This window comes from Ornithorhynchus anatinus, chromosome 5 (genome assembly GCF_004115215.2).
Source record: "Ornithorhynchus anatinus isolate Pmale09 chromosome 5, mOrnAna1.pri.v4, whole genome shotgun sequence".
Classification (NCBI taxonomy): domain Eukaryota; kingdom Metazoa; phylum Chordata; class Mammalia; order Monotremata; family Ornithorhynchidae; genus Ornithorhynchus; species Ornithorhynchus anatinus.
The window spans coordinates 66,818,983-66,962,189 of NC_041732.1; the positions used below are offsets into that span (position 1 = coordinate 66,818,983).

The window sequence follows — 143,207 nt, forward strand, 5'->3', positions numbered from 1 at the left end:
ATGGCAGAATTCCTGATTCCCAGTCCAGGAATGGGCCCAAGTCTTCCATAAGCCCTAGCTAGAATGATTATGGGTGGCTTCTTTTCATTGTAAAAGATGAAACCTGCCTGGAATCAGGATGAAATCACTTTCTGGAGGGGAATGACTCTCTCTTAGAAGCTTTGAGCTGTTATGCCTGAGACCAGACACAGCTGGGACCATGACTCTGGCCATCAACCTAGGCCCTATAATCTTCCTGCTTCAAAGAAGTGAATGGTCTGAAAGAAACCCCTGGCATCAACGAGGTTGTGTGGAGCTCCAGGGTGGCTGGCACTGCCCCAGGCACTTCAGGCCACGTTCAAGAATCAACCCAGGCCCTGCCCTCAGAAGCTCACGATCTAATAGAGGAGGAAGCACCTCGTACCCATAGATTCTGTGCAAGCAAGACTGGGTTAAGTTGGAGGAGAGGGTCCCAGAATGTACCAGAGCTTAGAAAACAGGTAAGGGAAAGCTTCCTGGTGGAGGGGGGTTTTAAGTTGTGATTTGATGAAGAGGAGTAGCAACAGGGCCTAATGGATAGAGCATAAGCCTGGGAGTCAGAAGGATCTTGGTTCTATTGCCAGCTCAGCCACTTATCAATCACTAAAACAAACAATCTTATTTCTTGAGCACTTACTGTATGCAGAGCGCTGTATTAAGTGCTTGGGAGAGTACAATATAACAGAGTTGGTAGACATATTTCTTGCCCACAAGGAGCTTATAGTCTAGAGGGGGAGACAGACAGGAATAAATAAATGAATTATAGACATGTACAGGCTATGGGGCTGGGGAGCAAATCAGGGTGTTGAAGAAGAGAGTGGGAGAATAGGAAATGAGGGATTAATCAGTGAAGACCTCTTGGAGGAGATGTGTTTTCAATAAGACTTTGAAGGCGAGGAGAGTGATTGCCTGCCAGATGTGAAGAGGGATGGTGCTCCAGGACAGAGGCAGGATATGGGCAAGAGGTCGGCGGTGAGATAGATGAGACAGACGTACAGAAAGTAGGCTGGCATTAGAGGAGTGCAGTGTGCAGGCTGGGTTGTAGTAGGTGAGCAGTGAGATGAGGTAGGAGGGGGCAAGGTGATTAAGTGCTTTAAAGCAGATGGTAAGGAGTTTCTGTTTGATGCAGAGGTGGGTGGACAACCACAGGAGGTTCCTGAGCAGTGGGGAAACATGGGCTGAACATTTGTGTAGAAAAACAGTCTGGACAGCAGAGTGAAGTATAGACTATGTGACTTTGAATGTCACTTAACTTCTCTATGCCTCTGTTACCTCATCTGTAAAATGGGGATGAAGACTATGAGCCTCATGTGGGACATGGGCTGTGTCCAACCTGATTAGCTTTATCTACCCCAGTGCTTAGAACAGTGCCTAGCAGAGTGCCTAGCACTTAACAAATACCATTAAACAACAACAAAAAAGGAGGGAGTCAGGTGGGCCTGCAAAGAGACTGGGAGCAGAAGTCTCACCTGGCCCCCACCTCTAGGTCAGTGGTTCAGCCTCCTAAGATGTTTCCCGACTGTGGGGTCCCCATCGTACTTCTGTCCTAGGTAGGGGAGATGGCACCTGCCTGGATATAGGCAGATGTCCCAGGTTCTTGCTAGAAAATAAACTGTGTCTTTCCCCTTTCCAATCCAAAGTATGTAATTTTCTCTTCTGAAAATAACACCCCTCATCGCTTCCCGGGGACTGTGATCCACACACCATTTGAACTTTATTCCCCATCTCTCTTTCTGACTGACAGGCCTCTCCCGCCTCTGAAGACAGGTCTCACTCAGGCAGAAGTCAACTTCTTTCGCTTAATAGATTCTCTTGCAAGCAAGCACCTGGGGAGAGAGTCACAGGCAGGGGCAGGAAGCAAGAAAAGTTGCCTAAGGCCCATGAGTCCCTAGTTCTCCTCCCCATCACCAGACCTGGCCCCGTTTGCCCTCCCCCACCCTTCCCAGTATGAGAAATGGCATCTCGATGAGAGGAGAGGCTCCAGCTGAGGAGCAGCTAGCTCCCTGGTGCCACCAATCCAATTGAGCAGTGCTTGCCTGCTGATATGATAATATTTTAAGTAAGCTTTAATTGGCTTTCCCACGTTGGTATTTCACACTGCTCCTCTGTGGATTGAATGCCAAATGGCGTTTAGCCCTCTGTAGCTACTCTGTGTTGCCATTTGGAGTTTCCTAGAAGATAGGGAGGTTTTATTTTTTTTTTTCCTTCCACTGTGCTGGGTTTGCCTTAACCTCCCACTGCCCCCGGTAGATATATTTAGCAGTGGGGAAGGTAGTCCCCACCTTAGAGAAGCAGCGTGGCACAGTGGAAAGAGCACGGGCTTTGGAGTCAGGGCACATGAGTTCGAATCCCAGCTCTGCCACTTGTCGGCTGTGTGACTGTGGGCAAGTCACTTAACTTCTCGGTGCCTCAGTTCCCTCATCTGTAAAATGGGGATTAAGACTGTGAGCCCCACGTGGGACAACCTGATTCCCCTACGTCTACCCCAGCGCTTAGAACAGTGCTCGGCACATAGTAAGCGCTTAACAAATACCAACATTATTATTATTATTATTAGTCCTTTACTCCAGGCTGATCTCCTTCTTAAGTCTGAGCATTCTCCATGGGCAGAGCGGGTGTCCATTTGCCAGGGCCCCGTTTCTGGACTGGGAGCAGTGAGGGAGGGAGGGGGCAGGAATAGGAAAGTCCTTCCTCAAATTTAGCTGAAATCCATCCTGTTGCAATTGGAGCCTCTCCTGTCCTCCCTGTAGATCTCAGATTCCTGTCTGAATGGGTGACCGTTTCTAGACTTTAAGGCAGCGTTCAAGTCAGTCTCTCTTGATCTTCCATTAATGGTATTTACTGAGCACTTACTGTGTGCAGAGCACTGGACTAAGAACTTACTAAGTCTTCCCTTAGAAGCAGTGTGGCTGAGTGGAAAGAGCCCGGGTTTGGGAGTCAGAGTTTGTGGGTTCTAATCCCAGCTCTGCCTCTTGTCAGCTGTGTGACTTTGGGCAAGTCACTTCACTTCTCTGCACCTCAGTTCCCTCAACTGTAAAATGGGGATGAAGACTGTGAGCCCCACGTGGGACAACCTGATTACCTTGTATCTACCCAGTGCTTAGAACAGTGCTTGGTACATAGTAAGTGCTTAAAAATACCATAATTATTATTATTGTTATTATTATTCTCCCCCTAATTCCCAGGACCTTTCTTCCTTTCCCAGCCAACCTTCCCTGTCTCCCCAGACTTCAACACCTTCCTCCCTTCTTCTCTTTCCTCTGCTCCCCTCACTACTCCTTCAGTGCTCCTGTCAGGAAGCTATTCTGGATGGGACAAGCAAGGAGAATGAATGACAGTGGGATACCCAAACAGCTGCTGTTTGGTAAACTGAAATTAGGTCACTGAAAAGGGGACAAGGGAAGTGTTTTATGGAAACAGAAAAAAAAAAGATTCAGAAAGTGCACCATCCCAACTTAAAACTGGGCGTCAGTTGCTGTGGTTAGAGCAACATGGGGTACTGCTGCCAAGAAAGGAGTGACTCTTTTTGAGGAGAAACTTTGTAAGGAGCGCAAGATGAGGAGGTCAAAGTGAGCAGCGAGGAGGAGAAGGCAGGTCTAGTGGATAGAACAAGGACCTAGGTTCTAATTCTGACTCTACCATTTATCTGCTGTGTGACTTTAGGTAAGTCGCTTCACTTCTCCGTGCCTCAATTACCTCATCTGTAAAATGGGGGGTTAAGACTGTGAGCCCCATGTGGGACAAGGAAGGGGTCTAACCTGATTAGCTTGCATCTACCCTGGTGCAGAGAACAGTGCTTGACACATAGTAAAGTCCTTAACAAATACCATCATCAGAAGCAGTATGGGCTCCGGGATGTTGATTTTTCCATGTGTTATCCACCAAGGAGGTAGAGGTGGGAGGGGGGCGGGAGATCCAGGCAGCCACAGCCATCCTCCCGTCACCATCCATCTCGCGCTTCATTGTTTAGCGTCAAGATGTATTACCTCCTCGCAGCAAAAGAACACTCCAGCTGGAACCCCCATTCGTTACCATCTCGCTGCCTGGGACAGCTGTTTGTGTCTCTCCAGTAAACATTCCCTTCAGAGAGGAGGGAGTAACTTGGAGCCCTAACGAACAGCAGCTCAGCCCCCAGAGGTCTTGTTGCCTAGAGGGAGAGAGACCCTCCCTTTCTGCCCTCTGGGGACCAGCTGAAATGCATTCATTCATTCATTCAATGGTATTTATTCAGCACTAACTATGTGCAGAGCAGTGCATTAAGCACTTGGGAGGGTACAGTATGACAATAAACAGACACATTCCCTGACCACAGTGAGCTTGCTGTCTAGAGTATGAGCTTGAATGGTAGGCAGCCCTTAGGCAAACTGCCTGGGCTGAGGGTACCCATTAGAGGATTCACCCATGAGGCAGGAAGGAGCAAAAACTTCTCATTCACCGGAGCAGAGCATCCCAGATCATAGCTCAGGTGGGATGCCCTAGGGGGTGGGATAATGTTGGTATTTATTAAGCGCTTACTATGTGCCGAGCACTGTTCTAAGCGCTGGGGTAGACCAGGGGAATCAGGATGTCCCACTTGGGCCTCACAGTCTTAATCCCCATTTTACAGATGAGGTAACTGAGGCACAGAGAAGTTAAGTGACTGGCCCACAGTCACGCAGCTGACAAGTGGCAGAGCTGGGATTCGAACTCATGACCTCTGACTCCAAAGCCTGTGCTCTTTCCACTGAGCCACGCTGGGATGTCAATATCCCTCTCCGGGCACGGACTCACTGACCTCCTGCATAAACTGAGTAGGAGTTTGAAACTGGGTTATAGTTCAGGCCCCAGCTAAACTGGCTCATTGCCACCTGGCTCCAGTGGGTTTGATCCTGAAGAGTCAACTTTTGGGATCTGGCAGCAGGAGTTTTGGACTGCTATATCAATCAAACAATCAATCAGTGGTATTTATTGAGCACTTAGTCTGAGCAGAGCACTGTACTTAGCCTTTGGGAGAGGACAGTGCTATAGACTTAAAAGAGACAGTCCCTGCCTACAAGGAGCTTAGGTGTCTTTGGTATTTAAAGAAGATGCCACTGATCGAAAAATCTACCTTCAGGGATACATCTGTGGCTGAAAAGGTCAAACTGGGGCACCCAATCTCATTAGCAAGTTGCCCCCTAATGTGCTGCTATCCTTGTTTTTGGCAGCCCCTGGTGCTCTTTTCACTTTTGCCTCGTTTCACACTCCTTACAAAGTTTCTCCCCAAAAAGATCCACTCCTTTCTTGACAGCAGTATGCCACGTTGCTCTACCTACAGCAACTGACTCCCAGTTTTTAGTTGGGATGGAACATTTTCTGAGTCTTTGCTTTTTCTGTTTCTATAAAACATTTCCTTGTCCCCCTTTCAGTGACCTAATTTCAGATTACCATACAGCAGCTGTTTGGATATCCCGATGTCATTCATTCTCCTTGCATCCGGAACAACTTCCTGACAATATATAGGTAAAAGAGGGAGGTTTTACGGTCCCCGTCTCTGGAGATCTCTAAGAACAGTCGAGATGGGGCCGAGCCAGGACTGGAGAAACCCGAGGTCAACCAGCAAAGCTTAGCGTCTTAGACGTATCCGCTCACTTAGCCTCCCTGCCTCCCGGCAGACTTGATTCCCTTTCGATGTCAAATGGGATATTAGTGATGACCCAGAGTAAATCTGCTTCAGCCTGACAATTAGTCTGTCTGATTGGGTCACCTGGTGTCCCTCATAAAACATTCCCACTGACATTATTCACCGGACTGAAATGGAAAGGTTGAGACGATTATGACTTGGCTTCATCCTGATGAGACCGTTAATTCTATGCACTACTTTTCAGAGGGAGAAGTGTCTCGGGGAAGAGGAGGAGGAACAGCCAGCCTCCTTGCAGGCCGAACAGCAGAACAGTGTCTTCCCAGACACTCACACCTTTGGGGGTCACATCCTAGGAGGAGCCAGGCTACAGATCTGAACTGAAGCTGACTTGGTGTGTGTGTCAGGGTGGGAGGAGGTGGGGAGGTGGAGAGGATAGCACAAGGACAGGAGGAGCAGGGCAGCAGCTGGTGAGATATGAGGTGGCCTCACTGGGTTCCTGTCTGGCTCTCCCTCTAATTTCTCATCAGGGCCAGATGTCATTCCTTGGACGTCTCCACTCCCTACCCCCTCGGGAAAATCCTTGGGTGCCGGGTTACAATGCAGAGGGAGCTACATTGACAGGGTAGGGGGAAGAGGTGTCTGTCTACAGGCTACACTTGAGACCTCCATTGCCTCATCCCATAAGCCCCTTCACCTCAGATGGGAGAGTTGCCAGCTTGGTTTCTTTTTTAAAAAGTCCTAGAAATGAGGCAACCTAATGAGAAGAGACACAAAATGAAGTTTTCAGAGACTCCAAGGGTCTAGAGGCGCTGAAAGAGGGGTCAGCCTTGCCTGAAATTGGACTGGGAATGTCTGCCCTCGAGCTTGGCAGAGGAGCCTGCTCCTGCAAACCCATGCAGTCTAGCCTGCTGGACACCCTTGCCTAGTACCTGTAGCTCCTTCCTACTGGCCCCACTCTGGAGCTCCTGGAACAAGTGGCTCAATGCTCTTCCCATTTTCTACCCTGGTCACCCCAGGACTGGGTCATTGGGCTTTCTCACACCCGATGTGTCTGTCTGCCTTTGGGCAGTTCGAGGGAGAGAAGGGCCTAGTTACTCTTTCCTAGCTGCAGGTAGACCAAATGTTACAGGTCAGAGCCAAGCCTAGAACTCATCCAGAAACTGAGGTAGAAAAGAACATTTAAGGGCAAAATTACAGCTCACACTTTAGCACTCCCCACCTACAAGACTTTCCTAAAATCCCACTTTCTCCATCCAGCCTCCTAGACTCACTGACAGTGCTTGAGTCATATAATTCACACACACACACACACACACACACCACTCAATCCACTGCTTCTAGCTCTTATTTATGTATCACCATCCTAAGAACATGTGAATATGTTATATTTTTGAACATTAAGTTTATTCTTATTTCTCTTCTTATAGATAGTTTTATGTCTGTCTTTCCCAGTAGAGTATAAGCTCCTTGGTGACAGGAAACTCATTTCATGCTGCTATTATACTTTCCTAAACACTTATTACAGTGTATCGTACTAAGATGATGCTCAGTAAATAACATTATTTCTACTGCTACTAATAATATTTTATGTTTTTTTTAAGCGCTTACTATGTGCCAGGCACCATTCTAAGCACTGGGATAGATACAAGTTAATCAGGTCGGACACAGTCCCTGTCCCACATGGGGCTCACAGTCTTAATCCCCATTTTACAGATGAGGTAACCAAGGCATGGAGAAGTGAAGTGACTTGCCCAAGGTCACACAGCAGACAAATGGCAGAGCTAGGATTAGAACCCGGGTCTGTCCTTCCTTCCTTCCTCCCTGCCTTCCTCCCTTCCTTTCTTCCTCCCTCCCTCCCTCCCTCCCTCTCTTTCTTCCTCCCTTCCTTCCTCCCTCCCTTCTTCCAATCCATCATATTTATTGAGTTCTTACTGTGTGCAGAACACTGTACTAAGTTCTTTGGAGAGTATAATATAACAGTCAGACATGTTCCCTGCCCACAGCGAACTCATGGTCTAGAGGGGGAGACAGACATTAATAGGCCCATGCTCTAACCACTAGGCAATGCTGCTTCCCTTACTCAAAGCAGCTATGGCAACGGGAGACTGGGATCAGCAACTGGGTAACTGGATTTCACAGGCTTGGAGTTCAGATCAAGGAGGGATCACAGATCAAAAGGTCTACAGATCAGTCATGATCCAAGAGTTAGGCCCTTCTCAGGAAAAAAAAAGGAATGAGGCCCCTTTAACGGGCAGAAACAGTCAAGGAGGGAGCTATTACTATGACTACTATTACTATTTCTATTACTACAACCTTTAAACTGGGCTTCCTCTCCTTGTAATATTTTAATATCTGTTTCCCCATTTACATTTTAAGCTCCCTATGGTCAGGCAGCATGTCTATCAACTCTGCTGTACCCTCCCAAGTACTTCATACAGTGCTCTGCACACATTAAGCACTCAAAAAATACCATTGATTGATTATCTGTCTCAGACAGCCAAACGTTTCCTGTTTTTAAAGGCATCTAAAGGAGTCCAGAGCCTACCTGGGAATATTGAATTGTTTCATGTCTTTAAATGCTTTCACTGTGGGGAAATTCTTCTTAATGTAGGGTCTGAAGGCTTCCCTTTGAGGTTTAACCATCACCTCAGGTCTGACTTTAAAGAGATGTGTTGCTTCTGCCAAAGTATCCGAACATCCCGTCCCCACCTGGCCAGGAGAGTCTGTGTTGGGAGTTCCAGGGCATTCTCTCCCTCCACCCTCCCTTCCCCACTAAGCCCAGGCACCACCCTGTTCCCCCACCACCACCTGGCCCCATTCCTGCCCCTCAGCCCACCAGCTGCCTCTGGCCTTCGAAGGGAGAGTTCCCTGGTGAGTAGAGCCCCCAGGGCTGGCTGAGATCAGGAGGTTCCTCTCTGCCAATGACTTGCTGGACTTATCTGGGTTTTGTCTTTGACCTCTCTGGGCAGGATGTGGGCCAGGAGCTTGCAGGACATCCGTGGCAGAGGTGACATTAGCACTCACAGGCTTACAGGGTTCTCTTGCTGGGCCAGCTAAGCTCCCTCCTTGACTGTTTCTGCCAATTAAAGGAGCTTCATTCCTTTTTTTTCCTGGGAAAGGCCTAACTCTTGGATCATGACTGATCTGTAGACCTTTTGATCTGTGATCCCTCCTTGATCTGAACTCCAGGCCTGTGAAATCCAGTTGCCCGGTTGCTGATCCCAGTCTCCCGCTGCCTCTCTGTCTGGAAGTGCTAGAGTGTCCCTGGGCCCTGCCAGGAGAGGAGGAGCTGGCTGAACCCCATGATCCCACCCAGCCCCTGGGGAGCTCTCCTCTTCCCCCCTACTCCTCCAAAAATGGAGTGTCTGAGAGTAGCAGACAGTACAGAACCCATCTGCTCGCTCTAGATGACAAATTGCCTCTGAGAGGAAGCCCTCTCACTGACCTCCCTGTCAGTCACCAAAGGGAAGGAACACTTTTTGACTCATTCATCTGGCAATCATTGGTCTTCTCAGGCAACCTGGAAGCTGATAATTGACTGAACTCCACACTTATTGATGCAATTACCCAGCCCCCATCCTGCCCACCTGTTCTTTCTCCTTCCCCCTCATCAGTCACTCACCCCCCACCCACATAGACAGGAGGTGGAGGATGTGTTTATAGTAGAGGCAAGTTAAGATGGGCCTGCTGGCCTGACTGTACAGAGAGAGAGATTTTGTATGTGTATGAATGAGAGTTGAGGGGCTCACAGTGGCATGAAATTAACAATCTGGCTCATTTGTTCAGGGCCTGAAAGAAATTAGGCAAAGGGCTTATAAGGAAATATGACAGCAGGTCTAAAATAAATGGAGTTTTTTCTGCCATTCTTTTTACTGGAATCAGTGTCCAAGGATGCAGGCTCAGGGGGTGCTAAGCTTCACCCTTTGTTTGCCTTCTTTGGGCCTAGGGAGATAAAAGCAGCAGGAGGGAATGCTAGGGTGAGGTGGGGTGGAGTAGATGAGGACGTGGGGAGGAATTGTGGTTCCAAGGGTTTTTTAAATTGCTCGCCAGAGTAACTACTTAGCAGCCCACTAGCTGGGAGGGGAAATGTAAGAAAGTTGATTTTATTAGTTTAGGATCTAGGCCCCTCTGCGAAGGACTGCTGGACTGTAGAGGAAAATAAGGTTTTGTAAGAGAGAAAGAAGGGGGTGGAAGAATGAAAAGAAGAGGAAGGCTGGAAAGCAGAGTGTGTGGAAGAGAGAGACTGAGGGAAAGGAAAAGACAGGGATAGTAGGTGTCAAGGAGGGCCAACTAGCTCTCTGGTTCACAACATCTGGAGTCTGTGTGGGTGAAAGTGGTGGGGATAAGATTCCTCAAAGATTTTAGTGCTGGAGACTGGCGCTCCGGGCTCTCAACAGCCATTTGGTTATTTGGGTGTCAAAGTATCTTCTCAGTCATCCTCCTCCCTTTCATAACTTTCCTGGCCTAGGGGTTTGCCCTCCCACTGGGACTGTAGGCATTCATTAGGCATTTATTGAGGGTTATCCTCCCTGCTTCCAGGGACTGTGAGCCCCATGTGGGTTAGGTACTATTCAAGTCTGATCTGATTGTTTTATACTGTGTTTAACAAATACCACAATTAGTAATAGTACTACTATTAGAGACACCTAAGGTTTGTCGGTCTTGCCTCAGAAGATTCCTGGCTGGCCCTGCAGCCCACGCAGAGGAGGGGTCCCACTGGCCAGCAAATGTCCCCATTGGGGAAGGGGTTGACAGGGATCCTACTTTGGCCCAAATTCTAACCAGATGATTTTTCAGGCTGGGCCAGCTCACCACACCCAGCCATGCCCCACTCCCAAAATGAGTGGGGTGAGTGCGGAGGAAGAAGCAAGAGCTGGAGAAGTCCAAGTGGTAGAAGTGAGTTGAGGTGAACTACAGGCAACCAATAAGGAAGTGGGCCCTTATAGTTTGCGAAGAAGGGAGGGGTGCAGGAGTTTAGGAATACAAATTCTCTCCTTGCTCGGCCTGCAGTTTAAATCCAGGAACTCATCTCTCTCCCCCATCCTCCCAGCCCAATCCCAGTCATCCAAGGATAATTGAGTTAGGAGACCCTGTAGGTGATTAGTGAACCCTCTACTGTTCAGCCTGCACCTGGGACAATTATAAACCAGTCAGCAGCGTTGACCCCCAGGATCCAATTCCTGTTGACCCCAGGAGACCTGCCTTCCCTCTCCCCAGGTTCCTAATAGCTACTGGGTTCTAAGGCCAATGGGAAAAGTGGTCTTGGCCTTCTTAGTTTTTCTGATTGGATCCCTGCTGGACCCAGCTGAGCTCCCTCCCAACATCTCAACAAACTCTAAATGATGGAGAGCTGAGGGCAATCTTCTGGATTTCCCTTCCCCTACATACCTCAGTCCTTTTCCGTGGAAGAAGGCTGGACATCGTATAAGGACACTGGTAAGTTTCTACCTGGGAAAGTCACTTTTCAAATTTCCCTATTTAATTGCTGCTGGAAGTGGGGTTGGTTCCCCCCAGCACTGTGCTCATTTGTATATATTTTTTATTACCCTATTTATTTTGTTAGAGGTGTACATCCCTTGATTCTATTTATCATGGTAGTGTTGTCTTGTTTTTGTTTCGTTCTGTTTTGCTCTGCCATCTGTCTCCCCTGATTAGACTGTGAGCACATCACTGGGCAGGGATTGTCTCTATCTGTTGCCAAATTGTACATTCCAAGTGTTTAGTAGAGTGCTCTGCATATAGTAAGTGCTCAATAAATACTATTGAATGAAGGAAAGGTAGTAAAGTCAGTGGAAAGAATGCAGACCTATGAATCAGGAGACTTGTGTTCTAATCCTGGATCCATCTCTTGTTAGCTGTGTAACTTGGCCAAATCACTTAACTTCTCTATACCTTAGTTTCCTCATTTGTAAAATGGAGATAAGATAATTAGAATCTATTAGTAGTATTGAGCACTTACTATGTGCCAAGCCCGGGGTTTGATATAAACTAGCCAGGTCAGACACTGTCTCTGTGCCAGATGGGACTCACAGCCTTGTATCTATTCTCAGCATTTAGTACAATGCTTGGCACATAGTAAGTGCTTAACAAATGCCACAATTCTCATTATTTATTAGCGGGGGCAGGGGAAGGCAATAGGAAAGGGCTCAGGGCTAGGGGAGGCAGGCTGGTGGGGAGTTGTGTGTATGTTGGGGGGGGGGGGTCACCTTATTGCTGCAGAGAGAGACAGTTAATAATAATAATGTTGGTATTTGTTAAGCGCTTACTATGTGCAGAGCACTGTTTTAAGCACTGGGGTAGAGACAGGGTAATCAGGTTGTCCCACGGGAGGCTCACAATCTTAATCCCCCTTTTACAGATGAGGTAACTGAGGCACAGAGAAATTAAGTGACTTGCCCACAGTCACAAAGCTGACAAGGGGCAGATCAGGGATTCGAACCCATGACCTCTGACTCCTAATAATAATAATGTTGGTATTTGTTAAGCGCTTACTATGTGCCGAGCACTGTTCTAAGCGCTGGGGTAGACACAGGGGAATCAGGTTGTCCCACGTGGGGGTCACAGTCTTAATCCCCATTTTACAGATGAGGGAACTGAGGCACAGAGATGTTGGTATTTGTTAAGCGCTTACTATGTGCAGAGCACAGTTCTAAGCAGTGGGGTAGATATAGGGTCTTCAGGTTGTCCCATGTGAGGCTCAGTCTTCATCCCCATTTGACAGATGAGATAACTGAGCCAAAGAGAAGTAAAGTGACTTGCCCACAGTCACCCAACTGACAAGTGGCAGAGGTGGGATTCAAACCCATGGCCTCTGACTCCCAAGCCCGGGTTCTTTCCACTGAGCCATGCTGAACTGTTGATTGGGACTGAAAATGTGGCTCCTGGGATGGTCAGTCAGTCATATTTATTGAGTGCTTACTGTGTGCGGGGCAGCTTACTAAATGCTGGGGAGGGAACAATATAACAGACATTCCCTGTCCACAATGAGTTTACAGCTTGGGGGTGGGGGGGTGACTGTCAGCTGACTGGGGCATCGTTGTGCAGGATGGCTGCAGCTATTGCTAGATTAATGGGATTGATTAGGTTCCCTGTGGGGAGAGAGCCGAGGCGTTATAAGGGTCGGCATGGCAAATCCTTTTCTGAGAATGAAATATTCGGAGCCCCACTTGCCGACCTGAAGTCTGCAAAGACACAGAACAGAAGGGTCACTGTTCCTTCCCTCTTCCCACCTCCTCTCCTACCCTTCCCTATTGGTCCGATCCCAGTCTGATTCCTGGTCTTCTAGTCCCAGGGTCATAGTTCTTGTTTTCCCAGGAGCCTGGCTCTTGTCATCAATCAACCGATGGTATTTATTGAGTGCTTACTGTATGCAGAGCACTGGACTAAGTGTTTGGGAGAGTACAGCAGACTTGGTAGACACCAGGTATTTACAGTCCTAGAGGGGGAGACTGACACTGAAATACATTATGGATGTGTACATAAGTGCTGTGGAGTTGAGGGGGTGAATATCAAATGTTGAAAGGGCATAGATTCAAGTGCACAGGTGAAGCAGAAAGGAGAGGAAGCAGCAGAAATGAGGGTTTAGTTGGAGAATCCCTCCTATTTGCACCCTTTATTCAACCCTCAGCCCCACAGTACTTGTATGCATATCCTTAATTTATATTAATGTGTCTCTCTCCTAGACTGTAAGCTCGTTATGGGCAGGGAACCTATCAACTCTGTTATACTGTGCTCTTGAGATGCAGAGCGGATAGAGCACGGGCCTGGGAGTCAGAAGGACCCGGGTTCTAGTCCCAGCTCTGCCACTTGTCTGCTGTATAACCTTGGGCAAGTCATTCCATTTCTCTGTGCCTCAGTTACCTCATCTGTAAAATGGGGATCAAAACTGTGAGCCCCATGTGGGACGTAGATTGCATCCAACCTGACTACTTTGTGTATACTCCGGCGCTTAGACCAGTACCCGGAACATTGTGCTTAACAAATATCATAAAAAGCATTTAGTACTGTGTTCTGTACACAGGAAGCACTATAAAATTCCATTGATGATGAAGGGGGAGTTCCAGCTAAAGGGAGGAAGTTGGCAAGGAGTTGGCAGTGAGACGGAGATAGAAATACAGTGAGTAGGTTGATGTTAGAGGAGCGAAGCGAGGGGGGCTGAGTTGTAGTAGGAAATCACTTAGGTAAGATAAGAGAGAGTAATCTGAATGCTTTAAAGTCAGGTAAGGAGTTTCTGTGGGATGCAACGGTGGATGGACAACCACTGGAGTTTCTTGAGGAGTGGGGAAACATCGACTGAACTGCTTTTTACCAAAATCTAGGGAACAGTGAAGTACGGACTGGAGTGGGGAGAGGCAGGGAAGCCAGGTGTTATGGTTTCATTTTCTAAAACTAACTGAATTTGGGAAGCAGCTTGACCTAGTGGAAAAGGCAGAGACAATGGAGTCAGAGGACCTGGGTTCTAATACTGGCTTTACCACTTATCAGCTGTGTGACCTTGGGCAAGTTACTTACTTCTCTGTGCTTCTGTTACCACATCTGTAAAAATGGGGGTTAAGACTGTGAGCCCCATGTGGGATGTGGACAGTGTTGTTCATCCTGATTATCTACCTCAGTGCTTAGTATAGTGCCTGGCAAATAGTAAGTGCTAAACAAATGTCATTAAAAACCAAGAATTTGGGAAGGTCTAGTGCTACTGGAGGATAGGTCACATCGGTTGGCACCATACTGATTCCTTCCAAGTTCAAACTGCACCATGTCCTCTCTGTTCTATTTAAGGCTCTGGAAACTTCTGGCTCTTTCAACAAAGCCCCAAGTCTTTCCCTGTACCTTGATCAGACTAGCTTATAAACTTTTTTCAATGATATTTAAGTGCTTATTATGTTGCAGGCACTGTTATCCCAGCTCTGCCACTTGTCAGCTGTGTGACTGTGGGCAGGTCACTTAACTTTTCTGCGCCTTGGTTCCCTCATCTGGAAAATGGGGATTAAGACTGTGAGCCTCATGTGGGACAACCTGATTACCCTGTATCTACCCCAGGGTTTAGAACAGTGCTCTGCACATAGTAAGCGCTTAACAAATACCAACATTATTATTATTATTATTAATAAACACTGAGGTAGAGACAAGTTAATCAGCTCCTCAAGGGCAGGGGCTGTGTAACCTCCCTCTCTAAAACCCCAGAGGAGTTGTCTGCTCAATATGGACTGTGGACAGAGTCCCTTCTAGGTGATATCCTGGTTGCTTGTCTTGCAGCTGGACAGTAAATGGTGCTATTATAGGCTTGGACAGAAGCTGCGTGCCTAGTGGTTAGAGAACAGGCCTGGAGTCAGAAGGTCCTGGGTTCTAATCCTGACTCCACCACTTGTCTGCTGTGACCTTGGGCAAGTTACTTCACTTCTTTGTGTCTCAGTTACTTCAGCTGGAAAATGGGCAGAAGAATGTGAGCCCCATGTGAAACGGACTGAATCCAACCTGATTAACTTGTATCTACCCCAACGCTCAGTACAGTGTCTGGGACATAGTGAGTGCTTAACAAATACCATTTTTAAAAAAGGTAGGAGATGGGTCGGTGTACTCTGTGGTTGCTCTATGTGCTGAAACATCTGTGTCTTTGACTTGGGAATCTGACTTTATTTCCCAGGTTACCCTCGACTCCCATGGTATATCCCAGCAAGGCTATATATCGCTCTGGCGAGGAGGCAATTTGAACAGGACCTCGGCCCAGAGCCCCTTGTTTAGCACTAGGCTAGCAAGATTTCTTTCTACCAGCATCTCTCAGCTGTCCTCTGAGGAGCAGAAATGGAGAGATCTGAACTCAGCTCCTGTCCCCTGTAGGTTTATTTTTCACTCCAGAACAACCCAACTACCTAATCTAGAGAAAATGTTCTGCCCATGTCTCCCCACACTACTTAAATCTCCCAGTGATGTCTATTCTTCTCCATAACAAATTCCTGACTATTGGCTTTAAGGCACTCAATCAGTTCTCTCCCTACTTCTCTTTGCTCCTCTCCAACTACACCCCAGTTTATACACTTGGGTCCTCCCAAGTCAGCCTACTCACTGTGCTTCCTTCTCATCTTTTATTAACAACCTCTTGCTCACACCATCCCCCCTGGCCGGAACTCCCTCCCACTTCACATCCTGCAGAATACTGCTCTCCCCGCATTCCAAGCCCTTCTGAAATCATGTCTCCATGGGAGGCCTTCCCTGATTAATAACTCATCTCCACATCCTAATTCCCCCCCTATCAACACTTCAGCACTTCTGCACCCCCTAAAATTGAGGTATTCACTTCACCCAGGCCTCCACCCTTATGTACATTTCATTAAACTCAGTGCATTTTCTCTGCCAGTAATATATTAGTATCTACCTTCCCCATTAGACTGAAAGCTCCCAGAGGCAGGGAGTGTATCTACAAACTCTATTTTATTCTCCCAAGAACTTAGTATAGTGTTCTACACAGAGAAAGCACTCAATAAGTATGATTGGACTGATTAATGCTCGTGCCCTTGGCTTCACTCTTCCCTGAAAGAAGCCATCATTGGGCCGTCTCCTTAGCTCTCTTGTCTACCCATTCTCTGCACCCAGGATAGAGCCTGGGATGGGATGCATGGGAGGTGGTTGAGCAGGACGGGTTTTTTTTTTTGGTATTTAAGCGCTTACTATGTGCAGAGCACTGTTCTAGGTGCTGGGGTAGATACAGGGTGATCAGGTTGTCCCACGTGTTGGTGCTCTTTGCTTCCCTCTCCTCCTCCCCCAACCAACCCCCAACCTCACTCTCCACATCCACACTCTCTTGCTCTTGTTCTTGTGGTTCGTGAGAAGAAATTAAGCTTTTTGAGGGCACGGGCTGGGCCTGCTCTGTTTTTTTTCCGCTACCCATGCTGTGTTGGAATAGGCCCCAAGGGGCCTCAGAAAGTATTCAGAGAGTGGGGAAGTTGGGGGCTTGGAGTTGAGAAGAAAAGGACAGCGATCCCATTCCTCTGATGTTTAGCTAGACTGTTCCTTCTTCAGCACGGTCGGTCCAGTCTCTCCTGCCCCTCCTCCTGGCTGTTTCCGGCCAGGAAGAGCCCCAAGGAGGGGCAAGATGCTCCTTTGAGCTTCTGGGAAGTGGGGAGAAGGTGGTGGGGCAGGGCCCACCACCCAAGGGTCTGAAAGAGGGACCATAGACCCTCCTGCACTGTGAAAGAGAACAACTGCCCCTCTGGGGGTCTCTGCCTGCCATTGGCACCCAGAGAGCAAGGTTCTGGGGTCCCTGGCCCCACCCCCCAGGCCCGCATATACCTTCTGGTGCCTGGCTCCATCCCTCCCCTTCCACTGGGGCCCAGCTGTGCAGGCGAGTGCCACGCACACTGAGTTATTTCAATTTTAAGAATATGATGGAACCAGTGATGCTTAAAATGTACTTGTTAATGGCCTCGCTTTGCAGTTTCATTTCACTTTAATAGAAACCATCTGCTCCGAGCTGGCAGGGGCGTCCACTCCACTCCTTTGACGAAGGCTGCTCCCTCCCACCCCACGCCCCTTGCCTTCCCGGCCTCTGAGGGAGCTGCCCCGGGCTTGGCCCAGGGACACCTGGCCGCAGGGAGAGCCGGGGCACGAGGACCGAGAGGGAGAGACACCGGGAGGTTTGCGAGGGCCGGGCCGGGGAGACGAACACATGTCGAGATGAGATCGGGAAAGGAGCAGAGATGAGGCAAGGGAGTACCAGCCCATTGGCAGAAGCCTGAGGCTCACGGGTGCCAAGGTCCGGGGGACCCTCTGCCCCTCTTCACGGAGGCAGGAGAAGGGGAGGGGTATTTCCCCTCTGTGCAAGACAAGCTGCTCACCTCACGGCTGCTGGGCAGATGGGGATGAGGGCCTAGGAAAGTCGGCGGAGCCCAGTCCACCCTGTGCTGATCAGTCCTCAATCTGCCCTTGACCCCTCTGTGCTCTGGAGGGGAGGATGGGAAACCGAGTATGTGCTTGAGACGCAGCTTGCCCCTGCCCCCCCCCTCCAGTAAACCTAGCCTGGGGCTCCTTTTAATCCCACCTGCTGGGGGAGATCAACAAGTCCATGGCTGGCAAGGCCTCCTACAGGCCCCCGGACCAAGCCCCTTTCCCCAGCAAGAAGCTCTGAGTTCACCAGCTTTGTTCGTCCTCAACAGGCCCGTCCCGCAAGTGGGCCGGAGAGAGTGATCCCAGCTCGATCAATAAATACCATTTGAGCCCAGCTGAAAAACAAAGGGCCCCAGAGTTGAAATTAGACTCTTTTCTCTCTCCACCACATACCCTCATCCCTCGGAACAGTTTACAAAAAATTTCCCTCATTTTAAAAAAAAAAAAAAGAAGCGGTCAGAGGCCCAGGACTATAGGGTGGTCCCACTGGGGAGGGGGATTTTGAAGCCACTCTGCAGGAAGGCCAGGCCGATCACCAGTCCCAGGACTCCAGTCAACAGAACCGCCCCCAGGGCCTTGAGGAAGGAAGTCCTGGTGCGGGTGAAGGTGGCAGGCCCCATGAGGCCTAGCAGGGCCGTGCTGACCGTCAGCGTGTACACGATGGAGACGCCCGTGTTGAGGGCCACGATCTTCCCAAACTTGGCGAAGGGGGCGATGATGCAGAAGAAGAGGGGCACCGTGGCAATGACGGTGGTGACCGCACTTGAGACAATGGCCACCCCCACGTGCCGGATGGCCTCCAGAGTCCGCCACTGACGGCAGGAGCTTGGGTCCTGGCAAGGGGGAAAAGAGAATGAGAAGGGAGCGGATGCATATGGGAGCACAAAGAAGGAACTGGAATCCATAGGGCCAAAGGGAGGGTTTAGAACCTAGGAAGCCAAAGGGGTGAGGACTTATGACCCTTGGGATGCCCAGGGGAAACCCTAAGGACTATCAAAGGACCTGGGTACTAATCCTGGGTCTGCCACCTACTGCTGTGTGGCTTTGGGCAAGTCACTTAACTTCTCTGTGCCTCAGTTCCCTCATCAGCACAATGGGGATTCAATACCTGTTCTCCCTCCTACTTAGACTGTGAGCCCCATGTGGATCTGATAATCTTGTATTGACTCCAGGGCATAGTAATAATAATAATGTTGGTATTTGTTAAGCGCTTACTATGTGCAGAGCACGGTTCTAAACGCTGGGGTAGATACAGGGTAATCAGGTTGTCCCACGTGAGGCTCACAGTTAATCCCCATTTTACAGATAAGGTAACTGAGGCACGGAGAAGTTTAGTGACCTGCCCACAGTCACACAGCTGACAAGTGGCAGAGCCGGTAATCAAACCCATGACCTCTGACTCCGAATCCCAGGCTCTTTCCCCTGAGCGACGTTGCTGCTTAGCACTTAGTAAGCACTTAATAAATACCACAGTGATGAAGATGATCAGAGAGGGAGCCCAGAATCTCCAGAACTAGGCTTGGGTGAAATCTTGGACCCAAAGAGCTAGAGGGACGGAGAAGATTCCCTCTTATATGGTGGGGGCTTAAGGAGCTAGATTGGAAACTCTTTGTAGGGAGGGAACTTGTCTACTGACTCTGTTGGATTGTACTCTCCCAAAGGATCAGTCCAGTGACCTGCACACAATAAGTGCTCAAATATCACTGTTTGATCAATAGCAGGGTGAGGATGGACATGCACCCATGGATGCGTGGAACTTGGCTGACTGCTATTCAGAGCCGGAAATAAAGGGGAAAGAGGCATTTGGAGCTGCCTTTCTGGGGGGACTATTTTTTCATTTATTTAGCACTTACAGTCTGCAGAGTACTGTACTAAGTGCTTGAGAGAATACAATATAACAGAGTTGGTTGATACGTTCCCCGCCCAGAAAGAGATTGAAGTCTAGAAAGGGAGGAAGACCCACCCCACTTTCACTATATGTACTGTGCTTCCCTGCAGGCCATATTCTTTGGGCTCTTTGCTAGAGCCCTTTCAAGGGACTCTGTGATGATTTTGTTTCACACTAGGGGTTTGATTTGGTGAGATCTATTTTGCACCTCAAATCATGACAGAATCTCATGCTTTGGTAAAGCACCGATTTAAGCTGAAGTGCGAGCTAAGTGGAAGGGCTATTGAACCAGCCAAGGCCCCACTAAGACTGAGCAACAATTACAGACGGCAGTTGAGCTGCAGGTGAAAACGTCACTAAGGCCCCCGCAGATTCTAGGCTGCAGCACAAAGGTTGCCATCAAGAGCCATGAAGGAGCCAAGCCTAAGTCGGGACCTCAGCTGGGATTTAAAAGCATCAATTTCCCCATCCCCTGAGATCATTCCCCCAAACCAGAGCTAATGATTTTAACTGCTCTCGCATTCCAGTTAGGTCCCATTGTCATGACCTCCAAATAAGAGCCTTTACCAGTATAAATGGAGTTTCTGGAATGTGTCTGTTATATTGTACTCTCCCCAGTGCTTAGTACAGTGCTCTGCAAACAGTAAGTGCTCAATAAATACGATCAACTGACTATAGTTTTACTCCAGTCTGGGAAGAACCACTTGGCCAGTGGCAGGTCATTAGCCCGGCACTGAAAGATGAATAGGAAATTTTTTTTAAGTAACTCTGATATGGGAAGCCCTCCCACTCCTGCCCTCTCCTCCTTTCCTTTTCCAAATATTTTCCCCATTTATGGGGAGGGGATAAGCATCTCACCTCTGTCTGTTGGAGGGGAAGATTCTCACCAGCCAGCAGGTAGCCCTCCACCAGGTGGACGCAGTAATCGACTGAAGAGCCAACCAGGATGGAGAGGGAAATGGCTTCCACGGCCCCCATTTCCCAGCCGGACCAGTACATGATGGTCACCACAAGACAGACGATTCCTGTGCAGACAGTTTGTTGATGAGCAGAGAATATAGGCTGCCTAGACAGACTTCCCCTCCAACCCCACCAAGGAGCTCCAACTTCCAGTGGATAGGGACCCTGTGGGAAGAGAGGAAGGTGGAAAGGCCTCTACAAGTTGGAGAAAAACAAGCTGATGGCATTGCTGGGTGTCCTGGATCCCCAAATAGGTGAGAGAAGGTGGGTGCCAGCACCATTCGGCACTGTGGACACCTCAGGAAGCCAGGTGGAGCCAGAAGAGAGGCAGTGAATACACGGACTAGAGAAGGGGCAGAAGTTTCCTTCTAAACAGGACTCTTCTTCTGCCAAAACGAAGTCATCCAGGCCTAGCTCTGAGGCACGGGCTGGCTGAAAGTCCTCACATCTTGGAGGCCTCGGATACCCGTGCTGCAGGGGGAGAATGGATCTTTAAACATCCCTTCCTCCTCTTGGCTTTTCCTAGTCTACGTGTTCACTCTTCTGTTGGCACATTGACTGTCTACTGAACACATTCTAGGTGATTTTTACCTTCTCCAGCTCTGTATTTTCCTCCAGTTAAAAAGCCCTGCTTCAAGACAACACCCCTCCAAGGTTCCAAGCCCTAAATTTCACCTTGACCCAGCATCAACTGCGGATTAAACAAGGTTAAACAAGACTGGTGCCCCTGGATTCCAGGATTTTTGACCTCTGCGCCCACCCCCACCACTCAGAAAAATGACTACTGCCTTCCTTTCGCCCGGATGCTGAAACTGCCCCCAGATACCCAAGATGCTCAGCAGCACTGGCAGCAGAAGCAGGATGTGGGTGGTGAAGACAGCAACTGCAGCCACACAGATGAGCAGGGAGAGGACCAGGCCATACAGAGCACTCTGCACACCTGGAATGAGAAATGAAGGGAGGCGTCGTCACATCTGTTTGGTTACTGTGGCATTTTCCAAGGCACTGCTGGGGACCGGGGCTGCTCCCAAATCCTATAATTATCTCTATTTTGTAACAGGCACACAGAGAGTTATCGGCCTTCCCCAAGGTTACCCAGCAAGACTGGCCAACTGTTTATTTAGCACCTCTGAACTGGGGAGTTTGGATCCACGTCTAGCTACTTCTACAGAAGAGGGCCCAGATCAGTGTCAAGCTGTGGCTCAGAGAAGGTGAGTCCCTCACATCAAAGCAGTCCACCCTCAGCAATTATCTACATATCCATAATTAATTTTAATGTCTGTCTCCCCGTCTAGACCGTAAGCTCCATTTGGGTAGGGAACATGTCAACCAACTCTGTTATATTGTACTCTCTTTAGTTCAGTGTTCAATAAATACAATTGATTGACCAGATTGAGCCTCTGAATTATCATTGTGGCAGCAGTAGGGCGGCTCAGAGTGAGGAATGAGTTGCCATCAAGCCCCAACTCCCCCTTCCAGGGTACCATCAGAGCCACGTCTTCCTGAGTGGCCTTGCTCCCAGAAATCTGTGTGCTCGGGGACGGGGGATAAGAGCTGCGGCCATGCGCTCTCAGAGTCGCACCCGACCAGCCGGCCGGCCACGCCGGCTCTCCTCCGCACCATCAAGGAGACTCCATCCCATCCCACTTTCCACCATCGCGCCAGCAAAGGGGAAAAGAACCACAGCATGAAGCCTTCGCAAAACCCTGAGAAGACTGGTGATTGCCAGTGTGCCTGGGATTCTGAGCCTGAAATTCTGCTCCTCTTAGCCACAGCACCCTACTGATATGTTTTTTTATTTTGTGACTCATCTGGGTTGTGTTTTAATGTTTTATCACTTCTGTGTGTCTCCAGTCCCTTCTCCCACTTACACTCTTGACTGTGAACCCCGGAGAGACAGGGACAATGTCTAATTCCCACCTCTGTATTATTTCCCAACATTCAGTTCAGTGCTCTGCACACAATAAGGATTTAATAAATACTATTACTACTACTAGCATATCCAATTTTTCCTAGTCTACAGGTTTATTCTCCTGCTGGCCCATTGACTCTTTAGTGAGCACCTTCTATGTTATTTTAGCTATTCCAGCCTGGGATGTTTCTCAGAAACAGAAGTTGAATGAGAGGAGGTGAAACACCAGTAGTGAAGGGGTAAGTTAGGGCCTTCGGGTTGTGGGCTGGAGCTGAGCACAGAGGACCGGGGACAGGAGTTGCGGGCTGGACACACCTACCTATGATCTCCATGAAGATCTGCTTCCAGTGTTCACAGGTCTGGAAGCCTCGGCGCAGGACCGAGCCCTCGGGAAAGAGCTGCAGCTGCTGCTGAAGGAAACCCTCCCACCTGAGGTAGTCAGCGTACGTCTGGAAGGAAGACTTCCCCTTGTAGGTGGTCTGCAGGTGAAGAGGAGGGTGGGAAGTTGAGGGGATGGCTACACCCATCCCCTCTGCCTCCGCCCAGAGCTCTGTGCCTCTGCACCCCCGGGGGATGGCCTGCATGCCAGTGTTTCCAGGCCCTCAGCCCTGCCGACAGCCTCTCATCGCAGGGCCCAGGGCCAGGCAGAGGTTGGCTGAGGATGTCTATCGAGTTTGTAAATTGCTGGGCTTGGGCCTTTCAGGTAAGGCTGCAGTAGTCCAGTAGGGCTGGGAAGGCCACCGAGGATGCCCAACAGAAGGAACCAAAGGAGCCAAAGGGCAAAGGATGGGGTCAGACGTAATGCTGGGGGACTGAGAATGTGGTCAGAAGCAGGGCCGGGGGGTTGAGGATGGCTAAACTGCAAGATCATCCTCTAGACTGTATACTCACTGTGGGCAGAGAATGTCCCCTGTTATATTGCTGTTTTGTATTCTCCTAAGTACTTAGTACAGTGCTCTGCACACAGTAAGTTCTCAAAAAATATGATTGAGGTCAGAGACAAGGCTGAGGGACTGAAGATGGGGTCAGAAGCAGGGGTGGGGGCTGAGGAAGGGGTCAGAGGTAGGGCTGGGGGGCTTAGGTTGGATGCAGAGTTGCAGGTGTCTGAATGTGGGAAAAGACAATATACTTTGAAAAACCAGGGCTCCCCCAGGAAACCAATAAGGTCACCAAGAACAGCTCCCTCCCTTCTCACCATCTATAGGGGTCCTGCCTCTGTTTCTACTACCTGCCGGGTTCCTGTCTCATTCATTCAATCAAGTATTTATCGAGCACTTATTGTGTGCAAAGCACTGTACTAAGTGCTTGGGAGAGTACAAAATAACAATAAAGAGACACAGTCCTCCCCTTTCACCACCCCTGGGCTCCTTTCTCCCTCTCACCAGTGACAGGATGCTTGCCTCCCCTCTCATCACTGGCTAGACTCCTCAAAGCCACAACAAGCTTTGAGTGGGAAAGTAGCTGGCAGGCCCCGGATGGGCTGACCTGGCGTTTCTGTGCTAGCATGTGGAGCGGGGAACCTCACCCTGCTGACCTGCCAGCTCCACCAGGGAATTCAGGGATCAGCCTCGGGGTGAGGGGCGTGCTCACCGACTCAAAGGCCATGGAGATCCACTGAACTTTGCCCTCCTTCACGCCCACGGCCCCGTGGGACAGCTGCCCTGGGAGCAGGTTGGGCTCGGGGATGTTCTTGCATTCAGGGTGCAACATCTGCAGAAAGGAGGAGATGCTGTAACCTAGAGAGAGAAGAGGGGAGAGACAGAGAGAGAGAGAGAGAGAGACGGGGCAGAGGAGCCATGGGGGCCAGGGAGAGAGAGAGACAAGGACGGAGACATAGGAGCCAGGAGGCAGAGAGAGAAGAGAGGATCCTGGGTGGGAATTGCCCAGGCTCTGTGCCTCCCCATCCATCCCCACCTCCTAACAATAGCAATAATAACAATAATTATAATTTTCCCCCCTTTCCTCTGCTCCTCCCCCTCTCCTTTCCCATCCCCTCTGCACTGTACTCGTCCGCTCAACTGTATGTGTTTTCATTACCCTATTTATTTTGTAATGAGATGTACATCACCTTGATTCTATTTATTCGCTGTTGTTTTAATGAGATGTTCATCCCCTTGATCCTATTCTTGTCTGTCTCCCCCGATTAGACTGTAAGCCTGTCAAAGGGCAGGGGCTGTCTATATCTGTTACCGATTTGTACCTTCCAAGCGATTAGTACAGTGCTCTGCACATAGTAAGCGCTCAATAAATATTATTGAATGAATGAATGAAATAACTCCTGCTGTTTGTCACCATCTGAGGCTATTTCCCTGTTCAGCCTCTGCCTCCTCCCAGGGGGTTGGAGGAGGAGGGGCAGCTCAATGCATTCTTTTCTCTGGTTATGTGTGGGGGGGGGGGGAGGAGAGGGAAACTCCTGGTTAATATGGGGCCAATGGGGTGAGTTGGGAACCTGTCCCCCATTAGCAGGGAGCAGCAGGAACTGGATGGAAGCTAATTGCTCCTGCTGAACTGAAGCGATTAATAGAGCAAGGGTGAAGATGAGGGCCTAGGGAGCAGATTCCTACAGAGAAAGGGCAGTTTGGGAAGTTAGAGATCTTTTCTCTTTCTCCAATCTGACTCTTGCACTCGGGACAGCCTCCCTGGTTCTGTCTGCCAGGCCCCATTCCTCCTCTCCATTAATCGCAACTCAACTGCCTCCTCCAGGAAGTTTTCCATCATTCACCCCATCCACTTTCCAGTGTGTCAGCACAGCTCCCGAGTGCCTGGCTCATTCCATGCTCTCAACTCACTCTTGTCAATGCTGGATCTGGATGTGTCTCTATGTGGCTTGTGCCTGGGACTCTCTTGCCTCTCCTATTAAACTGGGAGCTCCCTGAGGCCAGGGACTGGGTGTGATCTTCACATGTCCCCCCCCAGGGATTCCATCCATATTGTTAACCAACAGACTGACAGGAACCTCCAGCTTCCCGCTGCCTCCCTACCCACAGTCCCAAAGAATCAATTAGCCTTGGACTCCACCCTTACCTACCTGAAGGCAGACACTGGGCTCCACCAGGCTTCACCAGCTCCTCATTGCTGGCAATGGCCTTGCAGAGGCGGCAGAGGTGACCAATCTCTTTGAAGAGGTCAAAGGAGTCATCGTAGATAACGCTGCCCTTTCACAAGGAGACAGAAACCGGCCCAAGCCAATCACATGAGGCCCTGCCAGAAGCACCCACCCGCTGGGAGGAGCAGGGCTTGGGGGGAGCTCCAGGTGGGACAACTGTGCCTAGGATCCAGGGAGGGCCAGAAGGGAGCAGAAGTATAAGAGGGACGTGAAGCAGCATGGCCTAGTAGTAAGCACACGACCCTGGGAGTTAGGGGACCTGAGTTCTAATAGCTCTGCCACTAGTCTGCTGTGTGACCTCGGGCAAGTCGCTTAACTTCTCTGATCCTCAGTTACCTCATTTGTAAAATGGGAGTTAAGACTATGAGCCCCATGTGGGACATGGACTGTGTCCAAATTGATTACCTTGCATCCGCCCCAGCCCTTACCTTAGAACAGGGTCCGGCACATAGTAAGTACTTAGCGAATACCGTTAAAAAAAAAACGAATTGATAAATACCGTATTTATACCAGAAGGATTTAAGGGGCTGGATACATCCTCTAGAATGCCCCAGAGAAGGAGAAAAATCCCCTGGAAAATATCCCCCTGCTCGTTCACCCAGGACAAGTGGCAGGTGGGTCATCAAGAACCATGGTTTCATCTGTTTTACCATCTAGGGGTTAGGAGGAAATGAAAACAGAGACAGACCATTGGGCCAGGAAGGCTGGTGGGTTCTGGGTATTTATCTGCTAGAGTGGGTGTTAAATGACCTCCTTCCAAGGCTCTGCCAAAGCCCTCCTGGGAGCCTGAGCGCCCCACCTCTGCAGGTGGAGAGTTCATGTACCATGTCTCCGATGACGTGGTTGTCTGAGCTCCAGGTGCGATTGACTCCAAGGATGCCGAAGACCACGAAGACCATGGCACCCGTATCCACCAGTGGCCGCACCGCTGGCTTCCCACAGCCCGTGTTCACACAGGGGTTGAAGCCGTAGGTGGCAGACAGTCGAACTTTGGGGGCTGTGGGTGAAGGAAGGGAAAAGGAGGAGCACTGTTGGGGGCTCCCAGCCCCCTGGAACCCCCCTGCTCCCCTATCCTCCCCTGCACCCCTCCCTCCCCCTTCCCCTCCAACTCCCACCTCCATCACCTTTCTCACTGGGCACATAGAGGAAGCCTTTATTGGGTCCGTCTGGGCTGGAGCTCAGCAGGCAGCCAGGGGGTGCCACGCACACCCGCCCGTGGAAAGGAGGCTTGTGGGATTGAGCAAAGTACAGCTTCCTGCAAAGGGAACCGTGGTGGGGTGTCTGTGAGCTCAGTGGGGCTCTGCAGGTAGGGGAGTGGGCAGGTGGGGGCTCAGCTTCTGCCACTAGGAGTAGAAAAGAAAGCAGATTCCACCGATTTCCCAGGGAGGGAGGGCAGGTTGGGAGAACGGTGGAGAGCTGGGTCGGGGAAGGGCGAGTGCTGATCTGCCAGGCTGGCGGAAAGCCACCGAGAAACGGCGTACCGGGTTCGCTGCTGCTCCTTGGCCGCCACATAGAAACTGAAGTCGAACTTCCAGCCCCTCTTGGTGTCGCAGGAGAGCGAGGTCATCATCCACTGGCGCTGGTTCGTCTGCTGGAGCAGCCCTACTGTAGACACACAAGCGGTCAGCTTCTTGGTGAAGTTAGCGAAAGGCACTCTATACACCTAAGCAGTGGATTAATGAAAACAAGACACGTGACTCTGTGGGGCTGCCCCGGCCGGAGACCGAGAGGCTCGCGATCTGCTTCCCCGAGCTTTTGGTCTCCCTTGCTTTATCCGCCGCCCTTTCCCTCCTTCCCAGCTGGGCTGGCTCCCTGGTTCCCAGCTGCTACGGGGCCCTCTAGCCTGTAAGCTCTTGGTGGGCAGGGAATCTCCCTGTTTATTGTTATATTGTACTCTCCCAGATGCTTAGTACAGTGCTGTGCACATAGTAAGCGCTCAATAAGTACGATTGGATGAATGAAAGGAGGTGGGAGGGGTACGGAAATGGTACATCTGGGACTGGATAAAGCAGTCTCATCCTCTAATCCCCACTCCAACCCTGCCCTCCCTAGTCTTGCTTTCTTTCCCAGGAGATCATCCACTGATCCAGCCCCCTCTCCGAGTGCCCAGTGAAATTCCAGGGAAGGGGCTCCCCAAAGCTCTAATGGCCACCGGGCTGTGGTTGCCGGGGTTTGGTCTCTGCAGAGCCAGACACGTGGTCCTGGCCCCCGAGGAGGAGGGAGGGGCGGGGGCTGTGTACCAACCCAGCCCCGAGGCTCACCTGAAAGGAGGGCACCTCTCCTTCCCCCGGGGACACCGTCTGCCACGGTGCGGGCAGGCTGGCGTTGAGAGAGAACCTGTAAATGGCTGGTCTGCCTTGACCTTTGGCCTTAGAGATGTACACGGTACCCTGAGGGTCTAAGAGACACAACAGCAACCATTAAGGGACAGGATGGAAGAGCTCATGTCCCTCTGCCCATCACCTACACCAATGCAATGGGGCAGGTCCCGCGGAATAGAAAAGAGATTCAGAGCCATCAGAACTCCTGCCTCTCCCTCAGACTCTGCCCTGCAGTTGGTCTGTGGCCTTCTCCCCAACTATGACTCAGTTTCTGCCAAGTCAAATGAGTCTTTTCCCTGATCTGACTTCCTAAGATGAGGCAGGTGCAGGTTCAGGCTCTTTGAATCTCTAGGATAAAATCAGAACTCCATGGCCATCTGCCCACCCATCTGGGGTTTTAAACACTGCTTTCTCCTGCCCCCACAAAACTGTGAAATGACTAGGAGGGGTGAATCGGCAGGAGCGGCCCCAAGGAATGGGGGCTGCAGCTCAGGGCAGGTGAATGTCGCCAACCCCACCGCACACTGAGTTGTGTGTTGGTTGAAGGCAGAAGCTCAGCAGTCCTCATGACTCTGATTACCCGGAACGGCTCTTGGCAAATCTAAGTCCATAGTGAGAGCTTAAAAAATACCATCAAAACCAGCCAGTAAGATAGGTTCCAGGCTCGTCTCCCCATTGCTCTGGGTGTGGCCTCTGCCTTTCCCATCCTGTGTCTCAGCCCTTGGGGGGAGTTGGCTTTGGCCAGGGTCAGTCATTCCGTCTATGGTATTTATTGAGCACTTGCTGTGGGCCCACACATCCCGCTCCCTTCCCCTACCCCCAAGACTGACCCTGCTGGGAAGCCTCACTCCGGCTGCCCCAGGGCACACCGGAACCCCGCTTCTTCTTCTCCAGTGAAGTCCTGATGTTGTTCTGCAGATTGTGGGGCTTCTCCTGAAACAGACCTGTCCCACATACTGAGTCAGGGAGGGAAACTCGGCCGGCTCAAGGAGAGGAGCGAGGCAGAGGCCCCGGGGATGGGGTGCCATCCCCCGGGCCGGCTCAGAGGCGGTGATGAAATCGGGAGCCCCGGGAGACCCTCTCAGTGCCTCACTCCCCCACCCCAGCCTCCACCACACCCTGATCCAACATCGGGACTTCTCACCTGAGCAGGTGACACATGAGATGCCCTCAGCGCTCAGGTTGTACTTCAGATCCAGCAGCACCTGGATGTTGGTGTCTGGACGGAAGAGGAGAGGGGCCCGGCTCGCTGGGCGGAGCCGGCTGGCAAAGAACAGCGACAGGATGAGGATGGCGACAAACAGTCCTGTAAAGAGAGTCCACCCCCGAGGGGAGGCTTGGATGGGGGCAAACTACACCCATCCCAGCCAAGCCCTTCTCTCTTCCACCTCCAGCCAAGCGGCCGGGGCGGCATCTGGGAAGCAGGTTTACCCAGAGTCACTATGCGATTGGCCATAACCAGGCAGAAAATTCAAAAAAATTCAGGTTAGATTCATCTATTCGGCTTGGGTTCCTCTGGGAGGACCGGGAGGGCTGCTGGGGAAGGCTAGCCTGATCAAATCTGGGGGCTTGGAGGGGCCCTGAGGAGGAGTTTAAATGTCCCCTGTAGCTGGTCGGGGCCCCAGTCATGGCAGGAGAAGGCCAGGGCTCTGCCATTAGAGAAAGAAGCGGGCCTAAAGACTAGCAGGGACTCCCTACTCCCAGCCTAAGCTGCTAAGGCAGTGGCAACCAAGGAGACTGGACAGCTGAGATGTGAAGGAACACCGATGAAAAATATTTTAATGCCCTTGGGCTCAGCCCCAGTGCTAGTTTGACTCTGTTGTGGTGAGTCCTTTTTCTTAATCAATCACACAATCAGTGGTATTTATCGGAGCGCTTACTGTGTGCTGAGCATGGGACTAGGCGTTTGGGAGAGAACAATACAGTAGACCTGATAGACACATTCCCTGCCCACAAGGAGCTCACAGTCTAGACGGGGAGACAGGCGTGAAAATCAATTACTGATAGGGGAATGGGAGGTTTGGGGAGTTGGGGGGAGGGAGGAGGAAAAGGAGGAGGGGATAGGAGGGGAACAGGATGAGGAAGGGAAGTGCAGAGTGGGGCAGCAGGGCAGATGAGGAAGAAGCAGGGTGGAAGCTCAGGTGATGAATTATTTATTAAGGCAGCTGTGGCTGCAATTCCCAGCAATTTGCCAGTCCAACAAGGGAAATAGCAGGAGGGCTCCGGGGGAGTCCGGAGGGGCAGGGAGTGGAGACCCGGGAAGGGGCGCGAGCCGACCCAGCTCTTACCGACGATCACCCAGCGGCTCTTCACTGCCGCCCACAGCACCCACTGGTGGAGCAGCTCCTGCAGCTGGTTGATCAGCTGGCCCCGGCCGCCCCGCTCAGGGGGCTGCTGCAGGTTCTCGGGAAGCACGGACACCAGGGGCACATCCCCCACCTCCAGAGACGCTGGAAGGGCACAGTCCCAGGGGACGTCAGAGACAGCTAGCCTCGGCTTGGGGATAGTGGAGCTCAGTGGTGAGCTGGAAGGTGAGTGTGTGGGATACCCAGCTCGGAATAATAACTGGGATTTTTTTTAAGCACTTGTTAGGTGTCAAGCACTTGGGTATATACAAGATAATTAGATTGATCACAGCCCCTGTCCCCTAAGGGGGAGGGAAAACCGGTATTTGATTCCCTTTTTACAAATGATAAAACAGGCACTGCAGACACAGGAAATGATAAGTCCAAGGTCCCACAGCAGGCAAGTGGAGGGGCTGAGATTAGAACTCAAGTCTGCTGACTCCCAGGCCTGTGCTCTATCCCCTGGGCTACATTTCTCAGTTGTGCCGTGGATGTCCACTCAGGGCTTGGGCTAGCTGATCCAGCTGTCTCAAGAGAGGGAGGGGGACTCAGGTCTTGAGCTGCAGAGGACATGACCTTAGGGGTAGACCACCCTGGAGACTCATGGCGGGGAAAGTCTACAGCCATCGTGTCTAGCCCAGCCTGGGAAGTTGAGGCTTTGGGGGGGAGGGAAGGGCCGGGACCCCCTGGTTCCCCGGCCAGCCTGGCTCCCCTCTCAGGCCTGGGGCAGGGAACAATTTTTGACCCTAGCCTGATTCTGTGATTCTGGTCTCACCTGACTCTTCCTCCACGCTCAGCAAGGGGATGTCATCATCTAGGTAGGGCATAGAGCTCTGAGAGGACCCTCCCGGGGTGTCCCAGGTGAGGAACACATCTTCAGCCAGATGGAGGGAGCTCTTCTTGCCGCATGTGTGCTGGCAGCTAAGGAGGAAGTGGTGGTCCCATGAGCCCAGAGCGATCCCCTCTCCCACGGCTGCCCCGGAAGATGCCTGGGAACTGCCACCCTTCACCAGTGCTGAGTTCCCTTAAACTGGTTCCTGTGAGCACACTCCCGAAAGGGAAGAGAAGAAGAGGCAGAGGCCAGGGAGCATCTCCGAGGTCTGATTTCCCTTAGGCCCTCTGCCCGATCAATTTTCTTAGATTGTCCACCCACGTTTCTTGAGGCCTAGAGCATTTGATGGTTTTCTGGGCTATGGAAAGGGAGAGAGAGAGAGACGGAGAGAGGGAGGAAGAGAAGGAGAGAAGGAGGGAGGGGAAAAAAGAAGGGAGAGGAAGAGAGAGGGAGGAAGGGAGGGAGACCTGATCCACCTCTGGCACTGAGGAGCAGCTGGGTCAAGCGAAGTCAATATTTTTTCTGTTGGACTTCAGTGCCACTCCAAAACGTCCAGCTGTCCATCCCCAGTGGGGAGGCAAAGGGGGATGATGGACATTATGTCCCTGGAAGGTGCTGGGAACAAAGAGCTGGATCCAAAAAGAGCTCCCCCGCAACTCTGACTCATGACTGCAAACGGTTACGGGTGTAGGCAGGGAGGACCACCGAGATATAGGGGAGGAGAGTCCAGAGAGGCCAGCAGGGCCCCATCACCCTCCCCACTTTGACCCTGGGGCAGCTCACCTAGCCTGGCAGGAGCTCTCCAGCGGAGACACGTATAGACTCCAGATGCCCAGGGCCGCAGGCATGGTGAACAACACCGCCAACCAGCAACAGGACACAATGAGGGACATAAAGAGACCAAAGTCGTGGACGGCCGGGATCTGAAACCGGGGAGGCCAGAAGAGGAAGGTGGAGAGGGCAGAGGTTTGGGGGTGTGCGTGGGACCTGCCCTCCCCCACCCAGTTCCCCAGGGAGGCTGGGGTACCCTGCCCAGCCAGCTGAGCCCCAGCCTCACCTGGGAGAAGATGTTGGCAGCGTAGGCGGCGGCCGTGGTCAGGGACGTGAAGAAGGTGGCCTTGCCGGCCGTCTGGATGGTGTGGATCATGCGCAGCTGGGGGTCCCTCAGGTGGGTGGCCTGGCGGTACGTGTTGATGAAGACGAAGACATCGTCCACCCCTGGGGGATCCGGCAGAAGGTCGGGGAATGGGGCCTCGGCCCAAGGAGGCCCTGCCCAGCCGGCAGCGGGTCGAGGGGGCCGGGAGGTTTGGGCGGGGCTCCACCAAATCCCCCCGATTCCAGGAATAAAGCCCTCCCTATCCCACTCTCACCCCACAGGAACCAAGCTGCTACTCGGATGGGAAGGCTCTGGTTGGGCCCAGGGGCAGGGGTGGTCACTACGGCAACTGAAGAGGACTCACCGATCCCTACGATGACGAAGGCGGCCACCCCATTGAGGATGCCCAGGTACTGGATTCCAAACACGACATGGTAGAGGAAAAGGGCCACTAGGCAGCTCAGCCCAATGCTGGCGATCCCAAAGAATGACAGGAACACTGTGGAGAGTGAGGGGGTGGAGGTGGGATAGGGGCCCTTGGTGGGATGAAGCTTCCACCATTCTTCCAGTGGCCTTGTTCACCTTGGAGGTGAGGAACAGGGGGCCAGAGAACTGTCTCAAGGGGAGACTCTATCTGGACTCTGGAGCATCCTATCTAAAACCAGTCTGAGGGGCTCACCATCATCCCCTCGACCCCAACCCAGCATCTGGACAAACTCCCAGTCCACTGGGTAGCATTTTTTGAATCTGGGCTTCTAGGGATTGGTACATACTATTTGCAAGTCTTTCAACTGTATGTTATAAATGACTTATTTATTCATACTAATGTCTGTCTCCCCTTCTGGACTGTAAGCTCATAATGGGCAGGGAATGTGTCAGGTAATTCTGTTGTATTGTTCTCTCCCTAGTGCTTAGTACAGTGTTCTGCACATAGTGAGCGCTCAATAAATGCCACTGGCTGATTGATTGATTGATTGACAACATCCCTGGGCAGAAGCCAGTGAGATCAGCAGTTGGTCATTCCTGCTCTGGCCCCATCCCTTGAAAAACCCAAGTCCCCCTGAAGGGAGATGTCCCAAGTCCCCCGATGGGGTCCAACCTTCTTTGAACTATTTTATCTCCTAGAGTCTGAAAATATCCCTCTCTATATAATATTCATTCATTCAATTGTATTCATTGAGCACTTACTGAGTGCAGAGCACTATACTAAGCTCTTGGGAGAGTACAGTACAACAATAAAAAGAAACATTCCCAGCTTCCCCCTTCTAGACTGTGAACCTGTTGTGGGGTAGGGATTGTCTCTATTTGTTGCCAAAATGTACTTTCCAAGGACTTAGTACAGTGCTCTGCACACAGTAAGGGCTCAATAGATATGATCGAATGAACGAATGAATGTTTAGTCTGTGAGCCTGTTGTTGGGCAGGGATTGTCTCTATCTGTTGCCGAATTGTACATTCCAAATGCTTAGTACAGTGCTCTGCACATAGCAAGTGCTCAATAAATACAATTGAATGAATGGTCACAGTGAGCTTACAGTCTAGAGGGGATAATAATAGCATCTGTTAAGCGCTCACTATGTGCCAGGCACCATACTAAGCACTGGGGAGGTGGGGAGGGTACAAGTAAATCGGGTTAGACACAGTCCCTGTCCCACGTGGGGCTCACAGTCTCAATCCCCATTTTACAGATGAGGTAACAGACACAGAGAAGTGAAGCGACTTGCCCAGGGTCACCCAGCAAACAAGTGGCAGAGCAGGAATTAGAACCTAGTGTCTTCTAACTCCCAGGCCCATGCTCTATTCACTACGTCATGCTATGATAATTGTGGTATGTTATGTGCTTATTGAGTGCCGAGCACTGGGGTAGATACAAGTTTATCAGTTTGGACATGGTCCCTGTCCCCCATGGAGCTCACGGTCTAGGAGAGAGGGAGAACAGGTTTTGAACTGCTCTGCACACACTAAGCCTTCAATAAATACCACTGATTAATTGAATCCCCCTTTTACAGTTGAGGGAACTGAGGCACAGACGAGAAGGGAAGTGACTAGTCCAAGGTCCCTCAGCAGGTGAGTGGCAGAGTCAGGATTAAAACCCAGATCCTTTGACTCCCAGGCCTGTGTTCTTTCCACTAGGCTGTGCCAATACCCTCCCCGTTTCAAGAGCCCCTCCTTGACCGAGGACCAGCTGAAGGATACTTGACTGCATTAGGGATGGGTGGAAGATCAAAGGCCTGGGAGTGGGAGAGAAGGGAGGGGTTAGGGAAAACTGGATCAGGTCAGACAAGTGCCCTGAGGGAGAGAGGCCCAGTGGGGATGGGGGAAAGGGGACGGGCGGTTGGAGATGACAGAGCTCTGTGATTCAGGAGTGAAACTAGGTTTACCCAGCAGCAGGAGCCAGTTGGATTAGAGAGAAGGAAGAATTTCCTGATTTTAGCAAGGGCCTCTAAGCACTGGACTGAGCTGCCAAGGGAGCCTCCCTTCTTGGAGGACTTTTAGAATAAAATCGATATTCGTTGCTGGTAGAGTGTCAGGTAAAGGCAGACTGTAGGTAGAGGGATGGACTGGATGATCTTTCAGCCTATATTTCTATAGAAAATGCAGGCGGTTACAACCAGGCATAATTCCATGATCTTCCCAGAGGGGAAAGGCCAAGACCAGAAAGATTAGGAGGAGGAAAGTGGGGAGAGGGGAAAGGGAGAAATAATAAGTCAGGCAAAATCTGCTCAGCATGGCCTTAATAATAATGGTGGGATTTGTTAAGCCCTTACTATGTGCAAAGCACTGTTCTAAGCGCTGGGGGATACAAGGCGATCAGGTTGTCCCACATGGGGTTCATAGTTTTAATCCCCATTTTACAGGTGAGGTAACTGAGGCACAGAGAAGTTAAGTGACTTGCCCAAAGTCACACAGCTGGCAAGTGGCGGAGCAGGGATTAGAACCCATGACCTCTGACTCCCAAGCCCAGGCTCTTTCCACTGAGCCACACTGCTTCTCCTCCTTCCTCCTCCTTCTCCTCCCTTTTTCTCCCCCATCCCACTCTTTCCCCTTCCCTCTCTGGCCCCCCACTCTACTCCTCCACCTCCCTCCTCTCCCTCCTCCTTCCTTTTTTATAGTATTCGTTAAGCATTTACTACGCGTCAGGCACGGTACCAAGTGCTGTTTAAAGTCGTTCATTCAATCGTATTTGTTGAGCACTTACTGTGTGCAGGGCACTGTACTAAGTGCTTGGGAGTATACAATATAACAAGGTACAGAGACATTCCCTGCCTAAAACTAGCTTAAATTTCTCCCTGCTTCTCCTCCTTCCCCTCCCACCTAATTCCTGCTCCCCTTTCTTTCCCTTCCTCCTAATCCCATCTTCCCTCCTCCCCCTCTTCCTCCCTCTTCCCTCTTCTTCTCCCTTCCCCTCCCTTCCCCCACCCCTTAACACTGCCCCAGCCAGTCAGCAGGGGAGCCTCCCTCTGCACATCTTTTCCCCAGCAGCTGCTGGACCCGGGCAGCAGAACCAGAGCAGGCTCAGAGGGAGGCCAGTGGAGTGCAACGAAGCAAGGCAGATGATGTATGAGGCCAGATTAAAGGAGCTAAATGTGGACAGGCAGGCTGAACAAGGTGAGAATCGTCCCCAAGTGTCTGACAGGTGGGAACGTTGAGGAAGGAGACAATGATTTAGCCTGGTCAGCGGGGGAGGGAAAGATACCATTCGGGGAAAGGAGCCCTGGGCCATGGGGAGGCTCCCGGTTCCTCTGGAGATTAAAGAACCGGGCCTAAAATGACATTATCTAGGTCACTCCGCTCCTCCCAACTCCCTCCAATAATAGCGATACTGATAACTGGAGGAGGCACAGCATGTCACATCATTTTGAGGGAAGATCTTGATAGTGGGCGCTGATCAAATCTTTCAAGTCTTGCTCTACTCCAGAGAGCACCCCTGAGCCTGAATCCCCTGGGACCTGGGATTCCTCCCACTGCATCCAGCTGCTGCCAGAGAAAGAACACTGGACTGGATGTACCAACAGGTTCAAGCCAGTAATGGCCAGTTTCTGCTCTTACATTCCCCCACCAGCCCAACCATATCCCTGGCAGGATGGTCGGGACCAAGAAGAATTTACTGCATTTCACAGACCACCTCGTGCAGACCACCTCCATGAGCATTTCTATTCATTTATTTCTCACTGATGTACTTATCCACTTGTGTTTCTTATTTATAGCTTCTCTCCTGCTCTTTTTATCACTGCATACTCATCATTCTAAATATGCTTCCCCATGAGTTTGTAAGTTTCTTAAGGGCAGGCCTTGACTTTTATGCATTTTCTGTTTATTCCTCAAGGGCCTATTACAGTGCTCTGAACAGCAATAGGGACGTGATACTGTTGAGACCGAAACTGACAGAGATAGGGAAACTCTTGCCCAGATAGGTTGAGAGATTTGGACAAGGTCACACGGGAAGCCAGTGGTAGATTAGGACACCTCTTTATATCTCCTTAGCCCAGGCCTCCTCGGGAAGATGAATCCCTCCTGTCCCCTATCTTCTGTGTTACCTATGCATTTGGGTCTGTACTCCCTCAGTACTATGATACCACACTCTCTGCCCCACAGCACTTTTGTACATATTTTTATACTCTGTCTTTTCTCATATCTACAGCTCCTCCCATGTTCTCTCCTCCTCCCTCCAGGCTCAATTCTCCTGCCTCCAGGACGTCTCCACCTGGATGTCTGCCTGCCACCTAAAACTCAGCATGTCTAAAGCTGAGCCCCTTAACTTCCCTCCCAAACCCTGTCCTCTCCCTGACTTCCCTGTCACTGTGGACGGCACGACCATCCTTCCAGTCTCACGGGGCCCCGCAATCTTGGTGTCGTTCTTCACACATCCAATCCGTCACCAACACCTGCCGGTCTCACCTTCACAATATCGCCAAGATCCGCCTTTTCTTCTCCATCCAAACTGCTATCGTGCTGGTACAAGCTCTCATAATATCCTGACTGGATTATTGCATCAGCCTCCTTTCTGATCTCCCTTCCTCCTGACTCTCCCCACTCCAGTCTACTCTTCATTCCGCTGCCCGGATCATCTTCCTACAGAAGCGCTCTGAGCATGTCACTCCCCTCCTCAAAAACTTCCAGTGATTGCCTATCAACCTTCACATGAAACAAAAACTCATCACTCTTGGCTTCAAAGCTCTCCATCATCTTGCCCCCTCCTACCTCACCTCTCTTCTCTCTTTCTACTGCCCACCCCGTACACTCTGCTCCTCTGCCGCTCACCTCCCCACTGTCTCCCGTTCGCGCCTATCCCGCCGTTGACTCCTGGCCCACGTCCTACTACTGTCCTGGAATGCCCTCCCTCCTCACATCCGCCAAACTAACTCTCCTCCCCTCTTCAAAGCCCTACTGAGAGCACACCTCCTCCAGGAGGCCTTTAATAATAATAATAATGTCAGTATTTGTTAAGCGCTTACTATGTGCCGAGCACTGTTCTAAGCGCTAGGGTAGACATAGGGGAATCAGGTTGTCCCACATGGGGCTCACAGTCTTAATCCCCATTTTACAGATGAGGTAACTGAGGCCCAGAGAAGTTAAGTGACTTGCCCACAGTCACACAGCTGACAAGTGGCCGAGCTGGGATTCGAACTCATGACCTCTGACTCCAAAGCCCGTGCTCTTTCCACTGAGCCACGCTGCTTCTCTACAGACTGAGCCCCCTTTTCCTCTGCTCCCCCTCCCCTCCCACCCTCTGCTCCTCCCCTTTCCCCTCCCCTCAGCAATGTGCTCATTTGTATATATTATTTATTACCCTATTTATTTTGTTAATGAGGTGTACATACCCTTGATTCTATTTATCTTGATGATGTTGTCTTGTTTTTGTTTTGCTCTGCTTTGCTTTGCTGTCTCCCCCATTTAGACTGTGAGCCCATCATTGGGCAGGGATTGTCTCTATCTGTTGTCGAATTGTACATTCCAAGCGCTTAGTACAGTGCTCTGCACATACTAAGTGCTCAATAAATAAAATAAATGAGATATTCATTCAGTAGTAATGTCTGTCTCCAGGACTAGACCAAAAGCTCCTCGAGAGCAGATATCACGTCTACCAACTCTATTGTTCCCTCCCAAATGCTTGGTACAGTGTTCTATAATAATAATAATGTTGGTATTTGTTAAGCGCTTACTATGTGCAGAGCACTGTTCTAAGCGCTAGGGTGGACACAAGGAAATCAGGCTGTCCCACGTGGGGCTCACAATCTTAATCCCCCTTTGACAGAGGAGGGAACTGAGGCACAGAGAAGTGAAGTGACTTGCCCACAGTCACACAGCTGACAAGTGGCAGAGCCGGGATTTGAACCCATGATCTCTGACTCCAAAGCCCGTGCTCTTTCCACTGAGCCACGCTGCTTCTCTATATACAGTAAGCCCTAAATAAATACAATTGATTAATTGGTTGACTGATGATCAAGGCCTTCCTGGAACTCTCTTCCTCTTCAAATCCAACAGTCTGTTCTCTCTATTTTCAGAGTCCTCCTGAAATTTCATCTCCTTCCAGAGGCCTTCCCCAATTCAGTTTCATCCTCTCACCAGATTTCATCTTCACAATGGCCACTTCATCCTGTGGGTGCCACCTCAACCCTTAGGGACTCACAAACTCGCATATCACTTATGTACATACCTTACATACCCTATTACTTAAGGACTAACTCACTTACCTATCCCCTTTTCCTTCTTCCTCCGATACATGGAAAGAACACGGGCTTCGAAACCTGGGTTCTACTCCCAGCTCTGCTATTTGCCTCCTGTGTGACCTCAGGCAAACGACTTCACTTCTCTATGCCTCCGTTTTCTCATCTCTCCTCTTCTGATGTGAGCCCCATATGGAACAGGGACTGCGTCTGACCTCTTACCTACCCCAGCATTTAGTACAGTGCTTGAGTTATAATAACTGCCTCATAAATGCCACAGTTACCGTGATTATTTCAGTGTCCACTTCCCCCACTTGGTTCTTGTGAACCAAGATCATGTCTACTAACTCTACTGCCCTCTCCCAGGTCCTTAGTACAGTGCTTTCCACAGATGACTCTCAAGAAATATCACTGATTGATTGATTAGGAAGGAGAGGAAGGGTTAATTGCTGGAGTAGAGACGAACAGGAAGCAGAATCCTACCTGAGCAGGAGGTGAGGATATAGACGAGGGCAGCGATGCAGCTGCTGCTGATGAAGGCCAACAGCATGTCATTGTTGAAGGTCCTCCTCACTTCATAATCAAACAGATCGGTTCCTCCATACAGCACCTGGACTTTGCTGTGAGGGGGAGAGGAAAGTGGGAGTAGAACAGGGGAGAGAGAGAGAGAAAAAAAAACACACAGATAAGCTGTGAACCGGTGTTTCTGCATGGGGGAAGGAGAACAATTAATCTCCACCGACAGTGAATTCTGACCGAAAGCAAACTGCGTCCAGAAAGATTCAGAGCCGACATGCTAATTCTTCCCGGTCATGTTTGCAGGCAGAAACACTGGGGAAAGAGAGAATACCTCAGCCCCAACTCAGAGAACTTAGAGAAGCAGCGTGACTCAGTGGAAAGAGCCGGGGCTTGGGAGTCAGAGGTCATGGGTTCGAATCCTGGCTTTGCCAGTAGTCAGCTGTGTGACTGTGGGCAAGTCACTTAACTTCTCTGGGCCTCAGTTACCTCATCTGTAAAATGGGGATTAACCGTGACCCTCACGTGGGACAACCTGATTACCCTGTACCTACCCCAGCGTTTAGAACAGTGTTCTGCACATAGTAAGCACTTAACAAATACCAACATTATTATTATTAACTCTACCTCTGAAGTGGATATTGCCAAATGAGGTCACACAGAACTGGAGAAATGTCTAAATCCCCAAAATGTTTGGAGGAAAGGGAGAGAGGGACCAAGTGGAGGTAAGGGGATGGACATGTTGATCTCCAGAGAACCTCCCAGCCTTGAGACTTTGACATAGCTGAATTCCCTCCCACACCATGGCAGAGAACAGGGGGAGAAGAGGAAGTTGGTGGCTCTCTCAGAAAGCCGTGGGAAAGCCTTTCCTCCAGTGACAGAGAGGCTGCCAGCCCCAGGTACCCCAAGCAATCCGCAGAGAGAACACTGGGGAGGAGAAAGCCGATCTTCAATCACTGCTCAATTTTTATTTTTAATTTTTAATTCTTCTGGTGTCTGGCGGTCGCTGACATTAATAGAGTTTTTGCCATCAGTAAACACGCCAGCAACCTCCAAATTCCACCTGGAATCTTAATCACGGCTGATTATATTAAGCACAAAGGTAATAAGGAGCGGGCGCAGACAAAGCCCAGGCCTATCAAGAGCCTCATGATTTACCGGCCTGGCTGCTTGAGACTGGCTCCAAGCTGAGGTAATCCCAGATAATTAAAACCAGCAACACAATAAACCGGCATAGCGGGAGCAAGGCGGTAATCCATTCTTCTTAACTGCTTAAGTGCTCTTCCTGACCCTTGCTGGGGGTGTCTTCATTCCCTCTGCCCTGCAGGGCCTGCCCCTCTCTGCTCAGCTGCCCTGGCCTTGGCCTCCTCCAGCAGCCAGAGGCAAGGGCTGCCCGATGGGCGGCTGCCTCCGTGCTGGGGAGCTCATTCCACTTAGCCTCTGATACGGGATGCAGGCCGGGAGAGCAGAGCCGCCGGGTTGCCCAGCCTCATCTGCCTGGGGCTTGCAAGCAAGGAGGCTGTAGCTGGGAGCAGGTGCAGCTGGGCCGGTTTGGCCACCCAGCAGAAGACTGGGGAGAAGAGGAAGTTGGGCTTCCCAGTCTTCTATTCTCTTAAGCCTCCCTCCTGCTGGGAAAGCCAACTCCGAAAAGTTAGGAAAGAGACCCCGCAGCATTGGACCTGTCTCCACACTCATGGTCAGGGAATGTGTCTGTTTATTGTTGTAATGTACTCTCCCAAGCGCTTAGTACAGTGTCTTGCTCAGAGTAAGCACTCAATAAATATGATTGAATGAGTGAATGAATGAGTCTGTGGCCTGCAAAGCCTCTAGCAGCTAGAGCTCTCCAAGCGCTTTGGGGCCCTCCGGAAGTCTGGTTTGGAGAAGGGATGGAAGCGAGTAGGAATGAAGATACACAGGAGGCAGGGGGATGGAATGATAAATGTGGACGCACAGGTCGGGGACAGAGCTTGGGATGAAACCTAGCTGACCTGATTTCCAGTCAGTCCCATCCTCCAGGGGCTAAAGCTGCCTTGCAGATTAGTGTGAATTCTTACCAGTCCAAGAAACGCTGTAGCAGTCCGTCCTCCCTCTGGGTTTGCAGGCCACAAAATCAGTGAAAGAAGCATCTCACTCACCTGTACACACTACAGCCTTGGGCAAGAGGACCTGGAGGTGCGGGGGTGAAAGCAACTCAGCAAGGAGGGGTCGCCGCTATCCCCATTCAGTCTGGGCTTGGGTCTGCTCACCTGGTGGACTGCTTGGCTAGCATGGCCACGTAGGTGACCACGAAGCTCTGGAATTTGGTGCGCTGCTCCTCCCAGCGATCCTCCACCGAATAGTAGTTGGGGAGGGGCGCCCCAAAGAGGATCTCGCTGCGCAGGAGGGAGCTCTTCATGTTCTCTGCCGACAGCCCCTCGTCCACGTACCAGTAGAACTCCGGGTGGGTCATGGCCAACTCCAGGGACCCTAAGGGGGGGGGGGGACATTCACAGATTTCACCTTGTCCACCACCTCAGTCCCGAGTCACCGCTCACGGCTAACCAGGACAGCCTCGCATCTGCCATCTGTGAAATCACAGCTCAAAGCCCACCTCCACCGGGAAGCTTTCCTGGCTGGATCCCAACCCAATGCTCCCTGGTCTCCACAGTTCAGTTGCTCCTCCTTTTCCCCAGACCGGTCCTGGCCCAGTTTCCCCCAAAACAAAAAGCAGTCGCCCCAGGGAGGGGCCTCACCTCGGATGTCGGCCAGATCCTGTCCCATCCCGTCGTAGTAGATCTTGCCACCCCTCTCGGTGGGGAAGAAGTAGGTCATGAGGGAACTGGGCGGGGAGCAGTAGGAGTAGGAGCCCAGGGGCAGGTCCTTGAGGACCTCGTGGGGCTTCCAGCAGAACTCACGGAAGCCAGGGTGGTCCATGATCTTCCGCTCGATATCGTGGATGGTGACCAGCCTCTCTGTGGTGAAGATGTTCTTCTCAGCATCGCCCCTGGCCAAGAAGATGAGCTCGATGCGCCAGTGGGCATGAGCCTGGGTGTTGGTGCTCACGTAGGCTCGGGAGTAGTCCCACCGGGAGGCCCCCCGCCGGAGGCGCCCACTCCGATTGGCCGTCCAACCTCTGAGGGGCGGACCCTCACAGTGGGGATGGCACCCTCTCCTGTTGGCCGGTTCCCGTCCCGGAAAGGGCGCTGTCACGACCCAGGAGAGTCTGCTCCGATTGGCCGAGAACCCTCGGGGAGCAGGGGTGGCCCACCGGTCATCCTTCTCTGGATCGGTGACCCGGGCTTTCGGTGGGAGTGGCCCTCCGGGATCAGAGGTCGGGACCCCGCGCCGGAGCCGGGAGCTGCTGCCCAGATGGGAGGCGTTGCCCAGGCGGAGCTGCTGCAGCTGTTCAGAGATGAGCCGCTGGAGGGTCTCGGAAGTAAAGTCCGCCAGGTCTCGCCGGTTCCGCCCCCACGAGCCGAACTGGGACTTGAGAGCCAGGGCCAAGGCGTCGAATCTCTGCGAGGCCTCGTGGTTGCGGATCTCAAAGGCGTTATAGGAGATGTCGATGTCCAGGGTCGGGTAGCGCAGGAACATCAGGGCGGCCAGGGCTGTGGGTACGGCACACCCCAGGAACAGCACCAGACTGGCACAGTAGGGGTTGGTGAAGGCCCAGCCTAGGGCGCTCCAGAAGCCCGAGGCCGGCAGCCGGGGGGGTGGAGTCTGGGGCCTCCGGCCACAGGGCCCGCATAGCTCAGGGCCCCACCCACCCTTCTGGGGCCTGTGGCAGGCCTCTGCAGCCGCCTCCCTCTCCTCCTCTTCCTCTTTTTCCTCCTCCTCATCTTCCTCTCCCTCTCTCTCCTCATCCAGCCACGCGTCTTGCAACAAAGGCTCGTCCTCTGGGTCCATCTCCTGTGGAAGGCAGAAAGAGGGAGGGAGACATTAGCGGGGCCCGGAGGGAACGGATCGGGACCGGCCACAAGGCAGATCCCTCTGTGGCACTAGATTTCTTAACACGGGGCGGCCCTGTTAGGTGGGAGGGCCACCACTCCTGAAAACACAGCCGGGCAGGAAGACAAGATTGCCGGATCCCCTTCCTCCATCACCTCCCCTCCACTGCAGCTTCCCCCCTCCCAGATCTACCTCAGAACCTTCACCGGTCTAACCCGGAAGCTCCGACCGATCCCAGAGAGAGGAAGGATCACAAGCAGAGCTTGAGGCCCAATCTCTCTGGGCCACACTGGCCCCCAGCAAGAAGAGAAGCAGGCACCTTGACCTAAGTAGAGGGCAGCCACTTAGGACCCAAGGTGGGTCAGAGGGAGAAAGAGTTGGAGGGGTGATCGGGGGAGGAATGGCAGGCAGGGGGTTCCTAGAAGACCCTGCTGAGTGAGCCCTCTGCCCACTCCAAACCCCATCCTGCTGGTCTGGCCTGTCCTTCCAGCCCCTAAACTCAGGCCTATAAAGCAAGTCATTACCAAGTTAGAGAGTCAGGCGCTGAGGCGAGAAAGCTAATTGCACCCTCCCCGACTAATTAATGCTGACTTTCAGATTAAAATTCCTGATCACGCTTCATTTCAATTAACTGTTCCCTCTTCCCTGGCAAGGAGGGGGGCTGCCGGGGACCCAGTGGGGGGGTGAGGAGGGCAGAGAGAAACACTCCCGGGGCAGAGGGAGCAAGGAAGGCAGAGACCTAGAAAGAGGAGAAGGAAACAATGTTGGTAATATTCAAAGATTCTTATCGACAAAATAATTAAACTTCACGGTCTGGTCCCATTTCCCCTCCTCCCACCAGACAAGCTAACTGTTCCGGAGCCCAATTTGTATTTGCGAAAACACTCCGGGGCCAGAACACTAGGCAGGGCCCCTTGCTCTTTGCACCAGCTAAATAAAGACTCTACAGCAGCAGGGAAAGGCGAGTATGATGAGGGTTGGGGGAATCTGCCCGCAAATAAATCGCAGGCTGCTGCCACAGCGGCACTGCCGTTCCCTGGAAGACAGAGGGGCTGACAGCAGGAATCGATCCCGCGGCCTCTGTGAATGGTGGAGGGAGGCCGGGGAATGGGGGCTGGGGGTTTGGGGCCCCAGGCTGCTGGGGTCGAGAAAGGAGGGAGAGAGGAGGTTGGTCGCTCAGCATCGCTACTGCCTCACCAGTAACTACAGGTGACCCCGCCACCTCAGATTTTCTTTTTTCAATGGTGTTTGTTAAGCTCTTACTATGCCAAGCATTGTTTTAATGAGATGTTTTAATGAGATGTTCTTCCCCTTGATTCTATTTATTGCCATTGTTCTTGTCTGTCTGTCTCCCCCGATTAGACTGTAAACCCGTCAAAGGGCAGGGATTGTCTCTATCTGTTACCTATTTGTACATTCCAAGCGCTTAGTACAGTGTTCTGCACATAGTAAGCGCTCAATAAACACTATTGAATGAATGAATACTAAAAGCTGGGGTAGATACAAAATAATTAGTTTGGACACTGTCCATGTCTCACATGGGGCTCACAGTCTTAATCCCCATTTTACAGATGAGGTAACTGAGGCACGAAGAAGTGGTTTGCTCAAGGTCACACGGCAGACGAGTGACGGAGCCAGGATTAGAACCAAGGTCCTCTGATTCCCGGGCCCGTACTCTTTCCACTGGGCCATGCTGCTTCTCAACCTTCCCAGATGTCAAGTTCCCTGTCAGCTGAGGCTCAGTACGAATAATCCCAACCGTTATGGCATTTATTAAAAGCTGCTTGGGTGCCAAGGCAGGAAATTATCAGCTCTCCCTCCCACCTAGATTTCGAGCTCCATGTGGGACAGGGACTGTGTCTAACCTAATTACCTCGGCTCTACCCCAGTGCTTAGTATAGTGTTTGGCAAATAGCAAGCTAATACCATCAGCATGTATTTATTGAGCATTTACTGAGTGCGGAGTACTGTACTAAGCACTTGGAAGAATACAAAAGAACGGAGTTGGTAGACACGCTCTCTGCCTACAACGAACTAAGGTGTCTAGAGGGAGAATCATTATTATAAATAAATTATGGATATGAATATGAATGCTGTGAGGCTGAGTGTGGGGGAGGTGAATAAAGGGTGTAAATTCAAGTGCAAGGATGATGTAAAAAGAGTGAAAGAAGAGGGATTGAGGACCTAGTCATCATATTCTTGGACCATGGTCTCCATCCCATGTGGGACTCACGGTCTGGGGGGGAGGGAGAGCATTTGGATGAGGACCTGGGAAATGGCTGGGGACTCTCCAGAGGCCAGCAGGAGGTGCGGAATTGTAAGCCCTGTTTCTTGTGCCTGCACGATTGGTTGGCCACACAAGCACCCCGGGCTCAGAGATCTAACGCACGTTAAGCCAGACGCACAGCATGAAGCATGGCCAAATGGAAAAAGCGCACGATCAGGGAGTCAGAGGACCTAGGTTTTAATCCTGGCTCTGCTGCTTGTGTTCGATGTGACCTTGGGCAAGTCACTTCACTTCTCTGCGCCTCAGTTCCCTCATCTGTAAAATGGGGATTAAGGCTGTGAGCCCCATGTGGGACAGGGACTATGTCCAACCTGATTAGCTTGTATCTACCCCAGCGCTTGATACATAGTAAGCGCTTAACAAATACCATCATCATCATTATGGAAAGCCGCCCAGGGCTAGCATGGCAAGACCTGGAGAAGTAGTGCCACCCCATAGCACTGACACAAGTCCATTCTGGCCGCTGGATCACTTTTTTTTATTGATCACTAACCCCCGAATCCACTGCCTGGGACAGAAGGAGCTGGGCCTGGGGGTGGAGGGGGCTGCGGCTCTTCTGCCAAGGGTCCCTGGCTGCAGCTCTTCTCTCAGGGGCCCAGTGGTGGGGAGGTGCCCAGAGGTGGGGAGATGCACGCCTGAGATGACAGTTTGCTTTTCTCTCTTGCTCTCAAAATGACTCAAATTGATTACTTTATTGCAGCTATTGAGCAGCCCAAACAAAGCTAAGTGTGGCAAATGCTACTGTCTTTACTGGGCCTGAGGGAGGACAGCAGGAAAGCAGGGGAGAGAGGGAAAGGAGAGAGATTTTATGATTATGCACTGCTCTTCCAGAGGATGAAGAGAAACCCCAAGACCTTAAATACACCTTGAATACCCTCTTCCCTTCTCCGGTCGCTCCCCTGAGGAGCCAGGAATACTTTCCACTCTTGATGCTTCGGTCCTGCAGTCAAGGCCAAGGTGCCCTCAAGGTCAAAGACAACTGAAAGCCTCTTATTTCCCCAGTGGTATTTATTAAGTACTTACTATGAGTCAGGCACTGTACTAACCCCTAGGATAGATATCAGATAGTCAGGTTGGACACAGTCCAGGTCCCACATGGGGCTTCATGGATTTAAGCCCCATTTTCCAGATGGAGGAACTTAGGCACAAGAAGATAAATGATTTGCCCAAGGTCACACAGCAGACAAGTGGCAGAGCTAGGATTAGAACCCAGATCCTTTTGACTCCCAAGTCCGTGCTCTATCTGCTAGGCCATGCTGCTTATCTCATTTTCTCTTGAAAATGACAGGGCCATGGATGACGCATTTGGCCACCACTTAGATGCAGCCTGGTCTGTGAAACTCCCGAGCTGGTGGAGGTTCAGTTGTTCTCCTGAGTTCCATCGTCCCCCAACCCCTCCAACACCTGGATTAGGCCCAAACCCCCACGACACAGTCCCCACCTCAATCCCTTGACCACACCCCCATTAAGCCCCGCTGGCCGCACTCTCTGATATCCACAGCGGCTGCCAGGGAGGCCAATCTGTTTACCAGTTTCTTCCTCTCTTGCTAAGAATTACAGAATGCCTCTTCTGTTCCTACCACTCCCAGTCAGACTATTAAAATGTAATCAAAAAAATCACATTAGGCATGCAGATTCTACTTAAAATACATATATATAATTTAACAGCAATTAGAAGCTAATCAGTTTTTCCTTCCTGACGCTGGGTGTTTTTGTCCTCATCTGGCTCTGGGGCCCAGGAATCAGACTCAGTAGCTTCTGGCATTCTTCCCTTTTCCCTCCAGCCTCCGGTGTTCTTGGGGTGAAGCTGGAAACAGGCACCTCTCAAAGCCGAGGGCCCCACCATTGTGACGAGAAGACAGACGGAGAAAAGGCTGAAGAGAAGGGGTCCCTAGGCTAGCTCTCCCAAAATCCTCAGCATTAGTCAAAGAGCCAGAACACAAGGCCCTGGTCCACTCCTTTTTGGTTGTTTATGGTATTTATTAAGAGCTTACTATGTGCTAGGCACTGTCCTAAGTGTTGGGGTAGACACAAGCCAATCAGGTTGGACACGGTCCATGTCCCACATAGGGTTCACGGTCTTCATATCCATTTTACAGATGAGGTAACTGAGGCACAGTGAAGTGACTTGCCCAAGGTCACCCAGCAGAAACTGGTGGAGCTGGGATTAGAACCTAGGTCCTTCTGATTCCCAGGCCCCTGCTCTGTCCACTAAGCCTCTGCTTCTCTACAGGGCCATGCTGCTTCTCCCATGTCAGCATGGAGCTCAGCCTGAGGCAGGAGCCTTTTTTCTCCCCCTTGTATCTGGAAAGTCCCTTGATGAGGCTTAAGCACCCATTGCAGTTTTTTGGAATCCAGGTTCTTCCCAATGAGGAGTCCCTGAAGCCTGATTTCTCCCAGAAAGGCTATAAAGCCTTCTGTCTCTCTGCCTTCCAGTGATGCTGCCAGTCCCTGGAAGGGTCTTGGCCACTTTACAGGATAATTTTGCTGCTTATTGGATGTCAGCGAACAAGGAGCAGGGGGGATTGGTTGACTTCCCTTCCCACAGTGCCCTACAGAGGGAATCAGGTTTCATTTTCCTAGGGGGGTCCATGGCCCAGCTCGCCTGTCCCTCACAAGACCAGAGGCTTAGCCACGCCTCTCACCATGCTGCCTGCTGTGGCCCGAGTTTGCCCACAAGCCTGCTCCCTGGAAAAAGCACCTGGATTCATGTTGGCAGGTAGTTGACAGGGAGTTTGACAGGAAGCTGGCAGAGAGCTAGTTTCGGAGGCCTGGGACCACAGCTGGAAGCTGCCCCGCTGATCGGAGCCATCAGGGGTCCCCTCCTGCCTCGGCAGCCCTCTGGCAGAGCAGAGGGACGAGGTAACCACAAGGTCTGGAAGGCAGAACTTGGGCCTTCCCATTCCTGGGGCCCAGAGTGGGTCAGAACACACAGCCCCAGGGATAGGGATGGCCAAGGTTTGGTGAGATGGTTTCTGTCCACGAGTCCCTATGGGGTGGTCAGACTAAGAACCCTGGCTGAGTAGAGTGTCTGCCAACCTCCAGATTGCCTCACCAGCCCTGGCTCCCCCAAAACCAAGGGCCCGATCATCCCCGTGCTCACCGCCAGTGCTAGGGAAGACTGACTGATTGAACGACTGAGTGACCAGTGGGCCGATGGACAGACTCCAGGGGGGCAAAGCTGTCCGGGGTCATAGAGCCTCCTCCCTGAGCGTGGCTGCCAGGCAGGGTGGACAGTGCCACCCAGGCTGGGGAGGAGGAGCAGGGTTTGGGGCAGAGGTAGGATGGCGGGGAGGGAGTCAGGGGAAAGGAGTGGAAGAGAAGAAACTTGCAATTGGCAGTGAGGAAGATAAGAGAAAGACAATTCAGAGGAAGATATATGGGTGGCAGAAGTGCTGGAAAGGTCCTGGAAGGGAAGTTTTGGGGACAGGCCAGTGAAGAGAAATAAACTTGAAAGAAAAACCAGCTACATGCAGCTCCACTCCCAGAGAGAGAGCTGGCCAGGAAAGAGTGTATGGTGGGTTGTAAATCTAACAGCTCAATAAATAGCAAACAAACAAGCAGCTTCAAAAGCCAGTTTTCTCCAGCAAGGCCATTTCTCAGCCAAGTCAGGACCCAGAAAGTCACAATAAAAATAATTATTATTACAATAATTATTAATAACCACAATATAATTCTGCACATCTACTCTATTTCCCTGTGGCCCACAGAGCCTTCCCAGTAGAATCTAATAGAGAAGAGCAAGGCCCCGGGAGTCAGAGGACTTGGGTTCTGATCCCAGCTCTGCCATATGTCTGTTGTGTGACCTTGGGCAAGTCCCTTAACTTCTCTGTGCCTCAGTTATTTCCTCTGTAAAATGGGGTTTAAGACCGTGAACCTCCTTTGTGACATGGACTATGTCCAACCTGATTAGCTTGTATCTACCCCAGGGCTTAGAACAGTGCCTGGCACATAGTAAGTGCTTAATACCATAAAACAAAAAAACAACAACAAAACCTTCCATGCTCCCCTATGTGGAAGGAGGGGACAGAACTCTGTTCAAGATGAGGAAATGGAAGCTGAATGGAGTGTGTGCACAAGGGCCTTGTGGAGCCTGTTTCTCTAGAGAGCTTTAAACTGGAAGGAGACTGATCAGCCTCCCAAGCACGGTTTAGGAGTGATCCTGCCGGGAAGTAGGGGTATGGATTAGATGATATCTCGAGGTCCCACCCAGCCAGAGGATTCTGGGATTCCAACTGTATTCCCTCTGGCTCATCCTCCCAGCAGCAGGAGCACTGGTCTGGGTCTTTATTTTTACACTGTATTGTAGATGCTTTCCTGGAAGCAGAGTCAGTACCCTCTTTGGAGGGTACACCCTTTCAGCCCACACACTCTGCTCCTCTAGTGCTAACGTTCTCACTGTGCCTCGGCCTTGCCTGCCTCGCCGCCAACCCCTGGCCCACGTACTACCTTTGGCCTGGAACACCCTCCCTCCTCAAATCCTCCAATCACTCTTCACTCCCTTCAAAGTCCTACTAAAGGTGTATCTCTTCCAAGAAGCCTTCCCAGACTATGGCCCTTTACCTCAGCTCCCCCTCCCTTCCATGTCACCTCAACTCACTCCCTTTGCTCTTCCCCCCCCTCCCGTCCCACATCATTTATGTATATATGCATGTATCTATAATTCTTTTTATTTATATTGAGCTTGGTCACTTGTTTTGATGTCTGTCTCCTCTCCCTACGATGCCCCCAGACTCTAAGCCCAAGGTGGGCAGGGATTTTCTTTCTTTACTGCCGTATTATACTTTCCAAGTGCTTACTACAGTGCTCTGCCCATAGTGAGTGCTCAATAAATGCAACTGAATGAATACCTCTCATAAATTCAGTTTTATACCCCTCATCTGCCGTGAGAGCAGGAGCAATTCTACTCCAATCTTCCCAGCATCTGCCCAGCCACAGCTTGGATGACACACAAGCACAGCTGAGGATCTCCTCTCACTCTGTTCTCAGGCTCATCCATCACCCTTTAGCAGTCGTGTGGGGCTTTGCACATGGGCCTCTGCCTTTTCTGAGCAGAGCCCCATCCCTCAGGGCGGGCTAGACAGAGCTGGACTCATCCCCAGTGCCGGGGAAACAAATACAGTTAGCTTCTCATCGCTCCAGCAAAACAAAGGAGCATCCCTGACAGGCCCAGGTGGGAGGAGGAAAAATTAAGCTTGTGAAAGGTTTGACCTTTACTTACCAGCAGATAACACCCTCTGGGCTGTGCGCTAACTAAATAGCAAGTGTTATCAGCGTGTCCTTAATGGGAGAGCAGGGGAGGCCTGGCTAACCTTATTTGCTTTCAGCTCTATCAGGGGCAGCCAGAGGATGACTTGCTTTGTAAACATCCACCTAGTTCCCCTTCCCCACCCCCCCACCTCCTGGGCTGGGCCAGATCATCTCCAATTTGTCCTCCAGCAAAATAGCTCAACTTCTGAGCAGCTGAACCTCAGTCCCTCCCTGCCCTGGACCACACAGTCTTTCCTATTCATCTCCTCCTAGGGGCCAGCCCATCACCCCTGCTCCACCCAGGAATCTCTCCCATTCTGTCCTCCCTAATAATCATTCATTCATTCATTCAATAGTATTTATTGAGCACTTACTATGTGCAGAGCACTGTACTAAGCGCTTGGAATGGACAAACCGGTAACAGATAGAGACAGTCCCTGCCCTCTGTCGGGCTTACAGTCTAATCGGGAGAGACAGACAAAAACAATAGCAATAAATAGACTCAAGGGGATGAACATCTCATTAAAACAACAGCAAATAAATAGAATCAAGGTGATGTACATCTCATTAACAAAATAAATAGGGTAATGAAAATATATACAGTTGAGCTGACCAGTACAGTGTTGAGGGTAGGGGAAGGGAGAAGGGGAGGAGCAGAGGAAAACGGGGGAAAAGAGGGCTTAGCTGAGGAGAGGTAAAGGGGGGTTAGTGGGGGAGCAGAGGGAAAAGGGGGAGCTCAGTTTGGGAAGGCCTCTTGGAGGAGGTGAGCTTTAAGTAGGGTTTTGAAAAGGGGAAGAGAATGAGTTTGGCGGAGGTGAGGAGGGAGGGCGTTCCGGGACCGCGGGAGGACGAGGCCCAGGGGTCAACATGTGATATTTGTTCAGTGCTTACTATGTGCCAAGTACTGAACTAATCCCTGAGGTAGATACGAGATCATCAGTTTGGACACAATCTCTTTCCACATGGGGCTCGTAAACTCAGTAGTGGTGAGAGCAGGTTTCGAATCCCCATTTTGCGGATGAGGAGACTGAGGACATTGAGAAATTAAATGATTGTCGAGGGTCACACAGCAGGCAAGTACAAGAAGTAGCACTGCTTAAGGGATAGAGCACGGGCCTGGGAGTCTGAAAGACCTGGGTTCTAATCCTGGTTCTGTCACTTGTCTGTTGTGTGATCTTGGGCAAGTCACTTTACCTTTCTGTGCCTTAGTCACCTCATCCGTAAAATGGGGATTAAGACTTGGAACACCCAGCCTGACTAGCTTGTAACTACCCCAGCGCTTAGTACGGCGCCTATCACATAGTTTGCATTTAACAAATACCATAAAATTAAAAATAAATGCAGTAGCAGAACCAGGATGGGATCCCAGGTCCTCTGATAAATAAAAATAAATAAGTGCTTACTATGTGCAGAGCACTGTTCTAAGCGCTGGGGTTGATACAGGATAATAAGGTTGTCCCACGTGAAGCTCACAGTTAATCCCCATTTTACAGATGTGGTAACTGAGGCACAGAGAAGTTAAGTGACTTGCCCACAGTCACACAGCTGACAAGTGGCAGAGCAGGGATTTAAACCCACGACCTCTGACTCCCAAGCCCGGGCTCTTTCCACTAAGCCACGCTGCTGCTCTGATGCTTAAGCTCTTCCCACTAGGGCACATTGCTTCTCTTGGACCTCCCTCTCCCTCTTCCTCCTTCACCGTTGCCCAGGGCTGTTTCTAATTTTCAAATTCCACTCCTGGTCCACCTTCTTCGGGGAGCCTTCCCAGACTAACCTCTCCTGATTTCCAACCTGCCTATTCAGCCCCTGATCTACACTTCCCCATGTCAGTTTGAACATGTGGATACTGATTTGATAATTGTCCAACTGGGCTGGGTCCTTTCACCCTTGAAGACCATGACTGTTTCTCAACTTGAGCTCTAAATCCCTAACCCAGTGGTCAAACCCTCTCCAATTCCTTGTTCATGACTTTCTTCCTGCCTGCAACTCCCTCCTCCCACAAATCTCCCAGCCTTTAGCTCCCCCCATCTTCAAAGCCTTTCTGAAATCCACCTCCTCCAGGAGGCCTTCCCTAATTAATGATTCTTCTCCCCAGGTGATCACGTTCTCCCAACTACCACCCGTATTAATTCACCTGTCCATCTTTCCATTATTTTTCCTTCTCTGTAAATATGTTTCTTAAATTGTAGACTCCTTGAGGGCAGGGATGTTTTTGTCCCAAGTACTTAGTACAGCGCTCTGCCCACAGCAGGCGCTCGGCAAATACAACAGAACAATGATTTAATTCCTTAACTGAGAACCCCAGTAAATACTGTGTCTGACTCCCATTTTCCCATCATCTACTGCCTCTACATCACAGACACATTGGTCTGGAAGGAATCTCAAGAGCTTTATCTCGCCCATCCCCCTGCTTCTGGACTGGCCTCCCTCTCACTCATCCTACCCAGACCACGGTCTACCCAATTTGCAGCACTCTCTTTGGGTAACCCAACTCTCTGCCTCTGCGACCAAGAAGCTCTTCATTTTGCCTAAGCAGAGTCTTTCCATCCATTGGAGAAAAGGGAAGACAATCCAACCAGCAGGATCCCCTAGATGCCACCTCTTTCTGGTAGGGATTCCGAAAATTCCAACCTCAGAAACAATCATACTGTGTGACCTTGGATAACTCATTCGACCTCTCTAGGCCCTAGTATCTCCATCTATAAAATGGGGATAATCCCATGTTGCCCCTTTCTTATGGACAGAGTGAGAAAAAATGAGATAAGATATACGAATGCATTGTACATTCTTTCGAAGGAAGCTATTAGAGAAGTTCAAAGAATTCATTTTCAGTATTAGGCTTATCATACGATTATGCAGCCCTATCCATGAGCTTTCTCCTTAGAGATAAAGATTCAACCTTGCAAATAGGCAAGAAATAAAAACTTGATAAAGTCGGGTTGCTCAAAAATCCCATTAAATATTAGCCAGCTGTCCCCAGCCACCTCCTTACAAAGGAAGCTCCTAATGTTTGAACTTCAGACACCAGGAGGCTCAGATACTTTGGTAGAGCAAATCCCAAAGCTCTGACCAAGAAAGTCCCAGGCCTAACCTTGCCGAAGTTGTCCCGAGTTAGCACAAGAGTTATAAACCTAAGCCATCACCAGCCTGGGCTCTGATGGAGTGAGCTGGACAGGCAGGGCCCTGCTGGAAACGAGGCTGTGGATTGTTCAGTTAATAAAAAAGAAAAGATGCCTAGAATATGTGACTAATAACTATGCCCATAAAAGCCAAATTGGATTCCTTCCTGGAAAATGAGCTACAGGCCTCATCTCTCTTCTCCAGACATGTATTAACAAATATGTAAAACTATACCACACGGGAAGAGAGGGCTGGACCCTTGCTGCAGAATTCAAGACCGGCATAAGCCGGTTCAAATCTGAAGTCAGCGTGGTTCCCCCCTGCCTGAGGGCAGCTCGCCGGGAGGAGGTTACTGGGGCTGCTGAGGGGGACATCTCTGGGGAGCATCCCAGAGGCAGGGCTGTTTCTTATGCTGATCAGGGTGTCTTGGGGATGGGATGGGGCATTGGCAGGAGGAGTTGGTGGTGTTTTAAAATGTGGCTCAGCAACTTGGAAATGGCCAGTCCAGGTTCCACTCCAACTGTCTATAAGACCTAAGAGTTTCCCGTCAGGGTGGGTTTCTGGCCTATTGGCTCTAGATTGTAAGCACGTTGTGGGCAGGGAATGTGTCTGTTTCTTGTTATAATGTACTCTCCAAAGAGCTTAGTACAGTGCTCTGCACACAGTAATCACTCAGTAAATATGATTGACTGACTCTTTAAAGACTATCCCCTCCCAATCCTCATCATCCCTTAAACAACACTGCTCCTCTTTCGTCCCCACATTCAAAACACAAAGTGGCTCTTCTACAAGTTTTTCCCTTCTCAGGCTCTGAATGGACAAACTGATGGGCAGGGCAGCCTGGTAAATGGAGCTAAACAGACCCTAGCAATTATTTCTGAGCCTGAGCAGGCTAGACACCAGTTACTAAAGCAACTCACTGCCTTTCAAAAGAACAATGGCCAAACATCACCGGTTTCAATCAACTCCAGGTAAGTCATCAACAGTGCAGCCAGCCGTCATGTTGCTCCAATCAACAATGGGCAGAAGTAGAAAGATGATGGTCCAGGGAAAGTCCACCGACAAGACCAACCTCTTCATCCCTCTGGAGTGCAAGTGGGCAAGGATAATAATAATGATGATATCTGTTACTATGTGCCAAGCATTGTTCTAAGCACTGGGGTAGATACAGGTAATCAGGTTGTCCCACGTGGGGCTCACAGTCTTAATCCCCATTTTACAGATGAGGTAACTGTGGCACAGAGAAGTTAAGCTACTTGCCCAAAGTCACATAGCTGACAAGTGGCGGAGCTGAGATTAGAACCCACGACCTCTGACTCCCAAGCCGGTGTTCTTTCCACTAAACCAGCTTGCTACCTCTGGGAACCTGGAAGGGGTGGGGTGGGGAAATAAGGAAGGAACATTGCTCAGTCAGGGTCCACCTCTGAGTCCAGTGCCCTGCAGATGGACCCTGATTAGTTGGAGGAGGCTGTAGCAATCTGGAATCTCCAAAGCTTCATTGAGGATATGGGGGTGGGGCTGGGAATTGTGGGGGGAAGGGAAGGAGGAATTACATTCACTCACATTCGTTGACTTGTGAGCAGACAGGTTCCACACCTTTTCAACTTGTATGAATTCATAATTTATTCATAATGTCTGTCTCCCCCTCGAGACTGTAAGCTCCTTGAAGGCAGGGCATGTTTCTACTAACTCTGTAATAGAGAACTCTCCCAAGTGCTAAGAACAGTGTTCTGTACACAGTAAGTGCTCAATAAATATGATTGAAGGATTCAACCTGATGAACACTAGGAATTTGTCCATAAATGCAGGACTGATTTATTTTTCCACGATCTGTCATTCAGCTAAAGTCCCATACAGAATATAGGAGACCCATTTCCCATCCTCTGACAGTCTCCAGTTCAGAGACTACATCCAATCTTCTGCTCTGACAGAGCAGAATTTCCTAAAACCACAAGAAATAGGTCACTAAATCCAGTCTGAGGGAATTGCCTATTCTAAAGGCAAGGAACAGGGTTGGGAAAAACAAAAACAAACTCAAAACAACGGTGTTTAGGAAAAAAAAACACAGGACAGCTCTAGATATTTGATGTGTTCATCTGGGTGACTCAGCTCCACCTTGGAGGAAACTACATCTCAAATATAGGAAGAAAGGATGAGGGGGAGCACTCAAGCAACCATGCAAATAAGTAGCAACACCTTACCAGCCTGCGATATTTAACATGCCCAGAGAGTCAAATGAATAAAATCAGCATTTTTGATTATTTGCTCAGCATCAACTGGTTTGCACCGTGGCTGGGGGGGCAGCTGGTTTTTGCAAGGTTTCAGTAAAGGGTGAGTGCTTTCTACCAGGACCACACTCAGAAGTGGAGGAGAAGGACTCTGGATTGCTGGAGTGTCCAGTGTTCTCATTCCACCTGCTGGCATTTGAAAGCCCAGAGGGAGGGAGGCTGACAGAATCCTGCCCTACTGAAATCACATCTCCTCCTAGAGACCTTTCCTAGTTTACTCCTAACTTCCCTAACTGCTAATATAGCACTTCCACACCACCTAGACATCGTATGTACATCTTTACACTCTAGGGCTCACAACTTGACTCTGTAATTGATTTTCAAGACAATCTCCCCGGTAGATGGTGAACTCCTTGAGGGCAGGGATCATCTCTACCAACTCCATTGTCCTTTCACAAATGTCCAGTACCCCACAAATAGTAAGTGCTCAGAAAATACATTGATTGATTGGTCATTAAAGGATAAAGATCCTGCCCCCTCTTCTCAGAACCACTGGGAAAGGACCCTACCCTTGACTAAGGGACTCAAGACTCTTCCTCAGCACCTTTCTTCCCTTCCCTCCTAGATCTGCATAGCAGGAGGGTCTGAGGACCTGGACCAGAGCTGAAAAGCCATCAGGAAGGAGGCCAAACACCCACCCAACACACACCCTCCCCACATCAACACCTGTCTCTTCCAGGATAGGACAAAACAGGAAGATCACAGCTTCACCAGCTTATTGTCTCCCCTATCCATGAGGGGTCCTCAAAGGAGAGACCAACTGGTTGCCTGCCATGTCTTTGAGTCTGAGCAAGAGATAAATGTAGTTGTAGAGAAGAAAGAGATTCCTGAAGAATCTGGGGGGTTCTGTGCTCTCATCTGAAGGCAGAGGGATGGATCAGATGACTTCTCAAGCACTCTCGATATTTACAAATTTCCCCACTACTCTCCGGAATAGTTCTGGCTCTGGCTCTTTTCTCAGCAGCCTAGGATCAGTGAGAAGGAGGGAAGGAAGGAATGGGGGTGGGAGGGGTGGGGGTGTGTGTTGGGAGCCTCAGCGCCATCAGGCCTCACGACCATCTTTTGGCAGAATGGTCTCAGCTTAGGGTGGTGGGAGCAGTCAGACTGAGCAGGGAGGTGGGGGATCAGATACTGTGGTGGTACTCAGTCACCTTCCCCACTCTGCTGAATTCACCTGAAACGCCAACACAGTTCAGGAAGCTGACACCTCCAGCCTAGGATGGCCAGAGGAGAAGACATTTACCAGTAAAAATGGTTTATGATGCCATTAGTCAGAGAAACTGCTTGGGGCTTTCTCCTGTGGAAAATTCCCCAAGAGAGACCAGTCGCCAGCCAGGGGACCCAAGAGATGCCCACAGGCAAGCTGGTGGCCACACCTGGAGCCAGGACTCTCAGCATTCAGTTCAGGAGGCAGGAGCCCTGGAGACTGTGGGGAGAGGCAGAGAGGAAGGGTTGCTTCCCCCCTCCTCTCAGCCCCCTTGCTCAAGAAGCAATTATTTGAACAGATCCCAAAAAGATGTTCCTTAGCTCCAGGACCTGACCTCTGCCAACTCATCCAAGAACTCCCAGTCAGAGAAGGGAAACAGAGAAACCATCTCTCATGTCTCAGACTAATTAACCCACATGAGCCTCAAGGTAGGCTGGACACTGAAAGATAGTGTGGACTCTTCACTCCCATACAGGGTTGGTTTCATCCTGTAGAGAGGCAGGGGGTGTTCCAGGTGACCTCTTGAGGTTCCTCCAAGCTCTATTATTCTGGGTGAGGTAGGGAAAGAGACTGTTCTCAGCCCCACTGATAGCCAAGGGCGGGGAGTGTTAAGTGTGGTGGAATTCAGATTTCACAACCTTCCCAAATCTGACAAACATTTCTCAAAGAGTCACTCTGGTTCCTCTCCCCATCCCAGCAAGAGTTGGAGATGGAGAAATTGAGGCACCAGACAGTACCATCACAACCTAAAGCCCAAACCTCCAGTACTTATCTTATAGGCATTCCCCTTCACCCTCAAAACAGGAGGCTTTGTAGATTGAAACTGAGGATGTTGTCACCACCAAATCCAGCCTTGCACCACGATGGGGTTTGGAAAGAAGCCAGGGCTGGGAGTAGGGCAGCAGGCTGGATACCAGGATACCTAGGTATTCCCCACTGCCCCCTTCTTGTTAGCCACACCTCTGTGGAGCCCAGTGCCCTCATTTAGCATGGGGATGTGGTTAACCAATCTCACAACCTTGTTCTGTGAGCCAACAAAGTATGATAAAAAAATATAGTATTTGTTAAGCCCTTACTATATAGGAAGCACCGTACTAAGCCTGGGATGGAAACAAGATAAGCAGGTCAGATACAGAATTTTTCCCAGATGGGGCTCACAGTCTAGCGAGGAAAGGAGAACAAGTATCTTATTTCTATTTTATAGTTGAGGAAACTGAGGTGCAGAGAAGTTAAGTGACTGGCCAAAGGTCCCACAGCAGGCAAGTGGAGGAGCAGGGATTGAAACCCAGGTGTCTTAACTTTCAGCCATGCTGCTTCTCTACAGAGTCCCTTAGTTAGAAAGCGGTTCATATCTGCTCCTTCAGCCTGGCAGAACATTTTCACTCTCTTCATTGCCCTCCAAATCACCCCTTCCCCAGGCTCCTCTCAGCTCCCTGGCCTAAGATCTTAGCGTTATTCTGCAATAGGCCTCCTCCGACACCAGATTCCACAAGAATTTACATTTCTCTCAGACCCGATGTCCATTTTCCATTAGACTAGCTGCCTGATTCCATTAGCCCTGCTGCCCGGGTTCGCTTAGCTTCCAGGCAGTGGGGCCATGGCAGGCAGGCAGGGAGGGTGGGGATTTTCCTGCCACCCAGCTTGATTCCCCACCATCAAGGGCCGGAGAGGAATGAAGAATGGGGCCTGAAGCAGGTGGTGTGTGGTGGGACCAATTATAAATTGAGGAACTTGGCTACATGGTGCCAGAAAATCCCCTGCATGTCAATTCTAAACCGCCTGCTCACTAGTCACGGTAGTGCCAGTGGGAATAAAACATTTACTATGGAGGTGAAGGCAGGTTGGCTCGTGCTGTCTGACTGCACTACCTGTCTGCCTGCCTACCTGTCTGCTGAGGGTGCAATGGAATTGTATGGGGAATTGTATGAGGCTGGTCCGTGCTCCCTCCCCACTTCCCATCATGCCTGACTGCTGGGGAGCCTGGAGAAGGGACCGTTTAGGCTTGGGCAACCCACCCTCTTACCCTCTCACTCCCTCTGGGCCAGGCTATCTTGTCCAGGGGTCCATGGGCGAGGCAAAAGAGGAAGATATCGAGGGCACATAATCCTGGCCAAGCCTGAGGACAGGGGAAAAGAGGACCCAGCTGAGGGAATTTCATGAGGCTGTTTTAGTATCTGATATGGAGGGACTCCCCTGTATCCCAATCGGGCTCTTGAACTAGAGAGAAGTCCAGCCTGGGCCACTGTGCTTCACAAAGGCCATAGAGAAATCAGAGAGGACCTGGGGAGAAGCAGCAGAAACAGTGGAATAGCTGGCAATGGATCCTCTGAGGAAAGGGAAGAGGAATGGTATCTCTCATGATGACACTGACCTGTGCTCTCCATATCCACAGAGGAACAACAAGAGGAAATGGACTTAAACTGCAGCAAGAGAGCATTTGGTAAGACAAAGAAGAATGTCTTGACTCTCAGGGGGACAGAACATTAGAACAGGCTTGCAAGAAAGACTGTAGCATCTCACTCCCTGAAAACCTTAGAAAAAATGAATAGATGGTCATTGGCTAGATTGCAATCTCGATATTAATAATGATAATAATAGTAACCGTGGTATTTGTTAAGCACTTACTATGTGCCAAGGCCCTGTTCTAAGCGCTGGGGTGGATACAAGCAAATCAGGTTGGACGCAGTCTCTGTCCCACGAGGGGCTCGAAGTCTCAATTTCCATTTTACAGATGAGGTAACTGAGGCTCAGAGAAGTGAAGTGACTTGCCCAAGGTCACACAGCAGGCAAGTGGAGGAGTGATTGATCCTGGCTACTTACCCTATCGAACTCTCCCAAGTGCTTAGTGTAGTGCTCTGTACACATTGAGCACTCAATAAATACCATTGATTAATTGACTGATTGACTTGAAATGGCTTAGCTACTCACCAACCTGGAGGCAAGTCCTGAATCTGATGATCGGCTGGGGTCTTTTCCAACTCTAGGATTCTAGGTATTCCCAGCTGGGGCCAGGGCTGGTTAGCCAAGTGACTGCCCTCAGGTCAAGGGGCTCTCGTGACCCAGATACAGGGGCCAAGGAGTTGTGACAGAGACCTAGCTGCCAGTGTCCAGAGATGGGCCCAGGGCCCTGGGAATGAACCCCGCTCTCCCTCGCCCAGGCAGCAGGCAACCGGCTTAAACTGACTCTCCCGTATTGCTGCATCGCTCATCCCTTTATGGGCCGGCCTGCGTTTCCTTTACAACTGGGCTATAAAGGCTGGCTGGAAGCTGAAACAGAGTGCCTGGTGATTTGAAAACCGATTGGAAATGGGGGCTGGGGGGGGAGCAGGGGGACATTTCAAGGCTCTGGCTGTTTGTCAATTCAGAGGAGGGAGCCAGCGGAGTGCTTAGAAGTGTGGCTTTATCAGGTTCCTTTTCAAGCCTCCTCAGAACTGTGGATTTCCCCGCCGCCCACTTCTCCCTCCCCCCACCCCCTTTGCCTCACTGGTGCTATTATTCTCCTGGAAGCCCGAATTAAACCAGAAGCTCACAGGACAGCCGGCCGGGGAAGAGACAAGCGGCGTGGCAGACACCTTGAGGAGGAGCCCAGGATGGATCCAGGGGAGGAAGAGCCACCGGTGTTTTACAAGCACAGTCTGCTGACAGGAATAATCCACTTACTCTTTCAGGCTGGGAAACAAAAAAAAAAAAAAAAAAAGGAAATTGATTCATATTAAAATAATGTCAAGGGCCGATAAGACAAAGCCAGCAGGAAACAGCCCTCTGACACACAATAGACTCTGATCCCATTCACATGACAGCACCTTTTATCGGTATATCTCCAAGAACTTCACAAGTGGTGTTAATTAGCGTAAGGGAATCTTTGTCAGGAGTCCCAGCTTCAGTGGTCAGAACGTGGGGGGCGGTAGGAGGGAGGCAGGGAACAGGCGGTAAACCGAGCCCCGACAACAAAGATACAACCCAAGACAAAGTGTCACCAATGTCAAGTCCCATTACTTGAGAAGCCACCCCACGTCCCACAATCAGTCAATCAATAGTATTATTGAGACCTTGACTGTACCAAGTACTTGGGAGAGTGCAGTACGAAAAAGACAGCAGACCCAATCCACCGCCCCGAGGAGGAGGAGGTGGTACAGCAGTAGCATGGCCTAATGGAAAGAGCGTGGGCCTGGGAGTCAGAGGACCTGGGTTCTAATCCTGTCTTCACCACTTACCTACTGTGTGACCTTGGGTAGGGTCTCTGTGCCTCAAGTTCCTCAACTGTAAAATGGGGATCAAGTCCTACTATTCCCTCCTACTTACATCGTGAGGAAGGGCCTGGGTGGAAACTAATAACCGTGTATCTACCTCAATGCTTGGCACATAGTAAACACTTAGATACAATAATAATATAATGTTAATGTAACAGGCCACCAATTAGGAGCTAATAGTGAGCGTGCCTTCTGTCCAGTCATGCATGTCCCTTTGCAGTCCATTAGTTCTGCTGGCTTTCACTATCTGAGTTCCTAACCTATTATTTCTACCACGCTAATATTCTCTTAAACACAGGGTTTTGCTTGGCTGGTCAGGGCCATACAGCCAGGTGGTCTAAACGCCCACACTGGATCTGCTAGAACATCCACCCCATGCAGGGAGAGTGAGGGGGAAGGCGAAGAGAGGCAGAGAAGAGCCAGGCCATCATGCCCCAATCCAGGTACCGTCTTCATCTTTGCTCACACTTCATAAGTGGCACGTATCCCAGTTTTACCTGGAAGGGCACAGGGGTGAACTGGCAGATCAGTCTCAACCAAAGAGGGAGCAGAAGCCCCCAGAAATGAATGCCCGGTGTCTCTGAACACCTGTTGCAATGTCTGCCTCAACTTTCCTTCCACTCCTGCACACCTGGCTCCCTCTTTCTGCTCCCAGCTCCTTCTCAACACATTTCTCTTGTTCTCTGGGAGAGAAACCCTCACCACCAATGGGTTATCTTTGGAAACTGCGGTAGGGTCTGCCTCAATTCAGAAGGCGGGACTCCTGGGTACCTGCCGCAAAACCTGAAGGCGGTTTTATCTCTGTAAAAAATGATTCCCACCCAGTGCCCAGGTTAGGATAAGGCAGAAAAACTAGACCAATCTGAGCAATAAAAGTACAGCAATATTGGACCGCAGATTCTGATCTTTGCTCAGTGGAAAGAGCACGGGCTTTGGAGTCAGGGCTCATGAGTTCGAATCCCAGCTCTGCCATTTGTCGGCTGTGTGACTGTGGGCAAGTCACTTAACTTCTCTGTGCCTCAGTTCCCTCATCTGTAAAATGGGGATTAAGACTGTGAGCCCCACGTGGGACAACCTGATTCCCCTATGTCTACCCCAGCGCTTAGAACAGTGCTCGGCACCTAGTAAGCGCTTAAATACCAACATTATTATTATTATCTTCCTTCTTCCAAAAAACTCAATAATTTTCACTGGCACCATCACATTTTGTCTTCTCCATATCCCTGATTGGAGGGAGAAGGAGAGAAGGAAGGGGAAGGACACTGAGGCAGAATGGCCAAAACCCAGGCCATTGGAAGTGTTTCCCACCTGCTCCCTCCCACCAAGCAGGGATGCATGTCATTAGCTCTCCTGGCTCCAGGCATAAACTCAGTTATTCAACTAAAGAAAGAAATGTCAACCTCAATCTTAGCCCCAAGGTCCAGCACACAGGTCTGATAAACATCGTACACCCAGCTCTCCTAGAACGTGGAGCCGGGGTTCTTGCCAAACTCCAGAAGGAGTTTTCTCCAGGTGGTGCCTCCCAAGGGCAGAGAGGCGATGAAGAACTATGAGCATGAGAGGCCTGAAGATGTACAGGTCCATCAGAACTGGCCCTTGCCCACTACCTGATTTTTCTGAGATTGGGTCTAATCTCTTATGGGCTTTGAATTTCACAAGGGATCCAGAAGGGATCCAGAAAGGATGAAGCCAGTTGAGGGGTTCTGTTCCTCAGGATCTCCTAGTAAACAATTAAGTCACTGATCTCTAGCCATAGGAAGGTAGATCACAATACCTACTTCCTTCATAAGGAGGAGGACTTAACTGGCCTACAGAGTCAACCAACCAGCTAGAAATAAGATCCAGGACAATAGCACACAGTCTAAGGGGCTGGGTGGCCTCTCCCGAGACTAAGGTCTGCACTAGCAAACCGTCCATATAATTCAGGCTCCCAGTATACCTTTTGACTTCAAATTTCCAGATCCTCAAAGTCGAAAACCCCCAATCCTTTTCCATTTGAGTTCCAAGTCCCCAAATCCAGTTCCACCCTTAGGCACCATCCCAGTCCCCAGACTCAAGGAAACAGACGCAGGTTTCTTCCTGTGATGGGAACAGCGATCTGTTCGGCAATTATTCCCCCTCTATTAAAGAGTTTTGGCAAAGTACATGGAGTCCCGGGGCCAGCTTGGGCTTCTGCTGCCTGACGGCAGATGGCAGGGAGCAGGAGTGTCTGCCCCTTCATGTCTCTCTCCTCTCCCACCAAGCAGAGATGACTTGCCATGGAGAATAAAGGAACCAGGTGTCAAAAGCCACAGCCATCTGCAGGGTCCCTACTCCTGGTGGGGGAGGGTCTCCTCCCCAAGCCACTCACCGGGGCTCAGCTTCCTTCCAGGGCTCTCTGCTCCTCTGGGTCACAAGAGAAGAGACCCCAAATTCCTTTTCCTTTCCAGGATGCAGGGTGGTTTGGGGATTTGGGCTTGAAATAGCACTTAACTAGCGGCAGAGAAGGCATCTCTGCTTTTCCAGAGGATATGCGTCTATGTTTGTGAGACAGTCAGAGAGAGATGTATGTGTGTGGCATATGGCAATTGTGGCATATGCATGTGGGATGTGTATGTGCATAACCACACAGAGGGTATAGTCATAGGTGACCACAGCCAGAACCTCCAAGCCCAGAAGTTTGAACTCTGCTGAGTGACCTTGGGTAAGTCACTTCACTTCTCTGGGCCTCATTTGCCTCATCTGTAAAATAGGGAGGGAGATCGTGAGCCCCACGTGGAATAGGGGCTATATTCTATTGGATTTGCTTGTACCCACCCCAGTGTTTAATACAGTGCCTGGCATATAGTAAGCGCTTAACAATTACCCCAATTATTATTAAGATAGGAGAGTTTCAACCAGATGGAATTTTAGCTGGGGGAACAGCAGAGTGAGGTGGTGAGAGTCCAGATCATAACTTTCATCAACACCATTACCAGACCCAAATGGGACCAAGCTAGGCCCTCCCTGGGCATGTATGAGGTATGAAGCTGCATTAACATGTAAACCAACCCACTCCAGCAGCCCCAAATCAACTTTCCATTACACTCGCAAAACACACCCCAATCAAACTTCACCTACCTAAATTCATTGTCAGCTCTCTGGTTCATTCATTCAATCGTATTTACTGAGCGCTTACTGTGTGCGGAGCACTGTACTAAGAGTTTAGGAATAAACAGTGACATTCCCTTCCTGCTCCCAACCTTCCTCTACTAGCAAGGTTTTTTTGGGGAGTGGGGGATTAATGATATTTCTTAAGCACTTACTACGTGCCAGGCACTGTGTTAAGCACCGGGGTAGAAACGAGCTAATCAGGTTGGACACAATCCTTGTCCCACATAGGACTCGCAGTCTCAATCCCCATTTCCCAGATGAGGGAACTGAGATGCAGAGAAGTTAAGTGAATTGTTCAAAGTCATTCAGCTGACAATGACAGAGCTGGGATTAGAAACCAGGTTCTCTGATTCAGGCCCATGCTCTTTCCGCTAGGCCATGCTGCTTTCTGGCATCCGCTCCCCCAAGTCTTGGGATGGAACATGGAGGTGTCAGACTGGGGTCCCCTGACAGGATTGGTCAGCAAGGACCCTCAAATCTTAAATTCTAACTCTAAAGGCTGCCCTCTTTCATCCCCTCTGGCTCGAAAGACCTGTGGGGATTCAACTGCTTCTTCCCATGGGCCTGGGAGTCAGGGGATCTGAGCTCTGAACCTGGCTCCACCACTCGTCTGCTGTGTGACCTAGGGCAAGTCATTTTGCTTCTCTGTGCCGCAGTTAGCTCATTTGTAAAATGGGGACTAAGACTGTGTACCCCATGTGGAACACAGCCTGTGTCCAATCCGATTAGCTAGGTCTTAGTACGGTGCCTGGCACATAGTAAGCGCTTAACAAATACTATAACGAAAGACGCAGAGAAAAAAAAACTAACTGGTCCCTCTGCAGCCCCGGGAAGGCGAGTTAAATTGCTGCCGGCAGCCGGTGAGTCAGCTCTTCCTCGCTGGGTCATTCTACCCCAACCGCTCTCCCCCTCAGACTCTGCACTCCTCCCCACCCCGCCAGCCAGGGGAAGCCTCAGCCAGCCTCCTGACTATGGGTGGCAAGATAGATTTCTGCTCCATCCTGCCTGGCAGACACATAAGTGCCCCAAATTTACCAGCTCAGTAACTGTTCCTGATCGACTCCCATGTCTCCGGGGGCAGTCTCCGGGCGGTCAAGAACACTTAGTGAGCTGGTAAATTGGGGGGCACTATGTGTTTGCCAGGCATAGGTGGACAGATAGACAAGACAGCTAATGCAGGATGGAGCGGAACTCTACCTTGTCATCCACCGTCTCTATCAGTCCCTGCAAAGCAACTCAACTGGTCTCCTGCCACTACATCCTCCTGGTCAGTCAGTCACAGTTACTGGAGACTTACTGTGTGCAGAACACTGTACACTAAGCACATGGGAGAGTACAATATAACAATAAAGAGACACATTCCCTACCCACAGTGAGCTTATAGTGCAGAGGACTGGAACCTCCATTCCAAGATCCCCAGATCTGGTTGTCCCCATCCAGGCTCCAAGCTGTGGGAGGCGGTTTCCACCCTGGACCAAACCGTCGAAGCCAATGTCCGAGGCCCAAAGCTTGGTGGTCGGTGGCTCAGGCCCGCTGAAGGCCTGCAGCCCACTTGGCCGGCTCTGAAGAGCAGTTAGTCACCTCCGCACAATAAGGGCCAAGGAACCAGCAGGGCTAGAAAGGATTTAATTTCTGGCACAGGGGGAATCGTGAAAGCTCTCCAGTCTCCAGTGAAATGAGGAAGCCACGTGGCACACGGCAGAGACGGCTCCCTGCAGGCCATGGAAACCTGAGAGACGGGAACCGGGAGGGGGGGGACTCAGGGTTGTCAGGTCTGGGCCAGTGTTCCCGACCACGTACCTCCAGAGAGCAAACCAGCCCGGTTAGTTCTGCATCAGCCTCCTTTAACCATAACCCTGACTACTTGTTTTATTTTGCTGTCTGTCTCCCCCTTTTAGACTGTGAGCCCATTGTTGGGCAGGGATTGTCTCTTATCTGTTGCCGAACTGTACATTCCAAGCGCTTAATACAGTGCTCTGCACACAGTAAGCACTCAATAAATACGATTGAATCAATGAATGAACGAACCCAAGACCTGGGAGCCCGAGTGTCTTTGGGGATCAAAGTTAGGAAGTGCTGTCGGGTGGAGGCAGCTGGGCCAGGCCTGTTCTGGGGAGATAACATCCAGGTCTGTCTGAGACGCACGAGAGGAAGCTGGGTCGGACTACCTCTGCACGGTGGGCTGGGCAAATTCCCATTATGCCAGGTTCTTGGCCGTTGGTTCGGGGTGGGATTCCAAGAGGCGGGGCTTCCCAGAATTAGAGAGGCAGCGTGGCTCAGTGGAAAGAGCCCCGACTTGGGAGTCATAGGTCATGGGTTCTAATCCCGGCTCCGGCACTTGTCAGTTGTGTGACTTTGGACGAGTCACTTAACTTCTCTGCGCCTCAGTTATCTGTAAAATGAGGATGAAGACTGTGAGCTCCATATGGGACAACCTGATCACTTTGTATCCCCCCAGCACTTAGAACAGTGCTTCACACATAGTAAGCGCTTAACGACCATCATCATTATTATTATTATTATTATTATTAATTATCCGTGTCTGTTTTGCATCACTAGGTGGCAGGGCTGAGGTGGATTTGATGTCCAGCTGAAGCTCATCTGCCCCAACACCTTACAGAGCGGGACCCGGGCCGGTCTAACCCCGAGCTGCATTGATTTAACCCTCTCTGACGTGGCTTAGCCATTTGTCTCACAGCCGATAATTCATTATTGGCCTGATAGAAACGTGGTCCCGGAGCTGGGCAATCGGCTCCAATATCTCAAGAGTGTCCTCCAAGTGGGGTTTGCTTCTGCCGAGAATTTCCACACACTTCCTTGGGAAAAAACCAGTGGAACCCCTTGATGCCCTGCTTCCAGCCCGGCCTGAGGTAAGCTTCCCTCACCTCTCTCCACTCTAAAGTCTGCCAGGATCCTGATGAATTTGAGGCAGGGTTGGGACACCTGAAATCTACCGGCTCTGACAGGCTTCAGAAGCTGGTTTGCTTATCTTCAAGACCTAATTTCCTCTGACTCCCAGGCAGTTAACAATAATAATAATAATTATGGTATTTGTTAAGCGATTTACTCTGTGCAGAGCACTGTTCTAAGCGCTGGGGTGGATATAGGGTAATCAGATTATCCCACGTGGGGCTCACATTTTTTAATCCCCATTTTTACAGATGAGGTAACAGTCCCAGAGAAGTTAAGTGACTTGCCCAAGGTCACACAGCAGACAAGTGGCGGAGTCAGAATTAGAACCCAAGACCTCTGACTCCCAAGCCCGTGCTCTTTCCACTAAGCCACCTTGCTTCTCTGGCAGATTCCCATCTAATTTCCCAGATGGGGAATATGAGGCACATAAGGGTTAAACAGCCTGGTAAGCAGAATGGCCTAGTGGAAAGAACCAGGGCCTGAGAGTCAGAGGCTTTGGGTTCTAATCCCGGTTCTGCACTTGTCTGCTGTGTGACCGCAGGAAAGTCACTACTTAACTTCTCTGTTCCTCAGTTTCTTCATCTGTAAAGTGGGGATCCTGTACCTGTTTTCCCTCTGCCTTACTTGTGAACCCCACATGGGACAGGAACTGGGTCCAACCTGATTAGCTTGTATCTACTCCAGTGCTTAGTCAGTACTTGGCACATCACAAGTGCTTAACAAATATCACAACTCTTAGTATTCAACATCATAAGCACTTAACAAATATCACAACTCTTGTTATTCAACATCATAAGCACTTAACAAATATCACGGCTATTATTACTCAGCAATCTGCCGCAGACCATGCAACAAACAAGTCCTGAGTCCTAATTCTCGGTTCCACAACCTCTACCAACTCATGAAAATGATGGAACTGTGAGCCCATTGAGGGCAGGGAATCTGTTTGTCAAAAATGCTGTATTATACCCTCCCAAGCACTTAGTACAGTGCTCTGCACATAGTAAGCACTCAATAAATACGATTGACTGGTTGATGGAACAGACACACTGGTTGAGTAGGGAATGGCTTCAAGGTGACAGAGAGTCGGGGTCACGGGCTCTCCCCCAGGGAAGCAGAAGGAAAGCGGGAAACTCCAAGCTTACCCGCCCACAAAATTGTTCACTGACTTGCCCTCCCCCATGACAGTACATAAGTATCAAAGTGAATGAAATCAGACTAAAATCTTTCCTGCTTTTCCAGTCAAGAAGAGTTACTCCTCTTGGGCAAAGACGAAGAGGCTATTTCCTAATATATCTCCATTAAACGAAGAATTAAGTGTAAGGGGCCTGTCTAAGATCTCTGAGTAGGAATGGAATGAAGGCTAGTGTTTTTCTAACACAATCCTAAGCAATTCATCCTACTTTTAAGACAGAAAACTGATACCTAGATATCCTGAAGGTAGAAAAAAATGAACACCTTGCCCCAATTTCAACCACTGGAGAAGATGAATGTTTGGACTTTCTTTTTTTTGCCCTTCTCCCCTGAAATATTTCCTTTGGAAAACATACCTACAGGGATGTTTCTATTTTGGTCTATCAGTGTTCTATTCATTTTATCTGACAAACCCCCCCTATTCCTCAGTGCCTCCAATTCTAGGTCTCTGAGATTTGTTTTGACAAGCTTTGAGATGCCTCCTCCTTTCTCTAGCGGGCAGTGTGTTGAGAGGGGACGAGATGTGAGCTGACAAACTCTCCTTTGAGAACGTTTGGGCCCTAGAACAGTGGGCAGGACCCATTGAGCATCCTCAGGGGTGAACCCTTCCAAGGGCTTCTGGCCTCTGCTGAAAATGGACATTGGGGTCTTCCAAATGCCCAGTCAAATGCCACTCACCGTACCTGGAATGTCTTTTCTCCTCTTTTCACCACTATATCATTTCTCTCCCTCCCACAGGAACCCTTCCCAGATTAATTTAATCAGACTGCTCACCCATCTCTACCCATCCCTAGCACTCATGTTTGACTATAAACTGAACCCGTTTCTGTCCCCTGTTATAAAGTTTCTTTTTCTCTCTGTTTCTCTTTCCCGGTTACAACTGGGGATTTGTATCTGTCCTACCCCTTTTAGACTATAAACACCACTTGAAGGCATAAACCATGTCTTGCTCTTCCTCTGCAGCTACCCACAGCACCTACAATAGGCCTTGCATTACCTGATGGACTTCATGACCATCTGAATGGGTGAATGGATCTAGTTCAATTTCCCTCTCTTTGCACCCTTAGCAAACCCAACCTGCTCCCATGAACCTGCAATCAGAAATCCATCAGGCTCAGCTTCCCACTCTTAAGGGAAGCTCAGCTTCCCTTCCACTAGGCTATTCTGAGAGTCACCAAGGGAGGACTGGTTATTCCCCAAGTCAAGGGAGTGGGAGCTCTTTGAACTTTGGTTTCTGGCAGAGTGTTGTGGGGAGGGGGTGTTTAGGTCAAGGGGTCCGGAGATGGAGCTCAGGAAATGGGTACAGCACAGCTTTTTTCCTGTGGTGTACTACTCCCTCCCCGCCCCGCCACCGGCTCTCTAGACTGTAAGATCACTGTGGGCAGGGAATGTGTCTGTTCTATAGTTATATTGTACTCTCCCAAGTGCTTAGTACAGTGCTCTACACTCTGTAAGCACTCCGTAAATGATTGCCTGAATAACCAGTGCTCCAGGCAGAGACTCTGATGACTTTTCCCCAATCAGAGCTGGACAGGTCACTGTCTTCTGGAGACAAATTCTCTCCTTTCTCTGGGATCAGATGAGGAGACAAAGCTGCCACAATCTGCTCCTGTTCTAACCCTTCCAGCCTCCCTGCTTCAGAGACCCGTTCCTGCCAACCATGCCCTGCCCCCCTCGACACGACCGTAAGAAACCGGAGCCACCATCAACCATGACAGTCCCCCTTTTCTTCGGCCTCTCTGGGGCTACACCCAGTTGACTGGGAAAGGGATGAAACTACCCTTACAGCAGGCAGGAAACAAGACCGAAATATGGGGAAAACACAGCCGGATCTGCCCTTGAGGAGTGGGAGGGTTCAGGAGGTAGGGAGGGAAGGAGAGGGGTTGAGAGGGAGAGGATATGCAGCAGGATAGGGGTGAGAGGGCCATTTAGCCTGGGCTTGTGCTCAGCAAGAGAGAAGAATTAAGCCAGATGCTCTCTGGCTCTGAGAGCTAGAAAAACTCAGCACAGCCTTCAGTTCGCTGAGTGATCTGGGGCAAACCACTTAACCCCTCAGGGTCTCCGTCTCTCCACCTGTAAAATGGAGGTGACAATACCTTTCTGTTCCCGCTTTTCGGGTGAATGTCCTTGGTGAGTAGCAGAGCAAAGAGACCAACTGGAACCTTGCCAGGATCAACCAATAATCAATCAATCGCATTTATTGAGCACCTTTTCTGTGCAAAGCACAGTAGAGTGCACCCTAACAGCTTTGGAATAATAATAATTGCAGTATTTGTTAAGTGCTTCCTATGTGCCAAGTCCTGTATTAAACACTGGGATAGGTACAAGATAATCAGAACCCACATGGGGCTTACAGTCAAAGTAGGAGGGAACACAGATATTGAATGCTCATTTTGCAGATGAGGGAACTGAAGCATGGAGAAGTGAATCGACTTGCCCAAGGTCACACAGCAGGTAAGTGGGAGAGCCAGGTTTAGAACCCAGTCCCTCCGATTCCACGGCCTGCGTTCTTTCCACTGAGCCATGATGCTTAGGCGCTTGGAATCAGGCAGGAGCTCAGACGGGCTGCTCTCCGCTTTGCCTTCATCACATCTTCGGGAGGGAAACAGCACTCTGGCCATCAAGTTCAACCATCCCAGCCCTCCCTGTTCCCCAAAGTGAAGGGTCAAGTTAACTCTCCTAGGGACCCTCTTCTCTATCCTGCCCACATTTCCTCTCCACAACCGAGGTGGAAACTCCACTCCTTTTCATCAGGACCCAGCGTTAGCATGCTTGGAGCGGACACGAGGTGGGCTTTTTCGCACCGGAACCAGGGCTGCAAGGAGACAGTAGGGATGAGAGGAGAGAGGAGGAGAAGGAGGGGGCGAGAGGGGCGAGAGGAGATCTGCAGCGAATGAACACAGCCTGCAAAACGCAGCCACCCTTTGCCGAAGTGGGTTTCTCCCGCATCAGGCAGCAGAGCAATCCCTGAGCCCAGGCAAGAGGCGGAGGAATAAGAAGGGAAAAAAGAAAAGGGACCCAAAAGACAAAGAGAAAGGGGGTGTGGAGGCAGGGAGATGAGAAAGAGAGATGAGAGGGAAGAACAGAGCCAGCTGCAGAGGAGAAAGAAGCAGAGAGGTGGGAGGAGGGAGAGAAGAGAGGAGGAGAAGCAGAGGGAGAGAAGCAGATGGGGGCTGGCCAGGGGAGAGTTCACCCTCCACCCGACTGAGAACCTGAATAGCTTTAGTTCCGCACTCGGGGGAAGGAGTAGATTTCCAAGCGGCTTGGGCCCGAGCGGGAGCCAGAACTCTTCCCCGGCATCTCCTCCGCTGCTCAATCCCAACCGAGCCCTCAGCACTTGTGTACATATCTGTAATTTTATTTATTTAAAGTCTGTCTACTCTAGGCTGTAAGGTCATTATGGGCAGGGTTTGAGTCTGGTATATTGTTATATTCTATTCTCCCCAGCGCTTAGTACAGTGCTCCACACACAGTAAGTGCTCAATAAATACGATGGACTGAGTGACCGGCCCGTACTCCACCATGGAAGGGGCCCCGCACTGCCCTCGGAGTGCAAATTCTAAATGAGAAGAGCCAGGATCCTCGGACCACCCTAGGGACCACCCTACTCTCTAGGCCATTTGTGTGTGCACACGTGCATACACACACACACACACACACACAGAGTATCACAAACACCCTCACAATTACAATCACGCTTATGGCTCTGTAGTCTTGGCCACGTGTTTCTCCGTGCACGTATGCCTGTGTCCCTTTTAGACTGTGAGCCCGTTGGTGGGCAGGGATGGTCTCTATCTGTTGCCAGATTGTACGTTCCAAGCGCTCTGCACACGGCACAGTGCTCTGCACACAGTAAGCGCTCAATAAATACGATTGAATGAATGTTCGTGTGCAAGCGGGTCATCGTCGGGTAGCCGAGTCAGTCCACGACCTTTTTTTGACGTCCCTTCCCGGACTTGAGGGGGCACCAGGCCTGCGCGGTTGGGTTCGTGGAGGGGAGGACGGACCCTGTGCCGGCCCACCGACCCCTCGGACCCCCCAACCACCCCGCTTGGCGTCCCAGGGCCCTAGGGAGCCGTTCGGGGCGCTGCCAGTCGGACCCACGGCACCGGGACCGGGAGGCGGAGGGACCGAGCCTCTAGGCCGGGAGGGAGGAGGGTGGAGAAGCCCTGAGCTAAGGAGGTGGCCCTTTGAGGGGAGTCGAAGACCCGGCAGAGGGGCAGATAGAGCCCCAGGGGACGGCAGGCTTCATAGCCGGACAGAGAGAGAGGCGAGGGGAGGCCTTTTCCCCTGCGTCTTTGAAAAGTTACTCCGGCGTCCGGTTCCGCGGGACACAAAGAGCCAAAGGGCAAAACCGTTCGGAAGCCCTGGATGCCCTGGAGCGCCTTCCCTGCCGGGCCCTCGGCTCTCCTCTGCTCCCTTTATGTCCTCTGCTCTCTCTGCACCCCTCTGCTCCCCCCTGTGCCCCTCTCCTTCCCTCTGTACCCCTCTGTGCCCTCTTTACCCCTCTGCTCCCTCTATGTCCTTTGCTCTATCTGCACCCCTCTGCGCCCCTCTCCTTCCCTCTGCGCCCCTCTGTGCCCTCTTTACCCCTCTGCTCCCCTCTGTAGCCCTCTGCTCCCCTCCCCTTGTGCCCCTCTGCTCCCCTCTGTACTCTTCTGTGCCCTCTGCTCCCTCTTCAACCCTCTGTACCCCTCTGCTCCCCTCTGTACCCCTCTGTGACCTCTGCTCCCCTCCCCTTGTGCCCCTCTGCTCCCCTCTGCTCCCCTCTGTACCCCCTGCTCCCTTCACCCTCTCTCTCGGTGCTCCCTCAGGGGCTGCCACCCGCCCGCCCCCCGTTTAACCTTTCCCGCCTCTGACCCCTCTCGCTGGGGTCAGGTGCCCTCGGGGCTGGCGTTTCAAGGTTCGGCTGACGGTGTGGAGGGGAAGGGGGCGAGGGGCTAGTTAGTTGATGAACGCTTTTCATCCCTCCCCCTGAAGGCGCCCTCGGCCGGACCCGCCGCAGCGGGCAACGGGCCCGGGGCTGCTCCTTTGGGACGTTTAACTTTCGACGGGCAGAACGGCATCGCGGAAGGAAGGGGGAGTCGGGGGGGGGGGGGGGGGGGGGGGGTCGACCCACCCCACCCATCAAACGTCGAGGGCTGGGGGAGGTGAGGGTGACCAGAAGGGTCCGTTCTGAGACCCTCCGGAATCTAGGGCTCCGAGTCTCGGCTGCTTTGGAGAGGAGGGGGATCTTCGCTCAGCAGAGAGGCGGCGGTGGGGGGCACGGTCTGGCCGGGGGAGGGGGGCACGAGGGGCGCCCATCCCCTCCCTGAATCCCCCCCCTCCCCCAGAGCCCGCTGACCGCTTCAGAGGCTCCTGCCCCTCACCGGCTCCGAGATGCCGAGGCTACCCCGACCGGGGCGCACCGCCCTTATTCTCCCGGTCCTCTGCACCCGGGGTAGGGGCGCCGGGGGGTGGAGGGTGGTCGCCCTCCCTCTGGGGTCTTCCCGGCCCTCCAACCCCTCGGGGGTGTCCCGGCTGGTCAAGCACCCCCCTCCTCCCCCCGCCCAGGGGCCGTCCGGCCCGCACTCACCTCGACCCGGAAGGTGGAGGCCTCCGAGGGTGGCCGGGGAGCGGGGCGCGCCTGTGCCAGGGAGGATGCCAGGGAGGATGCCAGGGGGGCCCGGCAGGCCGGGGGCTGCCTCCCTGCCCCTTCCAAGCCTCGGGCCGGGGGCTTCCCCCGTCTCCCCCCCGCAGGCCGGGGCGCGCTGCCCTCGCCTGCCCTCGCCACCCGCGCACTGCCCGGACGAAGCCCCCGCCACCGCCGCCGCCGCCTTTTTATCCGCCGCCTGCCTTTGTTTGGGTCGCGGCTGCGACCATCGGTGGCGAGGATGTCGGGGGGAGGGGGGGCCACCGAGCCCCGGCCCCGGCCCCCACCGGCCCCCACCGCCTCCTCGGCCGCCCCGCCCCGCCTCCCGGCCGCGGCTCCGGCTGAGCCCCGGCCCCGCCGCCGCCTCCAGGCAGCCTTCCCCGCCCGCCCGGCCCCCGCTTTCCCCCTCCGGGAGCCGGCGCGGTGGTACGGCCGGGGCTATATATTCCTCCGGCGGAGGAGGGGAGAGAGAACAGCGACCCGCAGGGCTCCGTCCCTGCTGCCGCAAGATCCCCTCCCACCTGGACCACCCCCCCCGCCCCCCCCCACCGTGGATGGAGCGAGCCCCTCCCCTACCCCCATCACCTGTCCATCCAAGAGGCACTTCTCGCGGCTTAGCGGAAAGAGCCCGGGCTTGGGAGTCAGAGGTCGTGGGTTCTAATCCCCGGCTCTGCCACTCATCAGCTGTGTGACTTTGGACAAGTCCCTTCACTTCTCTGGGCCTCGGTTCCCTCATCTGTAAAATGGGCTTTAAGACTGTGAGCCCCACGTGGGACAAGCTGATTACCTTGTATCTACCCCAGCGCTTAGAACGGTGCTTGGCCTAGAGTAAGCGCTTAACAAATGTCATCATCGTCATCCGTCTTCCAGAAGAAGCCCCGGCGTCCTCGCGATGCCAGGCCGAAGACCCCGGCCTCCGTTTCCCTGACTCGCCCTTAGCCGGGGAGCATCCTCTCTCGCCTCCCCGGGCACGGGGACCCATCCCGCCCTGTCAGCTAGGAGCCCCCCAGCCACGGCACCCCCTCTTTACTCCCCCTGGAGAGAGCCTCCCTCCCCGACCCTCGGCCGGACACGGCACCTATAGAAAGGAGCTTCCTTCCGTCCGGCTGAACACCCTGGGCCTCTCCCGGGAATCACCTTCCTGTGGAAGGAATGGGACCAGGAAGGAGGCCAGAAGGTTAGGTGTCCCGGAGGAGGTGCCCCGGTCCATCCTCGTGCTCCATCCGACAGCCGGCAGCGGGACGTTGCCAGGCGCGATCGGAGTTTCCATCACAGATGTCTCAACCATCAACCATCCCGGCACAGGGAGAGCTGGGAAGGGGAATCCCCTGAAGAGAAGGCTCTTGAGTGCAGGGAGGCCCTAATGATGTGGGAGGGGTCGCATGTGTGGTCAATGGGGGTAGTTACAGCTGCCGGATAACGGGACGTTTAGTGAAGAGAGCTGGGAGGGCATAGGGTCAATAGCCCAGGTGGCCGAGAAAGCCCTCTCTGAATTCATCACCATCTCCGCTGCCCAACGGTAGCTGGCACTCCTGGCCTCCTTTGCTGGCTTTGCCACCAGCCTCTCACCTTGAATTTCTCAAGTCTAATGAATGGGTTTTCTGACTCGTCTCTAAACCAATCAAATTTTGCACGTGTGTGTTAGAAAAACATCCCTGGGCAGAGACTGTGGGACCTTTCTGGGCGAGTGGCAAGGGTGGAGTCCCCTGATTCTCCCCCAAGTCCAGGAGGTCCATCCCCCGGTGCCTCACTTCCATGGCAGACTTCCAAGCCCAGTGTCACTGGGGAGACGGGGATGTCGGTAGAAAGAGATGAGCGGGGATCCGCCAACTTGTCTTCCCAGGGCCCCCAGACAGCCTTCGGGCAGCAAATTGGAACCGACAACTCCGAGCCCGTGTATCAAATCCCACTAATGTCTCCACTGGAAGCCCCTAGGCGGAAGCATCATCTACCACTGGGCTCACCACTGCCTTCCTCCTTTCTGCCTTCGGCACGTCCTTCATCAACTTCCAATCTCAAAGCAACTTCCATCATCTGTCCCATTCGGGAGCCTTGAAACCGTAGAGGAGCAGCAAGGCACTGCTGTTTGGAGAGGCACGGAGAGAGACGGACAGAGAGAAAGGGAAGCAGTGTGGCCTAGTGGAAAGAGCAAGGGCCTGGGAGTCAGAGGACCTAGGTTCTAATCCCAGCTCTGCCATTTGTCTTGTGTGTGACCTTGGATAAGTTACTTAACTTCTCTGTGCCTCAATTCCCTCTTCTGTAAAATGGGATTAAATCATCCTCCTTCCGATTTAGACTGTGAGCCCCAGGTGGGACCTGAACTGTGTCTAACGAAATTATCTTGGATCTATGCCAGTGCTTACTGCAGTGTCTGGGACATAGTAAATACTGAACAAGTACCATAAAAAGGAAAGACAGAGATAATGATGGGGGGGGGGGGGAGAGAGAGAAAGAGAGAGAGATTACACTCCAAGAGGCCTTCCCCAACTAAACCCTCATTTCCTCTTTTCGCACTCCCTTCTGCATCATCCTTGCACTATGATTTGCATCCTTTATTCACCCCTCCCTCATCCCCACAGCACTTTATGTGCCTATCCATAATTTATTTATTTATAGTAATGTCTGCCTCACCCTATAGACTGTAAGCTCCTTGTGGTCAGGAAATGTGTTTACAAATTCCGATATATCCTACTCTCCCAAGTGCTCGGTACAAGTGCTCTGCACACCATAAGTGCTCAATAAATATGAGAAAGAGTCTTTTGGGGAGCATCCTTTGAACCATGGCTTCTGCACCTCCTCCCTCTCTCCCACGGGTTACCCTTCCTACAAAGCAGAAGGCAAAGTCAATTAGAAAAGACCGGGTATTTGCTTAAAGTGTACTGGGGAAATGAATCAAGAACTGTGAGTTGGGGCCAGAGAGCACTGCCAGGGTCTAGATTCTTGAGGGGAAGCCTCAAATTGGTTTCAAGCCAAACCTCTGTGTAGCTCCAGTGCAGCCGAGACTAGTCTCTCCTGCCCACCACTGGAAGAGGACCTGGTATCTTTGAGCTCTTCTGAGTCGGGGGAACAAACAGGTCCAGCCCCCCGGCTTCTCTGGGGATGATGCAGCTGGGGAGAAGAAAGCCCAGAAGAAGAACGTCTCCGCAGAGCGTGTAAATAGAGAGTCCAGAGGGAAACGGCTTTCTCCCGCAGTTTCTCAGTAAAACGAATTGAACCTAGGCGGGTGTCGGGGATAGCAATCCATCATGCAGCCGCTCCGGGGAACCGGCAGGAAATTATCATTCCACCCCACATCCGCACACTCAGATTCCAGGTCGGCCCTCACCAGCCACTTCTCCGGCTCTGTAAGCCCAGAGAGGGGCACTCAAAAAAAGCCACCTCCCCCACCGCCTTCCAGCACCACTCAACACTCCCACGGTCCACTTAGCACAAACGTGGACAAAAGGGTCCGGCACATCAGTGTCCACCCTGTCCAGATGCTACTCACCTCCCCCCACACCACCTGGACGGCACCATGCCCTCAGGGTTGCCCTTGGCCAGAGACCTTATACACACCCAAACACACATACACAAACACTCACATTCACAAACACTCACAAACATACACACAAACACACACACACATTCCTTCAGTCCTCTCCATCTCCGCAGCCATAAAGGAATAATAGTAATAATGTTGGTATTTGTTAAATGCTTACTATGTGCACAGCGCTGTTCTAAGCGCTGGGGTAGATACAGGGTCATCAGGGTGTCCCACGTGAGGCTCACAGTTAATCCCCATTTTACCGATGAGGTAACTGAGGCACAGAGAAGTTAAGTGACTTGCCCACAGTCACACAGCTGACAAATGGCAGAGCAGGGATTCAAACCCATGATCTCTGACTCCCAAGCCCGCGCTCTTTCCACTGAGTCATGCTGCTTCTCCAGAAGGAAGACACACAGATACACGCAGGCATCAAGGAAGAACCACAATCCTCACCTATTGCCCTTTTCCCCACAGCTGGGAGGAGGCTGAATCACTCCTCTTCTCACTGGCCCCAGAAGGTGGTAGAGATGGGGCCAGAACAGAGGGAAAGAGAGGAGTTGATGTGATGGTCCTTTAAAGGTGGAGAAACTGAGGCTGAAAAGGGTTGAGAGGTGTGCTTGACTTCCCACAGGAACTGGCGGTGCAGTTAAGACTGGGACACAGGACTCCTGCACCCCAAGTCAGATGGCCTGATCGTGATGTGATTCAGGGATCTGGGTGGTTGGAGCAGAAGAACATCTCCTCCTCAGGAATCCTCTAGTCACCTTATTGCCCACTCCTTACTCTAGCCCCCTCAACATCACTTAATGCATCATCAGAAGCAGCATGGTACAGTGGAAAGAGCGCGGGCTTTGGAGTCAGAGTTCATGGGTTCGAATCCCGGCTCCGCCACTTGCCAGCTGTGTGACTCTGGGCAAGTCACTTAACTTCTCTGTGCCTCAGTTACCTCATCTGTAAAATGGGGATTAAAACTGTGACCCCCACGTGGGACAACCTGATGACCAGTGCTTTGCACATAGTAAGCGCTTAACAAATACCAACTTAATGCCTCTGTGCCTTCTGTGACAGGCTCCTCATGTCAAACGGAGATGAAATCTCTTTCCTTCCTCCTAGACTGAGAGCCCCAGGTGGGGCAGGGAGTGGGTCCATTCTGCTTGTAACTACCCCAGCAATTAGTACAGTGCTTGGCACAAAGCAAGTGCTTAACAATTATTATTAATGGCCAGGGTCTTCTGGCTATACCTATCTCCTCCTCTTTATTTTTTTTAATGGTATTTGTTAAGCATTTATTACGTGTTAAGCACTGTTCTAAGCCCTGGGTAGTTACAAACTAATCCTCTCTTCTCTTCTCCTCTCCCTGGCCATATGCCTTGTTCCTGCTCCGTGTCCCACCCCTCACCCCTAACTTAGACTCTCTATCTCAAGGAGAAACAAAGCTGCTTTTCTGTCCCTTTCCCCTCCCCTGCCCTTCTCCCCGGTGGTTGTATTTATGACTCCCTGGAATTCCCGCTGCTTATCTATGCTAAAGCAAACTACCCAAGCAATCTTCCCTGCCCAGGTGCTTATTACCAAAGTGTTAAAAAACACCAGGCAGTGGAAGCAAGTTTTCCCAGGACCATAAATTCCTTCCAAGGAACCCTCGACTACCTCAGGGCTCTGATTGTCTGAGAGGCTTTCAGGTTCTTTCTCAGCCAGCGGGTCATCAGCATTGAAGCTGGGCACAGGGCTCAGATAATTTATCTATTACCTGCTGCAGGGAAAGGGGAAGGGGACAGGAGGGGAGGAAGAGGTGGAGAGAAAAACCTACGGAAGGGAGAGGGGGGAGACCTGGGATCCTTCTAGTAATAATAATAATAATTGTAGTATCTGTTAAGTACTTACTATGTGCCAGACACTGTACTAAGCACTGGGGTGGCTACAAGCAAATTAGTGGGACACGGTCTCTGTCTCATGTGGGACTCACACCCTCACTCCCCATTTTACAGATGAGGTAACTGAGGCCCAGAGACGTGAAATGACTTGCCCAAAGTCATGCAGCGAGCAAGGGGCAGAGCTGGGATTGGAACCCATGATCTTCTGATTCACATGCCCATGCTCTATCCACTATGCCATGCTGGCTCTCTAGACCGTAAGCTCCTTGTGGGCAGGGAATGTGTCTACCAACTCTGTTCCCCTATATGGGAAGGGTCCTGGTTTGGTCTTGGTTTCTCATAATTTTCAGGTTGGGGAAATAGGTTACCTAAAAGGCTGTTGGAAGCATTTTGGGAGCTCTGAGGAGAGCATCACTCTCTCTTTCCCTCCCACTGTCAGGAGCAAAACAGCTGAGTGACTTCTAGGGGTGAATTTTCGAGACCCAAGTATTCAGTTGGTGCAGTGGCCAATCCAGCTACTCCAAGGAGAAGGAGCACTCAATCATTTCTCTGGTGTCTAAAACAGTCTGCGCATTTCTGGTTTAGGACAAAGAGGAAAAGCAGCATGACCTAATGGAAAGAGCATGAGTATGGAAGTGAGAGGACCTGGGTTCTAATCCTTTCCCTGCCATTTATCAGCTCTGTGACCTTGGGCAAGTCACTGAGTTTCTCTGTGCCTCGTTCACCTCATCTGCAAAATGGAGATACAGTTCCTTTTCTATCTCTGACTTAGACTGTGAGTCCACTTGCTCCCTTTACTCATCCCCCATCCCAACCCCACAACACCTATGTACATACCTGCAACATTTATTTCTATTAATGTCTGTCTCTCCCTCTAGATTGCAAGCTCGCTGTGGGCAGGGAACGTGTCTCTGCCTAAGTTCAGTGGTCTGCACAGAGTAAACACTCAATAAATACAACTGAATGAATGGACACGATGATCTTGAATCTACCCCAGAGCTTAGTACAAAGCCTGGCGAATACTAAATGCTTAACAAATACTATTTTTATAGTATTTATAATATATATTTAATAACATTATAATATTCATAAGAAGAAGAAGAATATGTCTGACTCAGTTCCAAAAGAGCCTAGATTCTGGGTTCAAGGCCTTGGAGCACATAAACGGGAAGTTGGGATTGCATCTAATCAGCACTTAAAACAGCGCTTGGCACATAGTAAGTGCTTAACAAATACCATCATCATCTAATGCTCATCCATGCTCAGGTACTGGGAGTACGAGTCACAGCAACCCCATTTCCTTTGGTTGCTCCCTCAGTGCCCAGGGCCAGAGCAGAACCCTGCCCTGGGGTCCACTCCTTCACTCTAACCAGGTGGGACAGAGAACCCAGAGGAAAAGCAGAGATCAATCAACCAGTTAATCAATCAATGGTATTTATTGAGCATTTACTGTGTGCAGAGCACTGTACTAAGCACTTGGGAGAGTACAATAGAAAAAAGTTGGTAGACTTTGATCCCTGCCAGCAAGGAGTTTACAGTCTAGAAGGGGAGACAGACATTAAAATATATTACAGGAAAAGGGGACCGGAGAATATAAGGATGTGTACATAAAGGCTGTGGGGTTTAGGGTGGGTGAATGTCAAGTGCTTGAGGGATACAGATCCCAGTGCCCAGGTGACACGAAAGGGAGGACAAACAGAAGAAATGAGAAGTTGATTGGAGAAGGCCTCTTGGAAAAAGCGTGATTTTAGAAGGCTTCGAAGCTGGGGAGAGTGGTGGTCTGTCGGATAATAATAATAAGCCTGGGGTAGACATGAGATAATCAAGTTGAACACAGTCCCCGTCCCACATGGGGCTCACAGTCTTAAACCTCATTTTACAGATGAAGAAACTGATGTTAAAGAGAAGTGAGGTAACTAGCTCAAGGTCACCCAGCAGACAAAGAGTGGAGCTGGGATTAGAACCCATATCCTGTGGCTCCCAGGCCCGTGCTCTTTCCACTAAGCCAAGCAGCTTCTGAAGGGGGAGTTCCAAGCCAGAGGGAGGATGTGAATAAGGAGTTGACATATATTATGTAGGACCGCATTAAAGAAGTGAAGTGTGCAGGCTGGGTTGTAGTAGGAGACCAGCCAGATAAGGAATAAGGGAGAGACCTGACTGAGTGACTTCAAATAGATGGTAAGGAGTTTCTCTTTGATGCAAAGGTGGATGGGCAACCTTGGAAGTTTTTGAGGCATGCGGAGACATGGACCGAATTTTTTTTAGAAAAATGATCGGGGCAGCAGAGTAAAATACAGGCTGAACTGGGGAGAGACAGGAGGCAGGGAGGTAAGTTAGGAGGCTGATTCAGTCAAAGCTTGGATCACCATGGTAGCAGTTAGGATGGAGAGGAAAGGGTGGATTTTAGTGATGTTGCGAAGTTAGAGCCGATAGGATTTCGTTACACATTGAATATGTGAGTTGAATGAGAGAGATGAGAGGAGGATAAAGCCAAGGTTATAGACTGTGAGACGGGGAGGATGGTGGACCTGTCTACAGTGTTGGGAAAGACAGAGGGAGGACAGGATTTGAGTGGGAAAATGAAGATTTCTTTTTTGGACAGATTCAGTTTGAGGTGTCACTGGGACATCCAGTTAGAGCGTGGCTCAGTGGAAAGAGCCTGGGCTTCGGAGTCAGAGGTCATGGGTTCGACTCCCGGCTCTGCCACTTGTCAGCTGTGTGACTGTGGGCAAGTCACTTAACTTCTCTGTGCCTCAGTTACCTCATCTGTAAAATGGGGATTAACTGTGAGCCTCATGTGGGACAACCTGATTACCCTGTATCTCCCCCAGCGCTTAGAACAGTGTTCTGCACATAGTAAGCACTTAACAAATACCATTATTATTATTAGAGCCGTCCCGAAGGCAGAAGGAAATGAAGCGCTGCCTACTGGATGGAGTAGGGGCCTGGGGGTCAGAAGGAACTGGATTCTAATCCTCGCTCTGCCATTTGTCTGCTGTGTGACAAATCTCTTAACTTCTCTGCGCCTCCTTTACCTCATATGCAAAATGAGGATAAAGAGAGGGTCGTTTCCGTGGATCGAAGGGATCGAAAATCAGATTGCAAAGGTCAAAGAGAGAACTGGAGGAGAGGAAGTGGAAGCAGCGAGCATAATCTCTCTCAAGGAGTTTGGAGAGGAATCGTAGGCGGGAGATGGGGCAATAACTGGAGAGTGCTTTGGGGTCAAGGGAGGGTTTTTTTAGAATAGAGGATCAAACATCCATGGTCACGTTTGAAAGCAGTGGGGAAGGAACCGTTGGAAAGTGTGCAGCTGAAGATTGCAGGTTGGAGGGAAGACGGGAGAGGGCAAGTGTTTTGATAAGATGCGAAGAGATGGGGTCCAAGGTGCAAGTGGAGGGACTAGACTTTGAGAGGCTGTGGGAGATCTCTTCTTGAAGTACTGCTGGGAAAGATGGGAAAAAAAGCTGCCCTAGAGAAATGGAGTGGAGGGAGAGGTGAGGGGAAAAGATAAAAGGGGAGAGAGACAGAGAGAGACAAAGGATCTTCTAAAATCCAGCTGAGAGCAAGGACTTTCTCTGAAATTATGTCAGCGTAATAGCTTTATTCCTTCCATGGATGTTTGTTTAAAAGGGGCCTGCGCTGGGTTGCTTAATGGAGTTTCTCCAAGACTCCCCCAGGGGCCTCGGCTCTACCAGCTTCTTGCAGTCTGCCAGCTCCCCCAGTCTGGCCTCCACCCCCACAGACCACCGCCTGCCCTGAGCTCTGCCAGAGGACGCTGCTTCAGTTTGCTGCCTTGCCCCAGGAAAGAAGCACGCCTAATCCTAATAATTATGGTACTTGTTAAGCACTTACTCTGTGCCAAGCACTGTTCTAAGAGCTGGGGTAGGTACGAGTTAATCGGGTTGGACACAGTCCCTGTTCCACATGGGGCTAACCATCTTAATCCCCATCTTACAGGTGAGGTAACTGAGGCCCAGAGAAGTGAAGTGACTTGCCCACGGTCAGACAAGTGGTGGTGCTGGGATTAGAACCCAGGTACTTTTGACTCCCAGGCCCGTGCTCTATCCACTAAGCCATGTTGCTTCTCCCAGGGGTTTTAATAATAATAACAGTAATAATAATTATGACATTTGTTAAGCATCTACTATGTGCCAGGCACTGTACTAAGTCCTGGGGTGGAAACAAGCAAATTGGGTTGGAAAGAGTCCCTGTCCCAAGTTGGGCTCACAGTCTCAATCCCCATTTTAGAGATGAGGAAACTGAGGCCCAGAGAAGTGAAGTGAAATTGACTTGCCCAAGGTCACACAGCAGACAAGTGGCAGAGTCGGGATTAGAACCCATGGCCTTCTGACTCCCAGTGCTCAATCCATATTGCCATGCTGCTCCTCTAGGGACTAGGGAGCAGAGTTGCCCATGGGGTAGCCCGACTTCTAGGTTGACTGCAAGGCTGGAGGACCCAAACCTCCACGGAAGCCTGAGGGTTGCGGATTCCAGGCACGTGCAGGGAAAGATTTCTTCACCTAAGGGTGGGAGTAAACACACGGTCTCCTAGGAAGTTGGGCAGGTGGAAATAGCAGTAGGTTCAAGAGGGGTTTGGATAAACTTTTAGATGGGTAATCCTTAATGGACTACAAGAGGATAGGTAGAGTTCTAGAGGGGAAAAGTTATATATGTTAGATTGTATATCTCTAAGCATGAGGATGATGCCCAGGTGGACAACCACCAATCAATCAATCAGTCATATTTATTGAGCACTTACTTTGTGCAGAACACTTTACTAAGCTAATGAGAGAGTACAATATAACAGAGTTGGTAGACAAGTTTCCTGCCACAGCAAGCTTACAGTCCGGCCAAACAGCTAGTCCAAGCATCGTATTGCCACCGTTAGACTTAATTTTGAGCTGATGGACATTGGTCTGGCCCAGTAATTGCAATGCTGATAATTTTATGGTCTCATATCCTAAGGATTAACCCAACATAAAGGGAAATCTCTTATAGCTGATTTTGGCTGAGGTTGGGGGGGTCTCTATCACTCTATCACTCTATCACTCTAGAGGTTGGATCTAACAGAGAGATTCAGAGTTTCTTCCTCCACAACATTTTTAGAATTCCCACTTCCTCTCCTAGTCCACTAGTTCAACTAGTCGAGGCCTTTACCATATCCCACTTTGACTACCTCATCCACCTCCTTGCCGACTTACCTGCCTCCAGTCCATTCTTCACTCTATTGCCCAGATTGCCCAAAGATCATTCTGTATGCATCTCCCCTCTCCTTAGAAACCTCTAATGGTTGCCCATTCCTACTAGATTTGGAGGGCAGGGAGCTTGTCTTCCAAATTACTTGGCCTCTCCAAAGAGCTTAGTACAGTGTTCTTCACACAACAGTAGCTTAGCAAATATGATTGATTAACTGATTGATTGAGTCCACTGAAAATAGACCCAAGGCTAGGAGACAGATCACATGGGTTCTCTCTCTGGCTCTCTTGGTAACCTGTTTCCCCATCTCTCTGTCTCCTGGGGATGTTGGGGACAAGGCGGAATGCACTCGAAGCTCTTTTGACTTCTGGCTCGATAATGATTTGGTCCAAGATAAAGAGATCCCAATCGTTTTTGTTTGTTTTGAGAAATTTAGCTCATAGACACTGAAGTGGGGGACATAAGTTCAAATTAGGATGAGGAGGTTTAGCTACGCTTTCTGTTTGGTTTTCTAGAGCTCATTAGTGTTGAGCAAGAGTTTCACGCAGAAAGGGCTGAGTTTCCTTCGTCAGCTGACCATTGAAGGGTCTCTTTATCTTGGGCCACCCTGTTGGATCCACAGTCCAGACAGAGACTCTCTACACTGTAAGCTCGTTGTGGGCAGGGAACGTGTCTATTTTTATACTGTACTCTCCCAAGCGCTTAGCACTGTACTTTGTGCACAGTAAGTGCTCAAAAGTACAACTGAATGAATGAATGAATCACTTCAGCTCTCAATTAGACCACTGCTCTTGCCTTCTGTCGTTTCCCCTTTCCTGTCTTCCTAGGTGATGGGAGTCCTCAGCTGGAGGTGGAGTTGGCCAGGATGGGGTCACGAACCTCCATGAGGGTCTAAGCATGTTCCATTTTGGCTCCTCCTCTTATCTGGCCTCAGCATTTACCTAGAAATAGGTCTCCGCCTGCCGTTTCCTGCAAAAAAGAAAAAAAAAGTCCCCGCCTGCTCCCTGCTCTTGCACAGATCTGATCTTTCTGGATGAGATGGCTTCTCTCCCAGCGACGCACGCCCACAATGTGCCGCATCTAATGAAGATCTCTTTAGCTGTGCCTCCCGCCCACCCTTGGCCTACGCTCTCCTCTTCTGCTGCCTCACGCTCCCCCTCCCTTGCCTGTCCCTGCCCCGTGCCTCATGGAAAGTCTGTCACGCTCTGGAAGCAGTGTAGTCTAGTGGAAAGAGCCCAGGACTGGGATCCTGGAGACCTGGGTTCAGATCGCAGATCTGTCACTTGCCTGCTCTGTGACCTTGGGCAAATCACTTAACTTCTCTGTGCCTCAGTTTCCCCATCTGTAAAGTGGAGTTTAAACACCTGTTCTTCCTCCCCCTTGGACCGTGAGCCCCACGTGGGACAGGGACTGTAGAGACTTGATTATCTTGTATCTAGCCCAGAGTTTAGGACGATGGTTGGCACATTATAAGCATGGTCTAGTGGACAGAACATAGTCCTGGCATCGGAAGGACCTGGGATCTAATTCTGGCTCTGCCACTTGTCTGCTGTGTGACCTTGGGCAAGTCATTCAACTTTTTTGTGCCTCAGTTATCTCACCTGTGAAATGGGAACTAAGACTGTGAGCCTCATGCGGGACATGGACTGTGTTTGACCTGATTAGCTTGTATCTACCCCGGTATTTAGTGCCTGACAAATAGTAAGGACTTAACAAATGCCATAAAAATACAATTTAACAGATATTATTTCGATTTTGATTATAATTTATGATCATGATTATTACTCTGCCCTTTACTGAGTCAGAGAGATGCTCCCTTATTTGGAGCCTCTGAATGGGAAGGAATCTGAAAGATGTGAGGTCCCACTGGAGGGGAAGCTCTTGGCTTCCAGCCCCTCGGAAATCAGAGAACCAGAGAAACTTTAGAGGGAGGGCTGGGTTCTTCAGGGGTCAACCATCTCAGACAAATGAGGAGCTGCTCTTTCAGGACGCTGGGAAGAAAATTCCACCACCTCCCTTTCTTAATCTTTCCACTGTTTCTCATGGGCAAGAAGGTCTCATCCAAAACCTTCCTGCTGCAGGTGTCTGGGTTGCCTCTAATTAATTATTATTACTCTAATTAATATGTAAGTATATGTATTAATAAAATACGGCTTACTTCTATTAAGTAATAGTGACGGTGGTGTTTATTAAGGATTTCTCTGGGTCAAGCATTTTACCAAGATGTGGGGTAGAAACAAGATAACAAGGTCAGACATAATCCCTGTCCCACATGGGGTTCTCAATCTGAGGAGGAGGGAAAACGGATATTGATTCCCCATTTGACAGAAGAGAAAACTGAGTCACAGAGAAATTAGCTGACGACCCAGAACACGTGGACCCGCTATCTAGTCCCACACCTGTATCTCTCCCTCCTGCCACACCATTTCCAACTTGTCCTCCCTGGGCCCATCAAGCTTCCCCCATCTCTGCTCTGAATCAGGGGTTGGAGGTAGTAGGTGTCAGAGACTGAATTCATGGAAGACTGGCACCTTCCCTGACTCTGTCCCCTGCATCAGGCCCCAAGAGTCACGAGGCGCACTGCAAGTCCTCCTCCTTCACCGCTGAGAAGAGAGAGGGGGTGTCAGGGCCTGGAGAATCTGTTGATCTTGGTAAATATGGCAGATTAAGGGAAGCTTAAGTATTGTTTGTCAGCAACCGATTAGGCCTGCTAAATTAATTTATTTGTAATGAATTCCCTCGCTCTTCTGCATTTATCACTTGGGACTGAGGCCATGGAGCTGTTCCGTGAAAGCTCTAAGCTTTTTGGACCAGTCTCTCTGTGAAGTGTCCAATTTTAACTTTGGAACTAGCTGATTCTGGCTAGAATCAGAATTGCTCCAAAAAGGAGATGCCCCTTCAGCTCAATTCTCCCTGTGTGCCCTCCTGGCACTGAAGCCCACTTATGGGCTTGCTACTATTCAATGGGACAGTGATACCACCTCTCACACCTCCTTTCCTCCTCTTCAATCCCTCCCCCTTTTCCTCTTCTCTACCTCTTCTTCCTCCTTCTCAATCAATCGCATCTATTGAGGATTTATTGTGAGCGGAATGCTGTACAAAGCTCCTTCTCCTTTTCTTTCTCCTTCCCTCCTCATTTTCCCCTTCTTCTCCCTTGTCCCCTCCTCCTCCCTTCCTTCACTCTTTCCTTGTTCAATCAAACATATTTAGTGATCACTTCCTGTGTGCAGAACACTGCAATAAGTTCCTTCTCCCATTCTCATCCTCTTCTTCTCTTCCCCTCCTCCTCTTCCTTCTACTCTTCCTTTTCCTCCTTCTCCCCTTTCTCTTCCTCCTCTTCTGCCCCTCCTCCCCCACACTTCCCCTCCTAGCAGTGGTTTGAGAGCATCCCTAGGCCTGGTGCCTGGCATTAGAGCAATTGCCCCGCTTGACATGACCTTGGCACAGACTAGCTCTCCAAGGACTAAGTTCTGCTTGGGGGTCCTGCTTTTGTCTGACCCTTCCGTTGAATTACAAAGTAAATTACTGGGTTTGAAGGACTCAGGGTCAGAGCAGGGGGTGTTTTGCACTTCTCACTTCATGCCAAGTGTAGATCTGGGGAGCAGCAGTTCTTAGCAAGCATGGCCCAGCTATACTGCTTATCCCTGGGTGAAGGAAGCACAGAAGGATGGAAGTGCCTGAGTTCTTACAGAGACTACAATCCCAGCAGCTCATGGTGCTACCTCCTCTGCAAAACCTCACACCCGCTGGTATGGCCCAGCCCCAACTCCCCCAGCTGTGGCTTTGGCCCGAGTTCAAGCCAACATTTGTGAGTTCAGCTTGGATGGGGCCAGGCCCAGAACCCACCCACCTACTCAGATTTTAATGGAACTGCTGGCTGGGTTCTTGCTCTAGCCTTCTGGATGCCCGGGACTCCCCGGGAGTCCGCTCTTGCTACAGCAGAAGTTGTTTCCCCCTCACACATCCATGAGGAAGCAAAGCTAAGGGAATCACTCTGGCAACCTTGGCTCTAACCTGTCAGCCCAGCAGAGAACAGAACTCTACGTGCCCAGCACCTCCAGGGCTACTTGTCCTTTCTTATGCCCAAGAAGTGGGGTCCTCTGCAATCTTCACCAAAATAAAATTAGGAAGTAAAAACCACACAAGAGAACTGTGAAAGAAGTCATGATATTCATTCATTCAATCATATTTATCGAGCGCTTACCATATGCGGAACACTGTACTCTGCACTTGGAAGAGTACAATAGAACAATAAACAGACACATTCCCTGCTCACAATGAGCTTACAGTCTAGAGGTGGGGGAGACAGATATTAATATACATAAATAAGTGACAGATTATGTACATAAGTGCTGTGGGGCTGGGAGAGGGGAAGAACAAAGGGAGCAAGTCAGGGCGACAAAAAAGGGAGTGGGAGAAGAGGAAAAGGGGGATTAGTCAGGGAAGGCCTCTTGCAGGAGATGGATTTGTCTTTATACCTTCAATATTAACAAGCTCTTTAGGTATGAGATGTGTGCGCGTGGTCCTTTAGAGTAGACTAGAAGCTTCTAGGGGGCAGAGCCTAGATAGTCTCTTCATTCATTCATTCATTCATTGTCAGTCATATTTATTGAGTGTTTACTGTGTGCAAAGCATTGTACTAACCATTTGGGACAGTAAAATATAATAATAAACAGACATATTCCCTGCCCACAACAAGCACTCCGTTATATTATATACTCCCAAGTGCTGGGTTCAGTGCTCTGCACACAATAAGCAGTCAATAAATACCACTGATTAATTGATCGATTGATTGTGTCTATCCTGAATGGAGTCTAGAATAACCTAGCCTCTCAGTTCAGGGCCAGCCACTCCATCCAGCTTGTCCTGCTCCATTCCTCTCAAGTTCTCCCAGCTCAATCAGTTAATCACTGGTATTCATTGCATGCTTATTGTATGCAGACCACTGTACTAAGGGCTTGGGAAGTATAATATAATAGAGTTAGTAAATATGACTAACTCTAGTCATAGAGTAGATAAACCTACCTATCTAGGAGCTTATAGTTAGCTCCCACCTGAAGTTTCACACCCTAGCTCTCTATGTATGGGGGAGCACGGAGAAGGAAAAATGGGGAGGAAAAGCAGTATGGTCTAGTGGCTAGAGCCTGGGGCCTTAAGTCAGAAGGACCTGGATACTAAGCCTTGCTCTTCCACTTGTCTGCTGTGTGACCTTAGGCAAGTCACTTAGCTTCTCTCTGCCTGTTTACCTCAACTGTGAAAGGGGGATTAAGACTGTGAGCCCCATGTGGGATATGGGCTGTGATCTGCCTCATCTCTCACACTCCCTCCCCCTGCAAATCTTCGCTACTGCCCCACAGAGACCTCCACTCTCTCGATCCCATCCGTCTTTCCAATAGCATCTCTCCTCACCTTGCCGCCCTGTCCTCTCTTCCCACTCTCGACGATCAGGTCTCCGCTCTCAACTCCACCCTCTCTACTCATCTCGACTCTCTCGCCCCCCTTTCCCTCCGCCGCTCTCGCTCCACTAACCCACAGCCCTGGATCACCTCCTCCGTCCGCCTCCTACGCTCCTATGCTCGAGCTGCTGAGCGCCGCTGGCGAAAGTCCAAGCACCGAGCCGACCTCACACACTTCAAATTTATCCTTTCCTGCCTTAACTCTGCCCTCTCCTCCGCCAGGCAAAGCTTCTTCTCCTCCCTCATCGACACCCATGCCCGTCACCCCCGCCGATTGTTCCGGACCTTTAACTCTCTCCTTAGGCCCCCTGTTCCTCCCCCTCCCCCATCTCTCACCCCTAATGATCTGGCCACCTACTTCCTCACGAAAATCAACACGATCAGGTCTGAGCTCCCCAAAGTCACCCCTCCGCCTCTCCCCTCCCCCCCCAACAACCCCCTCCCCTACTTTCCCATCCTTCCCTGCAGTATCCTCAGAGGAGATCTCCTCCCTCCTCGCAAGTGCCACCCCCTCCACCTGCGCCTCGGACCCCATTCCCTCTCACCTTCTTAAAACCATCGCCCCTGCCCTCCTCCCGTCCTTAACTTCTATTTTAACCACTCATCTCCAAGGGCTCCTTCCCCTCTGCCTTCAAACATGCCCACGTCTCCCCCATCCTAAAAAAACCCGCTCTTGACCCCACTTCCCCCTCCAGTTATCATCCTATCTCCCTACTACCCTTCCTTTCCAAAATCTTAGAACGAGTCGTCTACAATCGATGCCTAGAATTCCTTAACTCCCATTCTCTCCTAGACCCCCTCCAATCTGGCTTCCGTCCCCTCCACTCTACCGAGACTGCTCTCTCTAAGGTCACCCGTGACCTCCTTCTTGCCAAATCCAATGGCTCCTACTCCATTCTGATCCTCCTTGACCTCTCTGCTGCCTTTGACACTGTCGACCATCCCCTCCTCCTCCATACCTTATCTCACCTTGGCTTCACGGACTCTGTCCTCTCCTGGTTCTCCTCTTACCTCTCTGGCCGATCATTCTCGGTCTCCTACGCTGGAGCCTCCTCCCCCTCCCATCCTTTAACTGTTGGAGTTCCTCAAGGGTCAGTTCTCGGCCCTCTTCTGTTCTCCATTTACACTCACTCCCTCGGTGAACTCATCCGCTTTCACGGCTTTGACTACCATCTCTACGCAGATGACACGCAGATCTACGTCTCCGCCCCTGTCCTCTCCCCCTCCCTTCAGGCTCGCATCTCCTCCTGCCTCCGGGACGTCTCCACCTGGATGTCGGCCCGCCACCTAAAACTCAACATGAACAAGACTGAGCTCCTCATCTTCCCTCCCAAGCCCGGTCCGCTCCCAGACTTCTCCATCACCGTGGATGGCACGACCATCCTTCCCGTCCCGCAGCCCGCAATCTCGGTGTCATCCTTGACTCGTCCCTCTCGTTCACCCCACACATCCTATCCGTTACCAAGACCTGCCGGTTTCACCTCTACAATATCGCCAAGATCCGCCCTTTCCTCTCCACCCAAACGGCTACCTTACTATTACGGGCTCTCGTTATATCCCGGCTAGACTACTGTGTCAGCCTTCTCTCTGACCTCCCTTCCTCCTCTCTCGCCCCGCTCCGGTCTATTCTTCACTCCGCTGCCCGGCTCATCTTCCTGCAGAAACGATCTGGGCATGTCACTCCCCTTCTTAAACAACTCCAGTGGTTGCCTATCGACCTCCGCTCCAAACAAAAACTCCTCACTCTAGGCTTCGAGGCTCTCCATCACCTTGCCCCTTCCTACCTCTCCTCCCTTCTCTCTTTCTACCGCCCACCCCGCACGCTCCGCTCCTCTGCCGCCCACCTCCTCGCCGTCCCTCGGTCTCGCCTATCCCGCCGTCGACCCCTGGGTCACGTCCTCCCGCGGTCCTGGAACGCCCTCCCTCCTCACCTCCGCCAAACTGATTCTCTTTCCCTCTTCAAAACCTTACTTAAAAATCACCTCCTCCAAGAGGCCTTCCCAGACTGAGCTCCTCTTCCAGCGTGGCTCAGTGGAAAGAGCACGGGCTTTGGAGTCAGAGTTCATGGGTTTGAATCCCGGCTCGGCCACTTGTCTGCTGTGTGACTTTGGGCAAGTCACTTAACTTCTCTGTGCCTCAGTTCCCTCATCTGTAAAATGGGGATTAAGACTGTGAGCCCCACGTGGGACAACCTGATTCCCCTGTGTCTACCCCAGCGCTTAGAACAGTGCTCGGCACCTAGTAAGCGCTTAACAAATACCAACATTATTATTATTATTATTATTATTACTCCCTCTGCCATCCCCCCTTTACCTCTCCGCAGCTAAAGCCTCATTTTCCCCTTTTCACCCTGCTCCTCCACCTCTCCCTTCCCATCCCCACAGCACTGTACTCGTCCGCTCAACTGTATATATTTTGGTTACCCTATTTATTTTGTTAATGAATTGTACATCGCCTTGATTCTATTTAGTTGCCATTGTTTTTACGAGATGTTCTTCCCCTTGACGCTGTTTAGTGCCATTGTTCTTGTCTGTCCGTCTCCCCCGATTAGACTGTAAGCCCGTCAAACGGCAGGGACTGTCTCTATCTGTTGCCGACTTGTTCATCCCAAGCGCTTAGTACAGTGCTCTGCACATAGTAAGCGCTCAATAAATACTATTGAATGAATTGAATGAATCAACCTGATTAGCTTTTGTCTATCCCATTGCTTAGTAGAGTGCTGGGCACATACTAAATACTTAACAAAAAACATAAAAAAGGCAGTTTAACTGGGTTTGAATGGTCTCAACCAATTATTGGTTGGGGTAGTCTAAACAGAATTTCTCTTCCCACTGGTGATGTTCACCGCTAGTAGGATGAAACTAGTCCCAGCCCAGGCAGGAAAACCACTCTAGAAAGGTGGAGGTTAATGCATTTGCTTGAGATTAAAGCTTGAATCCCTTTTATATCAACATTAAAAGCTTTCTCTGTGCCTGTTGCTTCTATTCTCTATTTTGGGATCTGTTATTGTTATTACTATTATCATTATTATTATCATTATTATTATTATTATCATTATGGCATTTGTTAAGCACTTACTTTGTGCCAGGCACTGTACTAAGCTCTGGAGCGGATACAAGCAAATCAGATTGAACCAAGTCCCTGTTCCACAAGAAGCCCACAGTCTCAATCCTCATATGAGGCCAAGAGAGGTTAAGTAACTTGCCCAAGGTCACAAGGCAGACATGAGGCAGAGCCAGGATTAGAATCCAGATCCTTCTACCTCCAGGCCCCTGCTCTATCCACTAAGCAATGCTGCTTTTCCCGTTGTTTTTTTCCCCCTCCCTCCACTCAGCTGAGAGGGAAAAGGGTGGGAGGGTGGGTGGGCTACAGTGCTTTTCAGCAGTGGTGGGGAGAAAATAAGTCAAAAGTCACTGGCTTTAGGCATACACCTGTGGAAAGGAAGTGGGCCAGGCCAGAGATTACTGGAGGTCCCTCCCTCACAGGATTGCCAGCCGCTGGGCCCAGGGGCGGTGGAGGAGTGAGCTGAGAACTGGATGGACCATCTTTTAAAGTGCTCCATTGTATTGTTCAGGTTGCAGGGGAAACAAGATGTTATTTCCTCACTTAGTACCTGAGATCCCACTGCCTACAGTGGGCAGACTAAGATTTAGCCCAGTGGCTCGGGACTCAGACTTGCGAGGGGAGAAGAGAGAGAAGGAATAAAACAAAGAGAGTGGAGAGATGGAGGGGGAGGTAGGGGGAGATCAAGCCAGAGAAGAGGAAGATGGAAGGAGAACAATAAAAGCAACTTGTATTTCTCTGGCACCTTTTCGTGTTCTTTCATTTATCCTCAGAACAGTTGGTGATGGTGAGGGACTCTAGTGGTAATTCACTTTGACCGAAGTCACACAGCACATTAGTGGCTGGAGCCCAAGTCTCCTGACCTCCCCTCCAGGTGAATGAGATAGAGGTTGAACTCATCCATACTTTAACTGAGACAAGCTTTGGTGAGAGGGGAGGACTCCCAAGCCCCAGCTGGGAACTCTCAGTTTGCCCCTTGGGGCTGCAGCTTCTGTGAAGAAGGAGCTGGGCTGGAGAGGCTGCGGAGAAATTGTTTGTCCACTTGCTGGGAAGAATAAGTGCCTGCCAGAGCAACTGTGCTTCACGCTTCCTGGTAAATCTCAGCTCCTTGGCTCGCCTACCTGCCTGCCCATCCATCCATCCATCCATCCATCCATCCATCCATCCATCTATCCATCCATTCATCCATCCATCCATCCATCTCATCTGGACCTAGCCAGCTGAGAAAGACTCTCTTTAGCTAGTTGGATGCAGCTGTGACCCCGGGGGAAATGGACATCACTGAGAGCAGGGAAACCAGGCTTGCTCCACTGGACTCGAGACCACCCAGCCCCCTCAGAGCCTTGTCCTCCATCCCTGGGCCCACAGGATTGAGGAAACACATACCAAGAGCACAGTCTTTCTCTAGTGCTCCCTCACCTGGTGCTCCTCAAACTCAGACCCCAGAAAGCCACCCAAGAGTGGCATCCTGGCCTCGGGTCTGCCAAGGCTAATCAAACAGAGAACTGTACTATCCCTCTTGGGAGAATACAATAAAGTTGATAGAAATAATCTCCAACTAAGCCCTCACTTCCTCTTCTTCCACTTCCTTTGGTGTCACCCTTGCCCCTGGATTTCCATCCTTTCTTCAACCCTCCTTCAGCCCCACAGCATTCAGCATTCAAAATCAAATGCTGGGCTGTTTTCTCCCCAGCCCCGGCCCTGTCCCCATCCCGGGGTGGTGAACCTTCAGTCCTGGGATTGGCTGAGGTCTGGCCATCCAGCTCACCTTGGGAGGAGCAGATCCCAGAGGTTTCTGCAGCCAGGGTGGAGGAGAGAAAGCAGCGGTGGCTGGCCTCCTGTGACAAGGAGGAAGTAAGGCTGGAAATGCAACACACAGTCGCTGGGGGAGGATTCCAGACAACTGGGATCCCCCCAGACTGGCCTTTCCCCATCTAGCTTTACTTCACAGCTGACCAGGCTGGCTACTTGGAGATCTATCCCACTAGACCCTACTAAGAAACCAAGTGTGCAAGCTGGAATGAATAGGATCCGAGTTATTAATTGCCTACAACAATTAGCCAGGATGCCTGGGCCTGCAGGCACCTCGGCTCTACGTGGGAGCCAATTACCGCCTCATCAATATTCATGCCGCATAATGCTCTCACTGCAGGAGAGCTGCCAGCTTCCCCCTCTGCTCCCCATTTCACCTCCCCCCACAACTCCAGGAGGATCCAGAGTCCTTGCTTTGTTTTCCTGGGTCCGGTGCTGACCACAGGTTTGAGGGTGCTGGAAGTGAAGTCTAAGAAAAGAGAGATAAGAGAGAGCTGAGAAGGCCTAGAAAGGAAGGGTCCAGCCTAAGTCAGTGCCCAGGAGCCATGTTGGGAGGAGGAGGGAGAGAAGATGTGGCAGGGGGCTGTTCGTCCCCACAGATGAGGGCAAGAGACCCAGAGCACAGGAAGCAGGAGGAGGAAAAGGCAGAGGAGGTGGGACCTCGTGGGGGTATCTTCAGGGGGCTGGGCCACGCGGGGAGTGGAGTGACGGGTCGGGCTTCTATCAGCTCTGCTCCCCCTTCACTCAGTCCTTCTTTGTACTCAGCAAAGAAGGGCCTCTGTGGGTCTGAGTGTGCGTGCATGTGCGCGTGCCAACGTGTGAGCCCGCCTCACGAGCTCAGCAACCAGCCCCCAGCCGCTTCTTCATTTCCCCTTCCAACTAGCCAGGGTCAACTGGTTCTGGCTTCCGGGTTCTTCCCCGTCCCCAGATCCCTCTCAGGAACCTGGTCCAGGTCTGACCACAGGTACAATATCTTGCCTGGAAGCCCTGAACTCCACAGTGCTAGAACCTGGAAAACAGGAGAGGCAAAGACCTAACTGGAACTTTTCCAATGAGAGAGGAGTTAAAAGCTGGGTGGGCAGAGCGGACAGAGCTGAGTGGGAAGAGTGGGCAGGGAGGGTAGAGTGGATGAGGTGGGCAGAGCAGTCAGTACAGGTAGGGTGGGCCAAGTCGGCAGGGTGGGCTGAGAGGGCGGGGAGGCCCGAGAGAGCAAGGGTGGGCCGAGAGGGCAAGGTGGGCCCAGTTGGCAGGGTGGGTAGGGCAGGCAGGGTGGGTAGGGCAGGCAGAGTGGACCAGATGGGCAAGATGAGCAGGATCCAGCACCAGAGACATTAGGAAATACAGCAAACAGGGGGTGCCGTGCTGGAGTCAGGGGGCAGGCCACACACTTCACACCAGGCCACACTGCCTGCTCTTCCCACCTCGTCCACTTCTGACTCTCTGCGGAACCCAGTGTTCTCAGCAGGTCCGTCCCCAGATGGTGGAAGGAGAGGAATGCCCCGCTGGTTCCCCAGTGTCCGGGTGCTGACTTGCCTTTATTTGGGGGCTGGAAATTGGAGAGGAAAGAGGGATTTTCTTTGGGAGATTCTCTCCCCTTTCATCCAAGGACCCCGAAGCCCTTTATTTTCAGTTTTGTCTCCAAGTTGCTGTGCATCCTGGGATGAGTCAATCAATCAATTAATCAGTGATATTTATTGAGCACTTACTATACTATGTGCAGACCACTGTACTAAGTGCTTGGGAAGTACAGTACAAAAGAATTAGCAGACGCAGTCCCATAACGAGCTTACAGTCTAGAGGGAGAGAGCTTATTATTGAGCGTTTACGTTGGCAGGGCCCTGAACCTAAGTGCATGAGTACAATATAGTTGGCATTCCAAGGAGGAATTTTCTTCTGGAAAAGGCTTTGGGAACTCCTGGGTAAGTTCCCAGGGTAATTATCATGTCAAAATGGATGGCAGCTCCTTTAATGGCAAGAGTAGTAGTAAGCACAGGTGGAATTAACAAGGGGCTGACAACCTAAGAGTGGAGTTCACCCTGGAAGGGTGGGGGTAACCGGAAATCCGGGCTTGGTCAAAGCTTGGGTGTTGGATGGGGGAGGTGTTGGAGCAGACTGACCTTTCACCTTAATGACCAGGGGTCCGGGCCAAGCCCCAAGACCAGCCCATATCTCACCGATCCTAAGACACAGAGGGTAGGATGGCACCAAAGAGGAAGCCAGTTGGAGCCCCCCCAACTCACATTTTCTGGGGTCAGACCTGTGCCCGGCATGGGGGAGGGTCATCACACGTGCTCACCCAACACCCTCCCTGCCCCGCTGCCCCCGAATCCTCCGTGTCCTTTCTCTGCCCAAGTTGCGATTGCACCCGTCTGGGCACGTCTGGTTCTGGCTCTCTGCGCCGGCATCCAGGGCCACATCTGGCCGTCGTGGAGCGGGATGCTGAGGGAATGCACAACGAGGCTTAATGAGGCCTCTCAGAGAATGCCGATCGAGGGACCCGGGGCACGGGCTAATTCAGGGCTGGAACGGCGCCCTGGGAGCCCAGCTGCCGCCTCGCTAAGACAGAGTACATGGACCCTCCCCCTTCCCACCCTTCCTCTCGCCTGCTCTTTTCTCCTCTCCTCCCTCCCCTCTGATTCAACCTCGCCTGCTTTCCGTCTGCCTCTTCCCTGCTTGCCTCTGTTCTCTCCTCCCTCTCATTTCCTCCCTCCTGCCACAGTTCCTCCTTTCCCCTCACCTCCCTCTTTTATTCACCGAGTAATACCTTCAGTTGGGGCCCACTTGGAGTAGTGGGATAGAGCACGGGCCTGGGAATCAGAAGGTTATGGGTTCTAATCCCAGCTCCACCACCTGTCTGCTGTGTGACCTTGGGCAAGTCACTTCACTTCTCTGTGCCTCAGTTACCTTATCTGTAAAATGGAGATTGAGACTATGAGCTCCAGCACTTAGAACTGTGCTTGGCACATAGTAAGAGCTTAACAAATACCATCATTATTATGTGGGACAGACTCTGTCCAACCCAATTTGCTTGTATCCACCCCAGCACTTAGTACAGTGCCTGGCACATAGTAAGCAATAAATACCGCAATTATTATTCTTATTCCAAAGAACTCAGGGCACATCACCCATGATCACAACTAGGCTCACACCACCCCTGGAAGAAAGGGGAAGGGATTATTTTCCCCATTTTACAGGGAGAAAACTGAGGTCCAATCAATCAATGACATTTATTGAGCATTTACTTTTTTTCATGGTATTCGTTAAGCGCTTTCTGCGTGCCAGGCACTGTTCTGAGAGCTGGGGTAGATACAAGATAATAAGATTGGGCACAGTTCCTGTCCCACGTGGGGGTCATATTTTGCAGGTGAAGGAACTGAGGCTCAGAGAAGTTAAGCGATTTGACCAAGGTCACACAGCAAAGTTGCAGAGCTGAGATTAGAACCCAGGTCATTCTGACTTCCAGGACCATGCTCTATCCACTAGGCCATGCTACTTCTCTTTCTGTGTGCAGAACACTGTACTAAATGCCAGGGAGAGTACAACACAAAAGAATTAGCAGACTCATACACGTTCCCACAAAGAGCTTATGGTCTAGAGAGGACCAGTGAGGTCAAGTGGCTTGCTTGAGGTCACAAATTGAGACAAAGGTGAAATGAGAGCAAGTATCCAGGCCCTCAGCCTCCAGGGTCTCCTCTTTGGAAGAGTTTGTGCTTTTTTTTGTGGGGCGGTGGGGGGGACGAAGGGGAAGGGGGCAAGTAACCTTTAGTTCTGGGTTCTCCAGCTCCAACAATAGCAGCTCTGTCCGTGGGGTGCAGGAGAGCAGCCCCAACTCTGGCCCAGACAGAAGCTTTCTGGGCTGATGGCTCTGTCAGAAATAACATATGGCTCAGTGGAAAGCACATGAGCTTGGGAGTCAGAGGATCCGGGTTCTCATCCCGGCTCTGCCACTTGCCTGCTGTGTGACCTCGGACAAGTCACTTAACTTCTCTGTGCCTCCATTTCCTCATCTGTAAAATGGGGATCAAATACCTGTTCCCCCTTCTCCTTATAATGTGAGCCCCATGTGGGACAGGGGACTGCATTCAACTTAATTATCTTGTGCCTACCCCAGTGCTTAGTACAATGATCGGCTCATGCTAAGTGTTAAAATAATGCCACTAGTATTATTATTATATGAATCGGTGGTGATTTTGGTACTGGGGTTTGGGGTCAGGTTAAAGAAGAGGTTTCTTTAAGGAGAAGGGCAAAAGAAGGTAGGGCTTTTGGGTGGGGATGAATTGGGGTAAAACTACTGCCACGGGGAGACTCAAATATGGGTCTTTTCTCCTTGCCCAGAAGCTTTCAGGGGAGCGAGGCTCGACGTTCGTCCCAAAACACTGGGAGCCAGAAACAGTTGCTTCACCCCACAGCTGGATAGCAAGAGGAACTGACTTACTCAATATTCATTCATTCACTCACTCAATCATTCATTTAATCATACTTATTGAGCATTTAGAGTGTGCATAGCACTGTATTAAGCACTTGGGGGACTACAATATAGCAATAAACCGACACATTCCCTGTCCACAATGAGCTTACAGTCTAGAGGGGGAGACGGACATTCACGTAAGTAAATAAATTATAGACGATAGCATCTATTAAGTACCAGAACTAGACATGGTCCTTGGTTCCCAAAGGACTCATGTCCCAAGAAAACCTGGGGAGAAGCGGTTGGTGACAGAAGCATCAGGAAAGAAGAATCAGTGAACAAACAAAAGACAAAGGCAAAAAGAAATCCAATAACAATGAATCATATCGTAGCTTGCTGATTGCCCCATAGAGTAGGGAGGTTAGAGAGACTGGGGGGTAGGGGGAGGATCACGAATGAAGAAGGGATTATAGGGGAGAGAGACCTCTGTGCACAGAAATAATAATTTTGGTCTCTAAGCGCTTACTAAGTTCCAAGCTCTGTACTAAACATGGGGGTAAAGTGCTAGATAATAGAGCTAAGGGGAAGGGAGAACAGGTACTGAATCCCCATTTGGCAGCTGAGGAAACAGAGGCATAGAAAAGTTAAGTGGTTTGCCCGAGGTCACACAGCAGGAAAGTGGCAGGGCCGGGATTAGCCGGCTTTACCTGAAGACATTAAATGATTCGTATGTAAGGGAGTCAACAGCTGGGTTGCTTTTGGAAGTAGGACCGCAGCACTGATTTGAATCCAAGACGTATGTTGCGAAGTGGGTGTACGTTACAATGAGCTCTGCAACGTGTTCCTTCCACGGATGCTAAAGGAGGCGAGAATGAGCGCAGGTCGACTCGAGGCAGCCCACATAATCTTGTTGCCAGTTTCTAGGGGGCTGGGCTCGTCAGGTTGGGGCAGAGGATGAAGCCAGGGGTGTAACTAAGGGGAAGAGGGTGAAACTATGTCCTTATCTATAATTATATATTATAAATTATTTATTTGTATTATTGTCTGTCTCCCCCTCTAGACTGTAAGCTCGTCGTGGATAAGGACATGACTACCAACTCTGTTGTATTGTACTCTCCCCAGCACTTAATACATATAAGTATTTGTTTTTTATGGTATTTCTTAAGTGTTTATTATGTGCCAGGCCCTGTACTAAGTGCTGGGATAGATACAAGGTTGGACAAAGTCCCTGTCCCACGTGGGGGCTCACAGTCTTAATCCTCATTTTACAGATGAGGAAGCTGAGGCCCAGAAAAGTGAATCGACTTGCCCAAGGTCATACAGCAAACAAGTGGTAGAGCAGGATTAGAACCCAGGCTCTTCTGTCTCCCAGGCGTGTGCTCTATTCACCAGGCCGTGCTGCTCTGCACACAATAGGTGCTCAATAAATACTATTGATGATGATAGGGGTCACCCACTCCATCTCTCCCTTGAGCACTGGGGTTCCCAGTCCCTGTGTGGAGCTTCCAGAAAGAGAAGTCAGGACTTTCCGAAGCCCCCAAACTAAACTCTGGACCTTTCCCTTTTTAGGTTGGGCTTATGGTGGATGATACAGATGCAAAATAGCCTCCTCCAGTTGGTGGAGGTGCTGAACGGAGAGGAGCAGAGCCCCAGCAACGAGCTGGCACTTTCCCTGTTTCTGTCCTTTCTCCGGCTCCCAGTGACAACACAGCACATGGGTATTTTTATTATTATTATTGCTATCGTTATTATTATTATTATATTTGTTAAGTGCTTAGTACTGTTCTAAGTGCTGGGGTAAAAGTTAATCAGGTTGGATACAACTCCTGTCCTCCTTGGAACTCACATCTAAGTAGGAGGGAGAACAGTTACTGACTCTCCATTTAACAGATGAAGAAATGGGCACAGAGAATAAGTGATCTGGCCAAGGTCACAAAGCAGACAACCGGCAGAGCTGGGACAAGAACCCTCGCTGTTCTCCTACTACAAGCCAGACCACACGCTGCGCTCCTCTCATACCAATCTAATCACTGGACCTTGATCTTGTCTATCTCACCGCCGACATCTCTCCCACGTCCAATTCTGGCCTGGAAGGTCCTAAGTGTGGTGTAGTGGATATAGTATGGGCCTGGGAGTCAGAAGGTCATGGGTTCTAATCCCAGCTCTGCCACTTGCCTGGTGTATGACCTTGAGCAAGTCACTTCACTTCTCTGGACCTCAGTTCCCTCATCTGTAAAATGGGGATTGAGACTGTGAGCCCCGCGTGGGACAGGGTCCGTGTCCAAATCCATCGGCTTGTATCCACCCCAGCGCTCAGTACAGTGCTTGGCACATAGTAAGTGCTTACCAAATATTATTATTATTATCTTCATATCTGACGATCACTCTCCCCATCTTCAAGGCCTTATTGAAGGCACATCTCCTCCAAGAGGTCTTCCCTGACTAAGCCCTCATTCCCTCTTCTCCCACTCCATCCTGCATCATCCTTGCACTTTGATTTGCATAGTTTATTCACCGTTCCCTCAGCCCCACAGCACTTACGTACATATCTGTAATTTATTTATTTATATTAAGGTCTGTCTCCCCCTCTAGACCATAAGCTTGTTGTGGTCAGGCAATGTGTCTACCAACTCTGTTACACTCTATTCCCCCAAGTGCTTAGTACAGTGCTCTGTATGCCATAAGCACTCAGTAAATACCAATTGATTGATTGATTGATTGAAGTGACTAGGATTAGGTGGAGGCATTGGCAGGAAGATGGAAGTGAGCAGAGGGATATAACTGGCTCATCTCAACACTGGGGTGAGTCAGCCACCGTGGTTCCGTGTTTCAGAAGCAGAAGGGTTCCCATTCTTTTCCCCTCCCAAAAAGGATTTTCCAAATCCACAGTGCTCCCGCCCACAAGACACCCCCCAACACCACCCCACTACACATTCGCCTCTCCCGGCCCCTCGGTTGGGTGAAGTCTCCCTTCCCAGCCCTCACTCCTGGTCTGCCCGCCTGACTCATTTCCTCTGATGTAAAGCAGGGCTCGGGGCTACATGCCACCCCAGCATGAATCATATTTATCACAAACAAGAAACAAAGGGATGTAGAGAACAAAAGAAGGGAGATGAGGGGGCTGAGGTGGAGAGAGAACAAGGGAGAGAGGGAGACAAATAGAGGAGCAAAGAGAAGGGACAGAAATCCCCATTAATTTCCCGATGTTTGCTCTGGGAGTCTAACAACAACCTGCTCTGTGGACGGTTTATCTTGGTTCCTCAGCTGTGAAATGCACTGTGCTCTAGCATCTTGTGAGCTTTAGAGATTTGCCAGGGACCTGGGGATGAAGCAAGAGAGTCCGCAGACAGAGATAGGCGCTCCCGTCCCATACATTATACACCGAGGAAATGCATTTCTTTCAGTGCTGCCCATGGGTGAAATTGCATTATATTCTGTTTGGGTAATTGGATGTCATCTACCTCCCGACTTGTTAGAGGATGGCCCTGTCTTCCCGGGCTCGGGCTGTCCATCACCTCCTCCAGACCCCCCGGAGCTTCGGACCCTGGAAACCTCTGGGAGTTCTTGCTGGCTCGCCCACCCTCCCTTCCCTCGGGACCTGGGGAAAGATGAAAGGAGGGCTGAGCCCCGAAGATATGGTGAAGGGGAATGGAGGCAAACCAAAAGCCCCTGAGAAAGGCAGGAGAGCAGAAGGGGAAGGAGCAGACAGGATAGATGCAAAATTCCAAAAATATGAGAGGAGGAAAAAGGGCTCTAGAGAGAATAATACACTTAGTGGCAAGAGCACAGGCTTGGTTGTCAGAGGGCATGGCTTCTAATCCCAGCTCTGCTACTTGTCTGCTATGTGATCTTGGGCAAGTCACTGTGCCTCAATTACCTCATCTGTAAAATGGGGATTAAGACTGCGATCCCCATGTGAGACAAGGACTGTTCCAACCTGAATACCTTGCCCCAGTGCTTAGAACAGTGCTTGGCACATAGTAAGTGCTAAACAAATATTGAGATTGTGAGCTCCATATGGGACAGGGACTGAATCCAACCTGATTTGCTTGTATCCAATCCAGCGCTTAATACAGTACCTGGCACAAGTTAGGCACTTAACAAATACCATTATTATTATTATTATTATTTGAGCCAGAGGCAGGAGAGTCAGTGAGTTTTCCTAGCCAGCTCCTGCTCGTGGATAATCTGTATCAGATACCGGAGATGGGATAAGGATACTGTTCCCTGGAGTCAGGAAGACTGGTTCTTCCAGATCACTTGGGCCCTGACTCACTGTGGGAGAGTTTGGATAAGTCCCCATCTTATAGATGAGGAAACTGAAGCCCAGAAATGTTGCAACTTGCTCAAGGTCACACCTTGGTCATCTGCCTAGAGAAGCAGACTAGCCTGGTGGACAGTACACGGGCCTGGGAGTCAGAAGGACCTACGTTCTAATCCTGACTTTGCCACTTCTCTGCCTGTCTAGGGCAAGTCACTTAACTTCTCTGTGCCTCAGTTTCCTTATCTATAAAATGGGGAAATAGACTGTGAACTCTATGTGGGACATGGACTACTGTGCCCAACCGGATTAGCCTGTATCTTCCCCAGGACTTAATACACTGGCACATAGTAAGTGCTTAGCAAATACCATTAAAAAGAAAACACCAAAATACCTGGGCACCACTAGGCCAGGCTGACTTCCTCAAAAATCTTATAATCTCCTCCTTGTGACAGCTCAGTCCTTGACTCACTGAATGACTCTGGGCAAGTCACTTAACCTCTCTATGCTTCCATTTCTCTCTCATTCATTCAATAGTATTTATTGAGTGCTTACTATGTGCAGAGCACTGTACTAAGCGCTTGGAATGTACAAATCGGTAACAGATAGAGTGAAACGGGGCTCACACCTGCCCCTATTTACGTCTTAAGGCTGATGGGAAGGTAATGAAAGCCAGGAAGCTGTGAACACTCAGGAGAAAAGAAAGAGCAAGATTAAAATTGCAGGTTGTGGGGAGGGTGGGAGACTTTATGCTGCCAGGTGGTGCCCCTGCTGAGGAGATGATGTGGGCAGGCACTTAGGCACCCCGCCATGACACCAAGGAAGTGATCCAGTCCCAGGAAAATGGAAGTCTCTCAGCTAGACGAGTTTTGATGTTTCACCCACAGCCCGGGACTGCCATTAACCCCAGGAACCTGAGATGCCCCTCGTCTGGGGTGCACACCAGACAACACCCCAGGGCTTCATTGGGAGGCCTCTCCCACCTTCAACTCTGCTGGAGCTCGGCCCTCACAGTTTGTCAATGGACAGGGTGACCACACTTCATGGAGCCAGTCCCACTGCCACCTCGAGGGGACTTAATAATGTTGGTATTTGTTAAGCGCTTACTATGTGCCGAGCACTGTTCTAAGCTCTGGGGTAGACATAGGGGAATCAGGTTGTCCCACGTGGGGCTCACAGTCTTAATCCCCATTTTACAGATGAGGGAACTGAGGCCCAGAGAAGTTAAGTGACTTGCCCACAGTCACACAGCCGACAAGTGGCAGAGCTGGGATTCGAACTCATGAGCCCTGACTCCAAAGACTTGAAAAGCCTCTGGTCCAGGGCCTGCCCCGACTCACTTTCCCAGCACCAAGCCTGACTTCTAGAGGCTCCAGTTACAGGTTGGGAGGAGGCTAAGAGGGCATCACTTTGTTTCCAAAGCCAGTGCCGCCAGCCCTTTCCTATCACCCCTGTCACTCTCCCCACACACCACATCACCCCTGTCTCTCTACCCAAGCCAGAGTTGTGCCTGCTGGCTGGGCAGGGATGGTCTGGGCTCTCCTGGGGCTCTGCGTCTCCACACCCTAACCAAGACAGGGCCAGAAGGGACCACTGGGAGCCCTTTAGAGTCCCTACCTGGAGCCAGAGATGCCATCTGCAATGACATTTCTCTGTGGCTCCAGGACAGAGGAGTTGAGCATAGGAATGTTCTGGTCTTCCTGCCCCTCTGGCAGGAATTGGGCAGATGGGTGATGCTCAGGTGTCAGAATGCTGGTTGGCACCTTTGCCTCACTCACCACTCAGGTCCAAGGGCCATGTTTCATAACCAAATCCCTCCCAGTGTGGGATGGGAAGAGAGCAGAAAAATGCAGGGACCGCCTGACTAGGAATGGAGTGGGGAGGGACAGCAGGTCAATATCCACACTCCCCCGGGTTTACACTTTCAAACATTCCCTGCCCTCAGGGCTCCCTCTTCCCTATCTTTCTGCCTCCGGGCTTCCCTTTTGACTCTATCTCTTCCCCTCGGTTCCAAAGACTAGGGCTTCATGGTTTTTTAATAGTGCAGTTAGCATTACCAACATGAGGCAGAAGACACCGCCATGTGTCATGCATCCCAATGCATTCTGGGAACCCCATCTGGCTCGGGAGGACTCATTTTCTTGAAATAGTCTCTGCTCAGCACCACTGGTTATTGAATCGTCTTGGCTCAATGGCCTCGTTCAATATCAGCTTTTCATGCTTAATAATTAGTGCTGTAGGAGAGAGTTTCATTGAATAAGTGTTTAACGTCACACACGATTAGGAGACATGGACACGACCTAACCAGCCAATTCAATTTCAGGCCGGTGACTGTTTTGATGAGGGACAATTAGGGATACACTGGGGGGCAGGGATTTAACCTGCATTAACCCTCTTGGGGCAAAGCCATCGCTCAAACGCTCCCGCTCAACCTCGTCTCCAGACAGCTGGAAATGAGGAAAATCCAAGGCTGGAGTAGATGCAGGATCTCCACCCCTGCCCTCGGGAAAGGAGGAGATCTTCTCTTCCCTCCTTATAAGTCGACTTCCGAGCTGGCCGGGGTTTGGGGGGAGATGGAGGGGTGTTGACAGGACCTTTGACCTCAGAACAAATCCATAGCTCGGGTTCCAACTCTCCAGGGTGAGAGGAGGAGAAGAAGGAAGAAAAGAGAGGAGGAAGAGCAGGAGAGGAGGGGAGAAGCCGAACCGCTTAGTGGTTAGAGGATAGGCCTGGAAGTCAGAAAGATCTGGGTTCTAAGAGCAGCTTCACCACCTATCTGCTTTGTGACCTTGGGCAAGTCACTTCACTTCTCTGGGCCTCAGTTACCTCACCTGTAAAATAATAATTATGTTGGTATTTGTTAAGCGCTTATTATGTGCAGAGCACTGTTCTAAATGCTGGGGGAGATACAGGGTAATCAGGTTGTCCCACGTGAGGCTCACAGTTAATCCCCATTTTACAGATGAGGTAACTAAGGCACAGAGAAGTGAAGTGACTTGCCCACAGTCACACAGCTGACAGGTGGCAGATCCGGGATTTGAACCCATGACCTCTGACTCCCAAGCCCAAGCTCTTTCCACTGAGCCACGCTGCTTCTCTAAAAAAGGGGATTAAGACTATGAGCCCAATGTGGGACAGGGACTGTGTTCAACCCAATTTGCTTGTATCCACCCCAGTACTTAGAACAATGACTGACCCATAGTAAGCACTTTACAAATACCACATTTATTATTATTAGGAGAAAGAGGGATGGAGAAGAGGGAAGAAGAGGAAAAGGAGGAAGAGGGACATACGTGGCCAACCGGCATGAGTGGTCCTGTCTACCGGGCTCTGAGATTCAATTGAGATTGGCATCCACTCACTAGAAAGAGGATTTCACTTTTCTCTTCAAGAACACTCATCTGCTCTTAAGGAATTATTTGACCCTTGGCAAACAACAACACTAGCCCTGGGTCTCAGTCCAGCACCTGGGTAGCAGGAGGCCTGGGTAGTGAAGAATCAGAGATGACAGCTTATGGAAAGGAATCCAGAATGCAAAGACAGAATCTCCCAGTTCAAGGGCCCAGGAGAGCAGAGGAGTAGAGAGAAGCTCATGGCTATTTCCAGGAAGAAATTCTTCATCGATCAGAGTTTCATTTGGAGGAAGCTCCGGGCTTGGGAGTCAGAGGTCATGGGTTTGAATCCCAGCTCTGCCACTTGTCAGCTGTGTGACTGTGGGCAAGTCACTTAACTTCTCTGTGCCTCAGTTACCTCATCTGTAAAATGGGGATTGACTGTGAGCCTCATGTGGGACAATCTGACCATCCTGTATCTATCTACCCCAGCGCTTAGAACAGTGCTCTGCACATAGTAAGCGCTTAACAAATACCAATATGATTATTATTATTACTAAGCACTTGGGAGAGTATAATACAACAATAAACGGACACATTCTCTGCCCACAACAAGCTTACAGTTTAGACATCACACTGCTTCTCAAAATAAAATAGAGTATGAACTCCATGTGGGCAGGGAATGTGTCTTTTCTTTGCTTTTGTTATACTTTCCCAAGCATTAAGTTCAGTACATTGTCCGTCATCATTATCCTCATCGTAATCAGGTTACTGATGGAAATTCCCTCCTCAGGAAACAAAATAAATTGGGAGGCCTATTTCAGGGACACACCCATTGTCTTTGAGACTAGGGGCAGAATTTAGCACCCTACAACTGGTGATCCAGGAGGGGTCATCTGGTCCTTTAAAGCATTCAATCATCTTGCTCCCTCCTGCCTTACCTTGCTGCTCTCCTACTACAACCCAGCCCACACACTGCGCTCCTCTAATGCCAAACTACTCACTGTACAGTCCATTAATCTACATCTTGCCTCTGGCCTGGAACACTCCCATCCACCACACAATTTTTCTCCCCACCTTCAAGCCTTATTTAAAGCATATCTCCTCCAAGAGGCCTTTCCTGTCTGAGTCCTCATTTCCTCTTCTCCCACTCCCTTCTGCATTGCCCTTGCCCGTGGATTTGCTCCCTTTATTCACCCCTCCCTCAGCCTCAGCACTTATGTGCATATCCATAATCTATTTTTTTATATTAATGGCTGTCTCTCCCTCTAGAGTGTAAGCTTGTTGTGGGTAGGGAACATGTCAACCAACTCTGTTATGTTGCTATATTGTACTCTTCCAAGAGCATAGTACAATGCTCTACACACAGTAAGCACAGAATAAATATGATTGATTCACTGGTCCACCCTCCTGTCTTGAGGCACAAAACCCATATCAGGACAAGAACCATAATGATAATAATGGGATTGGTCAGGGAACATGTCTATCAACTATTCTATAGTATACTCTCCCCAGTGCTTTGTACAGTGCTCTGCACGCAGTAAACATTCAATAAATACGACTGATTGATGGATTGATTGTTTTTTTTTTTAGGTGCTTACTATCTGCCAACTACTGCTCCAGGTGCTGGGGTAGATAAAAGATAAGCAATTTAGACACAGTCCTTGTCCCTCCAGGGCTCACAGTCTAAGTAGAAGGGAGAACAGGTATTGAATCTTCATTTTGCAGGTGAAGAAATTGAGGCATAGAGAAATCAAGTGACTTACCCAAAGTTACGTAGCAGGAAACTGCAGGATTAGAACGCAGGTTCTCTGAATCCCGGGCCAAACTCTTTCTGCTATCATTCAGTCATTCACTTATTCATTCAGTTGTATTTATTGAGTGCTTACTGTGTACTAAGCACTTGGGAGAGTACACTACAACAATAAAGACACATTCTCTGCCCACAACAAGCTTACAGTCTAGAGGTCACACTGCTTCTCCCAATAAAATAGAGTATGAACTCCATGTAGGCAGGGAATGTATCTTTTCTTTGCTTTTGTTATACTTCCCCAAGCATTAAGTTCAGTACATTGTTCGTCATCATTATATCCATCGTAATCAGGGTATTTGTTAGGTGCTTACTATGTGCTAATAATAATAATAATGGTATTTGTTAAGCACTTACTATGTGTCAGGCACTGTACTAAGCGCTGGGGAGGATATAAGTATACTGGGTTGGACACAGTCCCTGCCCCACAGGGGCTCACAGTCTCAATTCCCGTTTGACAGATGAGGGAATTGAAGCATAGAGAAGAGAAGTTACCCTATTTATTTTGTTAATGAATTGTACATCGCCTTGATTCTATTTAGTTGCCATTGTTTTTACGAGATGTTCTTCCCCTCGACGCTGTTTAGTGCCATTGTTCTTGTCTGTCCGTCTCCCCCGATTAGACTGTAAGCCCGTCAAACGGCAGGGACTGTCTCTATCTGTTGCCGACTTGTTCATCCCAAGTGCTTAGTACAGTGCTCTGCACATAGTAAGCGCTCAATAAATACTATTGAATGAATGAATGAACTTGCCTATGGTCACACAGCAGACAAATGGCAGAGCTGGGATTAGAACCCATGACCTTCTGACTCCCAGGCCCGTGCTCTATCCACTACTCCATGCTAAGCACTGTATTAAGCTCTGGGGTCGACACAAGATAATCAGGTTGGACACAGTCCTTGTCCCACACAGCGTTCACAGTCTGAGGGGGGAGGAGAGCAGGTATTTGATCCTATTTTACGGATGAGAAAACAGAGGCACTGAGAAGTGAAATGACTTGTCCAAGGTCATACAACAGACACATGGCAAAGCGGGAATTAGAACCCAGCTCCTCTGGCTCCCAGGCCAGGGCTCCTTTGACTAGACCACTCTCTTTCCCTGCATCACACCCAGTGATGCACCTTAAATGCCATTACTCTTCCTTCTGAGACAGCGGGCCAAGTGGCTAAAATGGGGCAGTCCGGGCTAGGTAGTCAATCCCAGCCTGCCATCCGGATCTTCCCTCCAGAACGCAGGTCCACCTCCCCCATCTTGCTCATCCTAAACAAGGAGAAACAGCGGGTAATTATGCAAAAGTGAAACCCACGTGGAGATCAATAAAGACATTTATTTCATTATTTATCCTCGGGGCCGGGAAGCTGTCAGAAGTACCGGCTCTGTCATGCATGGAGATGAAACACAATTACTGATTTCCCTCAACCTCAACCAGCAAGACATCTTGAAAGTCTTTGCAACTCAGAATTAGGACAGGAGGGAGGAAGGGGAAAAGAAGACCTTTGAGACCAGCTGCGAACACTTTGATTTTTTTTTTTTACATGGGAGATTAAATCTATTCTAAAAATCAGGTAGAATCTCTCAAGTTTCCAGTTTTCCATTTCCACTGATATTTAATGAAATTAAGGTTAAACCTTAGGGCTAAATATTTGTATAAACCGAACAGAAGCCTTCAATTTTATGTGCAAATAAATTACAAGTAAGAGAGGGAGGGAGGAAATGGGGAAAGAAGAGTCTCAAATATTTAGCTCTAGAAACTCTGCATCCTAGAGTTTAAGGAATCAATCAATCAGTCGGTGGTATTTATTGAACACTCACTGGGTGCAGAGCTCTACACTATGCTCTTGAGAGAGCACAGCTCTCTCAACTGCCCACAGGAGCTTATGGTCTAGGGGAAGAGCATGAAGATTCTCCCCTCTAAAATGATTCCTCTGCCCAGCCATTTCCTCTAGCAGGCAGCCAGCTGGGGTTTGATAGACAGGGCCCAGCAAACAGCTAGAGGGATAAAGGCTAGAGAGATGTTTCTCACTGACCTTGGCTGCCCTTAACATATTCCTAGAATAAGTGAATTTTAGGAAACCAGGCACTTTGACTAAGCCCTCCTTCCAATTCTCCTCTTCCTTCTACATCACCCTGACTTGCTTCCTTCATTCATCTCTCCCTCCCAGCCCCACAGCACTTATGTACATATCTGTAATTTACTTATATTAACGTCTCTCTCCCCCTCTAGATGGTATGCTCATGTGGGCAGGAAATGTTCATGTTAATGTTGGTATTTGTTAAACGCTTACTATGTGCAGAGCACTGTTCTAAGCGCTGGGGTAGATACAGGGTAATCAGGTTGTCCCACGTGAGGTTCACAGTCTTCATCCCCATTTTACAGATGAGAGAACTGAGGCACAGAGAAGTGAAGTGACTTGCCCACAGTCACATAGCTGACAAGCGGCAGAGCTGGGTTTCGAACCCATGACCTCTGACTCCCAAGCCCGGGCTCTTTCCACTGAGCCACGCTGCTGTTACACTGTACTCTCCCAAGCTCTTAGTACAGTGCTCTGCACACAGTTAGTGCTCAATAAATATGATTGAATGAATTTGACCATGTAATAATAAATCATGATTGCCAACTTAACTTTCTGAGCTTTCTCCAGCCCTTTTCCATAATCAATCGACAGTACTTATCGAGTACTTACTCTGTGCAGAGCACTGTACTAAGAATGTGAGAGCGTTCCATCAAATTAGTATAAGCACACAGAGTCCCTACCCAAAAAGAATTTACAGTCTAGCAAGGGAGATGGACCTAAAGTGAATCAGAGGCTTAGGGAAACAAAAGTTTAATGATTTGTATGTATAAATGCTCTGGGATAGAAAGATGCATACCTAAGTGCTTAGGTGATGCAAATGGGAGAAGTGGGGGAAATAGGGTAGGGAGATGAGAAAGTTATCAGGGAAGGCCTTTGGAGGGTATGAGATTTCAGAAGGGCTTTGAAGATGAAGAGAACAGTGGTCTGCTGGATGTGCTGGGAGAGGATATCCCAGGTGGGAGGAAGGGCATGAAAAAGAAGTCCACGGCAGGAAAGACCAGATTGAGGCAGAATGATTAGGTTGACTTCAATCAATCAATGGAATTTATTAAGCGCTTACTGCGTGCAGAGCACTGTACTAAGCCCTTGGGAGAGTATAATATAACAGAGTTGGCAGAGATGTTCCTGCCCACAACAAGTTCGCAAGCTAGAGGGGTTGACCTCACAGACTTGACCCCAAAGCTCTAACCCACTTTGCAGGGGACGCAGAGAGGGTGATTGTCTTGCTCATGGTCACATAACACAACATGGACTGAGCCAGAAACAGAAGGAGAATCACCCGTTTAGAATGTCTTCTCTCATAGGTTACAGAATGACCAGCGTGGGGCTAAAGTATCTGTCATTACTTAGTGGAAAAAGTATGGATCTGGGAGTGAGTCAGAGGCGTTGGGGGTGAGTCAGAGGACCTGGGAATGAGTCAGAGGACCTGGGAATCAGAAGACCTGGGGTCTAATCCCAGTTCTGTCACTCGCCTGCTGTGTGACCTTGAGCAAATCCCTAAACTTCTCAGTGACTCCTGTTTCCTCTTCTGAAAAGTGGAGATTCAAAACCTATTCCCCCTCCTATTTAGAGCATGAACCCATTTGGGAGATGAACTGTATCTGGTGGATTAACTTGTGAATACCCTAATGCCTAACACACAGTAAACTCTTAAATACCATAAATCGAAATCTAATCCAATATGGGTTGGTCCCAGTGTTGCCAAGGGGCAGCCTGGTGCTGGACAATGGGGTGTCCCCTAGGCAGCTGAAGTCAGTCATGTCCGTGGGATGCACAGGGAGATGGAGGTGGGGGGCGTACATAGGTCACTGGTCATCATCTCTCCCCCTCTTGCTATGTCTCAACCCATTGCCAAGGTAGAGCAGTGGGTGGGAAGGAAGGTGTGAAAGATGGGCAAGTTTGACTTTGTCACAGTGTGGAAATGTCGGGGCACGGCCCTGCGAGGGGTGGTGCTCCGGACCCAGAACGAACCCCTACAGCTCATGCTCCCTCTCTCCATGACACCCCCTCCCCCAAGCCTCCTTTACAATTCCAGGCCATCCCAGATCCCCTTCTGTTCACAGAAGGCTGCTCTGGCGTCCCAGCTTCACTCTCTACTGAAGTTATTCTCCCAGCCTCCCCATGCGTAAGAAGAGCTCAGCTCAGATCACATTACAAAGGTTTCTTATCCTCTGGCTTTCAGGCATTAACTAATCACTAGCTGGGAAAGCAGAGGGCCCCACCTTTCCCTTGTGTGGAAGAAATGTCCAGTGAGAAGGAGTGTGGGAGTTATTCTCTTCCATTGTAACCCCCTTGGTTAGAGGCCCAGGCATGTTATGGGTGGTGGGTCTAACCTCCCCACACACAGCTGCTGCCTAAGAATAGTTGGTGAGACCTGTGGCAAACTCCTAGGGGGTAGAAAGCAAGGTAAACCCTTTCAGGCCCATTTAGTGAAGGAGTAGGGCTGCCTTTCACCACCCACCCAATCAATCAATCAATTAATCATTTTTACTGAGCACTTACTGTGTGCAGAGCACTGTACTAATCGCTTGGGAGAGTACAATGCAACAGAGTCGATAAGTACTTTCCCTGCCCTTAACAAACTCACAGATTAGAGAACAGTGCAGTGCTTAGAACAGTGTTCGACACATAATAAGCGCTTAACGAATACCACCATCATTAGAGAGGGAGATAGACATTTATATAAATAAATTATTGATATGTACTCAAGTGTTGTGGGGCTGAGGGAGGAGTGAATAAAGAGATTAAATCAAAGTGCAAGGGCAACTGCAGAAAGGAGTGAGAAGTGAGGAAATGAGGGCTTAGTCAGGGAAGGACTCTTGGAAGAAATGATCATTCGGTAAGATCATGAAGGAGGGGAGAGTAACTGCTGAATATGAAGAGGGAGGAAGTTCCAGGCCAGAGGCAGGAGGAGGGCAAGAGGTCAGCAGCAAAATAGATAAGATTGAGATACAGTGAATAGGTGAGTATTAGAGGAGCGAAATGTGAGGGCTGGGATGTAATAGGAGAGCAGTATGGTGAGATAGGAGGAAACCAGGTGATGGAGAGCTTTAAAGTCAATGGCAAGGAGTTTGGTGCTGAGATGGATGGTCAACCACTGGAGGTTCTTGAGGAGTGGAGAAACATGAACTGAATGTTTTTTTTAAAAAAAAGTGATCTGGGCAGCAGAGTGAAGTGTGGACTGGAGGCAGGGAGGTCAGCAAGGAGGCTGTTACAGTAATCAAAGCGAGGTAGGATAAGTGGTTGGATTGATGAGGTAGCAGTTTGTATGGAGAGGAAAGGATGGATTTTAGTGATCAAGAGAAGGTTGAACCGACAGGATTTAGTGACAGATGGAATATGTGCGTTGAATGAGAGATGAGTCAAGGATAATGCCAAGGTTATGGCTTTGTGGTACAAGAAGGATGGTGGTATTCTCCTCAATGATGGGAAAGTCAGGGGGAGGACAGTGTTTGGGTGGGAAGATAAGGAGTTCTCTTTTGGGCATGTTAAATTTGAGATGCTGGCGGGACATCTAAGTAGAGATTGATTGACTGATTGATCGATCAGGGAATGGGGTGGAAGAAGCCCAGTCAGGGAAGCGTGAAAGAGGGAGGGAAGAAGGAGGAGAAAGGGAGTAGGGCTGGGGGACAAAATGGAGTTAAGGGTAGGGTCTGGGGCTGGGAGAGAGGAAGGGGGTCTAGCAATCAGAGACACTGTGATGCTCCGGTCTACAGGTGAGCAGAGGGCAGAGTAAGAGGCCACAGGGAGGAGGCAGTTAATAAAGGAGAAGTGAGAGAATCAATGGCTTCTGACAACCCAGTGACAGATTGGGGAGAGGGGCAGGTTTAATATCCCGCTGGAATCATTTTCCGGCCGGGGGCCTTGAAATGGATTACATAAATTAAAGCACAACTGTACAAGACACTTCAGTTAAGGTCGTCTGGGCTTCTACTGAGGTATTCCCCTGTTGTGGGGCTAAGGGTCTGGATTCTGCCTCTCTGGAGTTCATTCATTCATTCAATCATATTTATTGAGCTTTTACTGTGTACAGAGCACTGTACTAGCGCTTGGGAGAGTACAATACAACAATAAACACACACATTCCCTGCCCACAATGAGCTTACGGTCTAGAGGAGTTTACGGTCTAGAGGAGTTTACAGTCTAGAGGACTGTAAGCTTAGTGCAGTGCTAAGAGCTTAATACGGTGCTTTGAGAAGCAGTGTGGCTTAGTGGCAAGAGCCTGGGCCTGGGAGTCAGTGGTCATGGGTTCTAATCCCGCTCGGCCAATTGTCTGCTGCGTGACCTGGGTAAGTCACTTAACTTCTCTATACCTCAGTCACCTCATCTTTAAAATAGGCATTAAGACTGGGAACCCCATGTGGGACGACCTGATTACCTTCTATCTACCCCAGCGCTTAGAACACTGCTTGGCACATAGTAAGCACTTAACAAGTACCATCATCATCATCATATACACCTTAAGTGCTCAATAAATACAATTGAATGAATAAGTGAATGGAGTTTTGCTGATCACATAGGGAGAAGGTGGAGGACAGGGTGATATGACCAGATGGAAATGGGTTTGCGGGTACAAGACGGGGAGGCGAGCTGAGTGATTCGCACGGACTTGGGATACAAACTGCCCACTTCTGGTACAGGCTAAGGGAGCCCTCTGTCCCATGGGGAGAAAAGAAATTAATAAGGTGGGGTTGGACCTGCCACTTCTTGGCTCCAAATCCCTTAGCATGATGATTAGAATACAAAGGCCCTTGGAAATCCAGCTTCCTCATTCAAAGTTAGTTGGGGTCTGCTTGATTACACTTTTTATCTTCTGCTTTCCAATTCACAGTCACCAGGAGGTGACCAAGTGCATAAAGACTTTCTAATCAGCCTCCCTCACCCAAATACATCCATGACCCAAAATATATGGACCCTTGCTCAAGCATCCTGCTATTCCGTTTCCGACATTCAGCTCAGCAGCAGAGTGTCCTCATTCTGGGAAATGGAATGGGCTGCAGCCCGAGAGAGTCTTTAGGTTGCCTTAGCCTCGCAATGATTGCTTCTGAATGGCAGTGTGATCTTGGGCAAGACACTTGACCTATCTGGGCCTCAGTTTCCTTCAAAGGAACAAAAGAATAGAAGTCTCTTTGCATCCCACACACGGGTACGGCATCATTCTTCACAGCAATTTTTAAGTGCTTTGTGAATATAACATGTGACATAAACGCTTAATTATCTGCCAGTTTGCTGGCTAAGAATCAGTCTCCTTAAACACAGCTAGCATATTGGTGCCGATTTCTCACAATTAATTCCTGTTCCAATTTGAACAGCTCCTCATGAATGTTAAACCAAGACCCTCCGAACTAATGGGATCCTCTAGAGAAGAGGAGACCTGAAAGCAACGGAAGAAGGGAATGGCCGGTTTTGGTGGATGAGGACTGGTGCTGAGTGTTGGGAAAGCAGTTTGGGGAGGTTGGGGGGATGAATGTAGGAGGGTGGAAGGAGGGCTGTGGGGCTGGAGCTCACCATTCCAACTCTGCCATTGCCTCGTAGTGTAACCTTGAGTAAAGCACTTAGCCTCTCTGCACCTGAGTTTATATATGGGGGATAAGAACACTTATTCTGCTCACAGGGGTGTTGTGAGGCATAATTCACTGTGGGGAAGCACTTTGAGGAGGTGGAGTAGGAGCTGTGGATGTGCTCTCAGGGCCTCTGTGGGCTGAATTACACACCCTGGCTTCACTGACTTTCAGGAGGGCCAGGACTGGTGAGGGGAGAGGAAGGAAGGGAGTGAGTGGGCGGGTGTGTGTGTTGAGGGGGAAGAGAAGGGCTACACATTTGGCCCAAGTCATCTAAGGGGCTCTTGTCTCTGCACAACAGCTGCTGGCTGTCTCCTCCGGCAGGGGAAGTCAGCAAAATCTCTCTTCGGAAGGTAATGGGCTCATTAGTTTTACGCTGACAGAACAGAAGGCTGCAACCTGCCCCACACCTGGATGCAGGTGGGGGAGATGTTAGAACCCTTCATTAAGCCCTCACCGACCATTTAACTCTTTCCATTCTCTCCTCCACCCCTCCCAGCAGTTGGTCCAGAGTGGCATGTCAAAGGACCACACTCCCCAATGTCCACCAACCCCCGCAAACACCCCCACCTGCCCCTTTCTTTCTGTGTCACTTACCTGCTTGAATCTGTACCCTTTAAGCACTCTGTTACTCATTCCAGCCCCGCAGCACTTATATGCATATCCTTATTGTCCGGTTCTCCCCCTATGTGTAATTTATTTTAGTGTCTATCTTTCCCTATGGACCGTAAGCTCCTTGAGAGCAAGTATCTTGTCTACCAACTCCATTGTATTTTCCCAAGTGCTTAATACAGTGTTCTGCACAGAATAAGCACTCAATAAATACCATTCATTCATTCAGTCCTAAACTGATTGGGATACATCCCTTGGGCCCCTGACCTTTCACCTTTCAGCAGTTCAAGCCGGTTCACAGCCAAGTTTTGTGGGTCTCGTCCTCTTTCTCCCCATCCATCAATCATTGGCAGCATCAGAGAACCTGTTGTGTGCAGTGTAGTGTTTATCGGAGAAACAAAAATGGAAAGATGGCTGTGTAAATAAATGGTTAAATGGTAACGTGTGTGTATGAAAATTCATAGGCACAACAGCTCTGCTGGGTGGTGTGGAGGGAAGGGAGGTGTGGTTTCTGGAGTGTTGAGGCGGTAGTTGGGAAAATATCATCTCGGGAGGAGAAAGGTAATCTGGGAAATCCTCCTGGAGGAGGTGGAATTTCAGGAGGGCTTGTAAAGGTGGGGACATTACCCCAGGGCAGGTTCCCAAGGACTGGTGATATTTATCCTTGAATGGGATACGTAGAAAAGTTTAGATGGTGAACTTCTCCTGGTCCATTTAGGGACAAAAAGCAGGGTGGCTAAGTAGAAGGAGCACAGTGGGAGTCGGGAGACATGAGTTCTAGTCCCGCTCCACCATTAACATGCTATGTGACCTTGGGCAAGTCACTTCACTTCTCTGGGCCTTAGTTCCCTCATCTGTAAAATGGGGATGAAATCCTCCCCTTAGACCGTGAGCCCCATGTGGGACAGTCACTGTATCTGACATGACATAGCCCAGTCATTACATTTACCCAAGGTCAGACTACCCCAAGGGCATTTAGTCATCTGCCTTGAAGCCTGTGGGGCAACCTGGCTCTCCTGGGGGAAACATAGGTCTGATGGCAGCTGGTTGGTGATGTCTATCTATGCCCCATAAGTTACCCCTTTTTGACAACTTATACGGCAGTATCCTCATCATCAATATTTACTGAGCACTTACGGGTTGGCAAGCACTATTCTGGTTGCTTGTAAAACTATTTAAAGAGTAAGCAACACTGTCCAGCCTGTAAGGAATTTACAATTTAGTCTATTCCCAAAGACCGACCCCCAGAAGTTCCACCTGCAAGAGGCTCTCCCCATAGCTTGGCAGCGTGGAGCACTAGACTGTAAGCTCCTATAGGGCAGGGATTGCGTCTACCCACTCTATTGTGCTGTACTCTCCCAAACAGTACAGAGCCCTGCCCACAGAAAGTGCTTAATGAATATCGCTGATGGAACCATTCCTAGTTTCAGTGCCAAAGTCATCTGATCGTGCTCTTAGCCCATGAGAAGTTTTAATCCCCTTCTCTTTTCTAAAACATTTAGGGGCCTAAGGCTTGATGTCATTAAAGAGGCTTCCAGGCTAGCTCCAGAGACAATGGAAGAAGAGGGACCATTTGAAGATTCCAATATGACTGTTTTCTGCAGGGTCAGGCAAACTCACATCTAGAGACGTTTGCTGAAGGCTAAGCCCTAGATTACAGTCAATCGGCCAATCGATCAATTGATGGTACTTACTGAGTCCTTATTTTGTGCAGCAGAACACTCTACTAAGCTCACAGCCCTGAAGACACCTGTCAGGAGGAGAGGCGGCCCAGGCTGAGTTACATAACCATTTATTTTTACTTTGAATTAGCACAAACACATTTATTATTGGCATTTCTCTCACAGAGACCAATTGGAATGATTCAGAGCCCTGGGACTTTCCACAGTATCCTGATAGGCAGGAGGCAAATTTCTGAGGACATTTGAGTGGCTTTTCTTCATTTAGGCCTAGTTGGAAGAGGCACTTCTACTCAGATCCCTTTGGCTGAGAAAGATGTTCATCTCTAAAATAGTCTCGCAGAAGACCTCTCACCCCTGGCCTGTGGAAAAGACTGCTTTTAAACGAAGGCTCAGAATGAGGAGAGGGAATGGGGAGATGAAGGAGGGTAAGCTAGTCAGATGTTTGTGAAGACTAGTGTGTTTTGGGGTCTTCCCGCAAAATAAAGAAGAAACAGCCTAGTAGAAAGTGCACAGGATTGGGAGTCAGGAAACCTATGTTCTGATCCCAGCTCTGCCCCCCACCTGCCTCATGACCTTGGACAAATCACTTGACTTCTGGGTACCTCAGTTTCCCCACCTGTAAAATGGGGATAAAATACCTGTTCTCCCTCCCTCTTAGACTGTGAGCCCCATGAAGGACAGGGTCTGTGTTTGATCTGCTTAAACTGCCTCCACCCCAGTGCCCTCCACACAGTAAGCGCTCAATCAATACCATGGATTGATTGATTCAAACACCACAATTATCCTTATTATTGTTAAGCTCAAATCCTTTCTTCTGCAGATGGTGTTTTCCATTTTCTCTGTCCCGTGAGGACCGAGGATCCTGCAGCTTGGCAATAGAGAAGGCACCCCAACTCCCTCCTCATTGCAGTTCTTCTAAACAAGACCGTTCCCTGGAAGAGGATGCTCCAAAGCAGATGGGAGCTCAGGGAGAGGAGTAGTTTAGGAGGAGAAGGCTGGCCCAGCTACCCGTCTGCCCCCACCATGGCCTTCCAGCTGCCTAGTGCTGCAGGAGACAGAATGAGGAGACTCCTGGAGCCAAGACTTACCCTGGGGAGGGAGAGGCTGACTAGAACAGCCAAGGCCTGCCAAACACAGGCCCCTCTGATGGAGGCGGGCTCCTCTCCAGGCCCCCACTGAGACAGCAAAATCTTTTCTTGGGTTCAGCCTTGTCAGCCCCCCCTTAATCCCCAACCCCTCCCCAAGATCTAAGGATCAAGGCAAAGCTTCCCTTCTCCTGCCCTAATCTTTGCTGCTCTTTAGGATTCCTTGCTGACAATAATGAGGTCTCAAATGGATAAAACTTAAATGAGTCCACAGCCTTCAGGGATGGAATTAGCGTGCTAACTCTATTTGTGGTTTAAATATTAATGTCAAAGTGTAATTACCATCCCTTCTATTGGAGTCTGGGGTGTGAATACAGTCAGTAGAGAAAGAGGGACAAGGCCTAGGGCCTGGGACCTGGGTGTCTGCAGGGATGGGATTTGACTCCAGGAAAGGGGATTCTCCTCTATCCAAGGTTTGTATGCTATTGAGTCTTTATGTCTCCATTCTCTCCGCAGTTCGAATATCCGTTGCTAACCTCTAGGTCCCACTTTTAGTCTGTGAGCTCCCTGAAACCAGGATCGGATCTTACTCTCACTTTGTTGTATTCTTGCCCAGTTCTCAATGAAGTGCTTTGCACACAGTAGGTGTAATGAACTGGTTGGATGGATGGATGGATGGATGGATGGATGGATGGATGGATGGATGGGTGAATTAATGACACAGTTGGTAACCAAGTCATGAACAGCACCAGGAGGGAGCATAATCAACTGTCAGTTATCCGCATTGAGTGAGGGGGGAAGAGGGGCAGAAAATACAAAGCAACAAAAATTAAAAGAGTTTCAGCAGCAGGCCTTGGAGCACACTGAGTAATGGGGGAACACTGCAACATGGGAGTAGGTAGAAGCCTCAACAACCACTCAGTCAATGAATTGCATTTGTTGAATGCTTACTATGTGCAGAGTACTGTACTAAGTGCTTGGGAGAGTGCAATACAACAGAGCTGGTAGACACATTCCTTGCCCACAACGAACTTACGGTTTAGATAAATTAATAATAATAACAATAATAATAAAAAAAATGGTATTTGATAAGTGCTTACTATGTGCCAAACACTGTACAAGGTGCTGGGTTGGATACAGTCAAGTCGAGTTGGATACAGTCCCTGTCCCCAAATTGAGCTCACAGTCTCAATGCCATTTTAGAGATGAGGTAACTGAGTCACAAAATAGTGAAGTGACTCGCCCAGGGTCGCAGAGCAGACAAGTGGTGGAGTCGGGATTAGCACCCGTGACCTTCTGACTCCCACAGATAAGTACATAAGTGCTGTGGGGCTGAGGGATGAATAAAGAGTGAAAATTAAAGTGCAAAGGCAATGTAGAACAGAGTGGGAGAAGAGAAACTGAAGGCTTAATCAGGGAAAGCCCTCTAGGAGGAGATGCGGTTTTAATAAGGCTTTGAAAGTGGGGAGAGTGATCGTCTGCCAGGTATGAAAAGACAAATTGTTCTGGGCCAGAGGCAAGAGGTGGGCAAGGAGTCCGTGGCGAGATAGACGAGACTGAGGTACAGTGAGTAGGTTGGCATTAGAGGAGCGGAGTGTGCAGACTGGATTGTCATTGGAAATCTGAAAGGTAAATTAGGAGGAGGCTACATGTTTGAGTACTTTAAAGCCCATGGTAAGGAGTTCTGTTTGATGCGGAGGTGGATGGAGAACCACTGGAGATTCAAGGGGAGTGGGTAAACATAGACTGAATGGTTTTGTAGAAAAATGATCTGGGCAGCAGAGTAAAGGATGAACTGAAGTGGGAAGAGACAGAAGGCAAGGAAGTCAACAAGGAAGCTGAAGCAATAATCAAGGTGGGATAGGATAAGTGCTTGCATTCATGTAGTAGCAGTTGGATGGAGACAATCAGCTGTAGATGATCCACAGGATGGGTCAGCAACTTTTGCATTAACTGCCGGAAGTAACATCAACATCATCATCACACTGTATGCCTGGAGTGAGTTTGGGCTTAGCAACAACACAGCAAGGGCCCATCTTTCTGTGTCCAGGACTGTGGATCCCTCTTTTGGCCTTTACGATCCCACATGCACATACAGGTGAACTTCACACCTTCGATGGTGTCTTCATGGAATACCAGGGATGACTCACCTAATGGGGGAAGGTGGGCAGATGTAAATTATGCCACAGTGCTTACTCGCTCCAGCCCCACAGCACATATCCTTATCCTCTACTGTTTCTCCTATCTGTGTTTTATCTTAATGTCTATCTCCCCCTGTAGACTCTAAGCTCCCTGTGGGCAGGGATTTTGTCTACCAACTCTGTTGTACTATACTTTCCCAAGCACTAAGCACAGTACTCTACACCCAGTAAGTGCTCAGTAAATACCATGGATGGATTGATTATTGATACATGGATTCAGAAGAGTTTTTGAGCTTTTTCGTGCCACTTTAAACATAACCTGTAATCAGTCATCTCCTTCATATTCTCCCTGTTTGGATAGAGCTCAGAGGGAAAGAAAAAGGGAGAGAGGAAGTCAACAAGGGGAAAAAGGTGTGGGAGGTGATAGGAACTGAGGGTTTGTTTGCCACAAAGAATGAAAAAGAGAGAGAGAGCGTCTAATTCCTTTCACTTCATCTCTGTTCATTTTGGGTAACTAGAGCAGAAAAACCGGACCAAGGAAGGGAGAACCAGGGCATGAAATTGAGCTTTTGCTTTGTGATGGCTTCGTTAGGCCAAGATCTAGTCACCGTAGTTAATAACAACCGCACTCCTCAGAGTCCCCACCTGTTTGTTCAGTCCTCAGGCCTCAGAAAATGGTGGAGGAGCGAAAGGAGGAGAGAGGGGAGAGAGGTGGGTGGTTCTACGAACTCCCTGCCTCCCCAGTTGATAAGCACTGCCAATCTGTCTTCCCCTTCACCCTCAATGCTCCCCTGACCTCTACCAGGTCGTCCCTTGGAGGGACTTCCGCCTGGGCCCCTGGGGTGCCCTGAACCAGCCCAAAGCCTTCTCTTTTGGCAGGAGCCAGAGCATATTGCTCCACGTGGGTTAGACATGGCAGGGCTTCATCCAGACTGGCATTTCTGCACTCAGTCTATCCCGAGAATTTGCAATTGGCTCTTGAGTGCTGCTTTTCCTCCACTCTGTCCCTCCTTCTGCCTCTTCCAGCCGGGGATGGCCCCAGGCCCCTCCAGGTGCCAGGAGTGACCTTTCATTAGACAACTGTGAAAATCCCGGGGAGTTTAAGGGATTTGGAGCATTAATACAACCTGGATTTCAGTGATTGAAAGCATTTCTTGAAGGAAGTTGTGCTTACGGTGGCGTCCCGCAGATGCCTACCCACCGACCTCTCAAAAGGATTGACCCTCTTGGTTTTTTTGTTCAGGAATCTTCACTGGACCCCCAGTCCTAAGTCCTTGAGAGGGAGCAAATGGCTCTGCCCTAAATTCCCCTGACCTTCTGGCACTATAATAAGCCACCCTCCAGCCTTGGAAAGGGTTCAGGATAGCAGTATGTGGGGATCTCTGGGAAGCAAGGGAAAGGGATGTTAGGAGGTTTCCATACGTTATAGCCTGGATTGTTTCTGGCTCTCCTTACTTACAGCACTGACCCCAGCTGGGTAGCAAAGAGAAAAGCTAGAGGCAGAGTCAAGGCATCTCCGCCATCGCTTCTCTCCTTTTTCCCTTTTCCCCCTATGACTGAGGGACAGAGAAGACTTTGGGTTTTGGAGGAGCATGCTCAGTGAGTTGGAAATGGATGGTGTTGGGGAGCATGTTCAGTGGGAATAGCTGATTGGCAAGAGCCTCTTGAGGCTCATTGGGTCTGGCTACAGCCTTAATAACTGTGGTACTTAAGCACTTACTATGTGGCAGGCACTGTACTAAACACTGAGGGGGATACTAGCAAATTGGGATGAGCACAGTCCTTGTCCCACATGGGGCTCACTCTCTTAATCCCCATTTTTACAGATGAGGGAACGGAGGCCCAGAGAACTTAAGCGACTTGCCCAAAGTCACACAACAGACAAGTGGTGGAGCAGGGATTAGAAACCAGGTCCTTCTGACTTCCAGGACCGTGCTCTATCCACAAGGCCACACAGCCTTCAGAAATAACAGCATCCTGAAAGCCTTATGTCACTGGGATCAAAGCAGAAACTCAGCCAGCCGCCCAACCAAGAGGTAAAAGGAGAAAGTTCTCCCCAAGCACTCTGCTTCTCCAGCATCCCAGCTGTCCTTGATGGTAACAGGGCCTAGATTTCCTGAGTCCTAGACTGACCCATTGAAGCAGCCCTGAGCCACTCTTGTTTGTTTACCTGTCGGGAAGGTGTCAGGAGAAGCAGCTTAGTTCTTGGAGCGCAAATCCTTACTCAGCTAATTGGTATTTATGTGACAAATCCCATGTAACTATATGATCATTTGCATGTTCTGGGGTAATGATATTGGATGTTGTCAGTTTACTGTGAATCTAATTACCACACAATTTCCCGTCTTCAGATCTTTTGAGGGTGGCAGCCATGGAGATATCCAGCCCCGCTGGGCTATAGCAGAGAAGCAGTGTGGCTCAGTGGAAAAGAGCATGGGCTTGGGAGGCAGAGGTCAGAGGTTTGAATCCCAGCTCTGCCACTTGTCAGCTGTGTGACTGTGGGCAAGTCACTTAACTTCTCTGTGCCTCAGTTACCTCATCTGGAAAATGGGGATTAAAACTGTGAGCCCCACGTGGGACAACCTGATCACTCTGTATCTACCCCAGCACTTAGAACAGTGCTCTGCATATAGTAAGCGCTTAACAAATACCAACACCAGGGCCTGACTAGGTTCCCAACCTGGGGTTCAAATCTGGTGAGAAGTGCTGCCTATTTTCCTCTCTACACTATAATTTTTCCATTTCTCACTTACGCAGGCCTCATTCACTTTAGTTTGTTGGGGGGACTGGGTTTTCAAAATCTTTCTCTTTTGAGGGTGGAAAATTTAATTCTCTCATGATGGTGTAAATGTCTAGTGGAGTTGTTTATCTCCAAAAGGAAAGATTCTTCCTCCTCCAAGTCTATGCTGTGATACGACTTGACATTTTTTAAAAGCATAATAAGCATGGGGTCCAATAGGTATTCAGCTGAATTCTTGAATTATCCCTCTGAATCTCTGGAAAGTGTCTTGAGCATTCAAGACTTTCCTGCTGAATCCGGGCCTGTTCGCCACCTTCTATTTATCTCATCGGTAAAGAGACACTGGTAGAAGCCCTAGTATAAATCATCTGGTGTCTGCTAATGCTGCCATCCTTTCGTGATAATGAGAATGGCCCAATTCCCAGAGGAGCCGGCCTCGGAAAGTTTGTGAGAAGCAGGCAGCCTTGGTAGACTCTGTAGGGAGTTTTTTTAGGGTCATGTTGCCACATGCCACGGTCAAGACAATGCCTTGGGGGGAATCATTTTCCCAGTTTTTTGGGCTAGAGGGTCCCTCTACCCAGGCTATCCTCTTCACTGCCTCCCTAGTTCCTCTAAGATCTCAGCAGGTGACCTGCTGATATGGAACAGAGAGGGGCTAGAAAATCAGAGCCTTCCACCCCATGATTTCATCCCTTGATTCCTTCCTTTAGTTCCATCCCATGAGTCTACTGCAGGATTCTGTCCCATGATTTTGACCCAAGATTCTGTCCCACCATTCTAACCCATATTTCTACCCCATGATTCCATCCCACAGTTCCACCCCACATGTTCATCTCATGATTCCACCCCAGGTGTCTGTACCATATTTCCATCTCATGATACCATCCCATGATTCCACTCCTTGATTCCACACCATGATTCTGCCCCAGGAATCAGACCTATGATTCCCCATTCAAGCACCTGTCACCTCTCAGGCATCAGCAGCTTTGCTGAAATCCATCCCAGAGCAGGAAACCACTCCACTAGGTGACTTGTTGGTTCTGAGAAGGCAAGACCAGGGCAGTCCAGAGCCCAGGTGGGCCAGGGTACCAGATTCTCCAGTGAACCTCATTTAGTAATCAATGGCTGCATTTTGGGTACTAAATGGGCAGTGAGAATGATCATTAAATGCTCATGTAGTGGATTTCAGCAAATCATGGCATTTTAAACAACCACCGGATGGAGAGCTCAGCTCCCTACCAGCTTTGTTCATTTCTTATGGATTTCTCCAATTGAATAACAAATCACCTTTGGCTAATTGAGTAACTATAAAACTCTTAGAAAAACAGCAGTGCAATAAAGCGGCAAAGAAAACAACACTTTAACCAGGAGGAATTCCCCAGGAAGCCGCTTGGAGGTGGGGGGAAGGGGAAGGAGGAGGGAAGAGAAGAAGCAAGTGTGAAATCAATGCATTAAACATTTGCCGGATTCCTCCGGATGGAAGTAGCAGCCACCCAAAACAGAAGCCCGGAAAAAAAAAAAAGGTTTTAATTAATAAACACAGGGAGAGGAAGCACAGTCAAGATGAGGGAGCTGTTTTAAGACATTTCGCCATGGGGCGCAGAGGATAAAATAAACAAACGGTTCCATCTTTGTCCTGACACCCGCCGTCCTTTATTGCTTCCCCAGGGAAATGCCAGTTCGGAGCAGGAAGGGAAGCCGCCCCATGAGTTAAAGGAAGCAGTGCAAACTAGGGTCAAGGACTTACGCCTCCTCTCAACTCCCAGAGGGAGCTAAGAGCATAAGGAAGCTCAGAGAGGGAGTGTGACTTGCCTAAGGACACACAGCATATGGGAGAGGTTGAGAAGGGATAAGATCTCTGGGGGACTGTAGCTTGCCTCTCAGTGGCCCTCCCTTCACCAGAGTGCCCAAACCTTTCCTGACGGGCAGGGCAAGTCTTCCCCTTGACAACACCTAGCCTCGTCGGGGGCTGGGGCATTTGGGAGAGGTCTCCTTCCCTCTAAATTACTTTACACTGGTGTGGGCAGAGCCTGGGGGATGGTGGGAGGGGAGGAGGTTATGGGAAGGAAGGGAGGGAAGGGAACTGTGGGAAGAGAAGAGAGGAAGAACCTACGGCAGTCCTGTTCAGAGGTGGAGGGCTTACAATTAGACTAGTCGCCTTGTCTGCAAGTGAGAGTGGGCAGAGTTTGGGGATGGTGGGAGTGGGGCTCCGAAGCCTTGGCCCCTCCTGAGTTGCCACTGTTAAAGAGCACAGGCCGCCGGACCTTGAGCCAGACCTTGGGGCTACGAATGGCAACTCATTCCAGAACCGTGGCCCGTAGCCAGCGGCAGCAGATCAACAGCCACCGTGGGACCAATTGGCTCCATGAATCACCCCTTCCCAACCCCGACCCTCCACTTATGCTACTCCCGCCCCTTCGCATCTGGCAGGCCACCGCTCTCCCTACCTTCGGGGCCCTTCTGAAACCGCATCGCCTCCAGGAGCCTTTCCCGATCAACCTCTCATCTCCCCACTCCATTTCCCTCACTACAGCTGCTCAGAATTTCTGGGTCATCTAGACACTTGAATAGTCACTTCTCCTCTGCCCTCAGCACTTACGAACATATCAACGTGGCCTACTTGAGAAGCAGTGTAGCCTAGTGGAAAGAGCACGGGCCTGGGAATCAGAGGAAGTGGATTCTAATGTGGGCCCTGCCATATGTCTGCTGTGTGACCTAGAGCAAGTCACTTCACTTCTCTGGGCCTCAGTTACCTCATCCGTGAGTCTCATGTGGGACAGGGACTGTGTCCAACCTGATTTGCTTGTATCCATCCCAGTGCTTAGTACAGAATCTGACACACAGTAAGCACTTAACAAATATTTATTATTATTATTACCTGGCACTTTTATCACAACCACCACCACCAGGGGTGGTGTAACCTAGTGGATAGCGTTCTGCAGAGCAAGGTGAGAACTGGCTTAGACTTTAAGCTCCTCCCTCTAGACTGCAGCTCTTATTATCGTTACTGTATTTGTTAAGCACCTCATGTGTCAAGCACTGTTCTAGATGCTGGGATAGATGCAAGTTAATCAGATCGGACAGAGTCCCAGTTCCACAGTGGGGTTCCCAGTCTAAGTAGGAGAAAGAACAGGTAATGAAGCCCCATTTTACAGTTGAGAATACTGAGGCACAGAGAAATGAAGTGGCTTGCCCAAAGCCACACAGCAGACAAGTGGTGGAGCCGAGATTAGAACCCTGTCGTCTGACTCCCGGGCCCGTGTTCTTTCCATTAAGCCACACTGCTTCTTCCTACACCACCTGCTCCTTGTGGGCAGAGAACAGATCTGCCAACTCTGTTGTATTGTGCTCTCCCAAGCACTTAGTCTAGTGTTCTGCACATAGTAAGTGCTCAATAAATATCATTGATGATTATGAATAAATACCACTGAATGATCTAATGATTCTATCACTAATTAGCCCATAATTTGCTCTGGGACACTGGACTCATCACTCAACTTCTCTGGTCCTGTTTCGGCGAAGAAAGGGGAAAAATGAAACAGGTATCACAGGAAGGCATTCGAGGTAACAGACGTGAATGCACCCAGGAGAGGAGAGGTGCCATAATCAATCCAAGCTGCTATTATAATAGTAATAATAATAATAATAGCATTTGTTAAGTGCTTCCTGTGTGCCAGGTACTGTATTCATTAGCATTCGGTTACATCCAGTCCTGGTGGCCTCTACGGCCTGTTTCAGAAAAGCCAGTGGAAAGGACGGTGTTACTCTGTCATCACTTTTTGTAACTCCAGGAATGCAAGGAACTTTCATTCATTCATTCAATAGTATTTATTGAGCGCTTACTATGTGCAGAGCACTGGACTAAGCGCTTGGGATGAACAAGTCGGCAACAGATAGAGACAGTCCCTGCCGTTTGACGGGCTTACAGTCTAATCGGGGGAGACGGACAGACGAGAACAATGGCACTAAACAGCGTCAAGGGGAAGAACATCTCGTAAAAACAATGGCAACTAAATAGAATCAAGGCGATGTACAATTCATTAACAAAATAAATAGGGTAACGAAAATATATACAGTTGAGCGGACGAGTACAGTGCTGTGGGGATGGGAAGGGAGAGGTGGAGGAGCAGAGGGAAAAGGGTAAAAAGAGGGTTTTTAGCTGCAGAGAGGTAAAGGGGGGGTGGCAGAGGGAGTAGAGGGAGAAGAGGAGCTCAGTCTGGGAAGGCCTCTTGGAGGAGGTGAGTTTTAAGTGGGGTTTTGAAGAGGGGAAGAGAATCCGTTTGGCGGAGGTGAGGAGGGAGGGCGTTCCGGGACCGCGGGAGGATGTGGCCTGGGGGTCGACGGCGGGATGGGCGAGACCGAGGGACGGCGAGGAGGTGGGCGGCAGAGGAGCGGAGCGTGCGGGGTGGGTGGTAGAAAGAGAGAAGGGAGGAGAGGTAGGAAGGGGCAAGGTGATGGAGAGCCTCGAAGCCTAGAGTGAGGAGTTTTTGTTTGGAGCGGAGGTCGATAGGCAACCACTGGAGTTGTTTAAGAAGGGGAGTGACATGCCCAGATCGTTTCTGCGGGAAGATGAGCCGGGCAGCGGAGTGAAGAATAGACCGGAGCGGGGCGAGAGAGGAGGAAGGGAGGTCAGAGAGAAGGCCGACACAGTAGTCTAGCCGGGATATAACGAGAGCCCGTAGCGGTAAGGTAGCCGTCTGGGTGGAGAGGAAAGGGAGGATCTTGGCGATATCGTAGAGGTGAGACCGGCAGGTCTCGGTAACGGATAGGATACGTGGGGTGAACGAGAGAGACGAGTCAAGGGTGACACCGAGATAGCGGGCCCGAGAGACGGGAAGGACGGTCGTGCCATCCACGGTGATAGAGAAGTCTGGGAGAGGACCGGGTTTGGGAGGGAAGATGAGGAGCTCAGTCTTGCTCATGTTGAGTTTTAGGTGGCGGGCCGACATCCAGGTGGAGACGTCCCGGAGGCGGGAGGAGATGCGAGCCCGAAGGGAGGGGGAGAGGACAGGGGCGGAGATGTAGATCTGCGTGTCATCTGCGTAGAGATGGTAGTCGAAGCCGTGAGAGCGGATGAGTTCACCGAGGGAGTGAGTGTAAATGGAGAACAGAAGAGGGCCAAGAACTGACCCTTGAGGAACTCCGACAGTTAAAGGATGGGAGGGGGAGGAGGCTCCAGTGAAGGAGACCGAGAATGACCGGCCAGAGAGGTAAGAGGAGAACCGGGAGAGGACGGAGTCCGTGAAGCCAAGGTGAAATAAGGTATGGAAGAGGAGGGGATGGTCGACAGTGTCGAAGGCAGCAGAGAGGTCAAGGAGGATCAGAATGGAGTAGGAGCCATCGGATTTGGCAAGAAGGAGGTCACGGGTGACCTTAGAGAGAGCAGTCTCGGTAGAGTGGAGGGGACGGAAGCCAGATTGGAGGGGGTCTAGGAGAGAATGGGAGTTTTAAGGAATTCTAAGCAAGGAACGAGGCTTGATAATAATAATAATGATGATGTATTAGTTCATTCATTCAATAGTATTTATTGAGCACTTACTATGTGCAGAGCACTGTACTAAGCACTTGGAATGTACAATTCGGCAACAGATAGAGACAATCCCTGCCCAATGATGGGCTCACTGTCTAGCACTTACTATGTTGGTATTTGTTAAGCGCTTACTATGTGCCGAGCACTGTTCTAAGCGCTAGGGTAGACACAGGGGAATCAGGTTGTCCCATGTGGGGCTCACAGTCTTAATCCCCATTTTACAGATGAGGTCACCGAGGCACAGAGAAGTTAAGTGACTTGCCCAAAGTCACACAGCTGACAAGTGGCCTAGCTGGGACTATGTGTCAAGCACTGTTCTAAACATGGGGGTAGATACAGGCTAATCAGACTGAACACAGCCAGGTCCCTCATATATGTTGCCGAATTGTACATTCCAAGCACTTAGTACAGTGCTCTGCACATAGTAAGCGCTCAATAAATACTACAGAATGAATGAATGAGGCTCACGGTCTTCATCCCCATTTTACAGATGAGGTAACTGAGGCCCAGAGAAGTGAAGTGACTTGCCCAAGGTCATACAGAAGACAAGTAGCGGAACCAGGATTGGGACCCAGGTCCTTCTGACTCCCTGGCCCGTGATCTACCCACTACGCCGTGCGGCTTCATGCTGCTTCATGCTTCACACTTGTCAAGGGTCTTGATCTGGCTCTTGGGGGTGGATGTAGGTCCTGGAGAAGCTCGTCGTTTGAGTTCCACGTCCCACAGATTCATGTCAGCCCATAACAGAAATCAATCAAACAATGGTACTTATTGAGTACTTACTGTGTGCAGAGCACTCTCCTGTTTGGGAAAGTACAATATAACAGTATTGTTGTTGCATACATTCCCTGCCCATAAGGAGATTACAGTCTAGAAAAAGAAAGTGCTGGCCTCCTTAGCTCTCACGGCATCCTTTCGAATTAGCACCTCAGGTGCCTTGACAAAGGTCCTTAGTTAGGACTTGCCTTTGTCCTCATAGGCAAGCGAGGCTGAGCAGCAGTGATGGGTGGAAGGACAACTTAATAGGCAGATAAACTAAGTTTATCAAGGTCAGTCACTCAATTGTATTTATTGAGCACTTACTCTGTGCAGAGCACTGTATTAAGTGCTTGAGACAGTACAATGCAACAGTAAACAATATCCCCTACCCACAATAAACTTACAGTCTAGGCCCAAGAAGCACTTGGGAAGAGGATTGACAGGATCCATGGAATATTCCATCTCTACTGATTGACTCTTCCAAGCAGAGAGGGACCACAGGCCGCCTGGAAAAGGGAGGGCCCCCTGGGAAAGAGAGCCATGGGGGGCCTGCTAGACTATAAACTCTCCTAGAGCAGAGATCAAATCTATCTACTAGAAGTTCATTTTTAGACTGTAAACTCATCTCTAGACTGTAAACTCATGGGCAGGGATTTGACTACAACTCAGTTACATTTTACTCTCCCAAGTGCTTAGTACAGTGATCTGCAAACAGTCAATTCTCAATAAATATGATTGATTGTTTGGATTCCCCCCAATAGTTCCCCACAGCTCTCTGCAGAGTAAGCTTTCAATAAATACCATTGATTTAGCCTTCCCTTTCTAAGCCCTCATTTCCCCTTCTCCCTCTCCCTCTGTGTTATCTTTGAACTTGGATCTGTACCATTTATTCACCACCACCTTCAGCCCCACAGCACTTAGCTACTTATCCATAATTTTAGTGTCTGTCTGCCCCTCTAATCTGTAAGCTCCTTGTGGGCAAGGCATATGTCTACCACCTCTGTTGTACTGTACTCTCTCAAGACCATAGCAAAGTCCTCTGTCCACAGTACACGCTCAATAAAAACCATGGATTTTGTCGGGCGGGCTTGGTGTGGGGGAGAGGGGTGGTGGTTGGGTTGGGAGGAGGGGGCTGGGAGGCAGGATGAGGATCTACTGCTGAACTTGGAGTGCTTTGCTGGGAGGGGGAGTTTTGAAGGTACCCTTAGAAACTGCAGCGTAATGTCAGCTAATGTGCGAATAAAAGGGCAGAAAATCGGCCTTCTGCTGTTTCGTTTTGTACCCAGCCTCCCCGGCTCCCCATTTGTTCATCCATCAATCTCGGTATCTCCCCCCCGAGCCGTCCTTCGTGAGGAATAAAGCCTTTTGCTCAGATGACAAAAAAACCTGTGTTCTCATTCCAATCTCGGAATGAAAGTCCATATAAAACAGCTTCTTATCGGTGGCTTTGCCTCTTTATACCTTCAAGGGTCTTTATTTCACTTCACTGGCAAATTTGATTGGCAATTGCTGCCAGTGACGAATATCCTGGGCTCCAAAACCCCGTGGGCCAACCACCCCCATCCCGGACTTCTCCTCCCCAGCCTCGACCAGGGGCTGCAAGGAGTGGCGGGGGCTGTTGCAGAGCTGCGGTGGAGCTGGGCGAGCCGCTCCCCCTGTGTTCCCCCGTCCCCATAGCCCCGGGCTTGGGAGCACGTTTGCTCTGCCAAGGGGAAGCAGATTAGTTTCCGTGAAACACGTCTTCCTGGCTGAGGGAAGATCCACAGCCCACCAGCTGCAGCCTGCAGCCAGGAGCTGGACCGACTGGGAGTTGTCTTGGAAATGATCTCTGATCCCAAAGAAGCTGCCGTTGCCTGGGCGGGAGTGAGGAGAGCTGTTAGAGGGAGCCAAATCGGAGGGCAGGCTTTCATTGATCGGCTCTCCTTCTGTTGGGGTGGAAATTCAGGCAGGAAATGTCTCCAGGAGGAAACAGCCCAGCTCTCGGGCTGTATATGTCCCGCTGCGCTTCGCCGGCTGCAGCTTTAAAGAAAGCAGGTGTATGAGAGTGTCTATGTAGGTGTGTACACTGCGTGGGAGCCAATGCCCTTCTGCAGAGAGCTGGAGTGACTCACCCGGCGGCCAAGGCCGTGAGTGTGCTCCCCAGGTCCAAAAAGGAACGTGGAGAGGCAGGGGAATGCAGCCGGTGCTGTTGTGTGTGGCCTGTCCTGCTGTTGTCTGTTGGCATGGATTCTTCTTTCCCAAGGTGGGGAGCCCTCCCCTACGGTGTCCACACCCACGCCAGTTCCCGAGGGTCACGAACCCTCATGGGATCCAAGACGGATGTTGGCAGTCCAATTATCTTTGTGAGCTCTCCCCAAGGTGTCCATGGGGAAGGACCGATGGGGGTGCCTGTCTACACACTTGACCGGCCCGCGGGTCCCCAAATGCATAGGTCTCCTGGAGCAAGGGTCAATATGGGTCCTGGGGTTCATGGGTCCATAGTGGGTGGACACCAGAATACATGGATTCCTTGGGGCATGTTTCTCCAGGCATGTGGGTCCCTGGACACATGGGTCCCTACACATTTGGATCCCTGGTCTCATGGCTTAGTGGAAAGAGCATAGGCTTGGGAGTCTAAGGTCATGGGTTCTAATCCCAGCTCTGCTGTTTGTCAGCTATGTGACTTTGGGCAAGTCACTTAATTTCTCTGTGCCTCAGTTACCACATCTCTAAATTGGGATGAAGACTGTGTGCCCCATGTGGGACAACCCGATTACCTTATATCGATCCCCGTGCTTAGAACGGTGCTTGGCACATAGTAAGCACTTAATACTATTATTATTATTATTATCATCACCATGCACATGGGTCCCTGGGAGGGTGGATCCCTGGCTTCGTGGATCCCCACGTGTATGGTTCCCCAGGCACATGGGCCCCTGGGCACATGGATGCCCACGTATGCAGATTCCTGGGTGTGCGGTTCTCCAGCCACATGCTTCCCTGGGCACGTGGATCCCCGGACATGTGGTTCTCCAGGCTCATGGTTCTGGGGGCATTGTTTCCCTGGGCATGTGGATCCTCGGGTGCATGGTTCCCCAAGCTCACGGGTCCCCAGGATCCTGTATTTCCAGGCACATGAGCCCAGATGGACTTGTGGGGGGCACGTGTGCAAACTCGCTGACTTTGCCCGCTAGGGGATTGAAAATTCATATGCTAAATCCATCTGCTCTTACCACGCAGGGTGACTGGAATACAGATAAAAGCGCCAAGAGTCAGCCCCAGGAATTAGGAAGGGAAATCGGCTCCTAGGGGAGAGATAGGGTGCAGCAGACGCCAGGCAGATGGGCAGCCTCCGTGCTGAAGGGGGCGGTTAGGATGATGGATGATAGCCCCATCTGTATGTCCCGGGGTGAGCGGTTCAGGACTCTAATGGACTACACGCCCTTAAGTCTGTTGTTACGGTCTCATCATCACTATTATAAGAACACCGACATGGTTATTATTAGAATACTATCAGAACGGGATCAGCTTACTTGGTGCAGTCTGGACGAGTACAGCTGTGAACGAACCACAGTCAGTGGCTCAAAACAGATCTTCTCCAAGGAAGGGGTCACCGGGGTCCCCCGCCAATAGCTAACAACTCCCCAGCACACTCAAAGTTCAGAAGGGTCCCCTGCATCACTCAGGACTGAGGGCATCCTGACCCCACACTCCTCTTTCCTCCAGCCCTCTAAGGAACAGAGAGCATCTTCTTCCCAAAGGTAGAGCGTTCATCCCAGAGGAGTGGTAGTCGGACCGGAAGCTTGGCTTCACCTCAGAGCCAGGTGAAGGGCTGGCCAGCGATAAGAACAACAGAGGATATCTGCGACTTGCATTCTTGTAGCTTTATTTTTCTAAGGGACTTCATTATTCCTCACAACTACCTATGAAGTAGGGAAGGGCAAATATTAGCCTCCCCCTTTTACAGATGGGGAACCCGAGGCCCAGAGAGGTTAGGGGGCTTGCCCAAGGTCGCACAGCTGGTCAGTGGCAGAGCACCCCAGCTTCCAATTGCCAGGCTTAGGCCTTCCCCACTCTGCTGTGGTGCCAGAAGGTGGGGTGATTCTATTTCCTCTGGGGATCGGTCCACTGTGTGGGGAGCTCTGGGGGCCCAATTTCATCTGGAACCTCTTCATCCTTCAGGCCCCAAAATCCCTCTGAAGGAAGTTGCGGGGATGAACTAACATGACTCCTGTTGGGAAGAACCCATTTCAGCCCAGTTCTCTTGGGGCTGCTGCCCGGGAAGGCCAGAGCTATTTGGGTAGGGGTGATGGGGAGGGATAAGGCCCCCTTTGGCCCTCAGGGAGGTGGTGAATATCATCCAGACCGCTGGAACCCAGAAAGGCAGCCTCTGGTCCCCTGCCGCTCCACTGATTGCCTGGGGCCTGTGGCTTGTGTGCATCAAGAGCGTTAATTTCTATAGCGTGTGCCTTCATGTTTCCAGTATATTTCTATTAAAAAGGATTTGGCAAAAAGGGCAAGGGAGAGATAGAGGCCATTGGAGAAGCAGCGTGGCGCAGTGGAAAGAGCACGGGCTTTGGAGTCAGGGCTCATGAGTTCGAATCCCAGCTCTGCCACTTGTCAGCTGTGTGACTGTGGGCAAGTCACTTAACTTCTCTGTGCCTCAGTTTCCTCATCTGTAAAATGGGGATTAAGACTGTGAGCCCCACGTGGGACAACCTGATTCCCCTGTGTTTACCCCAGCGCTTAGAACAGTGCTCTGCACATAGTAAGCGCTTAACAAATACCAACATTATTATTTTCTGGCAGAGTCTCTGCTGGTGGAGAAGCAGCAGTCTGACACCTGCTCTCTGGTTATTTACACATGTACAAGGCTTCAGCAATCACCACCACTAGCCTGCTCCTGGATTAACTTTATCAACATTTGCGAGATGAAATTAGCCACACGCTGGCAGCATAATTCTAATTGTTTCCAAATACACATTATAATAAAGCTCTCATTAGTATGCATCTCTAAATAGAAACGGATAGCATGTGCGGAGAGTTTGTTTCTGTGACACAAGTAATGAAGGATTACATGTTTTTGCCCGCCACCTGGGGGACCCTTTTCTGTGTTGCTTTGGTCGGCTCTTGTTAAAGTTTCTAATAAATACATCAAAATGAGGAAGGAAACAGGGAGCTGACACCTTCCATGAAACAGGCCATGGAGCTCAGGCTCTGGGGAGGGAAATGTGATAGGCAGAATCGAAATAGAACTTGGCAATACACTGCGCCACAAAGCCTGGCCCTGAGACACACGGGAACACACGCATGAGCGAATCTGGCCCCACAAGTCCTTGTATGTACAGAGAGCCACTAATGCACACAAACCAGAATGTTTAGATTCAGCACACTGGCCAGAGGGCTCAAACATACAGTCCCCAACACTTTTTCAGTCATTCACTCATTCAATTGTATTTATTGAGCATTTACTATAGGCAGAGCACTGTATTTAGCATTTGGGAGATTACAACATACACACACACACGTCCTTGAACATGCATTTATTTATAATAAGGTCTGTCTCCTCTAGACTGTAAAAACTCTTTTTCCTTATTGGCATTTGTTAAATACTGCTCTAAGCACTGAAGTAGGTACAAGTCAATGAGGTCAGACACAGTCCCTGGCCCACATGGGGCTCACAGTCTAAGTAGAAGGGGAACAGGTACTGAATCATTTTACAATTGAGGAAACTGAGGCACAGAAAAGTTAAGTGGCTTGCCCAAGGTCATATAGCAGGCAAGCGGCAGAGTAGGGATTAGAACCCAGGTCTTCTAACTCCCAGGCCCATGCACTCTCCACTAGGCCATACTGTTTCCTTTGTGTGCAGGGAACGTGTCTACCCATTCTGTTGCACTGTACCCTCCCAAGCACTTAGTACAGTGCTTTGCACAGGGTAAGTTCTCAAAAAATTCCATTGATTTCTGCATGAACAGAGGAACATAACTGCATGCTCGCTCCCCACAGAGTGAAATGCACCAATCAAAGCTTCTGAATGGCCAAACTTTGGCCTCAGACTCTCTGGTCATCTCATCTCCCCACCTGATTCTCTATCCATTCCTCCACTGCCACTTTGGCGCTTCTGCGTTACCTCAGCATGAGGGCACTCACCCTCCCCTGCCACTTTAGAGCTTATTTATGTTGCTAAACTCTGTTGCTTTCCCTTACCTATAATTTATTTTAGGGACTGTCTCCTGGCTAGATCATAAACTCTTCGAGGACGTGGTTGCTGTCTACTAAGTCTACTAACTACTGTACTCTCCAAAGTACTAAGTGCTCGATAAATACCATCGACTGGAACCAATTTTTCTTTTCCCCCCGCAAACATACCCGCTCTCATCCCTGAATCCCCAAGCCTGAAGGAAGGTCCCCAATTCTTAATATGCAGCCACCTCCAGAGAGCGAGCCAGCAGCTGGCAAATAGCAGCCCAGCGGTACCATCTCTCTCACCACAGCCAGGCCTCATCTGGCTAGCGCCATGGAGCATAGCATTCTATGTGGCCCCTCAAAGGGAAGGAGGGAGATGATGCCAGAACCTTCTTAAGAGCTGAGCTCCTCCCCTTTCCCCACCTCTCCAGCCTGGAACTTCTGTCTCCCTCCATTCCAGAGGGATGGATATAGGGGTAGGAGGAGAGCCTTCACCTAAGACCACCAACCCAACTTTTCTCTAAATTAAAGTGCCAGTCTCTGGCAGAATCAACAGAAAGAAGCCAATTAGTGGTGAATGTTAATGGTTCAGTGGAAAGTTATTATTTAAAAGCCAGTTAAGCTAATTGGGGTCCAGATTAATTAAAACATCTGACCTAAATTCAAAATTAATGCTGAAGATTTCAAGTCCAGTGAAACACGGCTAATTTCCGTCCCCCAGAGACCATTCGTTAGCATCACAAACAACCTCAACAGGGCTTTTGTGGATTTTTGCAGAGATTTAAGGGCTGGAGGTCACCACTGAGTCTTGAGGTGAATTTATTCAGGGGCCTGAGCTGTGGGAGTCCCAGGGGCTGTAGCTTCAGATTCAGGTGTTGGAGTCAGGAAAGACTTGGAAAATTCAACTTTCTGCGGGACTCCTAAAAAGTACAGAGCAGAGCATTCCACTGCCACACCCCTGCCCCTTCAGGGACTGTAAGATCCTAAAGGGCAGGCATCATGTCTCTCAACTCTTCTGTACTGTACTCTCCCCAGCACTTATTACAGTTCTCTGCACACAATAAGTGCTCAATAAATGCCATCACTGATTGATTATAAGAATAATCACCAGCCTATACAAATGTTCTCCCTTGACAAGGAACAGAGGGAGCCTTCTTTTTCTCATCTGACAAAAATTGATACTCATCCTGGGTAAGAAGGTTAGTGGATATCTCTAAAGTTGAAACTCCCAACTCACCTCTGCTGAAAATGGATCATGGGGTATTGGCAGGGAATTTCCATGTGAGAAGCAGGAATGAGGCTATGTGGTAGAGAGAAATGGAGTGGGTTCTTGTGGGAGTTTAATTATTGAGTTTGTGTAGGGCCCAGATGGGGTGTTATTTCTGTTTGGCAGTGGAGGGACAAGGACCATATCTAATTCCCACTGGCATTCTTTCCTTCCAGATTGTAAGCTTACTGTGGCCAGAGAATGTGCCTACCAACTCTAGGATATTGTACTCTTCCAAGCGCTTAGCACAGTGCTCTGCACACAGTAAGCACTCTGTAAATACCAGTGATTGATTTCCCAGAACTTAGAGTGCTCTGCAAACAGTACACAATTCATAAATATTGCAAACCTCTACTAGTGGGACAGCAGTCCACTGGATGGAAGTGGAAAGCAAAAAAAGATATGTGAAAGGAGAAGAGCATCAGAGAGGCCAGGGGAATTAGAGCCAAGCTTCCTAATAGTTTCCAGATGCCCAGTCAAAGCACTGTTGGATTTTTGAACAAAAATAAGATTTCATCTTGGTTTCAAGGAGCACTGTCTCTAATGCTCACACAGGCCAAAGTCTTTCATTATGGAGGCATTTTTCTTCTCAATCCCTTGCCCAAAACCATTCAGATGAGTCAGCTGCCCTGTTATCATGCCCAGTGCCCATTAGATCAATATTTCACCACCTTTCTAATGGAGTGCAATTCAGTTCTGGGTGCCACCATCTTGGATTTCACCCTATGTGTCCTGAGGGAAGTTCTCGAGTGAACACCAGGCATAAAGGTAGTGAAATTCAAGTTGGTGGCTCACAGAATAGTGACAGGGCTCCCTGTTTTAGATGGTTCCAACTTTCAGTTTCACCACCCATGTGCAGGGACACCAAAACAAATGTGGTGAAATTAGAGATGGGAGAGTGACAGAATTCCAGGGCACATCTATAAATTTCCCACTCTGCACTGGTTCGCTTCCCAAGATGGACTGGGAAGCAATGAATTAGACCACTGTCTAGAGAGCTTCTCAGAAACCGTCCAAGGGATTAACCAATCTCTCTGTCTTGAAGTTCTTCCTTGTGGCTCATCTAAATCCCTCTTCCTACAGTTGAATGGATCAAAGGAAACATCTATCTGCCCCATGTGGGATAGGGACCCTTTCCGATCTGATTACCTTGTGTCTACTCCAGCTCTTGGTATAGTGTTTGGCACAGAGTGAGAGCTTGGCAAATGCTATCCTCATCGACAAATGCCATCACCATTATAGGGACTCAGAATCCTGTGATTCTAACCCCCAGGGTGGTTCAGGAGGGAGAATTGGACTCCCAGGCTGACATGTCCTTCACACCCCAGCCAGCCCAGAACCAGGCAAGATGGGATCTGCCTCTTCCCTTCCCCTCAGCTCATCCCCCACTTCCTTGGCCTGTCTCATTTGCTCAGCGCTGGGAGACACCAACTCCTTCATGCTAGAAGAAAATTGCTGGAGTGTCCCTGGGATTTGAAGATAGCTGAGGCGTTGAATTAGCCCTTATTGTGTTTTCCCCTCACCTGGCCAGCTCGCTGGCTCCACAGGACCTGTCCCTGAGAGCTGTCAGCAACGTGGAGTCCAGCAGCTGCCCGCCTGGCACAGAGCTCAGCCTGCAGAAGGCTCAGCAGGTGCCAGCCAGCAAGAGGTTACATATACCAGACAGGACCTCCTCTTCCTCAGCTCCATCAGCACTCCCAACTATTTATTCCCACTCTTCTCCCACTACAACCCAGCACGCATACTTTGTTCCTCTGACTCCAGCCTCTACACTGTATCCCAGTCTCTATCTCACAACCAACCCCTTGCTTCTGCAATCCTCACTGCCTAGAACTCCCTCCCCCTTCACCTCTGACAGTCCGCCAATCCTCCCATTTTCAAAGCCTTCCTAAAATCACATCTCCAAAAAGTCTTCCCTGATTAAGCTCTCATCTCCTCACCCTTTTTCCCTCCCTTCTGCTCTCTCAGCACCCAGGTACTCATCCTAACAGACCCCCCTCCCATTCTTATATGCATATCTGTAGACTGTTACTTCCCCTAACTGAAATGTATTTTAACATCTATCTCCCAGCCTATAGTGTAAGCTCCTTGAGGGCAGGAGTCATGAAGGCAGGAGCAGCATGGCCTAGTGGCAAGAGCACGGGCTTGGGAGTCAGAGGTTGTGGGTTCTAATCCCAGTTTCACCATTTGTCAGCTGTGTGACCTTTGGCAAGTCACTTAACTTTTCTGTGCCTCATTTACCTCATCTGTAAAATGGGGATTGAGACTGTGAGCCCCACATGGAACAATCTCATTACCTTGTATTTACCCCAGCACTGAAAACAGTGCTTGGCAGATACTGTAATTATTATGTCTATTGACTCTATTGAATTCTCACAAGCACTTAGTACAATGTTTTGCATCCTCTAAGTGCTCATTTTTTATAGTATTTGTTAAGCATTGACTATATGCCAGGCACTGTGCTGAGCGCTGTGGTAGATACAAGTCAATTAGATTGGACACAGTCCATGTCCCACCTGGGGCTCATAGTCTTAATCCCCATTTTACAGATGAGGGAACTGGGCAGATAAGTTAAATGACTTGCCAACGTCACACAGCAGACAAGTGGTGGAGCTGGGATTAGAATCTAGGTCCTTCTGACTGACTCCCAGGCCTGTGTTCTATCCACTAGGTCATGCTGCTTTTCATTATATTCTATTGATTGATTGCAAGGCACAGGGAAGCTCTTACTTCAGGATCAAGGATACAGGGAAACAAGTTCAAAGGCTCCTCAAGCTACCCCACACCTCATTTCATCCCAGAAAGCCACAAAGCCACCAACAGGGAGTCAAATAGGATTGGATTTGCCCTTGAAGATGGAAGATTTGGCTTTAATCACAGCTCTCCTGGAGAGTCTGTGCTATGGCTTCACCCTGAAGACCCTTAGGACAGCCAGGGAATTAGATCCTTGTTCCAGAGTCCAGAGTGCTTGGGGAACCCACCCTAATAGGCTGTCCAGGCCCTAGGGCAGGGCCTTGGGCCACAAGAAGAAAAAGAGGAGTGGATCCAAACCAGAACCAGATTGGGCCACTGAGGCACTGGGTACATTTCCTTGGACCGGTGCTTGTCTGGGCCGACCAAGGTCACATCTATTCATGGTAGATTTCGAGTGACAGTATTGACTGCACCCAAGGCCATGGTGGGAGCAAGTCATGGGGGGCAGGGCTGGCAACAGCCTGAGCCCAAAGCAGGAAGGAGACACATGTGAGGCAAGGGAGAGCAGAGCTCCCGCTCCTCAAGGCCCCATAGAGTTTCCCCACTGGTGACCATGAACTCCAAGCCCTGAGCCAGATTAGTCATGCCGAGTCCAAGGGGTTCAGGCAGACCTAAGTCATGTTCCAAGGAGAGAAACAACAGGCCCTTGCTGAGATCCAGACAACTCTGCGGGGAGGGGAGAGGGATCATTTCAGAGAAACAGCCCTCTGACGAAGTTTCAATACAAAGTTTCCCAGAGAACTGTCCAACACACTGAGAGATAACGCACAGCAAGAGCCAGGCTCATGAATAAATAAAGAAAGAATAAATATTTAAACACATTCGCTATGGACAGAAAGTTTGGAATGAGAGCAGTTTACTTTGCTTTCAACCTGAGGTCTTCTGATTCACGGAAGCGGCTATGGTGAAGGTCATTATGGTAGGATTGTGGCAGCTGCTGGGGAAACCCCCTCCTGGACCCCCCGACAGGATTCCACTGTTTCTTCTGGGAGAAGGAAAATCTGCTGCTGGCTGTATCATGGATCCACAGTGATTTGTAGCAGTGTGGCCTAGTGAGCTTAGCTGAAGCCTGGGAGTCAGCGGACCTGGGTTCCTAATCCCAGCTCTGCCACTTGCCTATGGTCTTGGGCAAGACAAGCAGCTTAGCTTAGTGGAAAGAGCACAGGCTTGGGAGTCAGAGGTCATTGGTTCTAATCCCAGCTCTGCTACTTGTCAGCTCTGTGACTTTGGGCAAGTCACTTAACTTCTCTGTGCCTCATTACCTCATCTGTAAAATGGCTGTCACAAACTCCCCCGTTCATCCCACCAGGACCTTCCTGACCAGGGGAGCCTCAGGGACACATAATAGAGTTCAACCTCCACCTCTGATCACCAAGGTACTGTGGAAAGTTTTTTAAGGAGTTTTACCAGCATGCAAAGGAGTGATACAAACACAAACTCACTTACCAAGGGGCCAATACCAGTCTGTGGTCATAGGGACCCATTCTGCTGATGCTTCTTCTTTCTGCTTTCAAGTACTCCTGCCTTCAAGTGCTGCTTTCCTACATGCCCCTGCTCCTTCTGCCTGCCTCCTTGCTGCTTCCAGCTGACCTCTCATGACTCAAAGCAGTGGCCTTTTATCTGCCTTAGTCGTGGCAGCTGGGACTCTACTTGGCAGTCATTGATTAATCCAGGACTGTTACTGGGTAGAACAGGGAGAGAAAGCCCCACCTCCTTCCATGTCCAGCAATCACCTGTCTTAGGTAGAGCCCATCAGTGCCT

General features: G+C 50.1%; 1 protein-coding gene across 3 annotated transcripts; it reads right to left on the reverse strand.

The window, feature by feature from the left end:
* Window positions 1-17,042: 17,042 nt before the first annotated feature.
* Window positions 17,043-74,512, reverse strand: DISP3 (dispatched RND transporter family member 3). Of its 3 annotated transcripts, none has more exons than XM_029066702.2 (22): window positions 74,284-74,512; window positions 60,880-60,888; window positions 41,873-43,028; window positions 41,387-41,606; window positions 39,108-39,244; window positions 32,322-32,456; window positions 31,919-32,079; window positions 31,645-31,784; window positions 30,805-30,950; window positions 29,973-30,134; window positions 28,829-28,990; window positions 28,515-28,628; window positions 27,625-27,761; window positions 26,845-27,026; window positions 26,488-26,618; window positions 26,188-26,360; window positions 25,286-25,412; window positions 23,848-23,993; window positions 22,577-22,736; window positions 21,172-21,285; window positions 20,244-20,410; window positions 17,043-18,330 (listed from the first exon to the last, which is right to left on the reverse strand). In XM_029066702.2, exons 3-22 carry the CDS (start codon window positions 43,023-43,025, stop codon window positions 17,968-17,970), a joined length of 4,230 nt encoding a protein of 1,409 aa, XP_028922535.1. In that variant the 5' UTR covers window positions 43,026-43,028; window positions 60,880-60,888; window positions 74,284-74,512; the 3' UTR covers window positions 17,043-17,967. The 3 variants fall into 3 exon arrangements, with proteins under 3 accessions (XP_028922535.1, XP_028922533.1, XP_028922531.1); XM_029066700.2 differs by having other exon boundaries at window positions 60,792-60,888; XM_029066698.2 differs by having other exon boundaries at window positions 60,750-60,888.
* Between the last annotated feature and the right edge of the window lie 68,695 nt (window positions 74,513-143,207).

What these genes read in the sequence shown, in the direction of transcription:
- DISP3 (XM_029066702.2), bottom strand. Translation starts at nt 43,025, where the DNA reads ATGGACCCAGAGGACGAGCCTTTGTTGCAAGACGCGTGGCTGGATGAG. An exon ending in AAGGAGCAGCAGCGAACCCG is followed by an intron (nt 26,619 to 26,844) that starts GTACGCCGTTTC and finishes TTCCCTTTGCAG; the next exon opens with GAAGCTGTACTTTGCTCAAT. An exon ending in CTATGTGCCCAGTGAGAAAG is followed by an intron (nt 26,361 to 26,487) that starts GTGATGGAGGTG and finishes CTTCACCCACAG; the next exon opens with CCCCCAAAGTTCGACTGTCT.